Source organism: Narcine bancroftii, chromosome 5 (genome assembly GCF_036971445.1).
Source record: "Narcine bancroftii isolate sNarBan1 chromosome 5, sNarBan1.hap1, whole genome shotgun sequence".
NCBI classification, from domain to species: Eukaryota; Metazoa; Chordata; class Chondrichthyes; order Torpediniformes; family Narcinidae; genus Narcine; species Narcine bancroftii.
This window is the reverse complement of record NC_091473.1, coordinates 180,283,207-180,427,385: the sequence shown is the minus strand read 5'-3', so window position 1 is coordinate 180,427,385 and position 144,179 is coordinate 180,283,207. Positions and strand designations below refer to the sequence as shown.

At 50.6% G+C, this 144,179-nt stretch overlaps 1 protein-coding gene across 1 annotated transcript; it reads left to right on the top strand.

Annotated features, from left to right (window-relative positions):
* The first annotated feature begins 25,038 nt into the window (after positions 1-25,038).
* LOC138764259 (Friend leukemia integration 1 transcription factor-like) lies at positions 25,039-116,847 on the top strand. The gene is made up of 8 exons (XM_069939926.1): positions 25,039-25,217; positions 104,989-105,188; positions 105,886-106,040; positions 106,837-107,040; positions 107,579-107,644; positions 108,057-108,119; positions 109,337-109,396; positions 115,036-116,847. Exons 1-8 carry the CDS (start codon positions 25,200-25,202, stop codon positions 115,545-115,547), a joined length of 1,278 nt encoding a protein of 425 aa, XP_069796027.1. The 5' UTR covers positions 25,039-25,199; the 3' UTR covers positions 115,548-116,847.
* The last annotated feature ends 27,332 nt before the right edge of the window (positions 116,848-144,179 follow it).

Genomic DNA, 144,179 nt, shown 5'->3' with positions numbered 1-144,179 from the left:
AACAAGAAAACCAGAAGAGACAGAGGTAAAGGACACAGATCCTGGAGTGGACTCAGAAGAAGAGGAGGAAGAACACAGAGAAATGGAAGATGAAGGGAAGGGCAAGGTCATGGATATATTTTTTTAAAGAATATATGGAAACATTAAAAGAATGGCAGTCACAAGAATTCAGTGAAATAAAAATAAGAATAAAAAGTACAGAAGAAAAAGTGAATAGATTAGAGATGATCATGTCAGATATAGGAAAAAGAGTAGACAAGGTGGAAGAACGAGAAACAGCCATAGAAATGGAGGTAGATGACTTAAAAAAGAAATTAGAAGAATCTGATAAAAAAGTTAAAGAAACACAGGAGCTGTTAGCTCAGAAGATAGATATAATGGAAAATTATAATAGAAGAAACAATATAAAGATAGTGGGCCTTGAGGAAGATGAAGAAGGCAAAAATATGAAAGAATTTATAAAAGAATGGATCAGAATTTCAGGAAGAAATGGAAATAGAAAGGGCACACAGAACATTAGCCCCCAAACCACAACCACAACAAAAACCAAGATCCATTCTAGTAAAATTCCTAAGATATACAACAAGAGAAAATATATTGGAGAAGGCAATGAAGAAAATAAGAGAAGACAAAAAACCATTGGAATACAAGGGTCAAAAATTTTTTTTTCTATCCAGATATAAGTTTTGAACTCCTGAAGAAGAGGAAGGAGTTTAATGCAGCAAAAACGGCCCTATGGAAAAAAGGTTATAAATTTATGTTAAAATACCCAGCGGTACTTAAAATAGTTATCCCGGGGCAGCAAAGCAAACTATTCTCGGATCCGGAAGAAGCACAAATTTTTGCAGAACAACTGCAAAACAGACAGAGAGATGAAGAGATGTAACAAGAACAAAAATGACAACAAACTATATATATATATATATATATATATATATGTGTGTGTATATAAAAATAGAGTATAAGTAAGAACTAAGAAGGGAAAGAAAGGGAAGAAAGGAAGTAAGGAGGGAATTAAGAGAGTGACCTTTGTTATATATGAAGATTAAAATCTTTTCTGGGTGGGGGGCTGGCTGGGGAAGAATAACAGTCACTGTGAAATCAGTTGAAGCTTGCGAGCAGATTCGCAAATCCAAATGGAGAGGGGAGATGTGGTTGCCTGACAAGGGACAAAGGGCAACTCAGAAAGGGGAGGGACTATTGGGGTTAAAGGAATTTTAGATATGAGAATAGTGGAAATATTTTATGTTTTAGAAATGTTGTCTTATAATGTGTTCAAAAAAAGAAAGCAGAAATGGATAAGAAGGGAAGGTGGTGATGAGGAAACAGAAAGGAAAGATATACAAAGTATGAAATGACTATGTTGAACTATATGACTTTAAATATTAATGGAATACATAACCAAATCAAAAGGAAGAAACTGTTAAATTTACTGAAAAAAGAAAAAATCGATATAGCATTCGTACAAGAAACACATCTAACTAAAGTGGAACACAAGAAATTAAAGAGAGATTGGATAGGACATGTAACAGCAGCATGGTATACTTCAAAAGCTAGAGGAGTAGCTATATTAATCAACAAAAATGTACCAATTAAAATAGAAGAGGAAATAATAGATCCAGCAGGGAGATATCTAATGATAAAATATCAGATATATTCAGAATTTTGGAATTTACTCAATGTATACTCACCTAATGAAGAAGATCAAAAATTTATGCAAGATATCTTTTTGAAGATAGCAGATACGCAATGGAACATACTAATAGGAGGGGATTTTAATCTTAATTTGGACTCAAATATGGATAAAACTGGAAAAAAAACTAACTGAAAGAACAAAGTAACCAAATTTATAATTAAATCGATGCAAGAAATGCAACTTTTGGATATATGGAGGAAACAACACCCAAAGGAAAAGGAATACTCATATTATTCGGGAAGACACAAAACATACTCAAGGATAGACTTATTCCTGTTATCAGTCCATATTCAAGGGAGAGTTAGGAAAACGGAATATAAAGCTAGACTATTATCGGATCACTCACCCCTGTTATTGCCAATAGAGCTAGAGGACATCCCACCAAGAATGTATAGATGGAGATTAAACTCCATGCTACTTAAAAGACAGGATTTTAGAGAATTAATTGAACGACAAATTAAAATGTACCTTGAAATAAATACGGAATCAGTGACAGATAAGATAAGTTTATACTATGGGACGCAATGAAAGCGTTCATCAGAGGGCAAATAATAAGTTATGTAACTAAGATGAAGAAGGACTACAATTGGGAAACAGAGCAGTTGGAAAGAGAAATAACAAATACAGAAAAAGAATTAGCAATAAAGGAAGATACAACTAAAAGAAGAGAATTGGCAGATAAAAAAATAAAATATGAAACACTACAAACATATAAGGTGGAGAAGAAGATAATGAAGACAAAACAGAAATATTATGAGCTAGGTGAAAAAACACACAAAATCCTAGTGTGGCAGCTTAAGACAGAACAAACTAAAAGAATGGTATTGGCATTAAGGAAAAAGGACAAACAAATTACATATAATCCAATGGAGATCAAGGAAAACTTCAGGGAATTCTATGAATAACTATATCAAACTGAAAATGAAGGGAAAGAAGACAAAATAGATGAATTTCTAACTAAAATTGAACTACCGAAATTACAAACAGAGGAGCAAAATAAATTAATAAAACCATTTGAAATAGAAGAATTACAGGAGATATTAAAAAAAACTACCGAACAATAAAACACCAGGAGAGGATGGACTCCCAATAGAATTCTATTAAATATTTAAAGACTTATTAATTCCTCCCCTCCTGGAAGTAATCAACCAGAATGATAAAACACAAAACATACCAGATTCATGCAAAACAGCAATAATTACAGTAATACCAAAGACGAGGAAAGATCCACTAGCACCAGCATCATATAGACCAATATCTCTACTTAACACAGATTATAAGATAATAGCTAAACTATTAGCAAACAGATTAGCCGACTATGTACCAAAAATAGTAAATCTAGACCAAACTGTATTTTTTAAAAAAAGACGAACAATGGACAATATCTGTAAATTTATTAACTTAATTCATGCAGTAGAAGGAAATAAAACTCCAACAGTAGCAGTTGCTTTAGATGCAGAGAAGGCCTTTGACAGAGTAGAATGGAATTATTTATTCAAAGTACTACAAAAATTCAGCCTACCAGAGAAATATATTAATTGGATTAAAGCATTATATAAGGGGCCATTGGCGAAAGTGACAGTAAATGGATATATATCAAAACAATTTAACTTAAGCAGATCAACAAGGCAGGGATGTCCACTATCTCCCTCACTGTTCGCGTTAGCTATAGAACCACTAGCAGAACTGATAAGAACAGAAAATAAAATAAAAGGGATAAAAATAAAAGAGAAGGAATATAAAATCAGTCTATTTGCAGATGACGTTATAATATACTTAACAGAACCAGAAATATCAATAAAAGAATTACATAGGAAATTGAAGGAATATGGAGAAGTGTTGGGGTACAAGATCAACGCAAATAGAAGTGAAGCAATGCCAATGAATAATGCGGATTTCTCAAAGTTTAAGAAAGAATCATCATTTAGATGGCAAACGCAAGCAATGCGATACCTAGGTATACAACTAAATAAAAACCCCGTTCATCTATATAAACTCAATTACCATCCATTAATGAAAAAATTACAAGACGACTTAGAGCATTGGAAAGACTTACCACTAACACTGATAGGAAGGATAAACTGTATTAAAATGAACATTTTCCCAAGGATACAATACCTATTTCAGTCATTACCAATACGCTTAACAGAGAAATTCTTCAAGGAGTTAAAGAAAATAATAAGGAAATTTTTATGGAAAGGGGGGAAACCGAGGATAGCACTAGATAAATTAACACAATGGTACAAACAAGGAGGCTTACAACTACCAAACTTTAAAAATTATTATAGAGCCGCACAATTAAGATACCTATCAGATTTTTATCAAACAAGGGAAAAACCAGATTGGACCAGATTAGAACTAGATAAAATAGGGGAGAAGATATCTGAACATATACTATATAAATGGGATGAAAAATTGGTACAATGTAGGAATTCACTGGTATTGCATCATCTGCTCAACATTTGGAAGAAGATTCATGTAGAAAGGAATAAAACAAATTACCAACTACCAAAACTAATATTGATGCAAAATCAGCTAATCCCTTTTACAATAGATAACCTTTCCTTTAGAGAATGGGAGAGAAAAGGGATCAAAAGAATAGAAAATTGTTTTTCGGGAAATAAATTATTATCCTTTGAACAAATGAAGGATAAAAATAATATAACTCACGATACAATGTTTGCATACTACCAACTGAAAACCTACTTGAAGGACAAATTGGGAAACAGTCTGAGGTTACCAGAGAGAAGTAATTTTGAATATGTGATTACAGACACAATGATAATCAAAAAATTTGTAACAAACATGTACATCAAACTGCAAGAAAAGGACAATGAGGAAACAAATCGTAAACCTAAACAAAAATGGGAACAAGATCTAAACATAAAGATAAAGAATGAAACATGGGAGAAGCTATGCTCTGGAACTATGAGAAATACAATAAACACGAGGTTACGTATGGTATAATATAACTGGATACACAGGCTATACATCACACCTCAAAAGTTAAATAAATGGGACCCAACAGTATCAGACAGATGTTTTCGCTGTAAAAAAGAAACGGGAACAACAATTCATGCAATTTGGACATGTGAGAAAGTGAAAAAAATTTGGGAAGATCTAAACCAGATATTAAATAAAATCACAAAAAGCAATAGACCAAAAAACCCAGAGATCTTCCTCCTAAGTAATATAAGAAACAAAGAATTTGGATTCGATTTGGTTGGAGCTCAAAAATGATTTGTTATGATAGCCCTTGCAGTAGCAAAAAAATGTATTATGTCAACCTGGAAATTAGAAGATAACTTGAGAATACAACAATGGTACATAGAAATGAATAAATGTATTCCATTAGAAAAAATAACATATAATTTAAGAAATAACATTACAATATTCGAACAAATATGGGAGCCATACATGAAACACAATAGAGAAATCCTACCGTGGACTTCCGCCACCTAAAATGACAGAAGGAGAAGATAACGAAAAGAACTGACTCATTGGAATTTCTTGTTTATTTTTATTAAGTGACAACATTGTTTAATGGGTTTAATGTATCTTATAGATTGAACTTCAAATAAATGGGAAAGGGAGTGAGGGAGGGAGGGAAGGGAGGGGGGAAAAAGGGGGAGAAAACAACACTGTATATATTTAAGAAGAAAAATGTCTGTATGTATCTTGGTCAATATGGTTTATAGTGTGAAAAATAAAAAAATTAAAAAAAAATTCTTCAATGAACTTGTCAATGTATTAACCCCCCACCCCTTACTTTCTGCCATTCTTTCTTTCTTTCTTCTTCTTTGGCTTGGCTTCACGGACGAAGATTTATGGAGGGGTATGTCCATGTCTGCTGCAGGCTCGTTGGTGACTCTATGATGACTGCCGTCATTGCACATGAACTCCTCAGACTTGACATCGACATAGCCACTCTCAGTGAAGTCCGCCTTGCAGATGTAGGCAGCCTCCAAGAACGCGGCGCGGGCTACACACTCTACTGGTCTGGCAAGCCTATGGATGAATGATGCCTATCTGGTGTAGGCTTCATTGTCAAGAACTCCATTGCCTCCAAACTCGAAATCCTCCCGACAGGCCACTCGGACCGGATCATGTCCATCCGACTCCCCCTTCAAAACAAGTGTCGCATCACCCTCATCAGTGTCTATGCTCTAACCCTCCAGGCGGAACCAGCAGAAAAGGACAAGTTCTACACTGATCTGCGCAACCTCATTCAACGCACCCCGACAGCCGACAAGGTTGTCATCTTTGGCGACTTCAACGCTCGCGTCAGCAAAGACTCAGAAATCTGGCCAGGAATCCTGGGCAAGCATGGAGTCGGCAAGTGCCTCCTGTTGGAGCTCTGCGCAGAACAGCGGCTTGTCATTACAAACACCCTTTTTCAGCAGAGGGATAGCCTGAAGACTACCTGCATGCATCCCCGATCCAAACACTGGCACCTCTTGGACTACATCCTGGTGCGAGAAAGAGACAAACGAGATGTGCTCCACACCAGGGTCATGCCCAGCGCGGAATGCCACACTGACCACCGGGTTGTTCGCTGCAAGCTCAACCTTCACTTCAAGCCAAAGTCCAGGAACAGTAAAGCCCCCAGAAAGAGGTTCAATGTTGGAAACTTGCAGTCAGACTTCCAGGCAAACCTCAAAGCAAAGCTCGAGGATGCAATCCGCCTCACGGACTCATCCCCTGAAACCCTCTGGGATCAGCTGAAGACTGCCATACATACTGTTTGTGGGTGTATTGATTAGGGGTGAGTGTGTATTTGTGTGCACACGTGTGTATTGTTTGCTTGTGTGTGTAATGTGTAGGGGTGTGTGTTTTGTGTCTATGTATGAATGTGAGTGTGTACATGTGTGTAGTGTGTGTGTGTATTGTGCAGAGGTGTGTGCTTTGTATGTGTGTGTATTGTGCGTGCATACATGTGTGTGTTTGTGAAGGGAAGTGTTTTGTGTGTATACATGTGAGTGTATTGTGTAGGGGTGTGTGTATTGTATGTGTGTGTATTGTGCGTGCTTACATGTGTGTGTTTGTGTAGGGAAGTGTTTTGTGTGTGTACATGTGTTTATTGTGTTTGTGTGTGTATTGTGTAGGGGTGTGTGCGTATTGAGTAGTGGTGTGTGTATTGTGTGTGTGCGTGTACATGTGTGTATTGTGTTGGGGTGTGTGTTTTGTGTGTGTGTACATGTGTGGGTTGGTGCGAGAACACAGCCTTGCTTTACGCCATTGTTAATGGAGAAGGGTTCAGAGAGCTCATTGCTGTATCTGACCCAACCTTGTTGGTTTTCGTGCAGTTGGATAATCATGTTGAGGAACTTTGGGGGGCATCCGATGCGCTCTAGTATTTGCCAAAGCCCTTTCCTGCTCACGGTGTCAAAGGCTTTTGTGAGGTCAACAAAGGTGATGTAGAGTCCTTTGTTTTGTTCTCTGCACTTTTCTTGGAGCTGTCTGAGGGCAAAGACCATGTCAGTAGTTCCTCTGTTTGCATGAAAGCCGCACTGTGATTCTGGGAGAATATTCTCGGCGACACTAGGTATTATTCTATTTAGGAGAATCCTAGCGAAGATTTTGCCTGCAATGGAGAGCAGCGTGATTCCCCTGTAGTTTGAGCAGTCTGATTTCTCGCCTTTGTTTTTGTACAGGGTGATGATGGTGGCATCACGAAGGTCCTGAGGCAGTTTTCAATCTTCTTCAGCATGATGCTGAACCAAGCCATGAAAGACCTCAACAATGAAGACGCTATTTACATCCGGTACCGCACGGATGACAGTCTCTTCAATCTGAGGCGCCTGCAAGCTCACACCAAGACACAAGAGAAACTTGTCCGTGAACTACTCTTTGCAGACGATGCCGCTTCAGTTGCCCATTCAGAGCCAGCTCTTCAGCGCTTGACGTCCTGTTTTGCGGAAACTGCCAAAATGTTTGGCCTGGAAGTCAGCCTGAAGAAAACTGAGGTCCTCCATCAGCCAACTCCCCACCATGACTACCAGCCCCCCCACATCTCCATCGGGCACACAAAACTCAAAACGGTCAACCAGTTTACCTATCTCTGCTGCACCATTTCATCGGATGCAAGGATCGACAATGAGATAGACAACAGACTCGCCAAGGCAAATAGCACCTTTGGAAGACTACACAAAAGAGTCTGGAAAAACAACCAACTGAAAAACCTCACAAAGATAAGTTTATACAGAGCCGTTGTCATACCCACACTCCTGTTCGGCTCCGAATCATGGGTCCTCTACCGGCATCACCTACGGCTCCTAGTACGCTTCCACCAGCATTGTCTCTGCTCCATCCTCAACATTCATTGGAGCGACTTCAACCTTAACATCGAAGTACTCGAGATGGCAGAGGCCGACAGCATCAAATCCACGCTGTTGAAAATCCAACTGCGCTGGGTAGGTCACGTCTCCAGAATGGAGGACCATCGCCTTCCCAAGATCGTGTTATATGGCGAGCTCTCCACTGGCCACCGTGACAGAGGTGCACCAAAGAAAAGGTACAAGGATTGCCTAAAGAAATCTCTTGGTGCCTGCCACATTGACCACCGCCAGTGGGCTGATATCGCCTCAAACCGTAGTGAGGTGGGCTCTGCGGTCTTCTTCAAAGGAGGTTGCTGCCCACCAAACAGTGAGGCGCCAAGATGCACGGTTTGAGGAGCCGAAGAGGAGTGTGGGCAGCTGACGTGTTTGTGCGTGTATTGTACAGGGGTGCTTTGTGTGTGTGTACATGTGTGTTTTGTGTGTGTATTGTGTAGGGGGTGTGTGTATTGTTTAGGGGGTGTCTTTTGTGTAGGGGTGAGTATTGTGTAAGTGTGTGTGTTTTGTGAAGGGGGTATGTGTATTGTGTAGAGGGGTGTATTGTGTAGAGGGGTGGTGGGTGTAAGATATAGGGGTGTATTGTGTAGGCATGTGTGTAATGTGTAGGGTGGTGTGTATATTGGGTAGGGGGTGTATTGAGTATTGGGTATGGGGGTGTGTATTATGTAGTGGGATGTGTGCATTGTGTAGGGGGTGTATTGTGTAGGTGGGGATGTATTGTGTAGGTGGGGGTGTATTGTATAGGGGTGTGTGTGTATTGCGAGGTGTGGTGTGTGTATTGTGTATGGGGTTGTATTGTGTATGGGGTGTATTATGTATGGGGTGTATTGTGTAGGGTGTGTATTGTGTAGGGGTTGTGTATTCTGTAAGGTGTGCGTATTGTGTTGTGTGTGTATTGTGTTGAGGTGTGTGTATTGTGTAGAGGTGTGTGTATTGTGTAGGGAGGTGTGTGTATTGTGTAGGGTGGGGTGTATTGTGTAGTGTGGGCCGTATTGTGTAGTGGGTGTGCATTGTGTCGTGGGTGTGTGTATTGGGTAGGGGGTGTGTGTATTTTGTAGGGGGTGTGTATTGCATAGGGGGCATATATTGAATAGGGGGTTATTGTGTAGGTGGTGTGTGTATAGTGTAGGGGTGTGTTTTTTGTGCAGGTGTGTGTATTGTGTATGGGTGTGTGTATTGTGTAGGGGGTGTGTGTTGTGTAGGGGGTGTATTGTGTAGGGAGTGTAGTGTGTAGGAGGTGTATTGTGTAGGGGTGTGTGTATAGTGTAGGGGTGTGTTTTTTGTGCAGGTGTGTGTATTGTGTAGGGTGTGTGTGTATTGTGTAGGGTGTGTGTGTTGTGTAGGGTGTGTGTGTTGTGTAGGGTGGTGTATTGTGTAGGGGGATGTATTGTGTAGGGGATGTGTGTTGGGTAGGGGTGTGTGTATTGTGTAGGGGGTGTGTGCATTGTGATGGGAGTGTTTATTGTTCTGGGGGGTTGTATTGTGTAGGGGGTTTGTGTATTGTGTAGGGGTGTGTATTGTGTAGTGGGATGTGTGCATTGTGTAGGGGTGTGTATTGTGTAGGGGGTGTGTGTATCGTGTAGGGGGTGTGTGTATTGTTTAGGGGGTGTGTATTGTGTAGGGGTGTGTGTATTGTGTAGGGTGTCGGTGTATTGTGTCAGAGGTTTATTGTGTAGGGTGGTATGTGTATTGTGTAGGAGGTGTGTCTTGTGTAGGGGGTGTGTATTGTGTAGCGGGTGTATTGTGTAGGTGGGGATGTATTGTGTAGGTGGGTGTGTATTGTATAGGGGTGTGTGTGTATTGCGTGGTGTGGTGTGTGTATTGTGTATGGGGTTGTATTGTGTATGGGGTGGATTATGTATGGGGTGTATTGTGTAGGGTGTGTATTGTGTAGGGGGTGTGTATTCTGTAAGGTGTGCGTATTGTGTTGTGTGTGTATTGTGTTGAGGTGTGTGTATTGTGTTGAGGTGTGTGTATTGTGTAGAGGTGTGTGTATTGTGTAGGGAGGTGTGTGTATTGTGTAGTGTGGGCTGTATTGTGTAGCGGGTGTGCATTGTGTTGAGGGTGTGTGTATTGGGTAGGGGGTGTGTGTATTTTGTACTGGGTGTGTATTGCATAGGGGGAATATATTGAATAGGGGGTTATTGTGTAGGTGGTGTGTGTATTGTGTATGGCTGTGTGTATTGTGTAGCGGGTGTGAGTTGTGTAGGGGGTGTATTGTGTAGCGGGTGTGTGTTGTGTAGGGGGTGTATTGTGTAGGGGGTGTAGTGTGTAGGGGGTGTATTGTGTAGGGGTGTGTGTATAGTGTAGGGGTGTGTTTTTTGTGCAGGTGTGTGTATTGTGTAGGGTGTGTGTGTATTGTGTAGGGTGTGTGTGTATTGTGTAGGGTGTGTGTGTTATGTAGTGGGGTGTATTGTGTAGGGGGATGTATTGTGTATGGGGTGTATTGTGTAGGGGTTGTGTGTTGGGTAGGGGGGTGTATTGTGATGGGGGTGTTTATTGTTCTGGGGGGTTGTATTGTGTAGGGGGTTTGTGTATTGTGTAGGGATGTGTATTGTGAAGCGGTGTATAAGATGTAGGGGGTGTGTATTGTGTAGTGGGTGTATATTGTGTAGGGGGTGTATTGTGTAGGGTGGTTTATTGTGTAGGGTGTGCGTGTATTGTGTAGGGGTTGTGTTGTGTAGGGGGTTTGGGTATTGAGTAGAGGGGTGTATTTTGTAGGGGGGTTTTTGTATTGTGTAGGGGTGTGTGTATTGTGTAGGGAATGTGTGTATTATGTAGGGGGTGTATTGTGTTGGGGGTATGTATTGTGTTGAGGTGTGTGTGTATTTCTATGGGGGTTGTATTGTTTAGGGGTGTGTGTATTGTGCAGTACGGGTGTGTTTTTTTAGGGGTGTGTGTATTTTGTAGGTGTTTGTGTGTATTGTGTAGGGGTTTGTATTGTGTAGTGGGGTCTGTGTATTGAGTAGGGGGGTGTATTGTGTAGGGGGTGTATTGTGTCGGGGGTGTTTTGTGTAGGGGGGTTTGTGTATTGTGTAGGGGTTTGTGTATTGTGTAGTGGTGTGTGTATATTGTGTAGGGGATCTGTATTGTGTAGGGAGCTGTGTGTATTGTGTAGGGAGGTGTGTATTGTGTAGGGGCAGTGTATTGTGTTGAGCGGCGTGAATTGTGTAGAGGGGTGTTCATTGTGTATGGGGGTGTGTATTGTGTCAGGGGGATTTGTGTATTGTGTACAGGGGTGTGAATTGTGTCGGGGGGGATTTGTGTATTGTGTAGTAGTGGGTGTAATGTGTAGGGGGTGTATTGTGTAGGGGTGTGTGTATTGTGTAGGGAATGTGTGTATTATGTAGGGGGTGTATTGTGTTGGGGGTATGTATTGTGTTGAGGTGTGTGTATTTCTATGGGGGTTGTATTGTTTAGGGGTGTGTGTATTGTGCAGTACGGGTGTGTTTTTTTTAGGGGTGTGTGTATTTTGTAGGTGTTTGTGTGTATTGTGTAGGGGTTTGTATTGTGTAGTGGGGTCTGTGTATTGAGTAGGGGGGTGTATTGTGTAGGGGGTGTATTGTGTCGGGGGTGTTTTGTGTAGGGGGGTTTGTGTATTGTGTAGGGGTTTGTGTATTGTGTAGTAGTGTGTGTATATTGTGTAGGGGATCTGTATTGTGTAGGGAGCTGTGTGTATTGTGTAGGGAGGTGTGTATTGTGTAGGGGCAGTGTATTGTGTTGAGCGGCGTGAATTGTGTAGAGGGGTGTTCATTGTGTATGGGGGTGTGTATTGTGTCAGGGGGATTTGTGTATTGTGTACAGGGGTGTGAATTGTGTCGGGGGGGGATTTGTGTATTGTGTAGTAGTGGGTGTAATGTGTAGGGGGTGTATTGTGTAGGGGTGTGTGTATCGTGTAGGGGTGTGTGTATCATGTAGGGGGTTGTGTATTGTGTAGGGAGGTTTGTGTGTACACATGCACTGGTGCCATTGTCCAGATATGCGCTGCTTTGTCTGGTGAAAAATGCAGAACCAGATGATTATAGTGAAAACAGAAATGCAGGAGGAAGCCAGCGGGTCTCGGATTTAAAGCTGTCAAACTGTCTACTGGAGGTGGACGTGTGGACAAAGTGAAGGAAGGGAAGTTTAGGAGTGATGTCAGACATAAGTTTTTTACACAGAGAGTGGTGGGGCCAGGAATGCATTGCCGGGGGTGGTGGTGGAGGGTCTTGGGGAGACTCTTTAACAGGATAGAAGAAAAATAGAGGGTTTGGTATTTTTTTGGTAGGAATATACAGATCAACACAACATCAAGGGCTGAAGGGCCTGTTGTCTGCTGTTGTGTTTTATGTTCCTCCAGTTTGAGGGTGGTCTCAGTCTGGCATTAAATGAGGCAATGGAAGAACATGTCAGTGAGGGAATGGGATGCGGAATTGAAATAATCGGCCAATGGGAGATCCACGCTACTGTGATGGTCCTAGCTGAGGGCCTCAATGAAGCGACCTCCCAGAGTGCTTCCAGTCTCTCAGATGTAGAGGAGATCACAGCGGGAGCACTGGATTTTCGTGGTCAGATGCAATAAACTTGAACACAGAGCAAAACATAGCAGTGAAGGAAAAGGGTTGTTTCTGACCTGTGTGCAACTGAGATCGTTGTACATGGCAGGTCTGGTAGCAGCTCAGGAAGGGAGAAACCGGCCGAGACCTGGAGAGCAGAAATGGGGGTAGAGCCTCGGAATTTGGAAAAGGTAATCGAGAAGGTGTTAAATCGAACGTCGCTCAAAACCGGAGGCAGCGCTCAGGAAAGTTGCAGATCACTGTGGGGCACAAAGGTGATGAGGAATTTTGCAGGGCAGTTCCAAAGTTGACCAGGTTCAGCCCACCCTCTCTCTCTCTCCCCTTCTCCCTTGCCATTCTCTCCCTCACCCCTCTGTCACTTTCCCGCTCTCTATTCTTTATCTCTCTCCCTCTCTTCTCCCACCTCTCCCAAATCTATTTTCCCTCTCCCTCATTCTCTCTCTCCACCCTCTGTCCCCCTCTCTTCTTCAGCCATATTCTCTCAACTTCCTCCCCCTCTTTCTCATCCTACCACTTTCCCCATGACCCTCTTTCCCACTGTCTCCCCTATTCTCCTCTCCCCACTTACTCCACCTCTCTCTCCTCCCATCTCTCTCCCTCTCCCTCTCTGTCCCTCTCTCCACCTCCCCTCCTCCCCCTCCCCTCCTCTCCCTCTTCACCTCCCTTTCTCCACCTTCCCCTTCTCTCCACCCTCTCCCCCTCTCTCCACCTCCCTCCAGCCCAGAGAGAGGATCAGACCTGACGTTATCTCGACACAACAGCAGGAAATTCCTGATCCAGGGAGGATGTCCAGTAAATAAATCTGAATGCCAACAACGTGGAACGGAAACCCACAAAGGCCTGAAACAATGTGTGACCAACGGGGTAAGGGAAATCAAAGGAAAATGCAGCAGATGCTGCAAACATAAAGATTTTAAAACAAAACAGAAATCTCAGGCCAAATTTGTGAAGATATTTTTCTCCTTGCGGCATTTAACTGCAGTTTGTGTATCTGTTAAGTGTCTACACTTGTTGGAAATTTTCGAGTTTAGTGCAGACAAGTATGAGATGTTGCAGATTGGAAGGATAAACCAAGGCAGGATGGACATGGTAAACGGTCGGGCACTGAGGAGTGTGGGTGAAGAGAGGGATCTGGGAACACAAATAAAGAATTCCCTGAAAGTGGCGTCACAAGTGGACAGGGTTGTAAAGACAGCTTTTGGCACGTTGGCCTTCATAAATCAGAGTATTGAGTTCAGGAGTTGGGATGGTATGGTGATATTGTATAAGACATTGGTGAGGCCATATTTGGAGAATTGTGTGCAGTTTTGGTCACCGAACTACAGGAAAGATCTCAATAAGATAGAAAGAGGGCAAAGAAGATTTACTGGGATGTTGCCAAGACATCAGGAACTGAGTTATAGGGAAAGGTTAAACAGGTTTGGACTTTATTCTCTGTAGTGTAGAAGAATGAGGGGAGATTTGATATTTAAAATGATGAGGGGGAGAAACAGAGTAAATATAGATCGGCTTTTCCCACTGAGGGTGGGTGAAATACAAACCAGAGGTCGTGGGTTAAGGCTGAAAGGGGAAAAGTTTAGAGGGAACTTGAAGAGGAACTTCTTCACACACTCCCAGGGTCAGACACAGAGTGAAGCTCCCTCGGACCGTCCCATCACACACTCCCAGGGTCAGACCCAGAGTGAAGCTCCCTCCGCACCGTCCCATCACACACTCCCGGGGTCAGACACAGATTGAAGCTCCCTCCACACCATCCCATCACACACTCCCGGGGTCAGACACAGAGTGAAGCTCCCTCCGCACCGACCCATCACACACTCCTGGGGTCAGACACAGAGTGAAGCTCCCTCCACACTGTCCCGTCACACACTCCCAGGGTCAGACATTCAGCTCAGGACACTCTCATGCCTCTAGAACACTCTGTGTCCTCACCACCGGGTCAGTTATATTCAATTGCTTCTCCCTCCCTGATTTGTTACGCAGGAATCTTCTCTACAGTTTTCCTCTTAGATGCAATCAATCCGACACAAATATACTTATTGGGGAAATTGATCATGAACCATTGTTTTAACTCTCTCCCTCTTCCTGACGCGAGACTGAGAGTGAAGTAGTTGGACTGCCAAACCTAACGTAGAAAGTTACTTCCATCTCGTTCACGACCAGTTAAGGCCAGGCTTCATAGTGGAGTCCTTGATTGGGAAAAGTTGCCATATTGACCCTGCAGTTGAATTTTGGTGGTGTTAGATTTCAGATTTATTGTCAGAGAACATACCTGACATCACACACAACCCTGAGATTCTCTTTCCTGCTGACGCAACAGAATTACCACTTGTTGGTAGAGCAAGAAAAACTGTACACAGTGTAGGTGTAAACAGGTCAATAAATGTAAACAAACTGACTGTGCAATACAGAGAGAAATAAATCAAAAAAGTGCACGAGTCCATAAATGAGTCCCTGATTGAAGGTTCTGACGGTGGAGCAGGAGCAGCTTTTCCTGAACCTGGAGGTCCAAGTCTTGTGGCCACTATTCCTCTTTCCTGATTGCAGCAGAGTGTGCTGGGAGGTGTGGGTCCTTGAGGGTCGCTGCTGCTCTCTGACGGCAGCCTTCCCCGTAGATGGTGGGGAGGGTTTTGCCTGTGATGTCCTGGGCTGGGTCCACTACCTTTGGCAGGGGATTACTCTCAGGGGTATCTTGGTGCTGGTGAGGGTGTGTGATGGATGGTCATTGCAGCCACTGAATGAGAGGTGGTCAACGAACCTGCCATGATGTGACGGTGGCTTCAGTATGTGAAGAAATCTGCTGTGCCAACTCTAATTCACTCAGCAGCCCTCTGTTTGTTTGATTAGTGCGAACAAGGTCTAGCAATCATCTCCAACCCTTCCCAACAGGACCGAGGGAAACCGAGAGGATTGATGCTATCAGGGTGGAGAGGGTGCAGAGAAGATCGACGGGGATGTCCCCAGGACTTCATGGAGATGTCGGGCAGGTTTGTACTTTATCCCTTGGAGCGCAGGAGGGTGAGGGGTGACCTCGCAGAGGTGTCAAGACCAGGAGAGGAACAGATCAGGTGAACAAAGGGAGTGTTTTAGCCCAGAGTAGGGGAGTCTCGGTGCTAAACCACTCTGATGTCCCATGGACACAGACCACACTTTTACCCTGAAAACCTACTCTGAGAGGCATTGGGCCTGATGCAAATCAGAGCGAGTGGGCTGGTTACTGAGGTACTTGATCAAGAGGAATATTTAATACACATCAATTTGTGAATAAATAATCCTGAATATGGGGGTCTCACTAATATATCTACTGCATCAAAGTGTTCAATTTCTGAACAAATGCCTCAATATTTTGTGACATTCTGGGTAATTTAATTGGATAGATATTTACTGTAAAATGCAGCAATGTTTTAATAGCTACTTGATTGTGGGATCTAATACTTGATATATCCCACTTCTTTTGCTTGGCTTCGCGGACGAAGATTTATGGAGGGGGTAAAAAGTCCACGTCAGCTGCAGGCTCGTTTCTGGCTGACAAGTCCGATGCGGGACAGGCAGACACGATTGCAGTGGTTGCAGGGGAAAATTGGTGGGTTGGGGTTGGGTGTTGGGTTTTTCCTCCTTTGCCTTTTGTCAGTGAGGTAGGCTCTGCGGTCTTCTTCAAAGGAGGTTGCTGCCCGCCAAACTGTGAGGCGCCAAGATGCACGGTTTGAGGCGATATCAGCCCACTGGCGGTGGTCAATGTGGCAGGCACCAAGAGATTTCTTTAGGCAGTCCTTGTACCTTTTCTTTGGTGCACCTCTGTCACGGTGGCCAGTGGAGAGCTCGCCATATAACACGATCTTGGGAAGGCGATGGTCCTCCATTCTGGAGACGTGACCCATCCAGCGCAGCTGGATCTTCAGCAGCGTGGACTCGATGCTGTCGACCTCTGCCATCTCGAGTACTTCGACGTTAGGGATGTAAGCGCTCCAATGGATGTTGAGGATGGAGCGGAGACAACGCTGGTGGAAGCGTTCTAGGAGCCGTAGGTGGTGCCGGTAGAGGACCCATGATTCGGAGCCGAACAGGAGTGTGGGTATGACAACGGCTCTGTATACGCTTATCTTTGTGAGGTTTTTCAGTTGGTTGTTTTTCCAGACTCTTTTGTGTAGTCTTCCAAAGGCGCTATTTGCCTTGGCGAGTCTGTTGTCTATCTCATTGTCGATCCTTGCATCTGATGAAATGGTGCAGCTGAGATAGGTAAACTGGTTGACCGTTTTGAGTTTTGTGTGCTCGATGGAGATGTGGGGGGGCTGGTAATCATGGTGGGGAGCTGGCTGATGGAGGACCTCAGTTTTCTTCAAGCTGACTTCCAGGCCAAACATTTTGGCAGTTTCCGCAAAGCAGGACGTCAAGCGCTGAAGAGCTGGCTCTGAATGGGCAACTAAAGCGGCATCGTCTGCAAAGAGTAGTTCACGGACAAGTTTCTCTTGTGTCTTGGTGTGAGCTTGCAGGCGCCTCAGATTGAAGAGACTGCCATCCGTGCGGTACCGGATGTAAACAGCGTCTTCATTGTTGGGGTCTTTCATGCAGCCATCTTCAGCGCAAACTCCGGGAGATCCAAAATGAGTGGTGGACTAGCCTCGCCAAACGAACCCAGCTCAGCGCGGACATTGGCGACTTCAGGGGTTTCTACGAGGCTCTAAAGGCTGTGTACGGCCCCTCACCCCAAGTCCAAAGCCCGCTGCGCAGCTCAGACGGCAAAGTCCTCCTCAGCGACAAGATCTCCATCCTCAACCGATGGTCAGAACACTTCCAATCTCTTTTCAGTGCCAACCGCTCAGTCCAAGATTCCGCCCTGCTCCAGCTCCCTCAACAGCCCCTAAGGCTAGAGCTGGATGAGGTTCCCACCCTGGATGAGACATATAAGGCAATCGAACAACTGAAAAGTGGCAAAGCAGCAGGTATGGATGGAATCCCCCCAGAAGTCTGGAAGGCTGGCGGCAAAACTCTGCATGCCAAACTGCATGAGTTTTTCAAGCTTTGTTGGGACCAAGGTAAACTGCCTCAGGATCTTCGTGACGCCACCATCATCACCCTGTACAAAAACAAAGGTGAGAAATCAGACTGCTCAAACTACAGGGGAATCACGTTGCTCTCCATTGCAGGCAAAATCTTCGCTAGGATTCTACTAAATAGAATAATACCTAGTGTCGTCGAGAATATTCTCCCAGAATCACAGTGCGGCTTTCGTGCAAACAGAGGAACTACTGACATGGTCTTTGCCCTCAGACAGCTCCAAGAAAAATGCAGAGAACAAAACAAAGGACTCTACATCACCTTTGTTGACCTCACCAAAGCCTTCGACACCGTGAGCAGGAAAGGGCTTTGGCAAATACTAGAGCGCATCGGATGTCCCCCAAAGTTCCTCAACATGATTATCCAACTGCACGAAAACCAACAAGGTCGGGTCAGATACAGCAATGAGCTCTCTGAACCCTTCTCCATTAACAATGGCGTGAAGCAAGGCTGTGTTCTGGCACCAACCCTCTTTTCATTCTTCTTCAGCATGATGCTGAACCAAGCCATGAATATCCCACTTACTGTGGGGAGATCTCACGTGGAGAATCGTGAGCAGGTTTGGGCTCCTCGTTGAAGAAAGGACATGCTGACGTTGGAGATGGTTCAGAGGAGGTTCACTAGGTTGGTTCCGGGAATGAAAGGGTTATCATACGAGGAGTATTTGATGACTCTTGTCCTGAACTTGTTGGAGTTTAGGAGAATGAGGGGGGGATCTCATTGAAACATTTTGAATGTTGAATAGCGTGCACAGAGTCGATGTAGAAAGTTTATTCCCCATGGTGGGAGAGTCCAGGACAAGAGGGCACAACTTCAGGACTGAAGGGTGTCCGCTTAGAACAGAGACACGGAGGAATTTCTTCAACCAGAGGGCAGTGAATCTATGGAATTTGTTGCCACGGGGGGTTGTGAAGGCCGGGTCATTGGGTGTATTTAAGGTAGAGATTGACAGGTTCTTGATCAGCCAGGGCATCAAAGGTTATAGGGAGATGGCTGGGGAGTGGGCCTGAGTGAAGTGGATCAGCTCATGATTAAATAATGGGGCAGACGATAGGCTGAATGGCCTCTTTCTGCTCCTGTGTCTTTTTGTCTAAATATGTGAGAGGACAGACAGGAAAAAACAGAGCAAATACTTGAGGCCATCTATAATGGAAGGAAGGGGGGCGATTGTTGATTAGTTTACATGGGTCAACACAACATCATGGGCTGAAGGGCCTAGTCTGTGTCCAGATGTTCAATGAATAGATCAATTGAATTCAGATACCCTTTGGCCTGTAGTAGGGGACATTGTGTAAGGTGGGGTGGGAGGAGAATTTAACAGGGACCTGAGTGGTAACATTTTTAAACACAGAGGGTGGTGGGCATGTGGAACCAGCTGTCAGAGAAGTGGGTTGGGGCAGGTACTGTGGCATGATGGATCCTTGGATAGGACTGGTTTAGAGGGACCTGGGGCAGGTGGGACCATGGAGGGTGGGACATTTGGATGGATCCTTGGATTGGATGGGTTTAGAGGGACATGGGGCAGGTGGAACCAGGGTGGGTGGGGACATTTGGATGGATCCATGGATTGGAAGGGTTTAGAAGGTCATGGGGAAGGCAGGACCTTAGGTAGAGATGGTGTGGAGTTCAGGGAAGGGGGCACGAACAAGATCCTGTCCTAGTTAATCTCAGCATGATCCCCGTGTCCCTCGATCTCCCAGCATGTATCTCTCCTGCACATGAATTCTCTCTCTATCCCCTTCCTGTTTCTCTACTCCCTCTCAATCCTTCTCTCAGCCAAATGCACACTGAGCCATATACACAGTCATCCATATACATACACACACCCATACACACTCACACCCATCCACACACACACCCATATACATACTCACCCATCCACACTCACACCCATCCACACACACACCAATCAACACACACACCCATATACACACACCCACACACACACACACACACACACACATCCATATACACACTCACTCACACACACCCAAATACTCACACACATCCAAATACTCACACACATCCACACATATTCATTCACACACACTCCTATATACACACATTCATCTACACACAATCCCATATACCCATATGCACACACACACACACACACACACACACTCATATACATACACTCACTCACACATACACACACACCCACACACCCATATACACACAAACAATACACACAACTCCTGTACCCTCTTTCTCTCCCCTCCTGCTTTCTCCCACCTCTCTCCCCATCTCCCCTCTCTCCAATTTCTACCCCTTCTCCCCTTCTCTCCCCATCTACCCTCTGTCCCCATCTCCCCTCTCTCCCCCATCTCCCCTCTCCCCCATCTCCCCTCTCTCCCCATCTCCCCTCCCCATCTCCCCTCTCTCCCCATCTCCCCTCTCTCCCCATCTCCCCTCTCTCCCCATCTCCCCTCTCTCCCCATCTCCCCTATGTCCCCATCTCCACTCTCTCTCTCAACACCCATCTCTCCCCATCTCCCCCTCTCTCTCTCCCCATCACCCCTCTCTCCCCATCACACTCTCTCCACATCTCCCCTCTCTCCCCATCTACCCTCTCTCCCCATCTCCCCTGTCTCCCCATCTCCCCCACCCCTTTCTCCCACCTCTGCCCATCTCCTCTCTCTCCCCATCTCCTCTTTCTCCCCATCTCCTCTCTCTCCCCATCTCCTCTCTCTCCCCATCTCCCTTCTCTCCCCATCACACCTCTCCCCATCTCCCCTCTCTCTCCCCATCTCCCCCTCTCCCCATCATCCCTCTCTCCCCATCACACCTCTCTCCCCATCACACCTCTCTCCCCATCTCCCCTCTCTCCCAATCTCCCCACTCCACATATCCCCTCTCTCCCCATCACCCCTCTCTCCCCATCACCCATCTCTCCCGATCTCCCCTCTTTCCCCATCATCCCTCTCTCCCCATCACCCCTCTCTCCCCATCTCCCCTCACTCTCCCCATCTCCTCTCTCTCCCCATCTCCTCTTTCTCCCCATTTCCCTTCTCTCCCCATCTCCTCCCTCTCCCTATCTCTCCTCTCTCCCCCATCTCCCCTCTCTCCCCATCTCCACTTTCCCCATTTCCTCTCTCTTCCCATCTCCTCTCTCTCTCCCCATCTTCCCTCTCTCCCCATGTCCCCTCTCTCCCCCATCTCCCCTCTCTCCCAATCTCCCCCTCTTCCCCATCTCCCCTCTCTCCCCATGTCCCTTCTCTCCCCATGTCCCTTCTCTCCCCATGTCCCCTCTCTCCCCATGTCCCCTCTCTCCCCATGTCCCCTCTCTCCTCATCACCCCTCTCTCTCCCCATCACCCCGCTTAGAAATCTCATGCTTATTCAATGCCGGAGTTCGGATCCTGGGTCGTTTGAACAGTGAGGATGCCGCTGCGTTACTGAGCCGCCCAGTTCTTTCCATCGCTGGAAAGGTCGGTGTGGGGGGAAATGGAGTGACAGAAGGAGAAAGGGAGGGAGGGATGAAGGGAGAGCGGGGATAATTCAGGGCAGACAGACAGAGGGACCGTGCGCATGAACACGAAGCAAGCACACACCGTGTGAAGCTGGGCTGTGTCCGGACCAGCTCGGACTCTGACTAACGCTGTCCCGGAGGTTATAACCAGTCTCTCCCAACCCCCGAGCCTTGGGTCGTGACTGCATCTGCCAAAGTTTCCATGCTCCGCTCCCTCTGGAAAAATGTACACACAGTCGGAGCCAGAGGTCGACCATGGGGTCAAGTGGGTGTGAAATCTCTTCGCCACCAGATTATCGGTTGGATTCTAAATGCTTCATTCGCGGGATAGCTGGAGGGCAGGACCAGAGGCAGAATTCAGGGCAGTGAACTGGGTTGGGGAGGAAGTGTAGAGGAACAGAGAGATCTTGGCGTGCAGGTCCACAAACCCCTCAAGGTTGGCAGGGCGGCTAAGAAGGTGTGTGGTTTTCTGGGGTTTCAGTGGTAGGGGATTGAGGTCAGGCATAGAGAGGCCATGTTGCAGCTTGATCAAACTCTGGAGAGACCGCACTTGGACTCTTGTCTTCAGTTCTGGTCGTCTCATTACAAGAAGGGTGCGGAGAGGGGGCAGAGGAGATTCACCAGGGTATTGCCTGGATTGGGGAACGGGTCTCATGAGGCAAGGTTCGCAGAGCTGGGACTTTTCTCTCTGGAGCGAATAGATTTAATAGAGGCAAGGTGAGCGCAACGCGTAACAGCAGCTTCAAATCCCGCGCTGTCTGTGAGGAGTTTGAATGTCCTTCCTGTGTCTGCGTGGGTTTTCCTGGGGGCTCCGGTTTCCTCCTATCGTTCAGAACTCATTGGAGGTGTAATTGGGCGGTGGGGTGAAAGGGCCTGTTATCATGCTGTATGTTGACATTTAAATCTAAAATTTAAGATGAAGACAGGGTGGGTGTCCAGCGCCTGTTTCCCAGGGGGGAGTTACAAAAACCAGAGGACGTCTGTACAGGTGAGGGAGGGAAGTTTAGGGGAGACGTGTTTTTTACACAGAGTGGGGGGGGGGGGGGTCCTGGAGTGCATTCCCGGGTGTGGGGGTGGAGGCTGGAACATTAGGGGCATTTAAAAGACTCTGAGACAGGCACATGCATGGGCGTAATTAAATTAGAAAGGGGTAAAACCCGAAAGTCTGCAGAACCCCTGGTTGAAGTAAAAACTCACTGCTGGGGAAACTCAACAGGTCAAACAATGTCCTTTATGTAGCAAAGACGAAGATACAGAACCAATGTTTTGGGCCGGAAGCCCTCATCAAGGTGTGAGCCAAATGTAGGGGCATCCAAACAAAAGCAGTCTTTGGAGTGTTACAGATCAGAGGGATCTGGGGGAGTGTAGCGGGGTGGAGGGATCTGGGGGTGTGTTGTGGAGCAGAGGGATCCAGGGGAGTGTGGCGGGGTGGAGGGATCTGGGGGTGTGTTGTGGAGCAGAGGGATCCAGGGGAGTGTGGCGGGGTGGAGGGATCTGGGGGTGTTGTGGAGCGGAAGGATGTGGGAGTCCAGGTAAATTGTCCATTTAAAGTGGTGTCACCTGTTGACAGGGAGGTCAAAAAAGCTTTTGACGCAATGGCCACGTTGCAGTTGTAGAAGATGTTGGTGAGATGCTATTTTGAGCATCGTGTTCAGTTTTGGTCACCGCGCTGTGGGAAAGTCATCGAGATGGAGAGGGCGCAGAGAAGATCAGCGAGGATATGGCCGGGACTCGGGGGGCCTGAGCTCCAGGGAGAGCTGGAGCCACTTGGGGCTTTATTTATTGAGCGAGGAGGGTGAGGGGGATCCCACAGAGGCGTCCAAACCAGGAGAACAGATCGAGTAAATGCATGGAGTGTGTTCTAGCCCAGAGAAGGGGAATTGATGACTGGTTTAAGGTTAAGGTGATGGGGGGGGGGGGGGTGGGGGGAGACATTTAGCAGGAACCTGAGGGGGAACAGAGGGCGTGGGTGTGTGGATCAGGCTGCTAGAGGAGGGGGTTGAGGCACTGACTGTTGCAACATTTAAGAATAAAATGGGTCGGATCTGTGGATAGAATGGCTTTAGAGGGACGTGGGGCAGGTGAGTGACATTTTGGTTGGCGTGGCTGAGTTCGACTGAAGAGCCTGTTCCCATAGTTTGACTCTATTTCACTGAGACCCCAGTATCTGCGGATCATCCTGTTTCAGGTTCACCGGGTTGAATGCAGAAAGGAATGGGTCCTATCCCCTCCCTCTTTCCTCCTCCCCCTCCCCTTTCACCCTCCCTCCCCACTTCTCCTCCTCTCCCTCCTTCCTCCTCTCCCCTTTCCCCCTCCCTCCTCTCCCCATTTCTCCCCCTCCCTCCTCTCCCCCTCTTCTCCTCCTCTCCCCTCCATCCTCTCTCCCCTCCATCCTCTCTCCTCTCCCCGTTCCTCTCCTCTCTCTCCCCCTTCCTTTCTCCTCTCTCCCACTTCTCCCTCTCATCCCTCCACCTCCCCTTCTTTCTCTGTTCTTCCCCTCTCCCCGTTTCCCACTTCTCCTCACCCTCGTTTCCCAGTCACCCCGTCCCTCCCTCCATCCCTCCGCGTTCCCTCGCTGGCTCCCACTGACCCTCCTGTCTCGGGCCACACTCGAATTTCCTCCGCCTCGTCCTGGCTCCAGGGGAGAGGGGCCCTGGCTCCTCTCGCTTCTCCGCGGGACCTTCATCCCCTGGAAGATTCCCATGGAAATCTTCCCAGAGACCTGAGATCTTCGCTGGCTTTTGACCCAACGTGTCAGACACCCGCTGCGCAGGGATCAACACCTCTCGTTAACAGGTTAGATCAGCGCCCCCCTCCCCATTCTCTCGCTGTCGCTCTCCCCACCCACCCTCGCTCTCACTCTCTCTCACCCTTACACACATCTCAATTCTCCCTCTCCAGTTACGTTCTATAAAACTATTTGTCTCTCTCGTTCTCTCCCCTCCCACTCTCTTCATTCCCCCTCTCTCCCCTCTATCGACTGTCCCGGGGATTGCTCGCTCTCCCGCAGATCGGCGGTGCATCTGAGCCCCGGCCGATTCTCGGCGTCCCTCCTGTCTGTCGGGGAGAAATCTGGCGCAATCCCGCCCTCCAAACCACACATTTCCAATCTCGCCCTCCCCTCCCTTCCCCTCTCCAGGGCGTGACTGTTGTCAGCCTGAAGCCTTGCTTTTCATCCCCTTATATACCTGCTGGACAAAATTCCTCTCTGGCACCTTCTCAACACAGGACGCCTTCCCCCACTCTTTTCCCCTCCTCTCTCTCGCGCCCTTTCCCCTGTCTCTCCTCCTCACTCCTCCCCGCTCAATCCTCTCCCCTCTTTCTCCCCACAACTCCAACACTCTTCCATTCTCCCCCTCACCCTCTCTCTGGCCTCAACCCACTCCCCTCACCCCTCAACCTTCTCCCCTTCACCTCACTCCCCGCTCCTCTCTCCCCTCTCCTTTCACTCCCGTCTTAAACACTCTCTCCCCCACACACTCTCTCCCACACATTCTGTCTCCCACACACTCTCCCACTCTCTCTTTCACACTCACACATACACACTCTCTCACCCTCACACACACACTTTCTCAGACACTCTCACACATCCTCTCTCACATACACACTCTCACACACTCTCTCACATACACACTCTCGCACACACACTCTCTCTCACCCTCTCTCTCTCTTGCCCTCTCTCTCACACACATACACTGTCTCTCACACAGCTCTCTCTCTCTCTCTCTCTCACACACACACACACACACACACACACACACAATTTTACACACACCTCTCTCCTTTCCACAGAGTTGACAACCACACGCACACAAAACCCTCACCTCCTCCAAGGGGACTCCGCCAACCTCCGCATCCACCAATAGCAAACCAGCGCACATCCGACTCTGACTTCACTTCCCAAATTCAGAAAAAAAAACTTTTCTTTTTGTTTCTCTTATTCATCCGGGCGTGCCGAAGGAGTTCAACACAGCAATGCTCTCGACTCTGGCCGAAGAGAAGCGTAGGTCCAGAGATTAATATTTTGTCTGGTTGCTTTCGTAAAGGAGACTGTGGTCCTCCCGGGCAACCTCCGGAGCCTCCAGGATGGACTGTACGATCAAGGTAAACTGGTCGGAGCGCTGGTCGGAGCCGAGCGCCGCCGGCAAACGCCCACAACTCTCCACAAGGCTTGGATGAACATTCACAATCCGCGCTCTCTCTTTCGAGTCTTGTTCCTTCCTTCCCGTTAGCGGTTGTCAGCCTGCGCTCTCATAACCGCTGACAGAGAGAGAGAGAGAGAGCGCGTTAAACCCAGTGTCCGGTTAACGCAATCCAAATAGCGCTTTGCACTAGTTGGAAGGCAAGGGAACTACTGGAAAAAAAAACACTTTCCAGAAAAATAACTCAGTTAGAATTGAAATGGAAGTGGCCACAGAACAGAATAGAAACCTGTTGCTTACCCCCACCCCGTCCCCAGTAGGATCTGTCCACAGTGCATCCTTGAAAAATGATGTCCCAAGCGCAAACTCTCCGAGAATTGGGTCCAGCCATTAATTATGTTTATTTTTAAAATTGTGTATTATCCTGCAAACCTTTTCATGATTTTCCAGCGAAAATTCAAGAGCAAATTGGAATTTACCACCTTGCGCAGTGGGATATGAGGGGTTCCTCGAAGAAGGACCCCCCCACGCCCGCCACCACCACCCACCCCCGATCCACCTCTCTGAGCTGCCGGTTATTTAAAGCACGATTTACATTAGCGATGGAGGCTTTGTCAGGTGCCTTATCTATTTCAGCAGGAGGCTTCCGGCCGCAATAATCCGGTTTCCTGCACTAATTTCCTGCCTTCGCGTCACAGCGCAAAGATAGAGAACGAGCTTTTGCAGCAAACTTTGGGAAGAGTTGGCCAGGGTCAAGTCCGAATTGGGGTCTACTGTGGATATGCTGTCACCCCGATGTCCCCCTTCAATCAGGCGGAGCTGTGCCGGGCCGGAGGCAGACTGCTGCCAACTCCAAGCTCCTGTGTCAAGTGTTGCTCGAAACGGGTAACCATCTCCAAATCAAACCGCAAGAAATACTGCAGTCCTTGCAGGAGCGCGGGTGTCTGCACCCAGTGCAGCGAGCTGCGCGCCTCCGACTTCTGCTTTCTGTGGGCGCAGCTGTCAGAGGAGCGTTAGAAACTCACTCTCACACACACTCACACAGAGACATGAACATACATTTAGATACCAACACTCTCTCACACAGAAACACATACAAACACATCAACTCACACCCATCTACTCACACCCACCCACCCATCTACTCAAACCCACACACACATCAACTCACACCCACCCACCCATCTACTCAAACCCACACACACATCAACTCACACCCACCCACCCATCTACTCAAACCCACACACACATCAACTCACACCCACCCACCCATCTACTCAAACCCACACACACATCAACTCAAACCCACACACACATCAACTCACACCCACCCACCCATCTACTCAAACCCACACACACATCAACTCACACCCACCCACCCATCTACTCAAACCCACACACACATCAACTCAAACCCACACACACATCAACTCACACCCACCCACCCATCTACTCAAACCCACACACACATCAACTCACACCCACCCACACATCTACTCAAACCCACACACACATCAACTCACACCCACCCACCCATCTACTCAAACCCACACACACATCAACTCACACCCACCCACCCATCTACTCACACCCACCCACACATCAACTCACACCCACCCACCCATCTACTCAAACCCACACACACATCAACTCACACCCACCCACCCATCTACTCACACCCACCCACACATCAACTCACACCCACCCACCCATCTACTCAAACCCACACACACATCAACTCACACACACACATCAACTCACACACACATCTACTCACACCCACCCACACATCAACTCACACCCACCCACCCATCTACACACACACACACACACACACACACACACACACACACACACACACACACACACACACACACGCACACCAGATACAACAGTGAGACATGGTACAGCAGTCTCCGAGTCTCAATGTGAGGACCCGGTCAACACCAAAGGTGGAATCATCCCTCCCGAGGGAGGAGGCGGCAGCTTCATTGAGATGAAGGGTCAGTTCAACCGGGTGCAGAGAGGAAAGGAAACTTGTCAACAATATGTATCCCTAATGCAGAGAAACAAGGAAGCAAACTTTCCAATCCCATCTTTGCCAGGTTGTGGAAACTTGCCAGCGATCCCCCAGGGATGTGTCTGGTGTGATAAATGGAGGTGTGGTGCTCTGAAGGCGATTTCATTTTATTCTTTCGTAGAGATAAAGGATCTGAGATGTGATGTGTGGACATTTTCACTGCAATGTTGTAGTTTTGCTATGTTCACTCAGTGAGTTGTACCAGCAGGAGAACCAATGTTCTGTCTTAGATACAGTACAACATACACACTTCCAAGGTCAGACACCGAGAGAAGTTCCTTCCGCACCATCCACTCCCGGGATCAGGTACAGAGTGAATCACCCTCTGCACTGTCCACTCCCGGGGTCAGCTACAGAGTGAATCTCCCTCTGCACCGTCCACTCCCGGGGTCAGCTACAGAGTGAATCTCCCTCCACACCATCCACTCCTGGGGTCAGCTACAGAGTGAATCTCCCTCTGCACTGTCCACTCCCGGGGTCAGCTACAGAGTGAATCTCCCTCTGCACCGTCCACTCCCGGGGTCAGCTACAGAGTGAATCTCCCTCTGCACCGTCCACTCCAGGGGTCAGCTACAGAGTGAATCTCCCTCCACATCGTCCACTCCTGGGGTCAGCTACAGAGTGAATCTCCCTCTGCACCGTCCACTCCTGGGGTCAGCTACAGAGTGAATCTCCCTCTGCACCATCCACTCCCGGGGTCAACTACAGAGTGAATCACCCTCCGCACCATCCCATCACCCACTCCCAGGGTCAGACCCAGAGTGAAGCTCCCTCCACACCATCCCATCACACACTCCCGGCGTTAGACACAAAATGAAGCTCCCTCCGCACTATCCCATCACACACTCCTTGCGTTAGACACATAGTGAAGCTCCCTCCGCATCGTCCCATCACACACTCCCAAGGTCAGACACAGAGTGAACTCCCTCTGCACCATCCCATCACACACTCCTGGGATTAGACACAGAGTGAAGTTCCCTCCTCTCTGCGAACCTTGCTCATGAGACACATTCCCCAATCCAGGAAACATCTCAGTGAATCTATTCTGCCCCCTTTCCACAGCTCCCACATCTTCCCTGTAATGAGGGGACCAGAACTGAACATGTGTGGTCTCCCCAGAGATTTGTTGAGCTGCAACATGACCTCTTGACTCCTAAACTCAACCCCTAACTAATGAAGCCCGTCGCACCATATACATTATTAACTTCCCCGCAGGGATTATTGGAGGATGAATCTCACCGAAGTAACCAAGGCATTTCATGGTGGTGTAATGGGGGAACAGAATGTGAAGCTCCTGACAGACAGTTCCAGATTCGACCCCCATCTCTTTCCCTACCCCTTACTCCACCCCCTCCTCCCCTCAAACAAGGAAAGCTAAGCCTTCTTCCATCTCTCCTCGCGACTGAGCTCTCCATCCCACATAACACCTGGACGAATCGCCTCTGGGCCTCGCCTGCCCTTCTCCCAAATGCAGTATCACCCTTCCTATCAGATGGCGAGTAGGACTGCACTCAATCTTCCAGCAGAGGTCAAACCAATGGGTTGTACCAGTTTGTCCCAACTCTTGTTATTGATTGCTCTGCCTGTGACCCAGTCAGTGTAGGACCAGTTCGTTGCCTCTCTGCCCATTTTCCTGTCTATCTATCATTTATTTTTCTGTCTCATTTCCTCTCTCCTCTCCCACTCTACTATCTCTCCAACATTCTATCCTTCTGTTTGTCTATATATCCATCTCTCTATCTTTCTCTTCCCCTCTACCTCTCCCCCTCTCTCCAGCATTCTCTCTCTTTGTCCATGTTTCTAGGAATCCCCCTTGATCCCTCTATCTCCTCTATCTATTATCCATTTATCTCTCCATTTCCCAGCCCCCACCCCCACCCCCCTCTCTCTGTGCAGTCTTGGGCTTCTTATTTGAGCAAAGAAGTGCTGGAGTTGGGGAGGGTTCAGCTTGAAAGATACCAGGAATTAAAGGGTTAGTCTGAGGACCGATTATCGACCTTTGGACTGTGTGGATCTATGAACGATGAAGCCCTATCTCTCTTTCCACCCCCCCCCCCCAAGATTCTTCCATTCTCTCCTTCACACACCAGGGTCATAGATCTATATGGCGCAGGCACAGGCCCTTCACCCCATCTACTCCATACTGGCTCAGCTATCTGCTTGAGCTCGTGTATCACCCTGTGGAATTGGTGGTTCTCAACCTTTTTCCTTCCACTCTCATCCCATTTTAAGTGATCCCTAGGCAATTGGTGCTCTGTGATTAGTGAGGGATTGCTGAAGGTTGGATGTGAGTGGGAAGGGAAGGTTGAGAATCACTGCTCTAGACCCAATTGTAACTGAAATATTTTGCTGGAGAAAAATTGTCGTTGGCACATTTCGTTTGGAGTTCTGAAACCCTGCACAGAACAAGTCAATGAGGGATAATTAAAACAGGGATTTCAAATGTTTTCTTTTCACCCACATCCCACCCTAAGCAATCCTTTACTAATCACAGAGCACTGATTGGATCAGTGGTGTGTGAGTGGAATGAAAAAGGTTGAGAACCACTGAGTTCGACCTTCCCTACCCATGGACCCCTACCAATGTGTTTTAAATGTTGCAACTGATCAAGAGACCAAGAGTAGTTGGTGACTTTTTAACCTGTTGGTGGTGGAACAGATGGGTGGGACATGAGGAATATCTATAGGGCAGAGCCATGTGGGGGTAAGATATTGGTGGTGATACAGGTGGACAGGTTAGTGAGGGCAGCCAGAGAGGGGGGAGAGAAGGAGGGGGGAAGCAAGAGGTAGGGAGAAGGATGAGGAGGGAGAAGGGGAGAGAAAGAGAGAGGGAAGGAGATAGATAGTGAGGGAGGGTGGGAGAAATAGAGAGAATAAGGAGAGGGGACAGAGAAGGGCAGTAAAGGAGAGAGGGAGGGGACAGAGAGGGAGGGAGTGAGAGGCAAAGAGAGAGAGAAAGGAGGGAGAGAAGAAAAAAGGGAGAGGGAGTGAGAGAAATAAAAAGAAAGGGAGGGATGGGAAGGGAAAGAGAGAGCAAATGAGGGGGAAGGAGGGGAGAGAAGCAGAGATCAGCTTAGATGGTGTTGTGGACCAGAGGGACTGTGACAGGTGAACACCAACCGGGCCTTTTTGACTCCAAAGAACTAGATGTTGTTATATCACCAATGACCCAAGTTTGAGTCTTGGAAGGAGTTTGTATGTTCTCCCCGTGTCTACGAGTGGTTTTCCTGGTGTGGGGGGGGAGGCTCTGGTTTCCTTGCACCCTTCAGTAGCGTACAGGTTATTTGGGGTATTTGGATGACATGGGCTCATGGGCCGGAAGGGCCTGTTACCCTGCTATGTCTCTGAATTAGATAAAATGAAAAGAGAGTTTAAGTTGTGGAGAGAAGGAAGATTGGAGAAAGGATAAAGGATATGTTATCGGCAAGGTGAAGGAAGGTGGTTGGGAGGATACAATTTACATGTAAAGGGAAATGAGAGGGTGAGAAAAGTTGGATCAGTTCAGGGGGTATGTGGACAGGTTTGTTGGTAGAAGGGGCAAACATAGAGAAACTGGACTGTCTTCTGTGGGAAACTTAGCACTGAGGAGTTGGGCTGAAGGGCCTTCTCCAAACTGATGTGGCTCTTTGAGTGGACAGTTTGTGACGTGAGAGCAGTTAGAAAAGCAAAATCACAGATGTCAAGGCTGAGATGTAGAGTTGGGGGGGTGATGGGACAAAGGAAATATCTTTGATTGGATGAGGTCAGGGTTGTCACAAGGATAAGATGTTGATGAACTGTCTAGTTGATAGATGAATGGAGGCTGGTGGTTGGAGAGAGAGGATGTAATAGCTGTGAAATGAAGGGCTGTAAAGAGAGGGGAAGAGATTGATAGGGCAAAGAAAGGATTTTTGGGTGAGGTGGGAGTGGTCACGATCATAAGATGTTGAGGAAATCATCTGGTTGATAATGCTGTAGGGTACAGGTAGACAGAGAAAATGCAGGAAAAGAAATATAATCGCTGTGAGATGGAGGGCCATAAAGGGGGTATGGGTACAACATGGAACACTACAGCACAGTACAGGCCCTTCAGCATGTTGTACTGACCCATATATTCCTACCAAAAAAAATGTGAAACCCTCCCTTCCCCATAACCCTCTATTTTCCTTGTACCCATGTTCCTGTCTAAGAGTCTCTTAAATTCCCCTATTGTTCCTGCTTCCACCACCACCCATGGCGAGGCATTCCAGGCCCCAACAACTCTCTGTGTAAAAATCTTACCCCTGATGTCTCCCCTAAACTTCACTTTGTACACACATCTTCTGGTGTTTGCTGATCCCGCCCTTGGAAATAGGCACTGGCTGTCCACCTTGTCTATGCCCCTCATCAACTTGTCGACCTCTATCAAGCCTCCTCTCATCCTTCTTCGCTCCAAAGAGAAAAGTCCCAGCTCTGCGAACCTTACCTCATGAGACCCGTTCTCCAATCCAGGCAACACCCTGGTGAATCTCCTCTGCCCCCTTTCCACAGTTCCCACATCCTTCCTGTATTGAGGTGACCAGAAATGAATACAATATTCCATGTGTGGTCTCACCAGAGATTTGTGGAGTTGTAACATGACCTCTCCTGAACTCAATCCCTCTATTAATGAAGCCCAGTGTCCCATAGGGCTCATTAACTCTCCCATTAACCTGCGTGGTGACCTTGAGGGGTGCATGGATTTGGACCCCACGGTCTGTCTGTTCCTCCACACTTTACATATCCGACCATTAACCCTGTCCTCAGCCGTCAGGTTCGATCTACCAAAATGCATCACCTCACACTGATCCAGATTGAACTCCATCTGCCACTTTTCTGCCCAACACTGCATCCTGTCTCGATCCTGTGGTAGCCTCTGACAAACACAGCACCTCCAACATTTGTGTCATCTGCAGAGGGTGAGGCCCAGGGTTGCTGAAATGGATAAGTTGGCTGATAGATTAATGAGAGAGGCTGGAGAAATTGAGCATAAACAAAGGTCCTCAGGAGTTGGTTGAACGAGGAAGGTGGGACAGTGGAGGGAAGAGAGAGAGAAACTGTGAACAACGGAACTGAGGCCAAAATTGGGAACTTTGGATCTGCTCAGAAGGGAAGGGGGTTGGGGAAAGTCATTGTTAACTCTTTCTTGGCTGGGGCGGCAGCAGAAAATCTACAAGATTAGGAGGGGCTTAGATAGGATGGATATCCACCATCCCTTTCCCCAGGGAACATTTTTTTAATGTACAGCATGGTAACAGGCCCTTCTAGCCTAGGAGCTTTGAGCTGTCCAATACATCCAATTGGCCAACAAACCCCAGGATGCTTTTGGAGGGTGGGAGAAAACTTGATCCCCCAGAGGAAACCCACGCAGGCACGGGGAGTACGTGCAAACTCCTTCAAGACAGCATGGGGTTGGAACCCAGGCTACTGCCGTTGTAACTGCACTACATTAACCGTGCCTCACTGTTCAAGGCGAGGGGAGCAAAGTTTTGAGGAGATGAGTTATTTTTTACACAGAGAGTGGTGGAGGCCTGGAATGTGTGGCTGGGGTGGGGTTGGAGGCTGGGACAATAGGGACGTTTAAAAGACTCTCAGACAGGAAGAGAAATGGAGGGTTGTGGGTGTGAGGGGGGAAGGGGAGATTATTGAGTAGGTTCACATGGGTCGGCACAACATTGTGGACTGAAGGGCCTGCCCTGTGCTGGAATATCCTATGTTCTCCAGCCCCTAGATCCCCTTCAGTCTCGACAACGTCCTGGTGAAGGTTGTTGTTTAAACTCTCTCCACCCTCAGGACATTAGAGTTTGCAAACTGTAGCCACGAAAATGGGTCACATGCACAACTCGAACCACTGTTTAAACAAAATCTTCAGCAAGTGACTAGAACCTTGTTAAATCAACAGGGATTGTGGTTGGTTGGTGGTTTTTTTGTAGATCAACAGTAGTTCTGATGCCCCACCCATCTTAACATGAACGTTTCAGAAAGAATTGTTGAGATTAGTGCAGTTTCGGATGGTCTGTTTTTGGAGAACATCTACCAGGCAGAGAAACAGAGAGAAAACATAGGTCACCTGGGTCTTGGTAAGGCATTCCCTCCTGCCCCACTGGAGGCCACAGTACACTTAATTCTTCACACTTCAAGTAACATAAATATGCTCTATGCTTTTTTTATGTAGACGGTAGGAGAGAAGTATGGAAGAAGGGGGACCATAACCTTTCAGTTGAGTCCTAAGGGAGACATAGCTGGAAAAAAAGTCGGATCTGTCCAACTCTCCCACCTTCACTAGTCCCATCTGCCCCATGTCCCTCTCAACCTGTCTGATCCACGGATCCATCAAACTCTCCCACCCACACTGGTCTCACCTGCTGCATGTCCCTCTCAACCTGTTCAATTCACGGATCCATCCAACTCTCCCACCCACACTGGTCCCACCTGCCCCATGTCCCTCTCAACCTGTCCTATCCACCAATCCATCCAACTGTCCCTCTAATCCCACCCTATCCATGAATCTGTCCAGTTTTTTTCTTAAATGTTGCAATAGCACCTGCCTCCATCATCTCCTCCTGCAGCCCGTTCCATACACCCACTGCCCTCTATATAATCAATTTTGTAATATGTTTTTGATGAATATGGTGGGAGAGATATATGGAAGAAACCAACTAAACTTGATTGCTTCATGGGCGCCATAAACTTTGAACAGGGTCCTAAGGTTGAGAATGGCTGGATAGACAGGGCATGTTCAAATTTCAGATTTTTTACATGACATTGTATACAACCCTGAGATTCTTTTTCCTGCGGGCCAGGTAGAATGACTACTTATTGGTAGCGCAAAAAACTGTACACGAAAAAAAAAAGAACTGTAAACAACCAGACTGGGCAACTGTATGTGGGCTAAGGACTGGCAGATGGAGTTTAACTCAGGTCACAGACCAAGGTAGGTAAATGATATTGGAGGCATTGTGGACAGTGAAGAAGGTTTTTTTTTAACTTTATTTATTCATTCAAAAAACAAATAGTATATGACATATACAAAAATTAACCATAAGCATGAATGTTATTTTTTATATATAGAAAAAAGGAAAAGAAAAGAACCCCCCCTCCCCCTTCAGCCAACTCTCCTAAGGAGAGCCATAAAGAAAGAAAAAAGAAAAAATATTAAAGAAAAATTAAGTATACATATTAAGATCTAATCAATGTCAATTTAAATGTAAATATTCTGAATATAACAACCACTTATTAATAAAAAAATTATAATTATCACGCGAAACATGTAATTTTTCCAATTATTAAACAATATTTCATCTCATTATGCCATCTATTAATATCAATCATATTTGTATCTTTCCACATCCCAGCAAAACATTTTTTCGCTACAGATAAAGCTAAATATGCAAAAGCAAGCTGAAACTTATCTAATCCCAAACCTTTCAGAGGTTGCAAACTACCCAATAAAAATACTGTTGGATCTAAAACTATTTTAATTTTATACAGGTATTCTAAAAACAATTTAATTTTCTTCCAAAAAGATTGTATATGTATACATGACCAAACAGCATGAAAAAAAGTTCCAACTGTATTACCACATCTAAAATACAAATCTGATTAATGAAAACCATACTTTTTTAATTTTTCAGGTGTTAAGTATAATTGATGTAAAAAATTATAGTTAATCATTGCATGACATGCATTTATCAATCTAGTTACACTATCATAACAAATATCTAACCAATCATCCTCGGAAAAAATAAAACCAATATCCGCTTGTATTAGATCTATCCCAACCCTTTTTATACATAACATCCTGTAATATTTGATACATAGATGAAATATAACCATGAAGAAGGTTTTCAAAGCTTGCAGAGGGGTCTGGACCTGCTTGAAAAATGGCAGATGGAATTTAATGCAGACAAGTGTGAGGTATTGCATGTTGGAAGGACAAACCAAGGCAGGATGTACGTGGTGAATGGTCAGGCACTGAGGAGTGTGGTAGAACAGAGGGACCTAGGAACACAGATACAGAATTCCCTGAAAGTGGTGTCACAGGTGGACAGGGTCATAAAGAGAGCTTTTGGCATATTGGCCTTCGTAAATCAAGGTACTGGGATGTTCTGGTAAAGTTAGATAAGACATTGGTGAAAATGTTTTTATTGACAACAGCTTTCTATCATTCAAACAACTCTCTGAAAAGTTTAACTTATCTAATACTCATTTATTTAGATATGAGGCATTTTCTTCTGATTTATCTGGAGCTCCTAATGTGAACTTTGTGGATGAGTTTTTTGGTTTGCTGCCTTCTCGTAGAGGTTTAATATCTATTATTTATGAAACGTTACCATGTTTAAGCTAGGCCCTGTTATTTAAAATTAAAAATGCCTGGGAATAGGATTTAAACCTTTTAATATAAGATGAAGTTTGGGATTTAATTTTTGTCAATAAGTCATTGTTTTGTGCTCGTCATTGCTTACTACAATTTCAAGTTGTATAATGGGCGTACATGTTCGAAGGTAAATTATCTTGTATTTATCCAGTATGAATTCTTGATGTGATGGATGTAAGAGAGGAGATGCTTCTCTAAGTCATAAGTTCTGGACTTGCCCTAGTCTGGAAAAATACCGGAGAGATGTCTTCCATACTTCATTAATTCCTAAAATAAATTGAGAGCCAAATCCTTTAGTTGCTCTTTTGGGAACAAATGGAAAGGATGATGTTCTTTTGACTTCAATTAAACGTCGAACTCTATCCTCATCTTCCCTTTTGGCTGGGCGAGTGATATTACTTGGATGGGAGAAGCTGCCCCACCCACTCCTGCTTAGTGTCTGAGAGACATTGTGTCCTGTTTGAACATTATTCAATTGATATTTCGATGTATAAGATTCCAAGAGCCGAGGGGGCCATTTATGAGTCATTTTCTTAGTCTTCAATATAATATTTGACCTTTGTTTTTTTTCTCTTTTTTTATTATTAAATGTGCTTATTGCCATACATCGTGGATAAAGTAGGGATGGGGGTTTGGATTTCTCTCTAATTGGGAAAAAATTATTCACATGGTTATCAATTGTGGACGTGTCTTTTGATTTCTGTTACCCCTTTTTTATTGATTTGATCTGTTAATTTACACTTAACACTCCACAAATGCTATTTGTATGTGTACAAATTTAAATGTTAAATTTAGACTCACATCAAGGTAACAGGCCATTCTGGCCCATGAGCCTACGCTGCCCAGTTACACCCCATTAACCTATATCTCCCACCCCATTACGTTTCAAAGGGTGGGAGGAAACTAGAGTCCCCGGGGAAAATCCACGTAGACACGGAGAGAACGTGCAGACTCCTTACAGACAGCATGGGATTCAAACCCTGGTCCCGATCCCGACCACTGGCTTTGTAAAGCCCAGTGTGACCGCTGTAACCATAAGCCCAACCTGCCTCCCAAAATTATGTTTTTTTTGTTTTAAGATCAAAATAATAAAAATATTTTAATAAGAAAAGACATTGGTGAGGCCAAATTTGGAGAATTGTGTGCAGTTTTGGTCGCCGAACTACAGGAAAGATCTCAATAAGATAGAAAGAGTACAGATAAGATTTACTGGGATGTTGCCCGGACTTCAGGAACTGAGTTACAGAGAAAGGTTAAACAGGTTAGGGCTTTATTCCCTGGGATATAGAACAACGAAGGGAGATTTAATTGAGGTATATAAAATGTTGAGGAAGATAGACACCCTCTGGGAAAAGCAGTTCCTCCTCATCTCCATCCTAAATCTACCACCCCAGATATTGAGGCAACGTCCTGTAGTTCTGGTCTCTCCCACCCATGGGAACAACTTACCAACCTCCATCTTTTCTCTGCCTTTCATAATTTTATACATTTCTATCAGATCCCCTCTCATTCTTCTAAATCCCAGTGAGTCCAGTCCCTGATGGCTCAATCTCTCCTCATTGGCCAACCCCCTCATCCCTGGAATCGACCTGGTGAACCCCCTCTGAATCATCTCCAAAACCAGTCCACCCTTCCTCCAATGAGGAGACCAGACTGCTTGCAGTTCTCCAGATGTGGCTTCATCAGGTCCTCGTCCAGTTGCAGCAGAACCTCACTGCTCCTCAACTCAATCCATCTAGCATTGAAGGCCGACGTTCCATTTGACAGCATGGTTGGCATGGCAGTTAGCACAACGCTGTTACAGTGCCAGCGATTGGGACCGGGGTTCGACTCCCACACTGTCTGTAAGGAGTTTGTACATCCTCCCCGTCTCTGCGTTCCCTGGGTCTCTGGTTTCCTTCCACTGTTCGAAACATACTGGGAGTGTAGGTTAATTGGATGGCAGGGGCTCGTGGGCTGGAATGGCCTGTTACTGCACTACATGTCTAAATTATAAAAATTTGAAATTTAAAATTAATAAGAAATTAAAATATTTAATAGCACCATGTTCGTGGGACAACAGGCAGACAGGAGGAGTGCGGGGACTTTTCTCCAAGGTTTCTCAAACCAAGAGGGGTGTGGATGAGGTGACTTCCCCCTCCCCCAGGGTCGGGGAGACGGGGGTTTAAGGGGAGAGATTTAAAAGGGGAAACTTCTTGGAGCGAGGAGGGGATACAGTGAAGCGGGGGGGATGGTTCCGTTACATGTTTGGATGGTCCATGGTCAGGGTAGATTCAAAGGAAGATAGGATAAATGCTGAAAAATGTGATGAGCTCATGCAAACAACTGGGACAGGATGGAGGATTTGGGACCAAATCCAGGGTTAATGGTCAGATACATAACAGTGTGGAGGAACAGAGGGACGTTGGGGTCCAAACCTCTCAAGGTCACCACACAGGTTGACAGGGGGGTTCAGAAGGTCGATGAGACGTTGGGCTTCATTAATCGGAGGGTTGAGTTCGAGAGGTCATGTTGCAGTTCCATAAATATCTGGTGAGACCACAACTGGAATATTGTCCACGGCTGGAATATTGTGATCGGTTCTGGTCACCTCATTGCAGGGAGGATCTGAAAGCTATGGAGAGGGGGCAGAGGAGATTCACCAGGGTGTTGCCTGGATTGGGGAACGAGTCTCATGAGGCAAGGTTCACAAAGCTGCGACTTTCTTGAACAAAGAAGGATGAGAGGAGACTTGTTGGAGGTCGACAAGATTCTGAGGGGCATAGATAGGGTGGACGGCCAGTGCCTGTTTCCCAGGGTGACAGTAGCAAACACCAGAGGACATGGGTACAAGGTGAGGGGAGGGAAGTTTAGGGGAGACACAGAGCAGTAGGGCCTTGCTGGGGATGGTGGTGGAGGCTGGAATGTTAGGGGCATTTAAAAGACTCTTAGACAGCACATGGATGGAAGGAAAATGGAGGGTTATGGGGTAGGGAGGGTTACAGTTTTTTTTGGTAGGAATATAGAAGTTGGTACAACATCGAGGGCTGGAGGGCCTGAACTGTGCTGGAATGTTCTATGTTCTGAACGAGGAAGTGAATAGTTACTTGGATGAAAGGGCTCATTTAAAATTCACATTCCACGTAACGAGTCCAGCGTTGATGTCCCAACGAGGGACCGGGGGGATATTCAGCGGCATTGCAAGTACCAATGACAGGAGGGCCATTTGGCCCATCATATCCATTGCTATCCCAGCAAAACCCTTTCCTTACTGAATCTCCTGAGGTCTACTTTACTAAGTGACAACCATTCCCCAATATTCTACCCCTCACCGCCATACACTAACCCTCACTGGGGGATTGGTCCCCACACACACACTGTCCCTCACTGGGGACGGGACCCATACACACTGTCCCTCCCTGGGGCCGGGCCCCACACACACTGACCCTCCCTGGGGACAGGCCCCACACACACTGACCCTCCCTGGGGACGGGCCCCACACACACTGACCCTCCCTGGGGATGGGCCCCACACACACTGACCCTCCCTGGGGATGGGCCCCCCACACACTGACCCTCCCTGGGGACGTGACCCCCACACACTGACCCTCCTTGGGGACGTTCCCCCCACACACTGACCCTCCCTGGGGACGGGTCCCCCACACACTGACCCTCCCTGGGGATGGGTCCCACACACACTGACCCTCCCTGGGGACGGGCCCCACACTCACTGACCCTCCCTGGGGACGGGCCCCACACACACTGACCCTCCCTGGGGACGGGCCCCACACACACTGACCCTCCCTGGGGACAGGCCCCACACACACTGACCCTCCCTGGGGACGGGCCCCACACTCACTGACCCTCCCTGGGGACGGGCCCCACACACACTGACCCTCCCTGGGGATGGGCCCCATTCACACAGCAACTGAAGTGGGTAATGAGCCCAGAATGAATCTTCTGATGATACCAGACAATGTCTCTAACCTCTCCACCCCCATGACACTCTTATCAGATTCACTTCCTGTGTCCCTGTGAGTCACAGTCAATTGCGGTGAGTTGCAAAGCTAAATACTGAAAAGCAACTGAAAAAGTGACAAATTTGGCAATAAGATGAATTGTTTTTGTCAAAAATAAACATTATTCACAATAAATAATCTACAGTAAAAACCGTTCCAAGTCCTGAGACCTAAGAAATAGGAACAGGAATAGGGTCATCGAGTCTGACCACCCTTCAGTCATGAACTGAACTGAATCATTCCCCCAATCATGAACTGAACTGAACCATTCCCCCACTCCACCCCACTGCCCCGGCTGTCTCCCTATAACCTTTGATGCCCCGGCTAATCAAGAACCTGTCAATCTCAGCGTTAAATACACCCAATAACCCATGGCAGCAAATTTCACAGATTCACCGCCCTCCAGCTGAAGAAATTCCTCCACGTCTCAGTTCTAAGCGGACGCCCTTCAATCCTGAAGTTGTGCCCTCTTGTCCTGGACACTCCCACCGTGGAAAACAACCTTTCTACATCTACTCTGTCCACGCCTTTCAGCATTCAAAGTGTTTCAATGAGAACCCCCCTCCCCCCCAAAACAGGCCAAGAGACGTCAAATGCTTCAATGGGGAGCCCCAGGGCCTCAATGTCACATCTCCACACTCTCTCTCCCTCTCTCCTTGGCTCATTCCTTTGCTCCCTACCTGTTGGACGTCCTTCTCCCATAAACTTTCACCTCCAAAAGCCTTCTGCGATGCTGGAAATATAATGAGAGGAGACTTAATGGTCTTTAGATCACGAGAAGCTTCAACAGGGTGGACACTCAGCGCCTGTTTCCCACGGTGACTATAGCAAACACCATAGGGTGTCCGTACGAGGTGAGGGGAGAGTAGTTGAGGGGAGACATGTTTTTACACAGAGAGTGGTGGGAGCCTGGAATGTTTTGCCAGGGGTGGTGGTGGAAGCTGGTGTTCTAGGAGATCGGATATACAATTATTTGGATAGCCAGAAACTGATTAGGGAGAGTGAATATGGCTTTGTGCAAGGTAGGTCACGTTTAACCAATCTTATAGAGTTTATCGAGGAGGTTACCAGGAACGTTGACTTAGGAAAGGCTGTGGATGTTGTCTACATGGACTTTAGTGAGGCCTTTGACAAGGTCCCACATTGGATATTATTTAGGAAGGTTCAGATGATTGGTGTTCATGAAGTAGTGAACTGGATTTGACAATGGCTGGACGGGAGAGGGCAGAGAGTAGTGGTGGACGATTGCTTCTCATTCTGGAGGCCTGTGACGAATGATGTGCCTCACGGATCGGTGCTGGGACCATTGTTGTTTGTCGTCTATATCAGTGATCTGGATGATAATGTGGGGAACTGGATCAGCAATTTTGCCAATGACACTAAGTTCAGAGACTTTGTGGACAGCGAAGAAGTCTTTGAAACTTGCACAGTGGTCTGGACCAGCTGGAAAAATGGGACGCAAATTGGCAAATGGAATTTAATGTAGACAAGTGTGAGGGGCTGCATTTTGGACAAACCAAGACAGGTTGTACATGGTAAATGGTCGGGCACTGAGAAGTGCGGTAGAACAGAGGGATCTGGGAACATAGGTAAATAATTCCCTGAAAGTGGCGTCGGCACAGGTGGACAGGGTGGTGCATTGGCCTTCATAAATCAAAGTATTGAGTACAGGAGTTAGGATGTAATGGAAAAGTTGTACAATAATTTGGAGAGGCCAAATTTGGAGAATTGTGTGCAGTTTTGGTCACCAAACTACAGGAAAAATAACAATAAGATAGAAAGAGGGCAGAGAAGATTCACTAGGATGTTGCCTGGACTTCAGGAACCGAGTTACAGGGAAAGGTTAAACAGATTCAGACTTTATTCCCTGGAGCGGAGAAGAATGAGGGGAGATTTGATATTTAAAATGATGAGGGGGAGAGAGAGAGTAAATGTAGGTTGGCTTTTCCCACTGAGGGTGGGTGAGATACAAACCAGAGGACATGGGTTAAGGGTGAAAGGGGAAAAGTTTAGGGGGAACCTGAGTGGGATCTTCTTCACACAGAGAGGGGTGGGGGTGTGAAAAGATCTGAAGTGGTGAATGTGGGCTCGTTTTTGACATTTAAGAAAAATTCGGGCCATTTCTCTTAATTATTTTTTCCAATGGTGTATAATTGATTGAGCCTTCTCTGTTTGGAAAGTTAAAGGAATTGTTTCTTTTTCAGATTTGTTTATAGATGGTGTTTAATGTCTTTTGAACAATTATCCATTAAATCTAATAGACTCAAGTCACATTTTGTAGATACTTCCAAATTAGACATTTTCTGAATACTTTACTGTCCAACTTTCCAACATTGTACCAACCTGATTCAGTTGATACTTTTTTTCAATTGAACCCTTCTCCTAAGTGCGTTGTGGCTCACCTACGCGCAGTTCGAACCGGCTCAGAAAGCAGCAGGCAAACCGCTGATGTCAGAAACCAGCAGGGGCTCTGCCCACGGGGTGAACCGCGGGTGGGAAGGTGACATCATTTCTGCCCCATGGCGCACGGGTGTTCCTGGGAGGAATATTTAAAGTGCGTGCATGTGTAAACAAGCAACTGGATGCCACTTGAGTCAGACTCCATCTTTATTTCCCTCTGTGACACAGCGCGGCTACAAGGATTTTAATAGGTAACATTTATAATAAGTTACTAAGATTGGAATCAAATTCTAATGACAACGTTAAAAGGGCCCTGGGAAGAGGAACATCAGTTCCATCTTCCAGGGGAATCATGGAAGAAGATTTTGGGATTGGTTCACACTTAGTCATTAGGTACTCATCATTACCTCCAGTGGACACTACAAGACCGGCTGAGTTCCTCCAGCATCTCTGTGCGCTTCCCCTGTTCACAGCGCCAGCGCTCCCAGTGAGAGCCCACGGTTGGAAATTTGTCCTTTTTCCCTCCCTGTGACCTGTGTGGGATTCCCCCCACCACCCCCCACCCCCCCCCCACCCCCCCCCCACCCCCCCCCACCCCCAGGTCTGGTTTTCTCCCATCCTCCAGAAATGGTGTGAGGGGGTGGGTTGGGAGATAAATTGGTTGGGACGTGTTTCAAGGGTAATACAGCGCCAGTGACCAAGTTCGAATTGCGCGCTGTCTGTGAGGAGTTTGCACATTCTCTCCATATCTGTGTGGGTTTTCCCCGGGGGCTCTGTGGATGAATGTTAATGGGGTGTAATCATTCAACCATCAAACACTACAGCACAGAAAGAGGCCTTTCAGCCCACGTGCCAAACTATTTTTTGCCTGGTCCCACTGACCTGCACCCAGTCCACATCCCTCCAAACCCCTCCCACCATATCCCTCCAAACCACTTCCATCCATAGACCTGTCCAAATTCATCTCAAATGTTAACATTGAGCCCACATTCACCACTTCAGCTAATTCCACACCCCCACCACTCTCTGTGGGAAGAAGTCCCCTCTCATGTTCCTCCATATACTTTTCCCCTTTCACCTTTAACCCTTGTCCTCTGGTCTGTATCTTTCCCACCCACAGTGGGAAACTCTGTCTCTCCCCCTCATCATTTTAAATATCAAATATCAAAGCCCTTCATTCTTCTACCCTCCAGGGAATAAAGTCCAAACCTGTTTAACCTTTCCCTGTAACTCGGTTCCTGAAGTCCGGGCAACATCCTAGTAAATCCTCTCTGCACACTTTCTATCTTATTGAGATTTTTCCTGTAGTTTGATGACCAAAACTGCCAGTGGGCTGGAATCAGCTTCTATCATGCTGCATTGACTGTTCTGCATTGTTAACATTTAGAAGGGATATCAGGCAGCCTCCTGTAGTCTCTCGGAACTTTTTTCTCAACCTGCTGTGTAAGCCATTTCGAATTTGCCTTCTGAAGAGGTTGCAGAAAAAGATGACCAGAGGTCTTGAAAGAGGAAATAGTTTACATTTTAGAAAAATTGAGGAACTGGCACACAGAGGGAACACAGAACCACAGAACATGACAGCACAGAAACAGGCCCTTTGGCCCATCGGGTCTGCCCGACCCCCCTGACCATATCCCTCCACACCCATCTCAGCTATGCACCTGTCCAAATTTTAATTAAATGTCAAAATTGTCTGCTTTCACCAGTGGTGGTGGGGGGGGGGGGGGTGGTCTACCAGAGGCTGCAGAGGGACATTGTTGGGAGACAGAACTGAAGAACGTTACTGCACAGAAACTGCCCCCTTCAGCCCTTCTAGTCCGCACCGAGCCATTTGTTTTGTACAGTCCCACTGACCTGCTCCCAGCCCTATCCCTCCCATCCATGCACCTGTCCAGATTCTTCTTAAATGTTAAAATCAAGCCCACATTCACCACCTCAGCTCATTCCACACCCCCACCCCACTCTGCTTGAAGAAGTTCCCCCTAAACCTTTCCCTTTGACCCTGAACCCACGTCCTCTGGTTTGTATCTCACTGACCCTCAGTGGGAAAAGCTGACCAACATTTACTCTGTCTATCCCTCTACTCCTCCCCCTTTTACCCCACAACCCCCTACACCCCCCCCCATCCCGTTCTATTGTGTTTAAAGCAATGGAAGCCCAGAACATTGAGCTGCCAGTCCTGCCCCTCCTGCAATAAGATTTCACTAATGGCCACAGTATCATAATCCCACATGCCAATCCACGCTCTAAGCTCACCTGCCTTTCCTTCAATACTCCTTACATTGAAATAGATGCACCTGAGAATATTTCCACCATGTTCAACCCATTGACTGTAACGGTGCATGTAATTTTCACATCATCTTTTCCCTCCTCCACTCCTCCTCCACTCTGGTTCCCACCCCGTGTAAATCCAGTTTAAACCCACTGGAGCAGCAACTATCAAACCTTTCTGCAAGGATATTAGTTCCCCATCCAGTTCTAATGCAAACCGTCCCGTTGGAACAGGTCCCACTGTCCCTGGGAGAAAGCCCAATGAACCTGAAGCCCTCCCTTCTCCACCGTCTTCAGCCATGTGTTAAGCTGCATCACCCTCCTATTTCTAACCTCACCAGCATGTCGTGTGGGCAGCAATCCTGAGATCAACCACCCTGGACGTCCTGTCCTTCATTCTAGTGCCCAGCACCCTTGCAGGTCCTCCTGACCTTTCCTACCCACGTCATTGGCCCCGACATGGACCACGCCACCTGTCTGCTTACCCTCCCTCCTGAGAATGCCGTGATATCTCAGACCCTGGCACCAGGGAGGCAACAGACCACCCGGGATACTCGATCTCTTCTACAGACCTCTTATCTGTTCCCCTAACTACTGAATCCCCATCACTGCAGCTCGTCTCTTCTCCTCTCTTCCCTTCTTAACCACAGGACCAGACTCTGTGCCAGAGACTTGATCTCTGTGGCTTGTATCTGGTAGGTCTTCACCCAACAGTGTCCAAAATAGTATGCTTATTATTGAGGGACACGGCCACAGGGGTGCCCTGCACTGCCTGCCTGTTCACTTTCCCTCTCTTGACTGTCACCAGTCTATCCTTCTCCTGTCTCTGAGGTGTGATCGTGTCCCTGTAACTCCTGTCTATCACCCCCTCTGGCTCCTGAATGATCCAGAGTTCATCAGTTCCAGTCCCTTATCTCGGTTGGTCAGGAGCTGTAGCTGGATATACCTCGCTGATGAAGTCGTCAGGGATACTGCTGGCTTTCCTGGCGACCAACGTTCCGGAAGAGGAGGTCCCCCTGCCTTGGCTGCCATTCTCACTGTCTATGACTAAATGAACAAAATATATGACATCTAAAACCTGCCTTTACCTGTTCCAACCTTCTAAATCCATTTTCTTCCTCAGATAGAGTGGCCCTTTCTCACTTCAACTCCAACTATCCCATGCCTCACTGTGGGCCAAGAGGCTTTCACTGTGTTGGAAATTTCTACATCTATATTTCTTCACTGGCAGCTTGTTCCACACCCCCATCCCTCTCTGTGTGAAGATGATCCCCCTGAAATTTTCCCCTTTCACCCTTAACCCATGTCCTCTGGTTTGTATCTCACCCACCCTCAGTGGGAAAAGCCGACCAACATTTACTCTGTCTATCCCTCTACTCCTCCCCCTTTTACCCCACAACCCCCTACACCCCCCCATCCCATTCTATTGTGTCTCTCCCCTCATTATTTTAAAAATCAAATCTCCCCTCGTTCTTCTATGCTCCAGGGAATAAAGTCTGAACCTGTTTAACCTTCCCTTGTAACTCAGTTCCTGGAGTCCATGTAACATCCCAGTAAATCTTCTCTGCCCTCTCTCTATCTTATTGAGATCTTTCCTGTAGTTCAGTGACCAAAACTGCACACGATTGAGGAATTGTGCCCTGGGGCAGATGGGAGATTTATGGAATTACTGAGCACGAGGACAGGCCATTCAGCCCATCTTCCCCATGCTGACACAGCTGCATACCTGACCCCATCCCATTTGGCCCATCTCCCTCCAGATCTTCCCTATCCATGGACCCAACCAAAGGTTGTAACCATCTCCTACATTCTTGCCACCATGTTGAAAATGTTGCTCCTTAACTCTACTCATTCCCTTCAAATTCAATTTAAGACCTTAAGACACAGCAGCAGAAATAGGCTATTCAGCCCATCAAGTCTGCCCAGGATGCAATCATAAGTTGATCCATCCTCCCGCTTTGCCCCACTGCCTGGCCGTCTCCCCATCACCTTTAATGCCCTGGCTCTTCAAGAACATCAATCTCTGCCTTAAATACACCCAATGACCCGGACTCCCGTGGCAACAAATCCCACAGATTCACCGGCCTCTGGCTGTAGAAATTCCTCCGTATCTCTGTTCTAAGCGGACGCCCTTCATTCCTGAAGTTGTCCCCTCTTGTCCTGGACTCTCCCATCTTGGGGAACAACCTTTCTATATCTACGCTGTCCACACCTTTCAACATTCAAAATGTTTCAATGAGATCCCCATTCTCCTAAATTCCAACAAGTCCAGGCCAAGAGATATCAAACGCTCCTCGTATGATAACCCTTTCATTCCCAGAATCGTCCTTGTGAACCTCCTTTGAACCCTCTCCAACGTCAGCACATCTTTCTTAAACAGGGAACTCAAAACTGCTCACAATTCCACGTGGGGTCTCCCCAGTGTCTTATAAAGCCTCAACATCACATTCCTGCTCTTCCATTCCTCGTGAAATCAATGCCGGCATGGCATTCACCTTCTTCACCACTGACTCAACTTGTAGGTTTTCCTTCAGGCTCCTGCTTGAGGACTCCCTTTGCACCTGGTAGAGTAAAACCCCTCTGTGCCTGGCACTTACAGGGGATTCATAGATGCCAGATAAGTATGATTTCCAGTTGGTTGAGACTTACTTTTATAATGCCTATCAAATACATCAGCAGACAAAATAAACAGCTTAAAAGACAGAAATACTATGCAGTTTACCCTGGATTATGAAACGACAATGTTCCTACAGAACCAGTGACCATTGACTGTCAATGGGTCCAATAAAACGCATCACACTTTCCATGTCGTAGGCCTTAATTTGCAGCCATTAGGCCTTGGTCATACGGTTGCAGCCTCTGGATTCACGTACAGATGCCCACATATTTTTGGTAAAAGCGAAAACCCTTTCATAAAGGCGAATTTGCAGAAAATGAGTATTCGTAACGCAATGGGGTGGGGGGGGGGGGGTGGTTACACTTTCGTGTTCCATGTTCCACTTACCCTGAACAAACTCCACCTGTGTGAATTTACAAACCTCCAAGCATTTTACTTTATTCACAGTCACATTCTGTGAAAACGTTTAACTGTCGCTGCATCTGCAGGTTCTCCCCCCACCCCACTCTGTGGAGTTGCCTGTAAGATGAACAATAACATGATAGATAATTAACCCCCCCCCACCCCCACAAGTTTACAGATGAAGCCTCTGACTGGGGTGGCAGGGATGAGGAAACCCTTTAAGAGAGTCGCCCCAACGGCAAGCGGCATCGACCAGCCCTTCATCCTGGGTGATGCTATCGCTGTTTCATGTAACTTGATTCCAACAGCTGCTGTGGACAAAGCCCGGCCAAGGCCCTCCCTCTGCTGGATGGATATTTGCTCCCATCTTCACCAAAGGATCACGTGTTTCTTTGGAGGACGTTAACATTTACAATTTTAAACTCTTGTATATTTTAATTTTTTTAATGTTATTCATCTACTCAATTTTTTGCTGCTTGCTTGAGGTATAAATGAGCCGGATGGATGGGTCAGTTATTTTGCAGAGAGCACGAAGGTTGGATGAGTTGTGGATGGAGCTGAGGGTTGTTGAAGGTTACAAGAGGATCTGGACAGGATGCAGAGTCACGTGGAGAAGTGGCAGATGGAGTTCAATCTGAATCAGGTCGAGGTGAAGCATTTTGGGAGGACAAACCAGATAGCTGAGCACAGGGCTAATGTTCGGTTACTTCAGGGTGTGGATGAACAGAGGGACCTTGGGGTCCAAATCCATACATCCTTCAAAGTCATTGCACAGGTTGATAAGAGAGGCAATGGGACATTGGGCTTCATGAGTTCAGGAGGTTATGTTGCAGCTCTACAATTCTCTCGTGAGACCACCATTGTGTTCCATTCTGGTCACCTGTTTACAAGAAGGAGCATGGGGTGCGATGTTACAGGTACAGAGTGCAGGGAGGGGTGTTACAGACAGAGTGCAGGGAGGGGTGTTACAGACAGAGTGCAGGGAGGGGTGTTACAGACACAGAGCGCAGGGAGGGATGTTACAGTCACAGAGCGCAGGGAGCGGAGTTACAGACATAGAGCGCAGGGAGCGGTGTTACAGTCAGAGTGCAGGGAGAGATGTTACAGACATAGAGCGCAAGGAGGGGTGTTACAGTCACAGAGTGCAGAGAGGGGTGTTACAGACATAGAGCGCAGGGAGGGGTGTTACAGTCACAGAGCGTAGGGAGCAGTGTTACAGACATAGAGTGCAGGGAGAGGTGTTACAGTCACAGAGTGCAGGGAGGGGTGTTACAGACATAGAGTGTAAGGAGCGGTGTTACAGTCACAGAGTGCAGAGAGCGGTGTTACAGGCACAGAGTGCAGGGAGGGGTGTTACAGACACAGAGCGCAGGGAGGGATCTTACAGACATAGAGCGCAGGGAGCGGTGTTACAGACATAGAGCGCAGGGAGCGGTGTTACAGTAACAGAGTGAAGGGAGCGGTGTTACAGACATAGAGCGCAGGGAGGGGTGTTACAGTCACAGAGTGCAGGGAGCGGTGTTACAGACATAGAGCGCAGGGAGCTTTGTTACAGACATAGAGCGCAGGGAGGGGTGTTCTAGTCACAGAGTGCAGGGAGCGGTGTTACAGACATAGAGCGCAGGGAGGGGTGTTATAGTCACAGAGCGCAGGGAGGGGTGTTACAGTCACAGAGCGCAGGGAGCGGTGTTACAGACATAGAGCGCAGGGAGCGGTGTTACAGACATAGAGCGCAGGGAGGGGTGTTATAGTCAAAGAGTGCAGGGAGCGGTGTTACAGACAGAGCACAGGGAGGGGTGTTACAGTAACAGAGCGCAGGGAGGGATGATACAGTCACAGAGTGCAGGGAGGGGTGTTACAGTAACAGAGCGCAGGGAGGGGTGTTACAGTCACAGAGCGCAGGGAGGGGTATTACAGACATAGAGCGCAGGAAGCGGGTTACAGTCACAGAGTGCAGGGAGGGGTGTTACAGTCACAGTGTGCAAGGAGGGGTGTTACAGACAAAGAGTGCAGGGAGGGGTGTTACAGTCACAGAGCGCAGGGAGGGGTGTTACACACATAGAGTGCAGGGAGGTGTGTTACAGTCACAGAGCGCAGGGAGGGGTGTTACAGTCACAGAGTGCAGGGAGGGGTGTTACAGACATAGAGTGCAGGGAGGGGTGTTACAGTCACAGAGTGCAGGGAGGGGTGTTACAGAAATAGAGCGCAGGGAGGGGTGTTACAGTTACAGAGTGCAGGGAGGGGTGTTACAGACATAGAGTGCAGGGAGGGGTGTTACAGTCACAGAGCGCAGGGAGGGGTGTTACAGACATAGAGTGCAGGGAGGGGTGTTACAGACATAGAGCGCAGGGAGGGGTGTTACAGTCACAGACTGCAGGGAGGGGTGTTACAGACATAGAGTGCATGGAGGGGTGTTACAGTCACGGAGCGCAGGGAGGGGAGTTACAGACATAGAGCGCAGGGAGCGGGGTTACAGACATAGAGTGCAGGGAGGGGTGTTACAGTCACAGAGTGCAGGGAGGGGTGTTACAGACATAGAGTGCAGGGAGGGGTGTTACAGGCACAGAGTGCAGGGAGGGGTGTTACAGACACAGAGCGCAGGGAGGGATGTTACAGACATAGAGTGCAGGGAGCGGTGTTACAGACATAGAGCGCAGGGAGCGGTGTTACAGTAACAGAGTGAAGGGAGCGGTGTTACAGATATAGAGCGCAGGGAGGGGTGTTACAGTCACAGAGTGCAGGGAGCGGTGTTACAGACATAGAGCGCAGGGAGCTTTGTTACAGACATAGAGCGCAGGGAGGGGTGTTCTAGTCACAGAGTGCAGGGAGCGGTGTTACAGACATAGAGCGCAGGAAGGCGTGTTATAGTCACAGAGTGCAGGGAGGGGTGTTACAGTCACAGTGTGCAGGGAGGGGTGTTACAGACATAGAGCGCAGGGAGGGGTGTTATAGTCACAGAGCGCAGGGAGGGGTGATACAGTAACAGAGCGCAGGGAGCGGTGTTACAGACATAGAGCGCAGGGAGCGGTGTTACAGACATAGAGCGCAGGGAGGGGTGTTATAGTCACAGAGTGCAGGGAGCGGTGTTACAGACAGAGCACAGGGAGGGGTGTTACAGTATCAGAGCGCAGGGAGGGATGTTACAGTCACAGAGTGCAGGGAGGGATGATACAGTAACAGAGCGCAGGGAGGGGTGTTACAGTCACAGAGCGCAGGGAGGGGTGTTACAGACAGAGAGCGCAGGGAGCGTGGTTACCGTCACAGAGTGCAGGGAGCGGTGTTACAGACAGAGCGCAGGGAGGGGTGTTACAGTCACAGAGTGCAGGGAGGGGTGTTACAGTAACAGAGTGCAGGGAGGGGTGTTACAGTCACAGAGTGCAGGGAGGGGTATTACAGACATAGAGCGCAGGAAGCGGGTTACAGTCACAGAGTGCAGGGAGGGGTGTTACAGTCACAGTGTGCAGGGAGGGGTGTTACAGACATAGAGTGCAGGGAGGGGTGTTACAGTCACAGAGCGGAGGGAGGGGTGTTACACACATTGAGTGCAGGGAGGGGTGTTACAGTCACAGAGCGCAGGGAGGGGTGTTACAGTCACAGAGTGCAGGGAGGGGTGTTACAGACATAGAGTGCAGGGAGGGGTGTTACAGTCACAGAGTGCAGGGAGGAGTGTTACAGACAGAGCGCAGGGAGCGGTGATACAGTCACAGAGTGCAGGGAGGGGTGTTACAGAAATAGAGCGCAGGGAGGGGTGTTACAGTCACAGAGGGGTGTTAGAGACATAGAGTGAAGGGAGGGGTGTTACAGTCACAGAGCGCTGGGAGGGGTGTTACAGACATAGAGTGCAGGGAGGGGTGTTACAGACATAGAGCGCAGAGAGGGGTGTTACAGTCACAGAGTGCAGGGAGGGGTGTTACAGACATAGAGTGCAGGGAGGGGTGTTACAGTCACAGAGTGCAGGGAGGGGTGTTACAGAAATAGAGCGCAGGGAGGGGTGTTACAGTCACAGAGTGCAGGGAGGGGTGTTACAGACATAGAGTGCAGGGAGTGGTGTTACAGTCACAGAGCGCAGGGAGGGGTGTTACAGACATAGAGTGCAGGGAGGGGTGTTACAGACATAGAGCGCATGGAGGGGTGTTACAGTCACAGACTTCAGGGAGGGGTGTTACAGACATAGAGTGCATGGAGGGGTGTTACAGTCACGGAGCGCAGGGAGGGGTGTTACAGACATAGAGCGCAGGGAGCGGGGTTACAGACATAGAGTGCAGGGAAGGGTGTTACAGTCACAGAGTGCAGGGAGGGGTGTTACAGACATAGAGTGCAGGGAGGGGTGTTACAGGCACAGAGTGCAGGGAGGGGTATTACAGACACAGAGCTCAGGGAGGGATGTTACAGACATAGAGTGCAGGGAGCGGTGTTACAGACATAGAGCGCAGGGAGCGGTGTTACAGTAACAGAGTGAAGGGAGCGGTGTTACAGATATAGAGCGTAGGGAGGGGAGTTACAGTCACAGAGTGCAGGGAGCGGTGTTACAGACATAGAGCGCAGGGAGCTTTGTTACAGACATAGAGCGCAGGGAGGGGTGTTCTAGTCACAGAGTGCAGGGAGTGGTGTTACAGACATAGAGCGCAGGGAGGCGTGTTATAGTCACAGAGCGCAGGGAGGGGTGTTACAGTCACAGAGCGCAGGGAGCTGTGTTACAGACATAGAGCGCAGGGAGCGGTGTTACAGACATAGAGCGCAGGGAGGGGTGTTATAGTCACAGAGTGCAGGGAGCGGTGTTACAAACAGAACACAGGGAGGGGTGTTACAGTAACAGAGCGCAGGGAGGGATGTTACAGTCACAGAGTGCAGGGAGGGGTGTTACAGTAACAGAGCGCAGGGAGGGGTGTTACAGTCACAGAGCGCAGGGAGGGGTGGTACAGACATAGAGCGCAGGGAGCGGTGTTACAGACATAGAGCGCAGGGAGGGGTGTTATAGTCACAGAGTGCAGGGAGCGGTGTTACAGACAGAGCACAGGGAGGGGTGTTACAGTAACAGAGTGCAGGGAGGGATGTTACAGTCACAGAGTGCAGGGAGGGGTGTTACAGTAACAGAGCGCAGGGAGGGGTGTTACAGACATAGAGCGCAGGGAGCATGGTTACCGTCACAGAGTGCAGGGTGCGGTGTTACAGACAGAGCGCAGGGAGGGGTGTTACAGTCACAGTGTGCAGGGAGGGGTGTTACAGTAACAGAGTGCAGGGAGGGGTGTTACAGTCACAGTGCGCAGGGAGGGGTATTACAGACATAGAGCGCAGGGAGAGGGTTACAGTCACAGAGTGCAGGGAGGGGTGTTACAGTCACAGTGTGCAGGGAGGGGTGTTACAGACATAGAGTGCAGGGAGGGGTGTTACATTCACAGAGCGCAGGGAGGGGTGTTACACACATAGAGTGCAGGGAGGGGCGTTACAGACATAGAGCGCAGGGAGGGGTGTTACAGTCACAGAGGGGTGTTACAGAAATAGAGCGCAGGGAGGGGTGTTACAGTCACAGAGGGGTGTTACAGACATAGTGTGCAGGGAGGGGTGTTATAGTCACAGAGTGCAGGGAGCGGTGTTACAAACAGAACACAGGGAGGGGTGTTACAGTAACAGAGCGCAGGGAGGGATGTTACAGTCACAGAGTGCAGGGAGGGGTGTTACAGTAACAGAGCGCAGGGAGGGGTGTTACAGTCACAGAGCGCAGGGAGGGGTGTTACAGACATAGAGCGCAGGGAGCGGTGTTACAGACATAGAGCGCAGGGAGCGGTGTTACAGTAACAGAGTGAAGGGAGCGGTGTTACAGATATAGAGCGCAGGGAGGGGTGTTACAGTGACAGAGTGCAGGGAGCGGTGTTACAGACATAGAGCGCAGGGAGCTTTGTTACAGACATAGAGCGCAGGGAGGGGTGTTCTAGTCACAGAGTGCAGGGAGCGGTATTACAGATATAGAGCGCAGGGAGGGGTGTTATAGTCACAGAGCGCAGGGAGGGGTGTTACAGTCACAGAGCGCAGGGTGCGGTGTTACAGACATAGAGCGCAGGGAGCGGTGTTACAGACATAGAGCGCAGGGAGGGGTGTTATAGTCACAGAGTGCAGGGAGCGGTGTTACAGACAGAGCACAGGGAGGGGTGTTACAGTAACAGAGTGCAGGGAGGGATGTTACAGTCACAGAGTGCAGGGAGGGGTGTTACAGTCACAGAGCGCAGGGAGGGGTGTTACAGACATAGAGCGCAGGGAGCATGGTTACCGTCACAGAGTGCAGGGAGCGGTGTTACAGACAGAGCGCAGGGAGGGGTGTTACAGTCACAGAGTGCAGGGAGGGGTGTTACAGTAACAGAGTGCAGGGAGGGGTGTTACATTCACAGAGCGCAGGGAGGGGTGTTACACACATAGAGTGCAGGGAGGGGTGTTACAGTCACAGAGCGCAGGGAGGGGTGTTACAGTCACAGAGTGCAGGGAGGGGTGTTACAGACATAGAGTGCAGGGAGGGGTGTTACAGAAATAGAGCGCAGGGAGGGGTGTTACAGTCACAGAGGGGTGTTACAGACATAGAGTGCAGGGAGGGGTGTTACAGTCACAGAGCGCAGGGAGGGGTGTTACAGACATAGAGTGCAGGGAGGGGTGTTACAGGCATAGAGCGCAGGGAGGGGTGTTACAGTAACAGAGCGCAGGGAGGGGTGTTACAGTCACAGAGCGCAGGGAGGGGTGGTACAGACATAGAGCGCAGGGAGCGGTGTTACAGACATAGAGCGCAGGGAGGGGTGTTATAGTCACAGAGTGCAGGGAGCGGTGTTACAGACAGAGCACAGGGAGGGGTGTTACAGTAACAGAGTGCAGGGAGGGATGTTACAGTCACAGAGTGCAGGGAGGGGTGTTACAGTAACAGAGCGCAGGGAGGGGTGTTACAGACATAGAGCGCAGGGAGCATGGTTACCGTCACAGAGTGCAGGGAGCGGTGTTACAGACAGAGCGCAGGGAGGGGTGTTACAGTCACAGTGTGCAGGGAGGGGTGTTACAGTAACAGAGTGCAGGGAGGGGTGTTACAGTCACAGTGCGCAGGGAGGGGTATTACAGACATAGAGCGCAGGGAGAGGGTTACAGTCACAGAGTGCAGGGAGGGGTGTTACAGTCACAGTGTGCAGGGAGGGGTGTTACAGACATAGAGTGCTGGGAGGGGTGTTACATTCACAGAGCGCAGGGAGGGGTGTTACACACATAGAGTGCAGGGAGGGGCGTTACAGACATAGAGCGCAGGGAGGGGTGTTACAGTCACAGAGGGGTGTTACAGAAATAGAGCGCAGGGAGGGGTGTTACAGTCACAGAGGGGTGTTACAGACATAGTGTGCAGGGAGGGGTGTTATAGTCACAGAGTGCAGGGAGCGGTGTTACAAACAGAACACAGGGAGGGGTGTTACAGTAACAGAGCGCAGGGAGGGATGTTACAGTCACAGAGTGCAGGGAGGGGTGTTACAGTAACAGAGCGCAGGGAGGGGTGTTACAGTCACAGAGCGCAGGGAGGGGTGTTACAGACATAGAGCGCAGGGAGCGGTGTTACAGACATAGAGCGCAGGGAGTGGTGTTACAGTAACAGAGTGAAGGGAGCGGTGTTACAGATATAGAGCGCAGGGAGGGGTGTTACAGTGACAGAGTGCAGGGAGCGGTGTTACAGACATAGAGCGCAGGGAGCTTTGTTACAGACATAGAGCGCAGGGAGGGGTGTTCTAGTCACAGAGTGCAGGGAGCGGTATTACAGATATAGAGCGCAGGGAGGGGTGTTATAGTCACAGAGCGCAGGGAGGGGTGTTACAGTCACAGAGCGCAGGGTGCGGTGTTACAGACATAGAGCGCAGGGAGCGGTGTTACAGACATAGAGCGCAGGGAGGGGTGTTATAGTCACAGAGTGCAGGGAGCGGTGTTACAGACAGAGCACAGGGAGGGGTGTTACAGTAACAGAGTGCAGGGAGGGATGTTACAGTCACAGAGTGCAGGGAGGGGTGTTACAGTCACAGAGCGCAGGGAGGGGTGTTACAGACATAGAGCGCAGGGAGCATGGTTACCGTCACAGAGTGCAGGGAGCGGTGTTACAGACAGAGCGCAGGGAGGGGTGTTACAGTCACAGAGTGCAGGGAGGGGTGTTACAGTAACAGAGTGCAGGGAGGGGTGTTACATTCACAGAGCGCAGGGAGGGGTGTTACACACATAGAGTGCAGGGAGGGGTGTTACAGTCACAGAGCGCAGGGAGGGGTGTTACAGTCACAGAGTGCAGGGAGGGGTGTTACAGACATAGAGTGCAGGGAGGGGTGTTACAGAAATAGAGCGCAGGGAGGGGTGTTACAGTCACAGAGGGGTGTTACAGACATAGAGTGCAGGGAGGGGTGTTACAGTCACAGAGCGCAGGGAGGGGTGTTACAGACATAGAGTGCAGGGAGGGGTGTTACAGACATAGAGCGCAGGGAGGGGTGTTACAGTCACAGAGTGCAGGGAGGCGTGTTACAGACATAGAGTGCAGGGAGGGGTGTTACAGTCACAGAGTGCAGGGAGGGGTGTTACAGAAATAGAGCGCAGGGAGGGGTGTTACAGTCACAGAGTGCAGGGAGGGGTGTTACAGACATAGAGTGCAGGGAGGGGTGTTACAGTCACAGAGCGCAGGGAGGGGTGTTACAGACATAGAGTGCAGGGAGGGGTGTTACAGACATAGAGCACAGGGAGGTGTGTTACAATCACAGAGTGCAGGGAGGGGTGTTACAGTAACAGAACGCAGGGAGGGGTGTTACAGTCACAGAGCGCAGGGAGGGGTGTTACAGACATAGATCGCATGGAGCGGGGTTACAGTCACAGAATGCAGGGAGGGGTGTTACAGACATAGAGTGCTGGGAGCAGGGTTACAGACATAGAGCGCAGGGAGGGGTGTTACAGACATAGAGCGCAGGGAGCGGGGTTACAGTCACAGAGTGCAGGGAGGGGTGTTACAGACATAGAGTGCAGGGAGGGGTGTTACAGTCACAGAGTGCAGGGAGGGGTGTTACAGACATAGAGTGCAGGGAGGGGTGTTACAGTCACAGAGTGCAGGGAGGGGTGTTACAGTCACAAAGTGCAGTGGGGGGTGTTACAGACATAGAGTGCAGGGAGGGGTGTTACAGTCACAGAGTGCAGGGAGGGGTGTTACAGTCACAGTGTGCAGTGAGGGGTGTTACAGACATAGAGTGCAGGGAGGGGTGTTACAGTCACAGAGTGCAGGGAGGGGTGTTACAGACATAGAGTGCAGGGATGGGTGTTACAGTCACAGAGCACAGGGAGGAGTGTTACAGACATAGAGTGCAGGGAGGGGTGTTACAGACATAGAGCGCAGGGAGGGGTGTTACAATGACAGAGTGCAGGGAGGGGTGTTACAGACATAGAGTGCATTGAGGGGTGTTACAGTCACGGAGCGCAGGGAGGGATGTTACAGACATAGAGCGCAGGGAGCGGGGTTACAGACATAGAGTGCAGGGAGGGGTGTTACAGTCACAGAGTGCAGGGAGGGGTGTTACAGACATAGAGTGCAGGGAGGGGTGTTACAGTCACTGAGCGCAGGAGGGGGTGTTACAGACATAGAGCGCAGGGAGCGGGGTTACAGACATAGAGCGTAGGGAGGGGTGTTACAGTCACAGAGTGCAGGGAGCGGTGTTACAGTCATAGAGCGCAGGGAGGGGTGTTACAGTCACAGAGTGCAGGGAGGGGTGTTACAGTCACAGAGTGCAGGGAGGGGTGTTACAGTAACAGAACGCAGGGAGGGGTGTACAGTCATAGAGCGCAGGGAGGGGTGTTACAGACATAGAGCGCATGGAGCGGGTTTACAGTCACAGAATGCAGGGAGGGGTGTTACAGACATAGAGCGCTGGGAGCAGGGTTACAGACATAGAGCGCAGGGAGGGGTGTTACAGAGATAGAGCGCAGGGAGCGGGGTTACAGTCACAGAGTGCAGGGAGGGGTGTTACAGACATAGAGTGCAGGGAGGGGTGTTACAGTCACAGAGTGCAGGGAGGGGTGTTACAGACATAGAGAGCAGGGAGGGGTGTTACAGTTGAGGAGTGCAGGGAGGGGTGTTAAAGTCACAAAGCGCAGTGAGGGGTGTTACAGACATAGAGTGCAGGGAGGGGTGTTACAGTCACAGAGTGCAGGGAGGGGTGTTACAGTCACAGTGTGCAGGGAGGGGTGTTACAGACATAGAGTGCAGGGAGGGGTGTTACAGTCACAGAGCGCAGGGAGGGGTGTTACACACATAGAGAGCAGGGAGGGGTGTTACAGTCACAGAGCGCAGGGAGGGGTGTTACAGTCACAGAGTGCAGGGAGGGGTGTTACAGACATAGAGTGCAGGGAGGGGTGTAACAGTCACAGAGTGCAGGGAGTGGTGTTACAGACATAGAGTGCAGGGAGGGGTGTTACAGACATAGAGCGCAGGGATGGGTGTTACAGTCACAGAGTGCAGGGAGGGGTGTTACAGTCACAGAGTGCAGGGAGGGGTGTTACAGAAATAGAGCGCAGGGAGGGGTGTTAGAGTCACAGAGTGCAGGGAGGGGTGTTACAGACATAGAGTGCAGGGAGGGGTGTTACAGTCACAGAGCGCAGTGTGGGGTGTTACAGACATAGAGTGCAGGGAGGGGTGTTACAGACATAGAGCGCAGGGAGGGGTGTAACAGTCACAGAGTGCAGGCAGCGATGTTACAGACAGAGCGCAGCGAGCAGTGTTACAGTCACAGAGTGCAGGGTGGGGTGTTACAGAAATAGAGCGCAGGGAGGGGTGTTACAGTAACAGCGCAGGGAGGGATGTTACAGTCACGGAATGCAGGGAGGGGTGTTACAGACATAGAGCGCAGGGAGCGTGGTTACCGTCACAGAGTGCAGGGAGCGGTGTTATAGACAGAGCGCAGGGAGGGGTGTTACAGTCATAGAGTGCAGGGAGGGGTGTTACAGTCACAGAGCGCAGGGACGGTTGTTACAGTCACAGAGCGCAGGGAGGGGTATTGCAGACATAGAGCGCAGGGAGCGGGTTACAGTCACAGAGTGCAGGGAGGGGTGTTACAGTCACAGTGTGCAGGGAGGGGTGTTACAGACATAGAGTGCAGCGAGGGGTGTTACAGTCACAGAGCGCAGGGAGGGGTGTTACACACATAGAGTGCAGGGAGGGGTGTTACAGTCATAGAGTGCAGGGAGGGGTGTTACAGTCACAGAGTGCAGGGAGGGGTGTTACAGACATAGAGCGCAGGGAGCGGGGTTACAGACATAGAGCGCGGGGAGGGGTGTTACAGTCACAGAGTGCAGGGAGCGGTGTTACAGACAGAGCGTAGGGAGCGGTGTTACAGTTATAGAGTGCAGGGAGGGGTGTTACAGAAATAGAGCGCAGGGAGGGGTGTTACAGTCACAGAGGGGTGTTACAGACATAGAGTGCAGGGAGGGGTGTTACAGTCACAGAGCGCAGGGAGGGGTGTTACAGACATAGAGTGCAGGTAGGGGTGTTACAGACATAGAGCGCAGGGAGGGGTGTTACAGTCACAGAGTGCAGGGAGGGGTGTTACAGTCAAAGTGTGCAGGGAGGGGTGTTACAGACATAGAGAGCAGGGAGGGGTGTTACAGACATAGAGTGCAGGGAGGGGTGTTACAGTCACAGAGCGCAGGGAGGGGTGTTACACACATAGAGTGCAGGGAGGTGTGTTACAGTCACAGAGCGCAGGGAGGGGTGTTACAGTCACAGAGTGCAGGGAGGGGTGTTACAGACATAGAGTGCAGGGAGGGGTGTTACAGTCACAGAGTGCAGGGAGGGGTGTTATAGACATAGAGCGCAGGGAGCGGGGTTACAGACTTAGAGCGCAGGGAGGGGTATTACAGTCACAGAGTGCAGGGAGGGGTGTTACAGACATAGAGTGCAGGAAGGGGTGTTACAGTCACAGAGTGCAGTGAGGGGTGTTACAGAAATAGAGCGCAGGGAGGGGTGTTACAGTCACAGAGTGCAGGGAGGGGTGTTATAGACATAGAATGCAGGGAGGGGTGTTACAGTCACAGAGCGCAGAGAGGGGTGTTACAGACATAAACTGCAGGGAGGGGTGTTACAGTCACAGAGTGCAGGGAGCGGTGTTACAGACAGAGCGCAGGGAGCGGTGTTACAGTCACAGAGTGCAGGGAGGGGTGTTACAGAAATAGAGCGCAGGGAGGGGTGTTACAGTCACAGAGGTGTGTTACAGACATAGAGTGCAGGGAGTGGTGTTACAGTCACAGAGCGCAGGGAGGAGTGTTACAGACATAGAGTGCAGGGAGGGGTGTTACAGACATAGAGCGCAGGGAGGGGTATTACAGTCACAGAGTGCAGGGAGGGGTGTTACAGACATAGAGAGCAGGAAGGGGTGTTACAGTCACAGAGTGCAGTGAGGGGTGTTACAGAAATAGAGCGCAGGGAGGAGTGTTACAGTCACAGAGTGCAGGGAGTGGTGTTACAGACATAGAATGCAGGGAGGGGTGTTACAGTCACAGAGCGCAGGGAGGGGTGTTACAGACATAGAGTGCAGGGAGGGGTGTTACAGTCACAGAGTGCAGGGAGGGGTGTTACAGACATAGAGTGCAGGGAGGGGTGTTACAGTCACGGAGCGCAGGGAGGGGTGTTACAGTCACGGAGCGCAGTGAGGGGTGTTACAGACATAGAGCACAGGGAGCGGGGTTACAGACATAGAGTGCAGGGAGGGGTGTTACAGTCACAGAGTGCAGGGAGTGGTGTTACAGACATAGAGTGCAGGGAGGGGTGTTACAGTCACTGAGCGCAGGGAGGGGTGTTACAGACATAGAGCACAGGGAGCGGGGTTACAGACATAGAGCGCAGGGAGGGGTGTTACAGTCACAGAGTGCAGGGAGCCGTGTTACAGACAGAGCGCAGGGAGCGGTGTTACAGTCACAGAGTGCAGGGAGGGGTGTTATAGAAATAGAGCGCAGGGAGGGGTGTTACAGGCACAGAGGGGTGTTACAGACATAGAGTGCAGGGAGGGGTGTTTCAGTCACAGAGCGCAGGGAGGGGTGTTACAGACATAGAGTGCAGGGAGGGGTGTTACAGACATAGAGCGCAGGGAGGGATGTTACAGTCACAGAGTGCAGGGAGGGGTGTTAAAGACATAGAGTCCAGGGAGGGGTGTTACAGTCACAGAGTGCAGGGAGGGGTGTTACAGAAATAGTGCGCTGGGAGGGGTGTTAAAGTCACAGAGTGCAGGGAGGGGTGTTACAGACATAGAGTGCAGGGAGGGCTGTTACAATCACAGAGTGCAGGGAGGGGTGTTACAGTCACTGATTGCAGGGAGGGGTGTTACAGACATAGAGTGCAGGGAGGGGTGTTACAGTCACGGAGCGCAGGGAGGGGTGTTACAGAAATAGAGCGCAAGGAGCGGGGTTACAGACATAGAGTGCAGGGAGGGGTGTTACAGTCACAGAGTGCAGGGAGGGGTGTTACAGACATAGAGTGCAGGGAGGGGTGTTACAGTCACTGAGCGCAGGGAGGGGTGTTACAGACATAGAGCGCAGGGAGTGGGGTTACAGACATAGAGCGCAGGGAGGGGTGTTACAGACATAGAGTGCAGGGAGGGGTGTTACAGTCACAGTGTGCAGGGAGGGGTGTTACAGACATAGAGTGCAGGGAGGGGTGTTACAGTCACTGAGCGCAGGAAGGGGTGTTACAGACATAGAGCGCAGGGAGCGGGGTTACAGACATATAGCGCAGGGAGGGGTGTTACAGTCACAGAGTGCAGGGAGTGGTGTTACAGTCATAGAGTGCAGGGAGGGGTGTTACAGTCACAGAGCGCAGGGAGGGGTGTTACAGTCACAGAGTGCAGGGAGGGGTTTTACAGTAACAAAACGCAGGGAGGGGTGTTACAGTCACAGAGCGCAGGGAGGGGTGTTACAGACATAGAGCGCATGGAGCGGGGTTACAGTCACAGAATGCAGGGAGGGGTGTTACAGACATAGCGTGCTGGGAGCAGGGTTACAGACATAGAGAGCAGGGAGGGGTGTTACAGACATAGAGCGCAGGGAGCGGGGTTACAGTCACAGAGTGCAGGGAGGGGTGTTACAGACATAGAGTGCAGGGAGGGGTGTTACAGAAATAGAGCACAGAGAGGGGTGTTACAGTCACAGAGGGGTGTTACAGACATAGAGTGCAGGGAGGGGTGTTACAGTCACAGAGCGCAGGGTGGGGTGTTACAGACATAGAGTGCAGGTAGGGGTGTTACAGACATAGAGCGCAGGGAGGGGTGTTACAGTCACAGAGTGCAGGGAGGGGTGTTACAGTCAAAGTGTGCAGGGAGGGGTGTTACAGACATAGAGAGCAGGGAGGGGTGTTACAGACATAGAGTGCAGGGAGGGGTGTTACAGTCACAGAGCGCAGGGAGGGGTGTTACACACATAGAGTGCAGGGACGGGTGTTACAGTCACAGAGTGCAGGGAGGGGTGTTACAGTCACAGAGTGCAGGGAGGGGTGTTACAGACATAGAGTGCAGGGAGGGGGGTTACAGTCACAGAGTGCAGGGAGGGGTGTTATAGACATAGAGCGCAGGGAGCGGGGTTACAGACATAGAGCGCAGGGAGGGGTATTACAGTCACAGAGTGCAGGGAGGGGTGTTACAGACATAGAGTGCAGGAAGGGGTGTTACAGTCACAGAGTGCAGTGAGGGGTGTTACAGAAATAGAGCGCAAGGAGGGGTGTTACAGTCACAGAGTGCAGGGAGGGGTGTTACAGACATAGAATGCAGGGAGGGGTGTTACAGTCACAGAGCGCAGGGAGGGGTGTTACAGACATAGACTGCAGGGAGGGGTGTTACAGTCACAGAGTGCAGGGAGCGGTGTTACAGACAGAGCGCAGGGAGCGGTGTTACAGTCACAGAGTGCAGGGAGGGGTGTTACAGAAATAGAGCGCAGGGAGGGGTGTTACAGTCACAGAGGTGTGTTACAGACATAGAGTGCAGGGAGGGGTGTTACAGTCACAGAGCGCAGGGAGGAGTGTTACAGACATAGAGTGCAGGGAGGGGTGTTACAGACATAGAGCGCAGGGAGGGGTATTACAGTCACAGAGTGCAGGGAGGGATTTTACAGACATAGAGAGCAGGAAGGGGTGTTACAGTCACAGAGTGCAGTGAGGGGTGTTACAGAAATAGAGCGCAGGGAGGAGTGTTTCAGTCACAGAGTGCAGGGAGGGGTGTTACAGACATAGAATGCAGGGAGGGGTGTTACAGTCACAGAGCGCAGGGAGGGGTGTTACAGACATAGAGTGCAGGGAGGGGTGTTACAGTCACAGAGTGCAGGGAGGGGTGTTACAGACATAGAGTGCAGGGAGGGGTGTTACAGTCACGGAGCGCAGGGAGAGGTGTTACAGTCACGGAGCGCAGTGAGGGGTGTTACAGACATAGAGCACAGGGAGCGGGGTTACAGACATAGAGTGCAGGGAGGGGTGTTACAGTCACAGAGTGCAAGGAGTGGTGTTACAGACATAGAGTGCAGGGAGGGGTGTTACAGTCACTGAGCGCAGGGAGGGGTGTTACAGACATAGAGCACAGGGAGCGGGGTTACAGACATAGAGCGCAGGGAGGGGTGTTACAGTCACAGAGTGCAGGGAGCCGTGTTACAGACAGAGCGCAGGGAGCGGTGTTACAGTCACAGAGTGCAGGGAGGGGTGTTACAGAAATAGAGCGCAGTGAGGGGTGTTACAGGCACAGAGCGCAGGGAGGGGTGTTACAGACATAGAGTGCAGGGAGGGGTGTTACAGACATAGAGCGCAGGGAGGGATGTTACAGTCACAGAGTGCAGGGAGGGGTGTTAAAGACATAGAGTCCAGGGAGGGGTGTTACAGTCACAGAGTGCAGGGAGGGGTGTTACAGAAATAGTGCGCAGGGAGGGGTGTTACAGTCACAGAGTGCAGGGAGGGGCGTTACAGACATAGAGTGCAGGGAGGGCTGTTACAATCACAGAGTGCAGGGAGGGGTGTTACAGTCACTGATTGCAGGGAGGGGTGTGACAGACATAGAGTGCAGGGAGGGGTGTTACAGTCACGGAGCGCAGGGAGGGGTGTTACAGAAATAGAGCGCAAGGAGCGGGGTTACAGACATAGAGTGCAGGGAGGGGTGTTACAGTCACAGAGTGCAGGGAGGGGTGTTACAGACATAGAGTGCAGGGAGGGGTGTTACAGTCACTGAGCGCAGGGAGGGGTGTTACAGACATAGAGCGCAGGGAGTGGGGTTACAGACATAGAGCGCAGGGAGGGGTGTTACAGTTACAGAGTGCAGGGAGCGGTGTTACAGACATTGAGTGCAGGGAGGGGTGTTACAGACATAGAGCGCAGGGAGGGGTGTTACAGTCACAGAGTGCAGGGAGGGGTGTTACAGACATGGAGTGCAGGGAGGGGTGTTACAGTCACAGAGTGCAGGGAGGGGTGTTACGGAAATAGAGCGCACGGAGGGGTGTTACAGTCACAGAGTGCAGGGAGGGGTGTTACAGACATAGAGTGCAGGGAGGGGTGTTACAGTCACAGAGTGCAGGGAGGGGTGTTACAGACATAGAGCGCATGGAGGGGTGTTACAGTCAAAGAGTGCAGGGAGTGCTGTTACAGACAGAGCGCAGGGAGCGGTGTTACAGTCACAGATTGCAGGGAGGGGTGTTTCAGAAATAGAGCGCAGGGAGGGGTGTTACAGTAACAGCGCAGGGAGGGATGTTACAGTTACAGAATGCAGGGAGGTGTGTTACAGTAACAGAGCGCAGGGAGGGGTGTTACAGTCACAGAGCGCAGGGAGGGGTGTTACACACATAGAGTGCAGGGAGCGTGGTTACAGTCACAGAGTGCAGGGAGGGGTGTTACATTCACAGTGTGCAGGGAGGGGTGTTACAGACATAGAATGCAGGGAGTGGTGTTACAGTCACAGAGCGCAGGGTGGGGTGTTACACACATAGAGTGCAGGGAGGGTTGTTACAGTCACAGAGCGCAGGGAGGGGTGTTACATTCACAGAGTTCTGGGAGGGGTGTTACAGACATAGAGTGCAGGGAGGGGTGTTACAGTCACAGAGTGCAGGGAGGGGTGTTACAGACATAGAGCGCAGGGAGCGGGGTTACGGAAATAGAGCGCAGGGAGGGGTGTTACAGTCAAAGAGTGCAGGGAGCGGTGTTACAGACAGAGCGCAGGGAGCGGTGTTACAGTCACAGAGTGCAGGGAGGGGTGTTACAGAAATAGAGTGCAGGGAGGGGTGTTACAGTCACAGAGGGGTTTTACAGACATAGAGTGCAGGGAGGGGTGTTACAGTCACAGAGCGCAGGGAGGGGTTTTACAGACATAGAGTGCAGGGAGGGGTGTTACAGACATAGAGCGCAGGGAGGGATGTTACAGTTACAGAGTGTAGGGAGGTGTGTTACAGACATAGAGTGCAGGGAGGGGTGTTACAGTCACAGAGTGCAGGGAGGGGTGTTACAGAAATAGAGCGCAGGGAGGGGTGTTACACTCACAGAGTGCAGGGAGGGGTGTTACAGACATAGAGTGCAGGGCGGGGTGTTACAGTCACAGAGCGCAGGGAGGGGTGTTACAGACATAGAGTGCAGGGAGGGGTGTTACAGACATAGAGCGCAGGGAGGGGTGTTACAGTCACAGAGTGCCAGGAGGGGTGTTACAGACATAGAGTGCAGGGAGGGGTGTTACAGTCACGGAGCGCAGGGAGGGGTGTTACAGACATAGAGCACAGGGAGCGGGGTTACAGACATAGAGTGCAGGGAGGGGTGTTACAGTCACAGAGTGCAGGGAGGGGTGTTACAGACATAGAGTGCAGGGAGGGGTGTTACAGTCACTGAGCGCAGGGAGGGTTGTTACACACATAGAGCGCAGGGAGCGGGGTTACAGACATAGAGCGCAGGGAGGGGTGTTACAGTCACAGAGTGCAGGGAGCCGTGTTACAGACATAGAGCGCAGGGAGGGGTGTTACAGTCACAGAGCGCAAGGAGGGGTGTAACAGTCACAGAGTGCAGGGAGGGGTGTTACAGTAACAGAACGGTGGGAGGGGTGTTACAGTCACAGAGCGCAGGGATGGGTGTTACAGACATAGAGCGCAGGGAGCGGGGTTACAGTCACAGAATGCACGGAGGGGTTTTACAGACATAGAGCGCAGGGAGCAGAGTTACAGACATAGAGCGCAGGCAGGGATGTTACAGACATAGAGCGCAGGGAGCGGGGTTACAGTCACAGAGTGCAGGGAGGGGTGTTACATTCACAGTGTGCAAGGAGGGGTGTTACAGACATAGAGTGCAGGGAGGGGTGTTACAGTCACAGAGCGCAGGGTGGGGTGATACACACATAGAGTGCAGGGAGGGGTGTTACAGTCACAGAGCGCAGGGAGGGGTGTTACAGTCACAGAGTGCAGGGAGGGGTGTTACAGACATAGAGTGCAGGGAGGGGTGTTACAGTCATAGAGTGCAGGGAGGGGTGTTACAGACATAGAGCTCAGGGATCGGGGTTACAGACATAGAGCGCAGGGAGGGGTGTTACAGTCACAGAGTGCAGGGAGCGGTGTTACAGACAGAGCGCAGGGAGCGGTGTTACAGTCACAGAGTGCAGGGAGGGGTGTTACAGACATAGAGTGCAGGGAGGGGTGTTACAGTCACGGAGCGCATGGAGTGGTGTTACAGACATAGAGCACAGGGAGCGGGGTTACAGACATAGATTGCAGGGAGGGGTGTTACAGTCACAGAGTGCAGGGAGGGGTGTTACAGACATAGAGTGCAGGGAGGGGTGTTACAGTCACTGAGCGCAGGGAGTGTTGTTACACACATAGAGCGCAGGGAGCGGGGTTACAGACATAGAGCTCAGGGAGGGGTGTTACAGTCACAGAGTGCAGGGAGGGGTGTTACACACATAGAGTGCAGGGAGGTGTGTTGCAGAAATAGAGCGCAGGGAGGGGTGTTACAGTCACAGAGTGCAGGGAGGGGTGTTACAGACATAGAGTGCAGGGAGGGGTGTTACAGTCACAGAGCACAGGGAGGGGTGTTACAGACATAGAGTGCAGGGAGGGGTGTTACAGACATAGAGCGCAGGGAGGGGTGTTACAATAACAGAGTGCAGGGAGGGGTGTTACAGACATAGAGTGCATGGAGGGGTGTTACAGTCACGGAGCGCAGGGAGGGATGTTACAGACATAGAGCGCAGGGAGCGGGGTTACAGACATAGAGTGCAGGGAGGGGTGTTACAGTCACAGAGTGCAGGGAGGGGTGTTACAGACATAGAGTGCAGGGAGGGGTGTTACAGTCACTGAGCGCAGGAAGGGGTGTTACAGACATAGAGCGCAGGGAGCGGGGTTACAGACATAGAGCGTAGGGAGGGGTGTTACAGTCACAGAGTGCAGGGAGCGGTGTTACAGTCATAGAGCGCAGGGAGGGGTGTTACAGTCACAGAGTGCAGGGAGGGGTGTAACAGTCACAGAGTGCAGGGAGGGGTGTTACAGTAACAGAACGCAGGGAGGGGTGTACAGTCATAGAGCGCAGGGAGGGGTGTTACAGACATAGAGTGCATGGAGCGGGGTTACAGTCACAGAATGCAGGGAGGGGTGTTACAGACATAGAGCGCTGGGAGCAGGGTTACACACATAGAGCGCAGGGAGGGGTGTTACAGAGATAGAGCGCAGGGAGCGGGGTTACAGGCACAGAGTGCAGGGAGGGGTGTTACAGACATAGAGTGCAGGGAGGGGTGTTACAGTCACAGAGTGCAGGGAGGGGTGTTACAGACATAGAGAGCAGGGAGGGGTGTTACAGTTGAGGAGTGCAGGGAGGGGTGTTACAGTCACAAAGCGCAGTGAGGGGTGTTACAGACATAGAGTGCAGGGAGGGGTGTTACAGTCACAGAGTGCAGGGAGGGGTGTTACAGTCACAGTGCGCAGGGAGGGGTGTTACAGACATAGAGTGCAGGGTGGGGTGTTACAGTCACAGAGCGCAGGGAGGGGTGTTACACACATAGAGAGCAGGGAGAGGTGTTACAGTCACAGAGCGCAGGGAGGGGTGTTACAGTCACAGAGTGCAGGGAGGGGTGTTACAGACATAGAGTGCAGGGAGGGGTGTAACAGTCACAGAGCGCAGGGATGGGTGTTACAGTCACAGAGTGCAGGGAGGGGTGTTACAGTCACAGAGTGCAGGGAGGGGTGTTACAGAAATAGAGCGCAGGGAGGGGTGTTACAGACATAGAGTGCAGGGAGGGGTGTTACAGTCACAGAGCGCAGTGAGGGGCGTTACAGACATAGAGTGCAGGGAGGTGTGTTACAGACATAGAGCGCAGGGAGGGGTGTTACAGTCACAGAGTGCAGGCAGCGGTGTTACAGACAGAGCGCAGCGAGCGGTGTTACAGTCACAGAGTGCAGGGTGGGGTGTTACAGAAATAGAGCGCAGGGAGGGGTGTTACAGTAACAGCGCAGGGAGGGATGTTACAGTCACGGAATGCAGGGAGGGGTGTTACAGTAACAGAGCGCAGGGAGGGGTGTTACAGTCACAGAGCGCAGGGAGGGGTGTTACAGACATAGAGCGCAGGGAGCGTGGTTACCGTCACAGAGTGCAGGGAGCGGTGTTATTGACAGAGCGCAGGGAGGGGTGTTACAGTCATAGAGTGCAGGGAGGGGTGTTACAGTCACAGAGCGCAGGGAGGGTTGTTACAGTCACAGAGCGCAGGGAGGGGTATTGCAGACATAGAGCGCAGGGAGCAGGTTACAGTCACAGAGTGCAGGGAGGGGTGTTACAGTCACAGAGCGCAGGGAGGGGTGTTACACACATAGAGAGCAGGGAGGGGTGTTACAGTCACAGAGCGCAGGGAGGGGTGTTACAGTCACAGAGTGCAGGGAGGGGTGTTACAGAAATAGAGCGCAGGGAGGGGTGTTACAGTCACAGAGTGCAGGGAGGGGTGTTACAGACATAGAGTGCAGGGAGGGGTGTTACAGTCATAGAGTGCAGGGAGGGGTGTTACAGACATAGAGCGCAGGGATGGGTGTTACAGTCACAGAGTGCAGGGAGGGGTGTTACAGTCACAGAGTGCAGGGAGGGGTGTTACAGAAATAGAGCGCAGGGAGGGGTGTTAGAGTCACAGAGTGCAGGGAGGGGTGTTACAGACATAGAGTGCAGGGAGGGGTGTTACAGTCACAGAGCGCAGTGAGGGCTGTTACAGACATAGAGTGCAGGGAGGTGTGTTACAGACATAGAGCGAAGGGAGGGGTGTTACAGTCACAGAGTGCAGGCAGCGGTGTTACAGACAGAGCGCAGCGAGCGGTGTTACAGTCACAGAGTGCAGGGTGGGGTGTTACAGAAATAGAGCGCAGGGAGGGGTGTTACAGTAACAGCGCAGGGAGGGATGTTACAGTCACGGAATGCAGGGAGGGGTGTTACAATAACAGAGCGCAGGGAGGGGTGTTACAGTCACAGAGCGCAGGGAGGGGTGTTACAGACATAGAGCGCAGGGAGCGTGGTTACCGTCACAGAGTGCAGGGAGCGGTGTTATAGACAGAGCGCAGGGAGGGGTGTTACAGTCATAGAGTGCAGGGAGGGCTGTTACAGTCACAGAGCGCAGGGAGGGTTGTTACAGTCACAGAGCGCAGGGAGGGGTATTGCAGACATAGAGCGCAGGGAGTGTGTTACAGTCACAGAGTGCAGGGAGGGGTGTTACAGTCACAGTGTGCAGGGAGGGGTGTTACAGACATAGAGTGCAGCGAGGGGTGTTACAGTCACAGAGCGCAGGGAGGGGTGTTACACACATAGAGTGCAGGGAGGGGTGTTACAGTCATAGAGTGCAGGGAGGGGTGTTACAGTCACAGTGCAGGGAGGGGTGTTACAGACATAGAGCGCAGGGATCGGGGTTACAGACATAGAGCGCAGGGAGGGGTGTTACAGTCACAGAGTGCAGGGAGCGGTGTTACAGACAGAGCGTAGGGAGCGGTGTTACAGTTACAGAGTGCAGGGAGGGGTGTTACAGAAATAGAGCACAGAGAGGGGTGTTACAGTCACAGAGGGGTGTTACAGACATAGAGTGCAGGGAGGGGTGTTACAGTCACAGAGCGCAGGGTGGGGTGTTACAGACATAGAGTGCAGGTAGGGGTGTTACAGACATAGAGCGCAGGGAGGGGTGTCACAGTCACAGAGTGCAGGGAGGGGTGTTACAGTCAAAGTGTGCAGGGAGGGGTGTTACAGACATAGAGAGCAGGGAGGGGTGTTACAGACATAGAGTGCAGGGAGGGGTGTTACAGTCACAGAGCGCAGGGAGGGGTGTTACACACATAGAGTGCAGGGAGGGGTGTTACAGTCACAGAGCGCAGGGAGGGGTGTTACAGTCACAGAGTGCAGGGAGGGGTGTTACAGACATAGAGTGCAGGGAGGGGTGTTACAGTCACAGAGTGCAGGGAGGGGTGTTATAGACATAGAGCGCAGGGAGCGGGGTTACAGACATAGAGCGCAGGGAGGGGTATTACAGTCACAGAGTGCAGGGAGGGGTGTTACAGACATAGAGTGCAGGAAGGGGTGTTACAGTCACAGAGTGCAGTGAGGGGTGTTACAGAAATAGAGCGCAGGGAGGGGTGTTACAGTCACAGAGTGCAGGGAGGGGTGTTACAGACATAGAATGCAGGGAGGGGTGTTACAGTCACAGAGCGCAGGGAGGGGTGTTACAGACATAGACTGCAGGGAGGGGTGTTACAGTCACAGAGTGCAGGGAGCGGTGTTACAGACAGAGCGCAGGGAGCGGTGTTACAGTTACAGAGTGCAGGGAGGGGTGTTACAGAAATAGAGCGCAGGGAGGGGTGTTACAGTCACAGAGGTGTGTTACAGACATAGAGTGCAGGGAGGGGTGATACAGTCACAGAGCGCAGGGAGGAGTGTTACAGACATAGAGTGCAGGGAGGGGTGTTACAGACATAGAGCGCAGGGAGGGGTATTACAGTCACAGAGTGCAGGGAGGGGTGTTACAGACATAGAGAGCAGGAAGGGGTGTTACAGTCACAGAGTGCAGTGAGGGGTGTTACAGAAATAGAGCGCAGGGAGTAGTGTTACAGTCACAGAGTGCAGGGAGGGGTGTTACAGACATAGAATGCAGGGAGGGGTGTTACAGTCACAGAGCGCAGGGAGGGGTGTTACAGACATAGAGTGCAGGGAGGGGTGTTACAGTCACAGAGTGCAGGGAGGGGTGTTACAGACATAGAGTGCAGGGAGGGGTGTTACAGTCACGGAGCGCAGGGAGGGGTGTTACAGTCACGGAGCGCAGTGAGGGGTGTTACAGACATAGAGCACAGGGAGCGGGGTTACAGACATAGAGTGCAGGGAGGGGTGTTACAGTCACAGAGTGCAGGGAGTGGTGTTACAGACATAGAGTGCAGGGAGGGGTGTTACAGTCACTGAGCGCAGGGAGGGGTGTTACAGACATAGAGCACAGGGAGCGGGGTTACAGACATAGAGCGCAGGGAGGGGTGTTACAGTCACAGAGTGCAGGGAGCCGTGTTACAGACAGAGCGCAGGGAGCGGTGTTACAGTCACAGAGTGCAGGGAGGGGTGTTACAGAAATAGAGCGCAGGGAGGGGTGTTACAGGCACAGAGCGCAGGGAGGGGTGTTACAGACATAGAGTGCAGGGAGGGGTGTTACAGACATAGAGCGCAGGGAGGGATGTTACAGTCACAGAGTGCAGGGAGGGGTGTTAAAGACATAGAGTCCAGGGAGGGGTGTTACAGTCACAGAGTGCAGGCAGGGGTGTTACAGAAATAGTGCGCAGGGAGGGGTGTTACAGTCACAGAGTGCAGGGAGGGGCGTTACAGACATAGAGTGCAGGGAGGGCTGTTACAATCACAGAGTGCAGGGAGGGGTGTTACAGTCACTGATTGCAGGGAGGGGTGTGACAGACATAGAGTGCAGGGAGGGGTGTTACAGTCACGGAGCGCAGGGAGGGGTGTTACAGAAATAGAGCGCAAGGAGTGGGGTTACAGACATAGAGTGCAGGGAGGGGTGTTACAGTCACAGAGTGCAGGGAGGGGTGTTACAGACATAGAGTGCAGGGAGGGGTGTTACAGTCACTGAGCGCAGGGAGGGGTGTTACAGACATAGAGCGCAGGGAGTGGGGTTACAGACATAGAGCGCAGGGAGGGGTGTTACAGTTACAGAGTTCAGGGAGCGGTGTTACAGACATTGAGTGCAGGGAGGGGTGTTACAGACATAGAGCGCAGGGAGGGGTGTTACAGTCACAGAGTGCAGGGAGGGGTGTTACAAACATAGAGTGCAGGGAGGGGTGTTACAGTCACAGAGTGCAGGGAGGGGTGTTACGGAAATAGAGCGCAGGGAGGGGTGTTACAGTCACAGAGTGCAGGGAGGGGTGTTACAGACATAGAGTGCAGGGAGGGGTGTTACAGTCACAGAGTGCAGGGAGGGGTGTTACAGACATAGAGCGCATGGAGGGGTGTTACAGTCAAAGAGTGCAGGGAGCGGTGTTACAGACAGAGCGCAGGGAGCGGTGTTACAGTCACAGATTGCAGGGAGGGGTGTTTCAGAAATAGAGCGCAGGGAGGGGTGTTACAGTAACAGCGCAGGGAGGGATGTTACAGTCACAGAATGCAGGGAGGTGTGTTACAGTAACAGAGCGCAGGGAGGGGTGTTACAGTCACAGAGCGCAGGGAGGGGTGTTACACACATAGAGAGCAGGGAGCGTGGTTACTGTCACAGAGTGCAGGGAGGGGTGTTACATTCACAGTGTGCAGGGTGGGGTGTTACAGACATAGAGTGCAGGGAGTGGTGTTACAGTCACAGAGCGCAGGGTGGGGTGTTACACACATAGAGTGCAGGGAGGGGTGTTACAGTCACAGAGCGCAGGGAGGGGTGTTACATTCACAGAGTGCAGGGAGGGGTGTTACAGACATAGAGTGCAGGGAGGGGTGTTACAGTCACAGAGTGCAGGGAGGGGTGTTACAGACATAGAGCGCAGGGAGCGGGGTTACGGAAATAGAGCGCAGGGAGGGGTGTTACAGTCAAAGAGTGCAGGGAGCGGTGTTACAGACAGAGCGCAGGGAGCGGTGTTACAGTCACAGAGTGCAGGGAGGGGTGTTACAGAAATAGAGTGCAGGGAGGGGTGTACAGTCACAGAGGTGTTTTACAGACATAGAGTGCAGGGAGGGGTGTTACAGTCACAGAGCGCAGGGAGGGGTTTTACAGACATAGAGTGCAGGGAGGGGTGTTACAGACATAGAGCGCAGGGAGGGATGTTACAGTCACAGAGTGTAGGGAGGTGTGTTACAGACATAGAGTGCAGGGAGGGGTGTTACAGTCACAGAGTGCAGGGAGGGGTGTTACAGAAATAGAGCGCAGGGAGGGGTGTTACACTCACAGAGTGCAGGGAGGGGTGTTACAGACATAGAGTGCAGGGAGGGGTGTTACAGTCACAGAGCGCAGGGAGGGGTGTTACAGACATAGAGTGCAGGGAGGGGTGTTACAGACATAGAGCGCAGGGAGGGGTGTTACAGTCACAGAGTGCCAGGAGGGGTGTTACAGACATAGAGTGCAGGGAGGGGTGTTACAGACATAGAGCACAGGGAGCGGGGTTACAGACATAGAGTGCAGGGAGGGGTGTTACAGTCACAGAGTGCAGGGAGGGGTGTTACAGACATAGAGTGCAGGGAGGGGTGTTACAGTCACTGAGCGCAGGGAGGGTTGTTACACACATAGAGCGCAGGGAGCGGGGTTACAGACATAGAGCGCAGGGAGGGGTGTTACAGTCACAGAGTGCAGGGAGCCGTGTTACAGACATAGAACGCAGGGAGGGGTGTTACAGTCACAGAGCGCAAGGAGGGGTGTAACAGTCACAGAGTGCAGGGAGGGGTGTTACAGTAACAGAACGGTGGGAGGGGTGTTACAGTCACAGAGCGCAGGGATGGGTGTTACAGACATAGAGCGCAGGGAGCGGGGTTACAGTCACAGAATGCACGGAGGGGTTTTACAGACATAGAGCGCAGGGAGCAGGGTTACAGACATAGAGCGCAGGCAGGGATGTTACAGACATAGAGCGCAGGGAGCGGGGATACAGTCACAGAGTGCAGGGAGGGGTGTTACATTCACAGTGTGCAGGGAGGGGTGTTACAGACATAGAGTGCAGGGAGGGGTGTTACAGTCACAGAGCGCAGGGTGGGGTGATACACACATAGAGTGCAGGGAGGGGTGTTACAGTCACCGAGCGCAGGGAGGGGTGTTACAGTCACAGAGTGCAGGGAGGGATGTTACAGACATAGAGTGCAGGGAGGGGTGTTACAGTCACAGAGTGCAGGGAGGGGTGTTACAGACATAGAGCTCAGGGATCGGGGTTACAGACATAGAGCACAGGGAGGGGTGTTACAGTCACAGAGTGCAGGGAGCGGTGTTACAGACAGAGCGCAGGGAGCGGTGTTACAGTCACAGAGTGCAGGGAGGGGTGTTACTGAAATAGAGCGCAGGGAGGGGTGTTACAGACATAGAGTGCAGGGAGGGGTGTTACAGACATAGAGCGCAGGGAGGGGTGTTACAGTCACAGAGTGCAGGGAGGGGTGTTACAGACATAGAGTGCAGGGAGGGGTGTTACAGTCATGGAGCGCATGGAGGGGTGTTACAGACATAGAGCACAGTGAGCGGGGTTACAGACATAGATTGCAGGGAGGGGTGTTACAGTGACAGAGTGCAGGGAGGGGTGTTACAGACATAGAGTGCTGGGAGGGGTGTTACAGTCACTGAGCGCAGGGAGTGTTGTTACACACATAGAGCGCAGGGAGCGGGGTTACAGACATAGAGCGCAGGGAGGGGTGTTACAGTCACAGAGTGCAGGGAGCCGTGTTACAGACATAGAGGGCAGGGAGGGGTGTTACAGTCACAGAGCGCAGGGAGGGGTGTTACAGTAACAGAGCGCAGGGAGGGGTGTTACAGTCACAGAGCGCAGGGAGGGGTGTTACACTCATAGAGCGCAGGGAGCGTGGTTACCGTCACAGAGTACAGGGAGCGGTGTTATAGACAGAGCGCAGGGAGGGGTGTTACAGTCACAGAGTGCAGGGAGGGGTGTTACAGTAACAGAGCGCAGGGAGGGTTGTTACAGTCACAGAGCGCAGGGAGGGGTATTGCAGACATAGAGCGCAGGGAGTGGGTTACTGTCACAGAGTGCAGGGAGGGGTGTTACATTCACAGTGTGCAGGGAGGGGTGTTACAGACATAGAGTGCAGTGAGTGGTGTTACAGTCACAGAGCGCAGGGTGGGGTGTTACACACATAGAGTGCAGGGAGGGGTGTTAAGTCACAGAGCGCAGGGAGGGGTGTTACATTGACAGAGTGCAGGGAGGGGTGTTACAGTCACAGAGTGCAGGGAGGGCTGTTACAGACATAGAGCGCAGGGAGCGGGGTTACAGACATAGAGCGCAGGGAGGGGTGTTACAGTCACAGAGTGCAGGGAGCGGTGTTACAGACAGAGCGCAGGGAGCGGTGTTACAGTCACAGAGTGCAGGGAGGGGTGTTACAGAAATAGAGCGCAGGGAGGGGTGTTACAGTCACAGAGGGGTGTTACAGACATAGAGTGCAGGGAGGGGTGTTACAGTCACAGAGCGCAGGGAGGGGTTTTACAGACATAGAGTGCAGGGAGGGGTGTTACAGTCACAGAGTGCAGGGAGGGGTGTTACAGAAATAGAGCGCAGGGAGGGGTGTTACAGTCACAGAGTGCAGGGAGGTGTGTTACAGTCACAGAGCGCAGGGAGGGGTGTTACAGACATAGAGTGCAGGGAGGGGTGTTACAGACAGAGAGCGCAGGGAGGGGTGTTACAGTCACAGAGTGCAGGGAGGGTTGTTACAGACATAGAGTGCAGGGAGGGGTGTTACAGTCACGGAGCGCAGGGAGGGGTGTTACAGACATAGAGCACAGGGAGCGGGGTTACAGACATAGAGTGCAGGGAGGGGTGTTACAGTCACAGAGTGCAGGGAGGGGTGTTACAGACATAGAGTGCAGGGAGGGGTGTTACAGTCACTGAGCGCAGGGAGGGTTGTTACACACATAGAGCGCAGGGAGCGGGTTTACAGACATAGAGCGCAGGGAGGGGTGTTACAGTCACAGAGTGCAGGGAGCCCTGTTACAGACATAGAGCGCAGGGAGGGGTGTTACAGTCACAGAGCGCAGGGAGGGGTGTAACAGTCACAGAGTGCAGGGAGGGGTGATACAGTAACAGAACGGAGGGAGGGGTGTTACAGTCACAGAGCGCAGGGATGGGTGTTACAGACATAGAGCGCAGGGAGCGGGGTTACAGTCACAGAATGCAGGGAGGGGTGTTACAGACATAGAGCGCAGGGAGCAGGGTTACAGACATAGAGCGCAGGCAGGGATGTTACAGACATAGAGCGCAGGGAGCGGGGTTACAGTCACAGAGTGCAGGGAGGGGTGTTACATTCACAGTGTGCAGGGAGGGGTGTTAGAGACATAGAGTGCAGGGAGGGGTGTTACAGTCACAGAGCGCAGGGTGGGGAGTTACACACATAGAGTGCAGGGAGGGGTGTTACAGTCACAGAGCGCAGGGAGGGGTGTTACAGTCACAGAGTGCAGGGAGGGGTGTTACAGACATGGAGTGCAGGGAGCGGTGTTACAGTCACAGAGTGCAGGGAGGGGTGTTACTGAAATAGAGCGCAGGGAGGGGTGTTACAGACATAGAGTGCAGGGAGGGGTGTTACAGACATAGAGCGCAGGGAGTGGTGTTACAGTCACAGAGTGCAGGGAGGGGTGTTGGAGACATAGAGTGCAGGGAGCGGGGTTACAGACATAGAGTGCAGGGAGGGGTGTTACAGTCACTGAGCGCAGGGAGTGTTGTTACACACATAGAGCGCAGGGAGCGGGGTTACAGACATAGAGCGCAGGGAGGGGTGTTACAGTCACAGAGTGCAGGGAGCCGTGTTACAGACATAGAGCGCAGGGAGGGGTGTTACAGTCACAGAGCGCAGGGAGGGGTGTTACAGTCACAGAGTGCAGGGAGGGGTGTTACAGTAACAGAACGCAGGGAGCGGGGTTACAGTCACAGAATGCAGGGAGGGGTGTTACAGACATAGAGAGCAGGGAGCAGGGTTACAGACATAGAGCGCAGGCAGGGATGTTACTGACATAGAGCGCAGGGAGCGGGGTTACAGTCACAGAGTGCAGGGAGGGGTGTTACAGACATAGAGTGCAGGGCGGGGTGTTACAGTCACAGAGAGCAGGAAGGGGTGTTACAGACATAGAGTGCAGCGAGGGGTGTTACAGTTAAAGTGCAGGGAGGGGTGTTACAGTCACAGAGCGCAGTGAGGGGTGTTACAAACATAGAGTGCAGGGAGGGATGTTACAGTCACAGAGTGCAGGGAGGGGTGTTACAGTCACAGTGTGCAGGTTGGGGTGTTACAGACATAGAGTGCAGGGAGGGGTGTTACAGTCACAGAGCGCAGGGAGGGGTGTTACACGCATAGAGTGCAGGGAAGGGTGTTACAGTCACAGAGCGCAGGGAGGGGTGTTACAGTCACAGAGTGCAGGGAAGGGTGTTACAGTCACAGAGTGCAGGGAGGGGTGTTACAGACATAGAGTTCAGGGAGGGGTGTTACAGACATAGAGCGCAGGGAGGGGTGTTACAGTCACAGAGTGCAGGGAGGGGTGTTACAGACATAGAGTGCAGGGAGGGGTGTTACAGTCACAGAGTGTAGGGAGGGGTGTTACAGAAATAGAGCGCAGGGAGGGGTGTTACAGTCACAGAGTGCAGGGAGGTGTGTTACAGTAACAGAACGCAGGGAGCGGGGTTACAGTCACAGAATGCAGGGAGGGGTGTTACAGACATAGAGAGCAGGGAGCAGGGTTACAGACATAGAGCGCAGGCAGGGATGTTACAGACATAGAGCGCAGGGAGCGGGGTTACAGTCACAGAGTGCAGGGAGGGGTGTTACAGACATAGAGTGCAGGGCGGGGTGTTACAGTCACAGAGAGCAGGAAGGGGTGTTACAGACATAGAGTGCAGGGAGGGGTGTTACAGTTAAAGTGCAGGGAGGGGTGTTACAGTCACAGAGCGCAGTGAGGGGTGTTACAAACATAGAGTGCAGGGAGGGATGTTACAGTCACAGAGTGCAGGGATGGGTGTTACAGTCACAGTGTGCAGGTTGGGGTGTTACAGACATAGAGTGCATGGAGGGGTGTTACAGTCACAGAGCGCAGGGAGGGGTGTTACACGCATAGAGTGCAGGGAAGGGTGTTACAGTCACAGAGCGCAGGGAGGGGTGTTACAGTCACAGAGTGCAGGGAAGGGTGTTACAGTCACAGAGTGCAGGGAGGGGTGTTACAGACATAGAGTTCAGGGAGGGGTGTTACAGACATAGAGCGCAGGGAGGGGTGTTACAGTCACAGAGTGCAGGGAGGGGTGTTACAGACATAGAGTGCAGGGAGGGGTGTTACAGTCACAGAGTGTAGGGAGGGGTGTTACAGAAATAGAGCGCAGGGAGGGGTGTTACAGTCACAGAGTGCAGGGAGGGGTGTTACAGACATAGAGTGCAGGGAGGGGTGTGACAGTCACAGAGCGCAGGGAGGGGTGTTACAGACAGAGAGCAGGGAACGGTGTTACAGTCACAGAGTGCAGGGAGGGGTGTTACAAAAATAGAGCGCAGGGAGGGGTGTTACAGTCACAGAGTGCAGGGACGGGTGTTACAAAAATAGAGCGCAGGGAGGGGTGTTACAGTCACAGAGTGCAGGGACGGGTGTTACAGGAATAGAGCACAGGGAGCGGGGTTACAGACATAGAGCGCAGGGAGTGGTGTTACAGTCACAGAGTGCAGGGAGGGTTGTTGGAGACATAGAGTGCAGGGAGCGGGGTTACAGACATAGAGTGCAGGGAGGGGTGTTACAGTCACTGAGCGCAGGGAGTGTTGTTACACACATAGAGCGCAGAGAGCGGGGTTACAGACATAGAGCGCAGGGAGGGGTGTTACAGTCACAGAGTGCAGGGAGCCGTGTTACAGACATAGAGCGCAGGGAGGGGTGTTACAGTCACAGAGCGCAGGGAGGGGTGTTACAGTCACAGAGTGCAGGGAGGGGTGTTACAGTAACAGAACGCAGGGAGCGGGGTTACAGTCACAGAATGCAGGGAGGGGTGTTACAGGCATAGAGAGCAGGGAGCAGGGTTACAGCCATAGAGCGCAGGCAGGGATGTTACAGACATAGAGCACAGGGAGCGGGGTTACAGTCACAGAGTGCAGGGAGGGGTGTTACAGACATAGAGTGCAGAGCGGGGTGTTACAGTCACAGAGAGCAGGAAGGGGTGTTACAGACATAGAGTGCAGGGAGGGGTGTTACAGTTAAAGTGCAGGGAGGGGTGTTACAGTCACAGAGCGCAGTGAGGGGTGTTACAAACATAGAGTGCAGGGAGGGATGTTACAGTCACAGAGTGCAGGGAGGGGTGTTACAGTCACAGTGTGCAGGTTGGGGTGTTACAGACATAGAGTGCAGGGAGGGGTGTTACAGTCACAGAGCGCAGGGAGGGGTGTTACACGCATAGAGTGCAGGGAAGGGTGTTACAGTCACAGAGCGCAGGGAGGGGTGTTACAGTCACAGAGTGCAGGGAAGGATGTTACAGTCACAGAGTGCAGGGAGGGGTGTTACAGACATAGAGTTCAGGGAGAGGTGTTACAGACATAGAGCGCAGGGAGGGGTGTTACAGTCACAGAGTGCAGGGAGGGGTGTTACAGACATAGAGTGCAGGGAGGGGTGTTACAGTCACAGAGTGTAGGGAGGGGTGTTACAGAAATAGAGCGCAGGGAGGGGTGTTACAGTCACAGAGTGCAGGGAGGTGTGTTACAGTAACAGAACGCAGGGAGCGGGGTTACAGTCACAGAATGCAGGGAGGGGTGTTACAGACATAGAGAGCAGGGAGCAGGGTTACAGACATAGAGCGCAGGCAGGGATGTTACAGACATAGAGCGCAGGGAGCGGGGTTACAGTCACAGAGTGCAGGGAGGGGTGTTACAGACATAGAGTGCAGGGCGGGGTGTTACAGTCACAGAGAGCAGGAAGGGGTGTTACAGACATAGAGTGCAGGGAGGGGTGTTACAGTTAAAGTGCAGGGAGGGGTGTTACAGTCACAGAGCGCAGTGAGGGGTGTTACAAACTTAGAGTGCAGGGAGGGATGTTACAGTCACAGAGTGCAGGGAGGGGTGTTACAGTCACAGTGTGCAGGTTGGGGTGTTACAGACATAGAGTGCATGGAGGGGTGTTACAGTCACAGAGCGCAGGGAGGGGTGTTACACGCATAGAGTGCAGGGAAGGGTGTTACAGTCACAGAGCGCAGTGAGGGGTGTTACAGTCACAGAGTGCAGGGAAGGGTGTTACAGTCACAGAGTGCAGGGAGGGGTGTTACAGACATAGAGTTCAGGGAGGGGTGTTACAGACATAGAGCGCAGGGAGGGGTGTTACAGTCACAGAGTGCAGGGAGGGGTGTTACAGACATAGAGTGCAGGGAGGGGTGTTACAGTCACAGAGTGTAGGGAGGGGTGTTACAGAAATAGAGCGCAGGGAGGGGTGTTACAGTCACAGAGTGCAGGGAGGGGTGTTACAGACATAGAGTGCACGGAGGGGTGTGACAGTCACAGAGCGCAGGGAGGGGTGTTACAGACAGAGAGCAGGGAACGGTGTTACAGTCACAGAGTGCAGGGAGGGGTGTTACAAAAATAGAGCGCAGGGAGGGGTCTTACAGTCACAGAGTGCAGGGACGGGTGTTACAAAAATAGAGCGCAGGGAGGGGTGTTACAGTCACAGAGTGCAGGGACGGGTGTTACAGGAATAGAGCACAGGGAGCGGGGTTACAGACATAGAGTGCAGGGAGGGGTGTTACAGTCACAGAGTGCAGGGAGGGGTGTTACAGACATAGAGTGCAGGGAGGGGTGTTACAGTCACTGAGCGCAGGGAGTGTTGTTACACACATAGAGCGCAGAGAGCGGGGTTACAGACATAGAGCGCAGGGAGGGGTGTTACAGTCACAGAGTGCAGGGAGCCGTGTTACAGACATAGAGCACAGGGAGGGGTGTTACAGTCACAGAGCGCAGGGAGGGGTGTTACAGTCACAGAGTGCAGGGAGGGGTGTTACAGGAACAGAACGCAGGGAGCGGGGTTACAGTCACAGAATGCAGGGAGGGGTGTTACAGACATAGAGCGCAGGGAGCAGGGTTACAGACATAGAGCGCAGGCAGGGATGTTACAGACATAGAGCGCAGGGACCGGTGTTACAGTCACAGAGTGCAGGGAGGGGTGTTACAGACATAGAGTGCAGGGCGGGGTGTTACAGTCACAGAGTGCAGGAAGGGGTGTTACAGACATAGAGTGCAGGGAGGGGTGTTACAGTTACAGAGTGCAGGGTGGGGTGTTACAGTCACAGAGCGCAGTGAGGGGTGTTACAAACATAGAGTGCAGGGAGGGGTGTTACAGTCACAGAGTGCAGGGAGGGGTGTTACAGTCATACTGTGCAGGTTGGGGTGTTACAGACATAGAGTGCAGGGAGGGGTGTTACAGTCACAGAGCGCAGGGAGGGGTGTTACACGCATAGAGTGCAGGGAAGGGTGTTACAGTCACTGAGCGCAGGGAGGGGTGTTACAGTCACAGAGTGCAGGGAGGGGTATTACAGACATAGAGTGCAGGGAGGGGTGTTACAGTCACAGAGTGCAGGGATGGGTGTTACAGACATAGAGTTCAGGGAGGGGTGTTACAGACATAGAGCGCAGGGAGGGGTGTTACAGTCACAGAGTGCAGGGAGGGGTGTTACAGACATAGAGTGCAGGGAGGGGTGTTACAGTCACAGAGTGTAGGAAGGGGTGTTACAGAAATAGAGCGCAGGGAGTGGTGTTACAGTCACAGAGTGCAGGGAGGGGTGTTACAGTCACAGAGCGAAGGGAGGGGTGTTACAGACAGAGCGCAGGGAACGGTGTTACAGTCACAGAGTGCAGGGAGGGGTGTTACTAACTTAGAGCGCAGGGAGGGGTGTTACAGTCACAGAGCGCAGGGAGGGGTGTTACATTCACAGTGTGCAGGGAGGGGTGTTACAGACATAGAGTGCAGGGAGTGGTGTTACAGTCACAGAGTGCAGGGAGGGGTGTTACAGACATAGAGTGCAGGGAGCGGGGTTACAGACATAGAGCGCAGGGAGGGGTGTTACAGTCACAGAGTGCAGGGAGCGGTGTTACAGACAGAGCGCAGGGAGCGGTGTTACAGTCACAGAGTGCAGGCGGGGGTGTTACAGAAATAGAGCGCAGGGAGGGGTGTTACAATCACAAAGGGGTGTTACAGACATAGAGTGCAGGGAGGGGTGTTACAGTCACAGAGTGCAGGGAGGGGTGTTACAGACATAGAGTGCAGGGAGGGGTGTTACAGACATAGAGCGCAGGGAGGGATGTTACAGTCACAGAGTGCAGGGAGGTGTGTTACAGACATAGAGTGCAGGGAGGGGTGTTACAGTCACAGAGTGCAGGGAGGGATGTTACAGAAATAGAGCGCAGGGAGGGTTGTTACAGTCACAGAGTGCAGGGACGGGTGTTACAGACATAGAGTGCAGGGAGGGGTGTTACAGTCACAGAGCGCAGGGAGGGGTGTTACAGACATAGAGTGCAGGGAGGGGTGTTACAGACATAGAGCGCAGGGAGGGGTGTTACAGTCACAGAGTGCAGGGAGGGGTGTTACAGACATAGAATGCAGGGAGGGGTGTTCCAGTCACGGAGCGCATGGAGGGGTGTTACAGACATAGAGCACAGGGAGCGGGGTTACAGACATAGAGTGCAGGGAGGGGTGTTACAGTCATAGAGTGCAGGGAGCGGTGTTACAGACAGAGCGCAGGGAGCGGTGTTACAGTCACAGAGTGCAGGGAGGGGTGTTTCAGAAATAGAGCGCAGGGAGGGGTGTTACAGTCACAGAATGCAGGGAGGGGTGTTACAGTAACAGAGCGCAGGGAGGGGTGTTACAGTCACAGAGCGCAGGGAGGGGTGTTACACACATAGAGCGCAGGGAGCGTGGTTACCGTCACAGAGTGCAAGGAGCGGTGTTACAGTCACAGAGCGCAGGCAGGGGTGTTACAGTCACAGAGTGCAGGGAGGTGTGTTTTAGACATAGAGTGCAGGGAGGGGTGTTACAGACATAGAGCGCAGGGAGGGGTGTTACAGTCACAGAGTGCAGGGAGGCGTGTTACAGACATAGAGTGCAGGGAGGGGTGTTACAGTCACAGAGTGCAGGGAGGGGTGTTACAGTAACAGAGCGCAGGGAGGGTTGTTACAGTCACAGAGAGCAGGGAGGGGTATTGCAGACATAGAGCGCAGGGAGCGGGTTACAGTCACAGAGTGCAGGGAGGCGTGTTCCATTCACAGTGTGCAGGGAGGGGTGTTACAGACATAGAGTGCAGGGAGGGGTGTTACAGTCACAGAGCGCAGGGTGGGGTGTTACACACATAGAGTGCAGGGAGGGGTGTTACAGTCACAGAGCGCAGGCAGGGGTGTTACAGTCACAGAGTGCAGGGAGGTGTGTTATAGACATAGAGTGCAGGGAGGGGTGTTACAGTCACAGAGTGCAGGGACGGGACATAGAGCGCAGGGATCGGGGTTACAGACATAGAGCGCAGGGAGTGGTGTTACAGTCACAGAGTGCAGGGAGCGGTGTTACAGACAGAGCGCAGGGAGCGGTGTTACAGTCACAGAGTGCAGGGAGGGGTGTTACAGAAATAGAGCGCAGGGAGGGGTGTTACGGACATAGAGTGCAGGGAGGGGTGTTACAGACAGAGAGCGCAGGGAGCGGTGTTACAGTCACAGAGTGCAGGGAGGGGTGTTACAGACATAGAGTGCAGGGAGGGGTGTTACAGTCACGGAGCGCAGGGAGGGGTGTTACAGACATAGAGCACAGGGAGCGGGGTTACAGACATAGAGTTCAGGGAGGGGTGTTACAGTCACAGAGTACAGGGAGGGGTGTTACAGACATAGAGTGCAGGGAGGGGTGTTACTGTCACTGAGCGCAGGGAGGGTTGTTACACACATAGAGCGCAGGGAGCGGGGTTACAGACATAGAGCGCAGGGAGGGGTGTTACAGTCACAGAGTGCAGGGAGCCGTGTTACAGACATAGAGCGCAGGGAGGGGTGTTACAGTCACAGAGCGCAGGGAGGGGTGTTACAGTCACAGAGTGCAGGGAGGGGTGTTACAGTAACAGAACGCAGGGAGCGGGGTTACAGTCACAGAGTGCAGGGAGGGGTGTTACAGACATAGAGTGCAGGGCGGGGTGTTACAGTCACAGAGTGCAGGGAGAGGTGTTACAGACATAGAGTGCTGGGAGGGGTGTTACAGTTACAGAGTGCAGGGAGGGGTGTTACAGTCACAGAGCACAGTGAGGGGTGTTACAGACATAGAATGCAGGGAGGGGTGTTACAGTCACAGTGTGCAGGTTGGGGTGTTGCAGACATAGACTGCAGGGAGGTGTGTTACAGTCACAGAGCGCAGGGAGGGGTGTTACACGCATAGAGTGCAGGGAGGGGTGTTACAGTCACAGAGCGCAGGGAGGGGTGTTACAGTCACAGAGTGCAGGGAGGGGTGTTACAGACATAGAGTTCAGGGAGGGGTGTTACAGACATAGAGTGCAGGGAGGGGTGTTACAGTCACAGAGTGTAGGGAGGCGTGTTACAAACATAGAGTGCAGGGAGGGGTGTTACAGTCACAGAGTGCAGGGAGGGGTGTTACAGTCATACTGTGCAGGTTGGGGTGTTACAGACATAGAGTGCAGGGAGGGGTGTTACAGTCACAGAGCGCAGGGAGGGGTGTTACACGCATAGAGTGCAGGGAAGGGTGTTACAGTCACTGAGCGCAGGGAGGGGTGTTACAGTCACAGAGTGCAGGGAGGGGTATTACAGACATAGAGTGCAGGGAGGGGTGTTACAGTCACAGAGTGCAGGGATGGGTGTTACAGACATAGAGTTCAGGGAGGGGTGTTACAGACATAGAGCGCAGGGAGGGGTGTTACAGTCACAGAGTGCAGGGAGGGGTGTTACAGACATAGAGTGCAGGGAGGGGTGTTACAGTCACAGAGTGTAGGAAGGGGTGTTACAGAAATAGAGCGCAGGGAGTGGTGTTACAGTCACAGAGTGCAGGGAGGGGTGTTACAGACATAGAGTGCAGGGAGGGGTGTTACAGTCACAGAGCGAAGGGAGGGGTGTTACAGACAGAGCGCAGGGAACGGTGTTACAGTCACAGAGTGCAGGGAGGGGTGTTACTAAATTAGAGCGCAGGGAGGGGTGTTACAGTCACAGAGCGCAGGGAGGGGTGTTACATTCACAGTGTGCAGGGAGGGGTGTTACAGACATAGAGTGCAGGGAGTGGTGTTACAGTCACAGAGTGCAGGGAGGGGTGTTACAGACATAGAGTGCAGGGAGCGGGGTTACAGACATAGAGCGCAGGGAGGGGTGTTACAGTCACAGAGTGCAGGGAGCGGTGTTACAGACAGAGCGCAGGGAGCGGTGTTACAGTCACAGAGTGCAGGCGGGGGTGTTACAGAAATAGAGCGCAGGGAGGGGTGTTACAATCACAAAGGGGTGTTACAGACATAGAGTGCAGGGAGGGGTGTTACAGTCACAGAGTGCAGGGAGGGGTGTTACAGACATAGAGTGCAGGGAGGGGTGTTACAGACATAGAGCGCAGGGAGGGATGTTACAGTCACAGAGTGCAGGGAGGTGTGTTACAGACATAGAGTGCAGGGAGGGGTGTTACAGTCACAGAGTGCAGGGAGGGATGTTACAGAAATAGAGCGCAGGGAGGGTTGTTACAGTCACAGAGTGCAGGGACGGGTGTTACAGACATAGAGTGCAGGGAGGGGTGTTACAGTCACAGAGCGCAGGGAGGGGTGTTACAGACATAGAGTGCAGGGAGGGGTGTTACAGACATAGAGCGCAGGGAGGGGTGTTACAGTCACAGAGTGCAGGGAGGGGTGTTACAGACATAGAATGCAGGGAGGGGTGTTCCAGTCACGGAGCGCATGGAGGGGTGTTACAGACATAGAGCACAGGGAGCGGGGTTACAGACATAGAGTGCAGGGAGGGGTGTTACAGTCATAGAGTGCAGGGAGCGGTGTTACAGACAGAGCGCAGGGAGCGGTGTTACAGTCACAGAGTGCAGGGAGGGGTGTTTCAGAAATAGAGCGCAGGGAGGGGTGTTACAGTAACAGCGCAGGGAGGGATGTTACAGTCACAGAATGCAGGGAGGGGTGTTACAGTAACAGAGCGCAGGGAGGGGTGTTTCAGTCACAGAGCGCAGGGAGGGGTGTTACACACATAGAGCGCAGGGAGCGTGGTTACCGTCACAGAGTGCAAGGAGCGGTGTTACAGTCACAGAGCGCAGGCAAGGGTGTTACAGTCACAGAGTGCAGGGAGGTGTGTTTTAGACATAGAGTGCAGGGAGGGGTGTTACAGACATAGAGCGCAGGGAGGGGTGTTACAGTCACAGAGTGCAGGGAGGCGTGTTACAGACATAGAGTGCAGGGAGGGGTGTTACAGTCACAGAGTGCAGGGAGGGGTGTTACAGTAACAGAGCGCAGGGAGGGTTGTTACAGTCACAGAGCGCAGGGAGGGGTATTGCAGACATAGAGCGCAGGGAGCGGGTTACAGTCACAGAGTGCAGGGAGGCGTGTTCCATTCACAGTGTGCTGGGAGGGGTGTTACAGACATAGAGTGCAGGGAGGGGTGTTACAGTCACAGAGCGCAGGGTGGGGTGTTACACACATAGAGTGCAGGGAGGGGTGTTACAGTCACAGAGCGCAGGCAGGGGTGTTACAGTCACAGAGTGCAGGGAGGTGTGTTATAGACATAGAGTGCAGGGAGGGGTGTTACAGTCACAGAGTGCAGGGACGGGACATAGAGCGCAGGGATCGGGGTTACAGACATAGAGCGCAGGGAGTGGTGTTACAGTCACAGAGTGCAGGGAACGGTGTTACAGACAGAGCGCAGGGAGCGGTGTTACAGTCACAGAGTGCAGGGAGGGGTGTTACAGAAATAGAGCGCAGGGAGGGGTGTTACGGACATAGAGTGCAGGGAGGGGTGTTACAGACAGAGAGCGCAGGGAGGGGTGTTACAGTCACAGAGTGCAGGGAGGGGTGTTACAGACATAGAGTGCAGGGAGGGGTGTTACAGTCACGGAGCGCAGGGAGGGGTGTTACAGACATAGAGCACAGGGAGCGGGGTTACAGACATAGAGTTCAGGGAGGGGTGTTACAGTCACAGAGTACAGGGAGGGGTGTTACAGACATAGAGTGCAGGGAGGGGTGTTACTGTCACTGAGCGCAGGGAGGGTTGTTACACACATAGAGCGCAGGGAGCGGGGTTACAGACATAGAGCGCAGGGAGGGGTGTTACAGTCACAGAGTGCAGGGAGCCGTGTTACAGACATAGAGCGCAGGGAGGGGTGTTACAGTCACAGAGCGCAGGGAGGGGTGTTACAGTCACAGAGTGCAGGGAGGGGTGTTACAGTAACAGAACGCAGGGAGCGGGGTTACAGTCACAGAGTGCAGGGAGGGGTGTTACAGACATAGAGTGCAGGGCGGGGTGTTACAGTCACAGAGTGCAGGGAGAGGTGTTACAGACATAGAGTGCAGGGAGGGGTGTTACAGTTACAGAGTGCAGGGAGGGGTGTTACAGTCACAGAGCACAGTGAGGGGTGTTACAGACATAGAATGCAGGGAGGGGTGTTACAGTCACAGTGTGCAGGTTGGGGTGTTACAGACATAGACTGCAGGGAGGTGTGTTACAGTCACAGAGCGCAGGGAGGGGTGTTACACGCATAGAGTGCAGGGAGGGGTGTTACAGTCACAGAGCGCAGGGAGGGGTGTTACAGTCACAGAGTGCAGGGAGGGGTGTTACAGACATAGAGTTCAGGGAGGGGTGTTACAGACATAGGGTGCAGGGAGAGGTGTTACAGTCACAGAGTGTAGGGAGGCGTGTTACAGAAATAGAGCGCAGGGAGGGGTGTTACAGTCACAGAGTGCAGGGAGGGGTGTTACAGACATAGAGTGCAGGGAGGGGTGTTACAGTCACAGAGCACAGGGAGGGGTGTTACAGACAGAGTGCAGGGAACGGTGTTACAGTCACAGAGTGCAGTGAGGGGTGTTACAAAAATAGAGCGCAGGGAGGGGTGTTACAGTCACAGAGTGCAGGGACGGGTGTTACAGAAATAGAGCGCAGGGAGGGGTGTTACAGTCACAGAGGGGTGTTACAGACATCGAGTGCAGGGAGGGGTGGTTCAGTCATAGAGCGCAGGGAGGGATGTTACAGACATAGAGTGCAGGGAGGGGTGTTACAGACATAGAGTGCAGGGAGGGGTTTTACAGGCACAGAGTGCAGGGAGGGGTGTTAAAGACATAGTGTGCAGGGAGGGGTGTTACAGTCACAGAGTGTAGGGAGGGGTGTTACAGAAATAGAGCGCATGGAGGGGTGTTACAGTCACAGAGTACAGGGAGGGGTGTTGCAGACATAGAGTGCAGGGAGGGGTGTTACAGTCACTGAGCGCAGGGAGGGGTGTTACAGACATAGAGTGCAGGGAGGGATGTTACAGACATAAAGCGCAGGGAGGGGTGTTACAGTCACAGAGTGCAGGGAGGGGTGTTACAGACATAGAGTGCAGGGAGGGGTGTTACTGTCACGGAGCGCAGGGAGGGGTGATACAGACCTAGAGCGCAGGGAGCGGGGTTACAGACATGGAGTGCAGGGAGGGGTGTTACAGTCACAGAGTGCAGGGAGGGGTGTTACAGACATAGAGTGCAGGGAGGGGTGTTACAGTCACTGAGCGCAGGGAGGGGTGTTACAGACATAGAGCGCAGGGAGCGGGGTTACAGACATAGAGCGCAGGGAGGGGTGTTACAGTTACAGAGTGCAGGGAGCGGTGTTACAGACATAGAGCGCAGGGAGGGGTGTTACAGACACAGAGTGCAGGGAGGGGTGTAACAGTCACAGAATGCAGGGAGGGGTGTTACAGTAACAGAACGCAGGGAGGGGTGTTACAGTCACAGTGCGCAGGGAGGGGTGTTACAGACATAGAGCGCAGGGAGCAGGGTTACAGACATAGATCGCAGGGAGGAGTGTTACAGTAACAGAGCACAGGGAGGGGTGTTACAGTCACAGAGTGCAGGGAGGGGTGTTACAGACATAGAGTGCAGGGAGGGGCGTTACAGTCACAGAGTGCAGGGAGGGGTGTTACAGACATAGAGTGCCGGGAGGGGTGTTACAGTGACAGACTGCAGGGAGGGGTGTTACAGTCACTGAGCGCAGTGAGGGGTGTTACAGACATAGAGTGCAGGGAGGGGTGTTACAGTCACAGAGTGCAGGGAGGGGTGTTACAGACATAGAGTGCAGGGAGGGGTGTTACAGTCACAGAGTGCAGGGAGGGTTGTTACAGACATAGAGTGCAGGGAGGGGTGTTACAGACATAGAGCGCAGGGAGCAGGGTTACAGTCACAGAGCGCAGGGAGGGGTGTTACATTCATAGAGCGCAGGGAGCGGGGTTACAGACATAGAGCGCAGGGAGGGGTGTTACAGTTACAGAGTGCAGGGAGCGGTGTTACAGACATAGAGCGCAGGGAGGGGTGTTACAGTCACAGAGCGCAGGGAGGGGTGTTACAGTCACAGAGTGCAGGGAGGGGTGTTACAGTAACAGAACGCAGGGAGGGGTGTTACAGTCACAGAGCGCAGGGAGGGGTGTTACATATATAGAGCGCAGGGAGCGGGGTTACAGTCACAGAATGCAGGGAGGGGTGTTACAGACATAGAGCGCAGGGAGCAGGGTTATAGACATAGAGCGCAGGGAGGGGTGTTACAGTAACAGGCAACAGGGAGGGGTGTTACAGTCACAGAGTGCAGGGAGGGGTGTTACAGACATAGAGTGCAGGGAGGGGTGTTACAGTCACAGAGTGCAGGGAGGGGTGTTACAGACATAGAGTGCAGGGAGGGGTGTTACAGTGACAGAGTGCAGGGAGGGGTGTTACAGTCACAGAGCGCAGTGAGGGGTGTTACAGACATAGAGTGCAGGGAGGGGTGTTACAGTCACAGAGTGCAGGGAGGGGTGTTACAGACATAGAGTGCAGGGAGGGGTGTTACAGTCACAGAGTGCAGGGAGGGGTGTTACAGTCACAGAGTGCAGGGAGGGTTGTTACAGACATAGAGTGCAGGGAGGGGTGTTACAGACATAGAGCGCAGGGAGCAGGGTTACAGTCACAGAGTGCAGGGAGGGGTGTTACAGACATAGAGCGCAGGGAGCGGGGTTACAGTCACAGAGCGCAGGGAGGGGTGTTACAGAGATAGAGCGCAGGGAGCGGGGTTACAGTCACAGAGTGCAGGGAGGGGTGTTACAGACATGGAGTGCAGGGAGGGGTGTTACAGTGACAGAGTGCAGGGAGGGGTGTTACAGTCACAGAGCGCAGTGAGGGGTGTTGCAGACATAGAGTGCAGGGAGGGGTGTTACAATCACAGAGTGCAGGGAGGGGTGTTACAGACATAGAGTGCAGGGAGGGGTGTTACAGTCACAGAGTGCAGGGAGGGGTGTTACAGTCACAGAGTGCAGGTAGGGTTGTTACAGACGTAGAGTGCAGGGAGGGGTGTTACAGACATAGAGCGCAGGGAGGGGTGTTACAGTCACTGAGCGCAGGGAGGGGTGTTACAGACATAGAGTGCAGGGAGGGGTGTTACAATCACAGAGCGCAGGGAGCGGGGTTACAGTCACAGAATGCAGGGAGGGGTGTTACAGACATAGAGCGCAGGGAGCAGGGTTATAGACATAGAGCGCAGGGAGGGGTGTTACAGTAACAGAGCACAGGGAGGCGTGTTACAGTCACAGAGTGCAGGGAGGGGTTTTACAGACATAGAGTGCAGGGAGGGGTGTTACAGTCACAGAGTGCAGGGAGGGGTGTTACAGACATAGAGTGCAGGGAGGGGTGTTACAGTGACAGAGTGCAGGGAGGGGTGTTACAGTCACAGAGCGCAGTGAGGGGTGTTACAGACATAGAGTGCAGGGAGGGGTGTTACAGTCACAGAGTGCAGGGAGGGGTGTTACAGACATAGAGTGCAGGGAGGGGTGTTACAGTCACAGAGTGCAGGCAGGGGTGTTACAGTCACAGAGTGCAGGGAGGGTTGTTACAGACATAGAGTGCAGGGAGGGGTGTTACAGACATAGAGCGCAGGGAGCAGGGTTACAGTCACAGAGTGCAGGGAGGGGTGTTACAGACATAGAGCGCAGGGAGCGGGGTTACAGTCACAGAGCGCAGGGAGGGGTGTTACAGAGATAGAGCGCAGGGAGCGGGGTTACAGTCACAGAGTGCAGGGAGGGGTGTTACAGACATAGAGCACAGGGAGCGGGTTTACAGTGACAGAGTGCAGGGAGGGGTGTTACAGTCACAGAGTGCAGGGAGGGGTGTTACGGACATAGAGTGCAGAGAGCGGTGTTACAGACATAGAGCGCAGGGAGCGGTGTTACAAACACACAGCACAGTGAGCAGTGTTACAGTCACAGTGCACAAGGAGCGGTGTTACAGACATAGAGCGCAAGGAGCAGTGTTACAGTCACAGAGTCCAGGGAGGGGTGTTACAGTCACAGGGCCCACCAAGCGGTGTTACAGTGTAGAGTTTTAATTTGACGTGTAACAATGTGTAATAGAGATTTGGTTTTAAACTCTGCCTCTCACGGTTTTGTTGCCTCGTGTTATGGTGTTTATCAGTTTTAGTTGTAATTATGTGTTGATAATGTTATAGTTGAATAAAGTTTGTATGTATATTAAAATGAAAGGAGCTTCACTCTGTGACCACAGGAGTGTGTGATGGGACGGTGCAGAGGGAGCTTCACTCTGTTTCTCTCTGTTCAATGGATATCTGTGATGTGACACTGACGACTGATGTCAAATTTGTGTGTCGTTCTGCTCAGGAAGTTTTGCAACACCACAGGAAACATTGTGACATGATCTGTATTTAGTAAACACTTCACTAGAATTTGCATTGCACTTTTAAGTCATCAAAGTTCCCCGTGGAAACCCTTGTGCTGGTGATCCACATCTTCGCTGCAGATATTGGAACAATTGCTTTCAAACAATAGTGAGCTCGGAAGGAGAGAGGAACTCCCTCTTCCTGTACCTTCCTGGTGGATGGGAAACAGTCCATTGGCCTGATGGAGAGAGAGAGAAACAGGGAGAGAGAGAGAGTGTGTCAAAAGAGAGTGAGAGAAAAACAGACAGACAGAGACAGCAGGAAAGGGAGACAGCGTTTGAGAGAAAGGGTAATAAAGAGCGAGAAAGGGAAAAGAGAGAGTGGAGGGAGATGGAATGAGAGAGTGAGAGAGATCTTTCACATTTTACTGAAGTTTGTTAGAACTGATTCTCAAGTGAAGGTTTCCTGAGAAAGACGGATATTTTGTGCAACTGCTGGAGAAACTCACCAGGCCACTCGGCATCCGCCAGGGGTGAAACAACAGCTATTTCCGGCCATTCATGGCCCAGGCCCATGACATTGGTTACCCTTGACTTCCTGTGATCTGCTAAGTTTCTCCAGCACGTTTATGTGTTGTGATGTTTCAGATTGATGCTTGTGTATGTTGATGCACGATTCCAGCAACCTTAAATACTCTGTGCAGAGATCACACCAACCCAGTCCAGGCCTTTCGGCCCACAGTGCTGTGCCATTCCAATAACCTACTCTAACATCTATTTACAATTTCTTTACTGCATACCGCTCCATTTTCACAGCTTCATGTACCTGTCTATTGGTCTCTGAAAGACCCTTTTGCCCCTCCCTCCACCACCGTTACCAGCAGCTCGCCCCCTCTCTCTCTGAAGAACATCCCCCTGTACTTTAATACTATTGCCCCCTCATGTCAGTTATTTCAGCCCTGGGGGAAAAGCCTCTGGCCGTCCACACGATCAACACCTCTCGTCGACTTGTCCACCTCTATCAGGTCACGCCTCATCCTCTGTCACCACAAGGAGAAAAGACCATGTTCACTCAACCTCTCCTCATGAGGCGCACCCTCCAATCCAAGCAGTGTCCTTGTGAATCTCCTCTGCCCCCTCTCCATAGCATCCACATCCTTCCCCGTGGTGAGGTGTTCAGAACTGACCACAATACTCCAAGTGCGGCCTCACCAGAGTTTTGTAGAGCTGCAGCATGACCTCATGTGTCCTGAACTCAATCCCCCAGATGAATGAAGCCCAGAATCCCATCGGCCTTCTTAACTATCCTACCAACCTGCGCATCGACCTTGAGGGATGCATGCATTTGGTCCCCAAGGTCCTGCTGTTCACTCTTAAGTAACCATCCAGTAACCCTCTCCTCAGCCATCTGGTTTGTTCTTCCAAAATACATCACCTCACACTGATCCAGTTTGAACTCCATCTGCCAGGTCACCACCCAACTCTGCATCCTGTCCAGATCCTCTTGTAACCTTTGACGACCTTCATTTTACCCACATTTCCTCCAACTTTCATGTCATCCGCAAACTTAATGACCCATCTAGCAAGTTTGTACAAATTGATTTCCTTAAAAACCCTCAATCGTCTGGAATCATGTGTTTGGTGTCTGTTAAGAGGCAATAACATGATAAATGAACTTGGTTTGACATAAAACGCACATGTCCTCGTGGTTTTTATAAAATCCTCCTTAAATATCTCTGTCAGCCTCATATACACCCCAGGGAGAATCGTCCCAGCCTGCCCCCAAGAATTACCCCCCCTCTACACCAGTCATAAGGTTCACAAGGACGGTTCCGGGAATGAAAGGGTGATCATATGAGGAGCATTTGTTGGAATTTGGCCTGGACACGGTGGAAATTAGGACAATGGTGGGGGGGGGGGGGCGGATCTCAATTGAAACATTTTGAATGTTGAAAGGCGTGGACAGAGTAGGTGTGGAAAGGTTGTTCCCCATAGTGGGAGGATCCAGGACAAGAGGGGACAACTTCAGGAATGAGGGGCATCCACTTAGAACACAGACGTAGAGGTATTTCTTCAGCCAGAGGGTGTGAATCTCTGACTGAATGAGGCCAGTTCATTGGGTGTATTCAAGGCAGAAATTGACAGCTTCTAGATTAGCCAGGGCATCAAGGGCTATGGGAGACAGTTGGGCAGTGGGGCTGAGTGGGGAAATGGATAATCTCATGATTGAATGGCAAGGCTGACTTGATGGGCTGAATGGCCTATTTATACTCCTATGTCTTAAGGAATTTTGTTCTCTCCTTAGAGCCTGAGACCACTTCAGTAAGAGTCAGTGTGTGGGACCCGTCCCCCCAGTGAGGGTCAGTGGGATGCGTCCCCCCAGTGAGGGTCAATATGTGTGGGACCCGTCCCCCCAGTCAGTGTCTGTGTGTGTGGGAACCATCCCCAGTGAGGGTCATTGTGTGTAGGACCTGTCCCTCCAATGAGGGTCAGTGTGTGTGGGACCTGTCCCCCAGTGAGGGTCAGTGTGTGGGACCTGTGCCCCAGTGAGGGTCTATGTATGTGGGACCCATCCCCCACTCAGGGTCTGTGTGTGTTGGACCCGTCCCCCAGTGAGGTTCAGTGTGTGTGCGACCAAATCCCCTGTGAGGGTCTGTGTGGGACCCGTCCCCCAGTGAGGTTCAGTGTGGGGGATCCGTCTCCCCAGTGAGGGTCAGTGTGTGGGACCTGTGCCCCAGTGAGGGTCTATGTATGTGGGACCCATCCCCCACTCAGGGTCTGTGTGTGTTGGACCCGTCCCCCAGTGAGGTTCAGTGTGTGTGCGAACAAATCCCCTGTGAGGGTCTGTGTGGGACCCGTCCCCCAGTGAGGTTCAGTGTGGGGGATCCGTCTCCCCAGTGAGGGTCAGTGTGTGGGACCTGTGCCCCAGTGAGGGTCTATGTATGTGGGACCCATCCCCCACTCAGGGTCTGTGTGTGTTGGACCCGTCCCCCAGTGAGGTTCAGTGTGTGTGCGACCAAATCCCCTGTGAGGGTCTGTGTGGGACCCGTCCCCCAGTGAGGTTCAGTGTGGGGGATCCGTCCCCCCAGTGAGGGTCAGTGTGTGTGGAACCTACCCCCCCAGTGTGGTTCAGTGTGTGTGGTACCTGTCTCCCCCATGAGGGTCTGTGTGTATGGGACCCATCCCCCAATGTGGGTCAGTGAGTGTGGCATCTGTTGCTCCAGTGAGGTTCAGTGTGTGTGGGACCTGTCACCATCCATCCCCCAGTGAGGGTCAATGTGTGTGGGACCTGTCCCTCCAGTGAGGGTCTGTGGGATGCGTCCCCCAGTGAGGGTCAATGTGTGTGGGACCTGTCCCCCCAGTGAGGGTCAGTATGTGTGGGACCTGTTGCCCAGTGAGGTTCAGTGTATGTGGGACCTGTCACCATCCATCCCCCAGTGAGGGTCAATATGTGTGGGACCTGTCCCTCCAGTGAGGGTCTGTGGGATGCGTCCCCCATTGAGGGTCAATGTGTGTGGGACCTGTCCCTCCAGTGAGGGTCTGTGGGATGCGTCCCCCAGTGAGGGTCAGTGTGTGTGGGACCTGTCCCACTAGTGAGGTTCAGTGTGTGTGGGAAACATCCCCCAGTCAGTGTCTGTGTGTGTGGGAACCATCCCCAGTGAGGTTCAGTGTGTGTAGGACCTGTTCCCCTGTGAGGGTCCGATTGTGTGGGACCCTTCCCCCAGTGAGGGTCATTGTGGGTGGGACCTGTCCCCCAATGAGGTTCAGTGTGTGTGGGACTTGTCCCTCCAATGAGGGTCAGTGTGTGTGGGACCCATTCGCCCAGAGAGGATCAGTGTGGTACCCATCTCCACAATGAGGGTCTGAGTGTGTGGGATCCATCCCCAATTGAGGGTCAGTGTGTGTGGGACCTGTCCCCCAGTGAGGGTCAGTGTGTGGGACCTGTGCCCCAGTGAGGGTCTATGTATGTGGGACCCATCCCCCACTCAGGGTCTGTGTGTGTTGGACCCGTCCCCCAGTGAGGTTCAGTGTGTGTGCGACCAAATCCCCTGTGAGGGTCTGTGTGGGACCCGTCCCCCAGTGAGGTTCAGTGTGGGGGATCCGTCCCCCCAGTGAGGGTCAGTGTGTGGGACCTGTGCCCCAGTGAGGGTCTATGTATGTGGGACCCATCCCCCACTCAGGGTCTGTGTGTGTTGGACCCGTCCCCCAGTGAGGTTCAGTGTGTGTGCGACCAAATCCCCTGTGAGGGTCTGTGTGGGACCCGTCCCACAGTGAGGTTCAGTGTGGGGGATCCGTCCCCCCAGTGAGGGTCAGTGTGTGTGGAACCCACCCCCCCAGTGTGGTTCAGTGTGTGTGGTACCTGTCTCCCCCATGAGGGTCTGTGTGTGTGGGACCCATCCCCCAATGTGGGTCAGTGAGTGTGGCATCTGTTGCTCCAGTGAGGTTCAGTGTGTGTGGGACACGCTCCACAGTGAGGGTCTGTGTCTGTGGGACCCATCTACCAAGTGAGGGTCAGTGTGTGTGGGACCTGTCCCCCCAGTGAGGGTCTGTGTGTGTGTGTGACCCGTCCCCCCAGTGAGTGTCAGTGTGGGGCCCTTCCCCCAGTGAGGTTCAGTGTGTGGGATTCATCCCTCCAGTGAGTTTCAGTGTGTGTGGGAACCGACACCCAGTGCGAGTCAGTGTGTGTGTGACCTGTCCCCCAGTGTGGGTCAGAATGTGCGAGACCCTTTCCCTCCAGTGAGGGTCTGAGCGTATGGGACCCGTCCCCCAGTGATGGTCAGTGTCTGTGGAAATTGTCCCCCCAGTGAGGTTCAGTGTGTGTGGGACCAGTCCCCCGTGAGGTTCAGTGTGTGTGGGACTCGTCCTCCCATTGAGTGTCAGTGTGGGACCCATCAACCCAATGAGGGTCTGTGTGTGTGGGACCCATCCCCCAATGAGGGTCAATATATGTGGGACCTGTCCCCTGTTGAGGGTCAGTGTGGAAACCGTCCCCCAGTGAGGGTCAGTGTGTGTGGGTCAGTGTGTGTGGGTCCTGTCGACCAGTGAGGGTCAGTGTGTGTGGGATCTGTCCCCCGTGAGGGTCAGTATGTGTGGAACCCACACCCCAGTGAGGTTCAGTGTATGTGGAACACGTTCCCCCAACGAGGGTCAGTGTGTGTGGGACCTATCCCGCAGTGAGGGTCATTGTGTGTGGGACCCTTCCCGCCAGTGAGGGTCAATATGTGTGGGACTCGTCCCCACAGTGAGGGTCTGTGTGTGTGTGACCCATTTCCCAGTGAGTGTCATTATATGCGAGACCTGTCCCTCCAGTGTGGTTCAGTGTATGTGGGATCCATCCCCCAATGGGGACAGTGTGGGACACATCCCCCATTGAGGTTCAATGTGTGGGAACCAACCCTCCAGTTAGGGTCGGTGTGCGTGGGACCCTTCACCCAGTGAGGGTCAGTGTCTGTGGAACCTGTTCTCCCCAGTGAGGTTCTGTGTGTGTGGGAACCATCCCACAATGAGGGTCACTGTGTATGGGACCTATCCCCTAATTGAGGGTCAGTGTGTGTGAAACCCGTCTCCCCAGGGAGGGTTAGTGTGGTACCCGTCTCCCCCATGAGGATCTGTGTGTGTGGGACCCATCCCCCAATGAGGGTCAGTGTGTGTAGGACCTGTTCCCCAGTGAGGGTCTGTCCATGTGGGCACTGTCCCCCCAGTGAGGTTCAGTGTGTGTGGGAACCGATACCCAGTGTGGGTCAGTGTGTGTGTGACCTGTCCCCCAGTGTGGGTCAGAATGTGTGAGACCCGTCCCCCAGTGAGGGTCTGTGTGTGTGGGACACTTCCACCCAGTGAGGATCTGTGTGTGGGACCCATCCCCCAGTGAGTGTCAGTGTGTGTGGAACCCGACCCCCAGTGAGGTTCAGTGTATGTGGGACACGTTCCCCCAACGAGGGTCAGTGTGTGTGGGGCCTGTCCCCCCCAGTGAGTCTCATTATGTGCGAGACCTGTCCCTCCAGTGAGGTTCAGTGTGTGTGGGACCCATCTCCCAGTGAGTGTCAATATGTGTGGGGCACATCCCCCATTGAGGTTCAGTGTGTGGGAACCATCCCTCCAGTTAGGGTCGGTGTGCGTGGGACACTTCACCCAGTGAGGGTCAGTGACTGTGGAACCTGTCCCCCTAGTGAGGTTCTGTGTGTGTGGGAACCATCCTACAGTGAGGGTCACTGTGTATGGGACCTATCCCCTAATTGAGGGTCAGTGTGTGTGAAACCCGTCTCCCCAGGGAGGGTTAGTGTGGTACCCGTCTCCCCCATGAGGATCTGTGTGTGTGGGACCCATCCCCCAATGAGGGTCAGTGTGTGTAGTACCTGTCCCCCCAGTGAGGGTCTGTCCGTGTGGGTACTGTCCCGCCAGTGAGGTTCAGTGTGTGTGGGAACCAACACCCAGTACGGGCCAGTGTGCGTGTGACCTGTCCCCCAGTGTGGGTCAGAATGTGTGAGACCCGTCCCGCCAGTGAGGGTCTGTGTGTGTGGGACACTTCCACCCAGTAAGGATCTGTGTGTGGGACCCATCCCCCAGTGAGCGTCAGTGTGTGTGGAACTCGACCCCCAGTGAGGTTCAGTGTATGTGGGACACGTTCCCCCAACGAGGGTCAGTGTGTGTGGGACTCGTCCCCCAGGTTAAGGTCAGTGTGTGTGGGTCCTGTAGCCCAGTGAGGCTCAATGTGTGTGGGACCCGTCACCACCCGTCCACCATTGAGGGTCTGTATGTGTGGAACCTATCCCCCAGTGACTGTCAGCATGTGTGGGACCCGTCCCTCAGTGAGATTCAGTGTGTGTGCGACTCGTACACCCAGTGAGTGTCAGTGTGGGACCCATCCACCCAGTGAGGGTCTGTGTGTATGGGAAAGGTCCCTCAGCGAGGGTCATGGTGTGTGGGACCTGTCACCCAGTGAGTATCAGTGTATGTGGAACCCGTCCCCCCAGTGAATGTCCCTCTATTTGGAACCCATCCCTCTAGTGAGAATCTGTGTGTGTGGAACCTGTCCCCACAGTGAGGGTCACTGTTGTACCCGTCTCCGCAATGAGGGTCAGTGTGTGTGGGACCCATCACCCAGTGAATTCAGTGTGTGACCCATCCAACCAGTGTTTGTCTATATATATGGGACACGTACCCCATTGAGGTTCAGTTTGTGGGACCCTTTCCCTCCATTGAGGGTCTGTGTGTTTGTGACCCGTCCCCCCAGTGATGGTCAGTGTCTGTGGAACTTGTCCCCCCAGTGAGCGTCACTGTGTGTGGGACCCATCTCCCCAGTTAGGGTCAGTGTGTGCAGAACACGTCTAGCCAATGAGGGTTAGTGTGGTACCCGTTTCCCCCATAATGATCTGTGTCTGTGGGACCCATACCCCCAGTGAGGGTCAGAGTGTGTGGTACCTGTCCCCCAGTGAGTGTCAGTATGTGTGGGACCCGACCTCCAATGAGGGTCTGTGTGTGTGGGACCCGTCCCTCAGTGAGATTCAATGTGTGTGCGATTCGTCCCCCCAGTGAGTGTCAGGGTCAGCCCCATACACCCAGTGAGGGTCTGTGTGTGTGAGAACAGTCACTCAGTGAGGGTCGTGATGTGTGGGACCCATCCCCCCCCCCATTGAGCGTGTGTGTGTGTGTGTGTGTGTGTGTGTGTGTGTGTGTGTGTGTGTGTTTGTGAGTGACCCGTCCCCCCAGTTAGGGTCAGTGTGTGTGGGACTCGACCCCCAGGTTAAGGTCAGTGTGTGTGTGGGACCTGTAACCCAGTGAGGCTCAATGTGTGTGGGACCCATCACCACCCGTCCACCATTGAGGGTCAGTATGTGTTGAACCTATCCCCCAGTGACTGTTAGCATGTGTGGGACCCGTCCCTCAGTGAGATTCAGTGTGTGTGCAACTCATCCCCCCAGTGAGTGTCAGTGTGGGACCCATCCACCCAGTGAGGGTCATGGTGTGTGGGACCTGTCACCCAGTGATGTTCAGTGTGCGTGGGACACATCCCTCAGTGAGGGTCAGTGTGTGTGGGACATGTCCCCCAGTGAGCATCAGTGTGTGCGGAACCCATCCCCCCAGTGAGTGTCCCTCTATTTGGGACCCATCCCTCTTGTGAGAATCTGTGTGTGTGGAACCTGTCCCCGCAGTGAGGGTCACTGTTGTACCCGTCTCCGCAATGAGGGTCTGTGTGTGTGGGACCCGTCCCCCAGTGAGGGTCAGTGTGTGTGGGACCCATCACCCAGTGAATTCAGTGTGTGACCCATCTAACCAGTGTTTGTCTATATATATGGGACACGTACCCCATTGAGGTTCAGTTTGTGGGACCCATCCCCCCAGTGAGGGTCTGTGTGTGTGGGACCCGTCCCCAAGTGATGGTCAGTGTCTGTGAAACTTGTGCCCCCAGTGAGGTTCAGTGTGTGATGGACCTATCCCATAGTGAGGGTCACTGTGTGTGGGACCCATCCCCCCAGTGAGGGTCAGTGTGTGTGGAACCCGTTTCCCCAGTGAGGCTCAGTGTTGTACCCATCTCCCCATAATGATTTGTGTCTGTGGGACCCATACCTCCAGTGAGGGTCAGTGTGTGTGGGACCCATCACCCATGAATTCAGTGTGTGACCCATCCAACCAGTGTTTGTCTATATATATGGGACACGTACCCCATTGAGGTTCAGTTTGTGGGACCCTTTCCCTCCATTGAGGCTCAATGTGTGTGGGACCCGTCACCACCCATCCACCATTGAGGGTCAGTATGTGTGGAACCTATTCCCCAGTGAGTTTCAGCATGTGTGGGACCCCTCCCTCAGTGAGATTCAGTGTGTGTGCGACTCGTCCCCCAATGAGTGTCAGTGTGGGACCCATCCACCCAGTGAGGGTCTGAGTGTGTGGGAACAGTCCCTCAGCGAGGGTCATGGTGTGTGGAACCTGTCACCCAGTGATGTTCAGTGTGCGTGGGACACGTCCCTCAGTGAGGGTCAGTGTGTGTGGGACATGTCCCCCAGTGAGTATCAGTGTGTGTGGAACCCGTCCCCCCAGTGAGGGTCACTGTTGTACCCGTCTCTGCAATGAGGGTCTCTGTGAGTGGGACCCGTCCCCCATGAGGGTCAGTGTGTGTGGGACCCATCACCCTGTGGGGTCAGTGTGGGACCCATCCCCCCCACTGAGATTCTCTATGTGTTGGACATGTCCCCCATTGTGGTTCAGTGTGTGGGACCTTCCCTCCAGTGATGGTCAGCGTGTGTGGGACCCTTCACTCAGTGAGCATCAGGGTCTGTGGAACCTGTCCCCCCAGTGAGGTTCTGTTTATGTGGGAACCATCCCCCAGTAATGGTCACCCTGTGTGGGACCCATCGCCTCAATGAGGGTCAGTGTGTTTGGAACCCATCTCCCCAGTGAGGGTCAGTGTGGTACCTATCTCCCCCATGAAGATCTGTGTGTGTGCGACCTGTACCCCCAGTGAGTGTCTGTCTGTGTGTGTACTGTACCCCCAGTGAGGTTCAGTGTATGTGGGAACCATCACCCAGTGCGGGTCAGTGTGTGTGGGAACCGTCACCCAGTGTGGGTCAGTGTGTGTGGGACCTGTTCCCCAGTGTGGGTCAGAATGTGTGAGACCCGTCCCCCCAGTGAGGGTCTGTGTGTGTGGGACACGTCCACGTTGTGAGGGACTTTGTGTGGGACCCCTCCCCCAGAGAGGGTCACTGTGTGTGGAAGCCGCACTCCGGTGAGTGTCAGTATGTGTTGAACCCATCCTCCCAGTGAGGGTCTCTCTGTGTGGGTCCTGTCCCCCCAATGAGGGACAGTGTGTGTGGGACCTGTCCCCCAGTGAGGGTCAATTTGTGTGGGACCTGTCCACCCAGTGAATGTCTGTGTGTGGGACCCATCCACGAGTGAGCGTCAGTGTGTGTGCATCCCGCCCCCTACTGAGGTTCAGTGTATGTGGGACACGTTCCCCCAACGATGGTCAGTGTGTGTGGGGCCTGTCGCCCCAGTGAATGTCATTATGTACGAGACATGTCCCTCCAGTGAGGTTCAGTGTGTGTGAGACCCATCCAACCAGTGTTTGTCTATATATATATAGGACACGTACCCCATTGAGGTTCAGTTTGTGGGACCCTTTCCCTCCATTGAGGGTCTGTGTGTGTGGGACCCGTCCCCCAGTGATGGTCAGTGTCTGTGGAACCTGTACCCCAGTGAGGGTCAGTGTGTGTGGAACACATCTCCCCAGTGAGGGTCAGTGTTGTATCCGTCTCCCCAATGAGGGTCAGTGTGTGTGGGACCCATCCCCCAGTGAGGGTCAGTGTTTGTGGAACCCGCACCTCAGTGAGGGTCCATGTGTGTGGAACCCGATCCCCAGAGTGGTTCAGTGTATGTGGGACACGTCCCCCCAGTGAGAGTCAATATGTGTGGGAACCGTCCCCCCAGTGAGGGTCAATGTTGTATCCGTCTCCCCAATGAGGGTCAGTGTGTGTGGGATCCATCCAACCAGTGAGGGTCAGTGTGTATGAACCCGTCCACCAGTGAGGTTTAGTGTGTGGGGAACCCATCCCCCAGTGAGGTCAGTGTGGGGCCCATCCCCCCAGTGAGGGTCTATACGTGTGGGAAAAGTCCCCCATTGAGGTTCAGTATGTGGGACCTTTCCCTCCAGTGAGGGTATGTGTGTGTGGGACTCGTCTCCCAGTGAGGGTCAGTGTCTATGGAACCTGTCCCACAGAGAGGGTCTGTGTGTGTGTGTGACCCGTTCCCCAGTGAGTGTCATTATGTGCGAGACCTGTCTCTCCAGTGAGGATCAGTGTGTGTATGACCCATCCATCAGTGAGGTCAGTGTGGGACCCATCCCCCCCAGTAAGGGTCAGTATGCGTGGGACCTGTCCCCCCATTAGGGGTCTGTGCGTGTGGGTCCTTGCCCCCGAATGAGGTTCAGTGTGTGTGTGGGAACCGTCCCCCAATGCGGGTCAGTGTGTGTGGGACCTGTCCCCCAATGAGGGTTAGAATGTGTGAAACACGTCCCCCCAGTGAGGTTCTGTGTGTGTGGAACCCGTCCCCCCAGTGAGGGTCTCTCTGTGTGGGTCCTGTACCCCCAGTGAGGTTCAGTGTATCTAGGACACGTTCCCCCAACAAGGGTCAGAATGTGTGAAACTCGTCCTCCCAGTGAGGGTCTGTATGTGTGGGACCAATCTCACAATGAGCGTCAGTGTGTGTAGAACCCGCTCCCCAGTAAGGTTCAGTGTATGTGGGACACGTTCCCCCAAAGAGGGTCAGTGTGTGTGGTACCTGTCCCCCAGTGAGTGTCAGTATGTCTGGGACCCGTCCCCCCAGTAAGGGTCTGTTTGTGTGGGACCCGTCCCTCAGTGTGTGTGGGACTTGCCCCCCAGTGGGTGTCAGTATAGGACCCATCCATCCAGTGAGGGTCAGTGTGTGTGGGACCTGTCCCCCAGTGAGGGTCAGAATGTGTGAGACCCGTCCCCACAGTGAGGGTCTTTGTGTGTGGGAGACACGTCCCCCAGTGAGATTCATAGTATGTGGGACCCGTCCAACCAATGAGGGTCCATGTGTGTGGGACCCATCCCCCAGAGAGGCTCGGTGTGTGTGGAACCCTCACCCCTGTGAGGGTCAGTGTGTGTGGATCCCGTCCTCACAGTGAGGGTCTTTCTGTGTGGGTCCGGTCCCCCCAGTGAGGTTCAGTGTGTGTGGGAACCGTCCCCCAGTGAGGGTCAGAATGTGTAGGACCCGTCCCCCCAGAGTGTGTGCAATATCCCCCCAGTGAGGATCTCTCTGTGTGGGTCCTGTCCCCCCCAGTGAGATTCAGTGTGTGTGGGATCCGTCCCCCAGCGAGGTTCAGTGTGTGTGTGACCTGTCCCCCCATTGAGGGTCAGAATGTGTGGGACCCGTCCCCCAATGAGTTTCATTATGTGCGAGACCTGTCCCTCCAGTATGGTTCAGTGTGTGAGTGGGACACGTCCCCCAGTGAGGGTCAGTTTGTGTGGGACCCGTCCACCCAGTGAGGGTCTGTGCGTGTGTGACCCGTCTCCCCAGTGTGGGTCAGTGTCTGTGGAACATATCTCCTCAGTGAAGTTCAGTTGGTGTGGAACCCATATCCCCAGTGTGGGTCAGTGTGGTGCCCGTCTCCCTCATGAGAATCTGTGTCTGTGGGACCCATCCCCTCCAGTGAGGGTCAGTGTGTGTGGTACCTGTCCCCTGTGAGTGTCAGTATGTGTGGGACCCGTCCCTCCCAGGGAGGCTCTGTGTGTGTGGGACCCGTTCCTCAGTGAGATTCAGTGTGTGTGGGACTCGTCCACCCAGTGAGTGTCATTGTTGGACCCATCCACCCAGTGAGGGTTTGTGTGTGTGGGAACAGTCCCTCAGTGAGAGTCAATGTGTGTGCGACCCATCCCCCCAGTGAGCGTCTGTGTGTGTGTGACCCGTTCCCCCCAGTGAAGGTCAGTGTGGGACCCGTCCCCCAGGTGAGGGTTAGTGTATGTGGAACCTGAAGCCCAGTGAGGTTCAGTGTGTGTAGGACCCGTCCCCCCAGTGAGTGTCAGTGTGTGTGGAACATGTCCCCCAGTGAGGTTCAGTCTGTGTGGGATCCGTCCCCCCAGTGAGGGTCAGTGTGTGTGATACGGTCCCCCAGTGAGGGTAAGTATGTATGGGACCTTTCCCCCCAGTGAGGGTCCGTGAGTGTGGGACCCGTCCCCCAGTGAGGGTCAGTGTGTGTGGGACACGTCCCCCAGAGAGGGTCAGTGTGTGTGGGACCCGTTCCCCAGTTAGATTCAGTGTGTGTGGGACCCGTCCCCCCCAATGAGGATCAGTGTATGTGTGGGACCCGTCCCCCCATTGCGTGTCAGTGTTGTACCCGTCTCCGCAATGAGGGTCTGTGTGAGTAGGTCCCGTCCCCCAGTGAGGGTCTGTGTGTGTGGGACTGGTTCCCCAATGAGTGTCTGGTGTGTGGGACCCATCCCCAATGAGTCAGTGTGTGTGGGACCTGCCTCGCCAGTGAGGTTCAGTGTGGTCTGGACCCGTTTCCCAGTGAGGGTCTGTGTATGTGGGACCCGTCCCCCAATGAGGGTCAGTATGTGTGGGACCTGTCCCCCCCCCAGTGATGTTCAGTATGTGTGGGACCCGTCCCGCAGTGAATGTCAGGGTGTGTCGGACCTGTCCCCCAGTGAGGGTCAGTATGTGTGGGTCCCATCCCCCGAATGAGGGTCTGTATGTCCGGGTCCCGTCTTCCCAATGAGGGTCAGTGTGTGGGTGCGACCCGTCCCCTCAGTGAGTGTCAGTGTGGGACCCATCCCCCCATTGTGTGTGGGTCCTGACCCCAGTGAAGGTCTGTGTGTGTGTGACCCGTCCCCCAATGGGGGTCAGTGTGTGTGTGTGTGTGTGTGTGTGTGTGAGACCCGTCCCCCAATGGGGGTCAGTGTGTGTGTGTGTCCTGTGCCCCCAGTGAGGTTCAGTGTGTGTGGGACCCGTCCCCCAGTGAGGGTCAGTATGGGACCCGTCCCCCCCACCAGTGGCTGTCAGTGTGGGGCCCGTCCCCCAGTGAGGATCTGTTTGGGACCCGTACGCCCATTGAGGGTCAATGTGTGTGGGACCCATCCCCCTGGTGAGGGTCTGTGATTAATCCCCCCCCCCCCTTTCCTATTGCCTTCCAGGAAGCTCTGAACGCTGTCACGGAGAACCAGGGTCTCTATGATTCCTCCTACTCTTCTTCCCATCTTATTAAAGCGGAGATTCCATCTGGGATTTACACTCAGACAAACAAGGGGAGCACGGATGTCGGAGATTCCGACTGGATCAACCAGACCTCCCGCATCAATGTGAAGCGTGAGACAGGCCGTGTCAATGGTGCCAGGTACCATTCATCGGGGGCCGGGAGGGTGGTCGACAAGTCTGGAGAGCATTCTTTTCCAAAAGATTTTCCTGCTTTCCGTCTTAGTGGAAGGAACAGGCCATCGGCCCAACTCCCCCATGCTGACCTAAGCAGTCTTCCTCTGTGCCTCTGGACGACACATCTACTCTCCAAACTTTCCCCCTCCATTCAAACCTTCCCCCTCCCTTCAGAACCCCTCCCTCTAAACTCCCCCCCCCTCCACAGATCTGTCCATACGGGGTATCTGCTTTCCGACCCATCCCCTACTCTGTAGAGAATTTTCCCCCTTTAAACCTCCCTCTCTCCCCTTAAACCCTCCAGTTTCAAGCTCCCCGACCCCGGTGGGGGGGGGGGGGGGGCGAAGGAGATTGTGACCGTTCACTTTATCCCCCCCACTCGTGGTTTTATGAACCTCTATTAGGTACTAATCTCAACCTCCCACACTCCAGGGAGGCAAGTCCCAGCCTCTCCTGATAACTTGAGCCCCCCCACCCCCTTCCAGTCCTGTGAAAGACCCAATGAATCATTTCTGCCCCCCTTCCCAGCCCGGTGATAACCTTCCCACAGCCGGGTGTCCGAATCTCCCCGCGGTGCCCCGTGCACTCTCCCCTGCGCCTTGTGAGTGGCCCATGGGTGTGCGAGTGGGCAATGCTGAGTGTTCCTCCTGTCGTTCCCGCAGTGAGAGCCCGGTCGACTGTAGCGTGGTGAGGAGGAACAAGGTGGTGAGTGGCTCGGACAATGGTCCAGGCCCCTACAACGTGAGCTATGGTGCCGAACCGCGGGAGAACTCGCCCACTAGCAGTCAGAACGAGAAGAGAGTCATTGTCCCAGCAGGTATTGAGGCCCGTGCACACTCACTGACCCGCACACACTAAATTGCACACTCACTGATGCACTAATTGACACATTCACTGACCCATGCCCACAAACCAACATACATTTTTCTCTCACACACATTCACACACACACACACACACACACACACACACACACACACTAGGACGTACTGACGGTGGAGCGCCATCGCCCTCTGGTGGTGAGTGTGGCTGTGATCCGCCCTCCTCTGCCCGGACAACACACGGGGTTCGCTGCTCTCCCAGCGGCCGCATGCGTTGGAGTTTCAACTCTGTTGGGGCTCGTTGTCTGGTCAGCGGGGAACGCGGCGAAGTGCACTCACTCACACTCTCGCTAACACATTCTCTTACACACTCACTCACGCTCTCACTAACACATTCTCTTGCACACTCACTCACTCACTCTCACTCACCAACCATTACTAACAGATTCACTAACATATTAACACACTCACTCACTCACACTCTCACTCATTTATACACACACATTCACACACACTAAGACATACACACTCACTGGCTAACATTCTCTTACACTCACTAACACACTCACTAACATTCACTTACACACTCACATTCTCACTCACTAATACACTCACTAACACATTCACACACCACACATACAGACACATACACACACATACTCACATGCACACACAGATACACACTCACATATACCCACACACACACATACTCACACACACACACACACACACACACACACACTCCCTGCTGACAGTGTCAGGGGAACTGAGCTGTGTGTCTCTCTGCTCCAGACCCAGGGGTTTGGACTCAGGACCACGTGTGCCAGTGGCTGGACTGGGCAGTGAAAGAGTACAGTCTGTCTGACGTGGACTGCAGCATCTTCCAGAATATCGATGGCCGGGAGCTGTGCAAGATGACCAAGGATGACATGATGCGGCTCACATCGGAGTACAATGCCGACATCCTGCTATCCCACCTCAGCTACCTCCGTGAAAGTGAGTGCATGCACTACAGGAGTTGTGCAGGGGAATTGGGTCCAGGCAATCCACACTCCAGGGTTCGGGTAGGGGAATCCGGTCCAAGGAATCCATGCCCTGGGCATTAGGAAGGGGATCTGGTCCAGGGAATCTGGGCTTCAGGTTCAGAGGAGGTCCAGTCCAGGGATTCCAGGCTCCAGCAAGGGGCTCTGGTCAAGGGAATTCATGCTCCAGCCTCCAGGTGGGGGGTCTGGTCCAGTCAATCTACAATCCAGGTGTTGGATGGGGTCTCTGGTCCAAGGAATTTGCGCTCCAGGGGGGAGCCGGTCCAGGGAATCCTCACTCCAGGTGGGGATCTGGTCCAGGGAATCCGCACTCTGCCCTCCAGGTGGGGATCTGTTCCAGGGAATCCACACTCCGCCCTCCAGGTGGGGATGTGGTCCCAGAGTTGGTGTTTTGGGTTCAGGGAGAGGAATCTGTTGCAGGGAATCTGAACGCTGGGCTCTGGGATTTGTGTGTTCAACTCACTGACCCTCTTTTCCCCTTTGGTTCACAGACAGCCCCACCTTCACCTACCCCAGTTCACACCCACCCCAACACAACCGGCCATCCATCAAAACAGGTGGGTGCTGGACAAGAGGGGGGAAGGGGGAAGGGGAGAGAGAGGGGGGAAGGGGAGAGAGAAGGGGGAACGGGAGAGAGAGGGGGAAGGGGAGAGGAGGGAGTGAAAGTGGGGAGAGAAAGGGGAAGGGGGAGGGAAAGGGGAGAGAGGGGGAAAGGGGAGAGAGGAGGAAAGAGGGAGGGGGATGGGGAGAGGGATAGAGGGAGGGGAGGGAGGGAGAGAGGATGAAAGAAAGGGTGAGAGAGGGAGGGGAGAGAGGGGAGAGAGAGGGGTAGAGGGAGGGGGGAGAGAGAGGGAAGAGGGGAGAAAGGGTCAACCTCTCTCTCTCCCTCCCCATCCCACCTCCGCTCCTCCAGCACCCTTCCTCCTCAATGACCTATATGACCTATGACCTCTACCCCGATAACTACAGAAGCTGTGTATGAAGACGCTCGGAGAACAAGCTGGTCTGGTTGTACCAACTCCGTGACAAAAGGTGGGTCGGGTCATGGGAGAAGAAGGAGAGGGTGGGGCAGAAAGGGGGGACAGAGCTGGAGAGAGAGGAAATGGAGGGGGAGATAGGGAGAGGAGGAAGAGAGGTGGGAGGAGAGAGAGAGAAGGAAGAGGGGAGGGAGAAAGAGGGGGAATGAGAGAGGGAGGGAGGGAAGAGAGGGGGGAAGGGGAGAGAGAGGTGGGAGGGGGAGAGAGAGAAGAGAGAAGGGGAGGGGGAATAAGGAGAGAGGGGGTTGAGAGAAGGGGGAATGAGGGGGGAAGAGAAAGGGGGAGAGAGAGGGGAAGGGGGAGAGGCAGAGAGAGGGAAGGAGAGAGGGGAAAGAGGGGAGGGAAAGAGGGGAGGGGTGAGGAGATGGTGAGAGAGAAAGAGGGGATATGGTAGAGGAAGAGGGGTCAGTAAAGGGTGAGTGAAGAAGAGCAGAGAAAAAAGGATAGAGGGTGAGGCATGGTATGGGAGAAAGGAAAAGGATGAGAGGAAGGAGAGAGAAGAGAGGGAGGGAGTGGGAGAGGGGAGGGTGGAAGCAGAGAGGGGAGGGAAAGATAACTTGAAGGTGGGATACAATTTCTTTTGCATCACAGCAATTCTTTGTCTCAGAAATTCTCAATTTATTTCCATCAGCTCCGCTCAGATTACCCCCCAATTCCCCCCCCAGATTCCCACTCCCTCTCCTCACATCCCCTCAAATTCTCCCCCACACCCGATTACCCCCTGAACACCATCCAGATTCTTCCCTCAACTATCCCCGGAATGGCCCTTCCCCCAGACTCGATGTTCACTTCACAGAGGAAGATTAATCAACTCAACCCCACCCAACCTCCGGTCCCCTACACTCCTCCCCATCTCTGTAACCCATTCCAGACCCCAACAACCCTCCCCATCTCTGTAACCCCCTCCTGACCCCGACACCCCTCCCTGTCTTTGTAACTGCCTCTGGACCCCGACACCCCTCCCCGTCTCTGTAACCCCCTCCAGACCCTGACACCCTCCCCATCTCTGTAACCCCTTCCTGACCCCGACACCCCTCCCTGTCTTTGTAACTGCCTCTGGACCCCGACACCCCTCCCGGTCTCTGTAATCCCCTCCAGTTCCCTACACTTCTCCCGGTATCAGTAATTCCCTCTGGACCTCTGGACCCCTCCCTGTCTTGTAACCCCCGAGGCTGTGATGGAATCGGTGACCCTCTGTGTTCTGTGTTGCAGGTTCACCCGTAGATACCACCCCTCCAGGCAGACCTTGTGAACAACCTCGACTTCACGCAGGTATGTGCCCCCCCAATCCCCCCTCCCTACACTGCCCAATGCCCCCCTCCCATGGCTGCCAGATGGCTCCTCCTACCACTGCCCAATGCCCTCCACCTCTTCCAAAGCCCCCCTTCCACTGCTGTCCTGGATGGCACAACCTTACTTCCACCATCGAACACAACAGCCTTTTGGCCCTTCTAGTCTGTGCCGAGCCACTTTTCTGCCGAGTCCCACTGACCTGCACCCAGTCCATATCCCTCCATCTATCTCCCATCCATGGACCTGTCCAAATTCTTCTTAAATATTAAAATCAAGCCTGCATTCACATTTCAGGTCATTCCACATCCCCACCCCTTTCTGTGGGAAGAGGTTCCCCCTAATCTTCTCCTCTCATCTTTAACCCATGTTCTCTGGTTTGTATCTCACTCACCTTCAGTGGGAAAAGCTGACCTACATTTACTCTGTCCCTCATCATTTTAAATATCAAATCTCCCCTCATTCTTCTACGCTCCATGGAATAAATTCCAAACCTGTTTAACCTTTCCTTGTAACTCAGTTCCTGAAGCCAAGGCAACATCCTAGTAAATCTTCTCTACCCTCTTTCTATCTTATTAATATCTTTCCTGTAGTTCGGTGACCAAAACTGCACACGATTCTCCAAATTTGGCCTCACCAATGTCTGACACAACTTTACCATAACATCCCAACTCCTGGACTCAATACTCTGATTTATGAAGGCCATTGTGCCAAAAGCTCTTTTTACAACCCTGTCCTCCTGTGACGCCACTTTCAGGGAATTCTGTATCTGTGTTACCAGATCCCTCTATTTTACTGCACTCCTCAGTGCCCAACCATTTACCGTGTACGTCCTTTCTTGGTTTGTCCAAAATGCAACACCTCACACTTGTCTGTATTAAATTCCATCGGCCATTTTCCAGCCCATTTTTGCAGCTGGTCCAAACCCCTCTGCAAACTTTGAAAACCTTCCTCGCTGTTCATGTCACCCTGAATGTCTCACTGACCGATCCTCATAAGGTCCTGGCCTGAGCTGCTGGTGAGCTGGTGACTGGAGAAAAGGGGAGACGCTGCGCTCAGGTTGATCGGCACCCCGCGGAGGGGGGAGGGTGAAGGAATTGTCGTCAAGGCTGGTTCACCGGGAACAGCAGACACTGGAGCAGGGAGGGAGAGGGTGGGGACCACGTCTGGCAATGTGGGACTAACCAACCATGCAGAGGTGATGTGTTCAGCAGGGCACTACAACTTGAATCCCTCACCACGCTGACATGTTTGTCCAGAAGCCTTGTTTATGTGTTTGGAGCCTAATTTACACAATATTCCAAATTTGGCCTCACAAATGCCTTGAATAGTCTCAACATCACCTCCCAGCTCCTATATTCTATGCTTTGATTTATAAAGGCCAGCATACCCAAATCCTTGTTCACCACCGTATCTACATGAGAATCCACTTTCAAAGAACGATGAACCATTATTCCAAGATCTCTCTGTTCCTCTGCATTCCTCAATGCCCTCCCCTTCACTGCACATTTCCTGTTTCGATTATTCTTCCCAAATAATGAATCACCTCACACTTATCAATATTAAACTCCATCTGCCACCTTTCAGTCCACTCTTCGAAGCAAGTCCAAATCCTTCTGCAGTCCCTGAAAACCATAACTATCTACAACTCCCCCTATTTTTGTATCGTCTGCATATTTACTAACCCAATTTACCACTCCATCATCCAAATCATTAATGTAAATGACAAACAACAAGGGAACCAACACCAGTCCCTGAGGCTCACCACTCGTCACTACCCTGACAGACAGTTATCCACCATGACTCTCTGGCATCTACCTTCTAGCCACCATTGAACCCATCTGACTATCTCAGCATTAATACCTAGCACCTGAACCTTTGTTACCAATCTTCCATGTGGAACCTTATCAAAGGCCTTACTGAAATTCATATAGAAAACATCTACTGCTCTACCCTCATCAACCTTCCTAGTCACCTCCTCAAAAAATTCAGCAAGATTTGTAAAACATGACCTTCCCTGTACAAACCCATGTTGGGTGTCCATGATCAGTCCTTGCCTCTCTAGATACTTATACATATTATCTCTAAGAATACTTTCCATTCGTTTACTGGCCTATAATTTCTGGGCCTACTCCCGGAGCCCTTTTTAAACAGAGGAACCATGTTTGCGACATGACAATCCCGCGGCACCACGCCTTCCTCGAGTGACTGTTGAAAAATCACTTGTCAGAGCCTCTGCTATTTCCTCCTTGACTTTCCTCAAGGACCAGGAAAATCCCATCAGGACCCAGAGACGTATCTACCTTTATGTACCTCAGAGGTTTCAATACCCACTCTTCCCTAATCCCTAAATTTTCCATAATCATCCTTTTTTCTTCTCTTATCTTATACGATTTCATATCCTTTTCCCTAGTGAATACCGAAGAGAAGAACTCACTAATCTCCCCCATCTCATTTGGCTCCGCACACATTTCTCCGCTCTGATTCTCTAAGGAACCAATTTTATCCTTCACCCTCCTTTTGCTATTCACATATTCATAAAAACCCTTCGGATTTACTTTCACCCTGTTCACTATAGCCACCTCGTACCTTCTTTTCGCTTTTCTAATTTCTTTCTGAAGATTCTTTCTACAATCCATGTATTTTCCAAGCATCTTGTTTATACCGTTTCTTATATTTAATGTAGGCCTCCCTTTTATCTCGAATCAAATTTCTAATCTCCCTTTGAAACCACGGCTTTCTTGAACTTTTGGCCCTAGCTTTTATCCTAACAGGAACATAAAGATTCCGCACCCTCAAAATCTCACCTTTAAATGCCCTCCAATTCTCCTCCACCCCTTCCCATAAAACAAATCAGCCCAAACCACTCCCTGCAAATCCCTTCTCATTTCATTAAATCTGGCTTTCCCCCACTCAAACACCTTCATCGTCAGACCAGACCTATCCCTTTCCATAATTATGTTGAAACTAATGGATCCATGATCACTGGATCTGAAGTGCTCCCCAACACACATCTCAGTCACCTGCCCTATTCCATTCCCCAACAGTAGATCCAACACTTCCCCTTCTTTATTGCTGCCATAAAATATCCTGCACACATTTTACAAACTCCAAACCATCCAGCCCTTAATAGAATGTGTTTCCCAATCTATATTAGGAAAATTAAAATTCCCCACTAACACAACCCTGCGCTTATTACAAATCTCAGTTATTTCCTTACACATTTTCTCCTCTTTCTCGCTCCCCACTAGGTGGTCTATAATACACCCCTATAATTGTAATTTCTCCTTTTCCATTTTTTAATTCATCCCACACCGCCTCCCTTGATGATCCCTCCAATCTATCTCGCATCAGCACCGCTGTAATATTTTACCTGACAAGCAATGCTGCCCACCCCCTCTTACCTCTCCAATTCTATCACACCTAAGGCAGTGAAATCCCAGAATATTTAGCTGCCAGTCATATCCCTCCTGCAACCACGACTCACTAATCGCCACCAAGTCATATTGCCAAGTGTCTAATCACACCTTCATCTTGTCCACCTTTCTTTCAATACTCCTAACATTAAAGTAAATGCATTTCAGAGATTTCCCACATCTTACCTTCTGCTTGTCCCCATCTTTATGGATAATTATTATTTATTACCATCATAGCTCTGATCCTTTTCCTTCTCATTCACCTGCCTTTCCACTGCCAAACTTTGTCTACAAGCCTTCTCTATTTGCAGACAAACCTTCTCTTTGCTGATCTCCTTTATATGGACCCTTCCCCCAACCATTCTAGTTTAAAGCCCCCTTAGTAGCCCTAGCAAATGCCCCCGCCAGGATCCTGGGGTTCAGATGCAACCTGTCCATTCAGTACAGGTACCACCTTCCCCCCAAAAAGGTCCCAGTGATCCAAGAACTCGAATCCCTGCCCCTTACTCTACCCCTTTAGCCAAGCAGTCATCTTCCACCTGAAACTATTCTTGCCCTCACTGTCACATGGCACAGGAAGTAATCCAGAGATCACCCCCTTTGCGGTCCTTCTTCTCAGCTCCCTATATTCAATTTGTAGGACCACTTCCTCCTTCCTCTCCATGTTGTTGGTACCAACATGAACCATGACCTAAGGCTCATTACCCTCCCCCCTTAGGATGTCATGGACATGAGAAGCTACAGCCCAGACCCTGGCACCAGGGAGGCAAACCACCATCCGGTTTCCTTTACCATATCCACAGAATCCCCGATCAGTATTCCTGACCATTGAATCCCCTATAACTATTGCCCTCCTCTTCCCTTCCCTACCCATCTGGATATAAAAATAATATATGCCAAAGTTCTGAAATCTCTCAAGTGGCACAGGCCCCCTTATCCACCAGACCCTTCCCCCAACTCAGTCTAATTGTTAATCTGCCACTGACTGAAGGGCGTCCGCTCAGAACAAAGACTGGAGGAATTTCTTCAGCCAGAGGGTGGTGAATTTGTGCGAGTTGTTGCCACGGGTGGTTGTGGAGGCCAGGTCATCGGGTGTATTTATGGCAGAGATTGACAAGTTCTTGATCAGCCAGGGCATCAAAGGTGATGGGAAGATGGCCAGGCAGTGGGGAAATGGATCAGCTCATGATTGAAGGGTGGGACAGACTCAATGGGCTGAATGGCCTATTTCTGCTCCAACGTTGTATGGTAATATGGAACAGAGAACACTACAGCACAGTTCAGGCATTTCGGCCCTCAATGTTGTGCAGACCCATATATTCTGACCAAAAAACTACTAAACCCTCCCTATCCCATAACCCTCTGTTTTTCTTCCATCCGTCTGCCTGTCTAAGGGTCTCTTAAATGCTCCCGATATTCCAGTCTCCACCACCACCCACGGCAACGCATTCCAGGCCCCCACAACTTACCCCTGATGTCTCCCCTAAACTTTCCTCCCTTCATTTTGTACATACATCCTCTGGTGTTTGCTGATCCCGCCCTGGGTAACAGGTTTTGGACATCCACCCAATCTATGCCTCTCAGAATCTTCTTTGTTCCAGAGAGAAAAGTTCCAGCTCTGCGAATCTTGCCCCATGAGACACATTCTCCAATCCAGGAGACAGCCTGGTGAATCTCCTCTGCCCCCTCTCCAGAGCCTCCACAACCTTCCTGTAGTGAGGTGACCAGAACTGAACATAATATTTTCCATGTGGTTTCACATCTCAGCAATTCTCCAATCCCACACAGTTCAAAGTTATTATATCTGACTGAACATCTACAACCAGATGAAACAATGGTTGCGCGCGCGCGCGCGCACACACACACGCACACGCACGCACACACACACGCACGCACACACACACGCACACACACACGCACACACACACACGCACACACACACGCACACATGCACACACACACACACACACACACACACACACACACACACACACACACAGACATATACACAGACACATACACACAGATACACACTGACACATAGACACACACATACGGTGAGAGTGTCCTCACCTCACCTCTACCAGGCCCATTGACCGACCAGACAGAGTGAATAGGGCGGGAGCTGGAGAGATGCTGCAACCCCCCCCACCCAGCTCTGACCTCTGCTGGCTCCTCACCCCCCTCTCTTCCCCCTCCCCACAGGCAGTGGCCAAATCCAGCTGTGGCAGTTCCTGCTGGAGCTCCTGTCGGACGGGAATAACACATCCTGCATCACCTGGGAGGGGGCAAACGGCGAGTTCAAGATGACAGACCCGGACGAGGTGGCTCGCCGCTGGGGCGAACGCAAAAGCAAACCCAATATGAACTATGACAAGCTGAGCCGGGCGCTGCGATATTACTACGACAAAAACATCATGACCAAAGTCCACGGCAAGCGATATGCCTACAAGTTCGACTTCCAAGGCATTGCTCTCACCCACCAGAGCCACGCGCCCGACTCCCCCGCCTACAAGTACCCCGCAGACCTCCCGTACCCGGTGGGCTACCACCCCCACCAGCAGAAGCTCAACTTTGTCACCCCTCAGCCTCCCCCCATGTCTGTCTCCTTCACCCCCACCAACTCTTACTGGAGCTCGGCGTCAACCACGGTGTACCCCGGCGTGTCTCGTCATCCTGGGCCGCACCTGCCATCTCACCTGGGCCCCTTCTACTAACCGAGAGAACAGGGTGTGGAGGGAAGGGGAGAGAGGGGAGGAAGGAGATATGGGAGGGAGAGAGGGGAGGAGAGATGGGAAGAAGGGAGAGAGGGGAGGAGGGAGAGAGGGAAGGAGAGATGGGAGAGAAGGAGGGAGGGAGAGAGGGAAGGAAGGAGGGGAGAGATGGGAGGGAAGGAAGGAGGGAGCGAGGAAAGGAAAGGGGAGGGAGGGAGAAAGGGAAGGAAGGAGGGAAGGTAGAAGAGAGGGGAGGAGGGAAGGAGAGAGCAGAGGGAAGGAATGAGGGAGTAGAAAGCAGGAAAGAGGGTGAGCGGGAAGGAGAATAGAAGGAGGGAGAGAGAAAAGGAAGGAGAGAGGGAGGGAGAGAAGAAGGAGAGAAGAGTGGAGGAAAGGAGGGAGAGAGGGAAGGAAGTAGTGAAGAGAGAGGGAAGGAAACACCTCTGCTTCCCTTCCCTCCAAACCCCCCTTGCTTGGTGCCATGTCGGATGTGACTCTCTGGCAGACTCTGGTGAGGGTCAGGAAGGAAATGGTGGGATGCTCCGGCCACTGGACCCCTCCCACCTGTGGCCACTGGCAATGTCGAACCAATGACAGTGGCAACTCCAAGGAGCAATGGTTCCAGCACCAGACAGCGATGGCATCTGCAATATTCGTTCACCACCCCCATCTTCCCTCCTCCCCTTCCTCCTGCCTCCTCCCTCCTTTCTCCCTTCTCTCCACACCCCTTCCTCTATCCTCCCCTTTTTCCTCCTCCCCTTCTGCCCTCCTCCCTCCTCCCCTTCCTCCTCTCCCCTGCCCTTCCTCCCTCCTCTCCAATTCCCCTTCCTGCCTCCTCTTGTCTCCCCTCCCCTCCCCTTCCCACCACCTTCCCTGTTTCTCCTGATTCCAGACAAAGGTCCCAGCCTGAAACGTTGATGACCCTTTTCTTTCCCCACGGACGCTGTGTGACCTGTTGAGTTTCTCCAGCGCGTTTGTACACTGCCCTCGACCCCAGTGTCTGCCGACTGCCTTGTTGGACAACGTTGATGACCACGCTTCCACGTGTGTGGGAATGTAACAGAGGACAATTTGACATTCTAATTTCTTCTTGCTTTGAATGACATTTTACAGCTAAAGCCACACATATTCCAAACAATTCTGCCTGCCCCCCCAACGTTCTCCTTGAGAACTTCTTCTTTGGACCATTTTTATTGTTGAATATTGAGGAATTCGCACGCAATTTGAGATTTTATATATATGTATGTATGTATATTGTGAGTGAATGGCAATTTGCTCGATGAAACTTCGAATGGAAGTCAAATGTTTGCATTGTCCCATTTCCAAATCAAGTATTGCTCGGTTACGTGACACGCAATGACTGATGGCTTCTGAAGGTATGGGTCTCCACCCTTCCCCAACTCCCACACACAGTCAGGGGAGAGGGGCTGATAGGGATCCACTCAGATCGAAACAGAGGAATATATTGTGTCCAGTTCTGGGTGCCTTATTACAGGAGGGATGTGGAAGTTGTGAAGAGGGGGAAGAGGAGATTTACCAGGATGTCGCCTGAATTGGGGAAGGTGTCACATGAAGCAAGGTTCACAGAGTTTTCTCTTTGGAGCAAAGAAGGATGAGAGGAGACTTAATGGAGGTCGACATGATTCTGAGAGGCATAGACATAGTGGGCAACTTTTTCCCAGGGCAGGATTAGCAAACACCAGAGGACATGTGTACAAGGTGAGGGGAGGGAGTTTAGAGGAGACACAGAGAGTGGTGGGGGCCAGGAATGTGTTACTGGGGGTGGGGGTGGAGGCTGGAACATTGGGGGCATTTAAAAAGACTCTTAGACAGGAACACGGATGGAAGGGAAATGGAAGGTTAATAGGGAGGAACGGTTTAGTATTTTTAGGAGGAATATATGGGCCAACACAACATTGTGGGCTGAAGGGCCTGTACTGTTCTGTAATGTTCCATGAGTACTCAATGAAATCATGAGAGTTTATTGGTCAAGACAGAATGAGGGAGAAGACCCACTGGTTGTGGGCACTGACATCATGATCAGGAAGAGAGTCCATTGGTTGTGGACTCAATTACATCATGATAAGGGAGAAAGTCTGTTGGTTGTGGATTCAATGACATAATTAATTGATAACGGAACAAAATAGGAGAGCCTATTGGCTGTGCATTGTGGAAGGGGAGAGAATTAGTTGGTCATGGACTCAATGACATTATCATAGGAAAGTATATCCATACAACTATAGAACCACAGAAACAGTCCCTTCGGCCCTTCCAGTCTGTGCCAAACTATTATTCTGCCTAATTCCACTGACCTGCTCCCAGTCCAAAGCCCTCCATATCTTTCCCATCCATTTACCCATCCAAATTCTTCACAAATATTAAAATGAGCCCACATTCACCACCTCAGCTTGTTCCACCCTCCCATCCCTCTCTGAGTGAAGTTGTTCCCCCTAAACTTCTCCCCTTTCACCCTTAACCAATGTCCTCTGGTTTGTATCTCACCCACCCTCAGTGGGAAAAGCAAACCTACATTTACTCTGTCCCTCCCCCTCATCATTTTAAATATCAAATCTCCCCTCATTCTTCTCCGCTCCAGGGAATAAAGTCCGAACCTGTTGAACCTTTCCCTATAACTCGGTTCCTGAAGTCCAGGCAACATCCTAGTAAATCTTCTCTCCCTCTTTCTATCTTATTGAGATCTTTCCTGTAGTTTGGTGACCAAAACTGCACACATTTCTCCATATTTGGCCTCACCAATGTCTTATACAACTTTACCATAACATCTGGGCTCAATACTCTGATTTATGGAGGCTAATGTGCCAAAAGCTCTCATTACAACCCTGTCCACCTGTGACACCACTTTCAGGGAATTCTGTATCTGTGTTCCCAGATCCCTCTGTTTTCCCGCACTCCTCAGGGCCCGACTGTTTACCTTGTATTGGTTGTGGATTTGATGACATCATCATTGGTTGAGGACTTTGGGAATGTGAGTACCCAATTACATCATGATAGAGGAGAGAGTCTATTGGTTGTGGACTCAGCATTATAACAGGGCTGTGTCCATTCATTGGTTGTGGACTTGACTTGAGGATTGGTGGAGGACTGAATCACATGATGGGGAGAGCGTCTATTGGTCATGGACTTGATTACATCATGGTAGAGGAGAGAGTCTATTGGTTATGAAAACAATAGTAAAACAGGTGAATGTGTCTATGATGCCAATGACATCATTGGTGAGCAACAGGGGAAGAGAGCCCATTGGTTGTGGCCAGTGACATCATGATAGAGGAGAGAATCTATTGGCCATGGCCTCAGTGACATCCTAGCAAGAGGGCTTGTCCATTGGTTCAGGGCAGCAGTGAGAGGGGAGGAAGTCATTAGGCTGTGGATTCAACGTGCACCTCGCTGAGAGTAACAGTGAGCCGGCCCACTGGCAAGAACCGTTGTCTCCGGAGTGCGGTTTTGTCCCCGGCCGCTGCTGCTGGGTGGGGTTGCGCCGTTTGTACACGGGCTCCTCCTCTCCACTCTCTCGGCTACCCTGTCCCAAAGGCATGCGGGTGACATAACACCGTTACAGTGCCAGCGACCGGGGTCCGAATCCTGCGCTGTCCGAAAGGTGTTCTGTGTCTACGTGGATTTCTTCTGTGTGCTCCAATTTCCTTTCTCCCTCCAACAACGTATCGGGGGTCGTGGATATCATTGAGCTGTGCTGTGTGGCTAAATGTACCTACCATCCAGGAGTGTGGGTGGGTGAGGGGTAACAGCAAATGCAGTGGGTCGAAGGGCCCGTCTCCCCCAGTGACTAGGGGTCATCCCGACATCGCCGATCTCCACTGCCTGCAGTGCTGTGGTGCCCCGAATCCCGAGGGGAAACCCCTCTATTCCCAGACTGTCCCAGTCTCCCTCAGGAGAGGCAGGCTCAGTAGTACTCCAGTGGTATTGAGAAGGGAGGGGAGGTGGCCTGATAGCCGATAGCAGGACATCCTCACCGGTACAAGGCGTGGGGAAAGCCCACGTGAAGCATCAAGTGCAGTTCTGATTGCCTGGCTGGGAAAGGGTGGGGGAAAGATTCACTGGGGTGTTCCCAGAACTGGAGGGGGCTCAAGTTACAAGCTGAGTTCATAAGACTGTAAGACATAGGAGCAGAAATAGGCCATTCAGCCCATCAAATCTGCCCCTCCATTTAATCATGAACTGATCCATTCTCCCACTCAGTCCCACTGCCCGGCCATCTCCCCATAACCTTTGATGCCCTGGCTGATCAATAACCTGTCAATTTCTTCCTTAAATACACCTAATGATCCGGCCTTCACAACTGCCCGTGGCAGCAAATTCCACAGATTCACTGCCCTCTGGTTGAAGAAATTCCTCTGCGTCTCTGTTCTAAGCAGATGCCCTTCAATCCTGAAGTTGTCGCCTCTTGTCCTGGACCCTCCCTCCATGGGGAACAACCTTTCTATATCTACTCTGTCCGCGCCTTTCAACATTCAAAATGTTTCAATGAGACCCCCCCACCCCATTCTCCTAAATTCCAATGAGTTCAGGCCAAGATCCAACAAACGCTCCTCGTGTGATAACCCTTTCATTCCTGGAACTGTCCTCGTGAACCTTCTCTGAATCCTCTTCTGGGACTTTTCTCCCTGGAGCATTGGAGGCTGGGCTTGGGGTGAGGGTGGGGGTGGGGGAACACCTTTTCAGGATCACATCGGAGGAGTGCCCTCAAAGGATGTGGATAAGATAGGCAGAGTCTTTTCCTCCCACGGTTGGGGAGTCTAAATCTGGAGAGAGATTTAAAGGAGGTAGCTTCTCCACACAGAAGGGGTGGGTCTGTGGGACAAAGAGGTAGGGGCATTTACACCATTTGGACAGGCCCATGGAGAGTGAAGGTAGAGAGGGAGATCCGAACGCAGGCCTCTGGGACTAGTTCAGGTAGGCAGCTTGGGTGCAAATGGTGGAGATGGGCCAAAGGGCATGTATCGCTCTGGATGCCTCTGTCCAACCCACTCTCCTACTTCCATGGAGGAGAGGGACTCTCTGTGGAATCGAACACTGGAGAACACAGAACATTCCTGCCCTGTCCAGGCCCTTCAGCCCATGATGCTGTGCCAACCCATGTAAACCTACTCTACACCCCCACACCCACAATCCTCTATTTTCCTTCCATCCGTGTTCCTGTCTAAATCCCCCTATTGTACCAGCCTCCACCCCCACCCCCAGCAATGTATTCCAGGCCCCCACCACTCTCTGTGTCTCCCCTAAACTTCCCTCCCCTTACCTTGTACACACATCCCCTGGTGTTCACTACTGTCGCCCTGGGAAACAGGCGCAGACCGTCCACCCAATCTATGCCTCTCAGAATCTTGTCGACCTCTATTAAATCTCTTCTCGTCTGTTTTCGCTCCAAAGATAAAATCCCAATTCTGTCAAGAAGTAAAACACAAAAGTCTGCAGACCCCTGGTTGAAGTAAAAACTCTATGTTGGCTAAAATCAGCGGATCAAGCAATGTCCTTTATGTAGCAAAGATAAAAATGCAGAACCGACATTTTGGGCTTGAGGCCCTCATCACGGTGTGAGCAAAACATCGCCAGGCACCTTACCTCATGAGACAAGTTCCCCAAACCAGGCAATACCCTGGTGAATCTCCTCTGCCCCCTCTCCACATCCTTCTTGTAATGAGGCGACCAGAACTGAAGACAAGAGTCCAAGTGCGGTCTCTCCAGAGTTTGATCGAGCTGCAACACGGCTTCTCTATGCCTGACCTCAATCCCCTACCATTGAACCCCAGAAAACTACACACCTTCTTAACCGCCCTGCCAACCTTGAGGGGTTTGTGGACCTGCACGCCAAGATCTCCCTGTTCCTCTACACTTCCTCCCCAACCCAATTCACTGCTCTGAATTCTGCCTCTGGTCCTGCCCTCCAGCTATCCCGCGAATGAAGCATTTAGAATCCAACCGATAATCTGGTGGCAAAGAGATTTCACACCGACTTGACTCCAGGGTTGACCTTCAGCTCCGACTGTGTGTACATTTTCCCAGCGGGAGCGGAGCATGGAAACTTTGGCAGATACAAGGCTTTTTCAGGTGGATTCTCCACGAAGAATGTGCCTGAAGAGGCAGAAACGGCCCTTTAAATTGCCGTTCAGGTGGCAGCGTTTAAAATGCAACGCTGGCCACCTGAAGGACACAGCTGCATAGTGTTAGGTCTGCTTTGTTCATGAATGAGTGAGACAAACACCAGACTGAGTCGAAATCAGGGTTCTTTGTTCTTTATTACCGGATTGTAACACTTGCGACTAACAATGTTAGTCGGAGAATGCATTCTGCCGTTATCAGCAAAATGGTGATTTTTTATACCCTTGGATACATGCTTAGAACATCATCATATCATTACTTGTCCAATGACTAAAACTGTTGCTATCCTTTCCCTGCTAGCTTCCTGCCTCTCAATCCATCAATGTCTCTCTTATCTTGTAAGTACAAGGATGCATTCACATCTTGTTACAGCCCTGTACAGGGTAACTCCTTACACATTCCCATCTCATGATGTTTTACCTTACAATAGGATGCAGCTCTGAGCCCACTTCGGCTCCTGCCCAGTGTCAGCTGTGATCAGCAGTCTGACCCTTTAACATCTGCTCTCAGCCAGCTGCATTCAGGTGGTTGGGGGAGCCACTGAGCTGATTATCCTTCTCGGAGGAATGTGCACTTCCTGCACATTCAGGTGTCCTCAAAACAGCTGCATATTGCCTAAACATGTGGCTTTACATGCGGGGCAATTGGCCACCTGAAAGTGCCTACAGTCACGACCCAAGGCTCTGGGGGTTGGGAGAGACTGGTTATAACCTCCAGGGCAGCGTTAGTCAGAGTCCGAGCTGGTCCAGACACAGCCCAGCTTCACACGGTGCGTCCTTGCTTCGAGTTAATGCGCCTGATCTCTCTGTCTGTCTGCCCTGAATTATACCCTCTCTCCCTCCCTTTCTCCCCTCTCCCTTTCTCCTGCCTCATGCTGCCCTTTCTCTCCCCATCTCCCCCTCCCTCTCCCCACTCCTCCTCTTTCCTTCCCTCTCTTCCCCACTCCCCTTCTTACCCACTCTCTCTCCCTTTTCCCATTCCCCCCCACTACCCCTCCCCTCTCTCTCCCTCTCCCCTCTCCCACTACCCCTCTCCCCTCTTCCCCTCCCTCTCCCCCTCCCAATTTCCCCCTACCTCTCCTCTCCCACTGCCCCTCTCCCACTGCCCCTCTCTCCTCTCCACTACCCCTTCCTTTCTATCCTACACCCCCTCTCCCACACCCTCCCTCCCTCTCCCACCTCCCTCTCCTACCCCTTTAACCCCTCCCTCCTCCTCTCCCCCCACACACCCTCTCTTCTCCCCTCCCTCTCCCCCTCCTACCCCTCTCCCAAACCCCCCTTCCACTCTCCCATTCCCCCTCCCTCTCCCCCTCTCCCACCACCTCTCCCCTCTCCTATTCCCCCACTCCCCCTCTCCCACATCCCTCCCCCTCTCCCACTCCCCCAGTCCCCCTTTCCCCCCAATCCCCCTCTCCCCCCCAATCCCTCTTCACTCTGCCTGCAGTTTTGCCTACCTGAGACCCAATTGCTTCATATTTGTGTGGCTTTCTCCATGACAACCAGTCAGTCTCTGTGGCAGCCCTCTGATTCCCCACACAGTCCACCCTCCTCACCGTATAGGAGTTCCCAAAGTGCCGGCGGACATCCAGCCTGCAGCCTTGTTCTCTCTCCTGGAGAGCTCCCCCCACCTGCTGGCAGAGCAGATGCTCCCACGTCTGTGAATCGTGGAATTCCAGGGAACATCAACATGTTCAGATGTATCCAGGGCTGGGAGCAGGACGGGCACAATCGGCCCATTGAGCCTTCTCCCCCATTCAATGAGATCCTGGCTAATCTCAGTCCATAGGACACAATAGCAGAAATAGGCCTTTCAGCCCATCGAGTCTGTCCCACCACTCAATCACAAGCTGATCCGTTCTCCCATTTCCCGGCCTTTTCCCCAAAGCGTTTCATGCCCCCTCTCAATCACATTCTAATCTCCCCAGGAGTGGGTCACGAGCTGGGATCTAATCCAGGGATTTGGGGGGGTTTATATACAGAATAACAGAACCCTGGGAGTGGGTCACAGGCTGGTGTCTAATCCAGGGGTTCGGGGGAGGGGGGTTTATATATAGAACAACAGATTCCCGGGAGTGGGTCACAGGCTGGGGTCTGATCCAGGGGTTTGGAGGGGTTTATATATAGAATAACAGATCCTCGGGAATGGGTTACAGGCTGTTATCTAATGTAGGCATACGGGCTTTCACTCCTTGTAATGGTACCTCATCAGGGACTTGTGCAACATGTCCCAGCCTGAAAATGAGTCAGTGTGACTGGAGAGAGTTTCAGGTGTGTCGAATTGCTCAGGGAACATTGATTACATTGCTTGGACATGTTGGTGCTGCGTGAAAGTGAAATGAAGGAAACACAGTGGAAAATTAAAGCCCTCCTGATGCTTCAGATTTCCAAAGAAAGCCTTTCTATTACTGAACAGTGATAATTCTGTTCACAGCTGTCCCTTAAATAATGCAAATTTAGTTGATCACACAAAACACAGAATCTCCGAAAACACTTTGGCTAATTTCAACTAGTTAGAATGCTGATTTCAAAGTCTGAACTGGCTTTGGTCTTTGGGAAGAGATTCTCTAAATGTTGGGGAGATATTCTCTGTTCTCAATTATGCTTACAGAGTTTTACAAACAGAAACAGGCCCTTCAGCCGATCTAGACTATAATTCAGCTTTGGCCCAGTGACATGCACCCATAGAACCACAAAACATTACACCACAAAACAGGCCCTTTGGCCCTTCTCATCTGTGCCAAAACCTGGAATGCAGCCCCCCATACCCCTCCCATCCATGGACCTGTCCAAATTCTTCTTAAATGTTAAAATTTAGCCCACATTCACCACTTCAGTTTGTTCCACACTCCCACTGCTCTCTGTGTGAAGAAGTTCCCCCTAAACTTTTCCCTGTTCACCCGTAACCCATGTCCTCTGGTTTGTATCTCGCCCACACTCAGTGGAAAAAGCCGACCTACATTTACTCTGTCTGACCCCCCTCATCATTTTAAATATTAAATCTCCCCTCGTTCTTCTACGCTCCAGGGAATAAAGTCCGAACCTGTTTAACCTTTCCCTGTAACTCAGTTGCTGGAGTCCAGGCAACATCCTAGTGAATCTTCTCTGCACTCTTTCTACCTTATTGAGATCTTTCCTGTAGTTCGGTGACCAAAACTGCACACAATTCTCCAAATTTTGTCTCACCAATGTCTTAAACAACTTTACCATAACATCTCAACTCCTGGACTTAGAACATAGAAGATGACAGCACAGTACAGGCCCTTTGGCCCTCGATGTTATGCTGAGACATATATTTCTTTAAAATAAGTACTAAACCCTCCCTGTCCCGTAACCCTTCATGTGCCGTCCAAGAGTCTGTTAAATGCCCCTAACGTTCAATCAGTGCAGAGAGTCGTCAAAACAGCAGAGGAGACCACTGGGGCCTCCCCTTTCCTCATTCTTACATTCACTGGGAGCGTTGCTAAAATTGGTCTCAGAGAGTGATCAAGGACCCTTTCCTTCCAGCACACAGGATCTTCACAAGTAAGCCAACTGGCCCATCATGTCTGATCCACCCTCCCACTCAGCCCTACTCCCTGGCCTTCTCCCCATAACTCTTGATGTCCTGACTGACCAAATAACTGTCCATCTCTGCCTTAAATACACCCATTGACCCCGCTTCCCCGGCCGCCTGTGGCGACAGGTTCCACAGACTCGCGACCCCCTGGCTGAAGGAATTTTTCCGCGTCTTTGTTTTAAATGGACATCCTTTTACCCTGAAGTTGTGCCCTCTTGTCCCAGACTCCCCGACCATGGGGAATCTCCTTGCCACATCGAAATCCCTCATCCTTCTGTCCTCCAACGAGTTCAGTCCAAATGCTGACACAATGTTACTCATGAACTAAACCCTTTCATTCTAGTAAATCTTCTCTGAACCCTCTCCAATGTCAGCTCAACTTTTCTCAAATCAGGTTTCCAAAACTGTACCCTGTACAGGTGTACCCTGCTTTACAAAACTTAAATGTTCCTATGAAACCTTTCATATGCTGAATTGGTGTAAAGCAAAGACCCATCCATTATATTGGAGGCTATTTTCGTAAAAGCAAAACCCCATTCAAATTTCTTTTGGACCGAATTTGCGTAAAGTGGGGTACTTAGAAAGCTGTTTATCCCTGTACCCTAAATGAGGTCTTACTAGTGCTTTGTAGAATCTCTTACAGGATCTTTGACCCACTACCATCAGGAAGGAGGTACAGGAGCATCAACATCAGGACTGCCAGGCTGGGGAATGGCTTCTTCCCACAGGCTCTGAGATAGATGAACCTGCAAATGAGTAAATCATCCCAAAATATTTATATAAATTTAATAGGTTGGCGCAGTCTAGATGGACCAAAGGGCCTGTTTCTCTGCTGTTGTGTCCTAGAAGTTCTGTGGCTCTGTCTCACAGTGGACATGACAAGGGAGATGATTGTGGAGTTCAGGAGGATGAAGGTCGACCCCTCTCCACCGCACATCAAGTTCCTTGGATGACCTATCCTGGACCCACAACACCTCCTCATTAGTCAGGAAGGCGCAACAGGAGGTTGAGGAGGGAAAGACTACCGGCCTTCAACTTGAGAGCCAGGATAGACTGGGACATATCTCCTTGGAGCGTTAGAGGCTGAGGGGGAAGCTAAAAGAGTTAATAAAAGCCACTCTGGAGGTAGTGAACTGGATTTGATAATGGCTGGATGGGAGAAGCCAGAGAGTGGTGGTGGACGATTGCTTTTCAGACTAGTGGTGTGCCTCAGGGAGTGGTGCTGGGAGGATGGCTGTTGTCAACGATCTGGATGATCATGTAGTAAATTGGATCACCAAGTTTTCAGATGACACTAAGATTGGAGGGGTTGTGGACAGTGAAGAAGGTTTTCAAAGCTTGCAGAGGGGTCTATACCAGCTGGAAAAATGGGCTGAAAAAATGCAGACAAGTGTGAGGGGTAGCATTTTGAACAAACCAAGAAAGGACAGACACGGTAAACAGTCAGGCACTGAGGAGTGTGGGTGAAGAGAGGGATTGGGAAACACAGACACAGAATTCCCTGAAAGTGGTGTCACAGGTGGACAAGGTTGTAACGAGAGCTTTTGCCATATTGACCTTCATAAATCAGAGAATTGAGTCCAGGAGCTGGGATGTTGTGGTAAAGTTGTACAAGACATTGGTGAGGCCAAATTTGGAGAATTGTGTGCAGTTTTGGTCATCGAACGACAGGAAAGATCTCAATAAGATAGAGAGAGAGAGAGAGCAGAGAAGATTTACTAGGATGTCGCCTGGACTTCAGGAACCGAGTTAACAGGGAAAGGATAAACAGGTTTGGACTTTATTCACTGGAGCATAGAAGAACAAGGGGAGATTTGATATTTAAAATGATGAGGGGGAGAGACAGAGTAAATATAGGTTGGCTTTTTCCACTGAGGGTAGGTGAGGGGTTAAGGGTGATAGGGGGAACTTCTTCACACAAAGAGTGGTTGGATTGTGGAACGTGCTGTCAGCTGAAATAGTGACTGCAGGCACAATTTTAACATTAAAGAAGAATTTGGATGGGAACATGGATGGGAGAAGGATGGAGGGATATGGACTGGGTGCAGGTCAGTGGGACTGGAAAAAAAAATCCTGTTTTCTAAGCTATAATGTTGTTATCTATTGGCTGCTGACGATGGAGAGGGAGAGAAGGAATTCCTAGAGGAGAGGTCTCCTGCACTGAATTTCAATGAGTACCTGAAATAGGGACAAGGGAGGTGATGGATGAGCTGAGCTGAGCTGAGCTGAGCGTTGGCGGGAGCTTCATTTGAAGTCCTGTACAGGAGCCTCTGCAGATAGGGAAGTTTGGAGTGGTCTTAGCTTGCTGGCCTGTGAAACTACCTGCAGTGCGGGGGCCGTGAAACTGGGAAATCAATAGAAGAGTCTTTAAAATGTTGGTTTGCAGGAGTTGGGAGAGGCAGCAAGCTACTTGGTGGCAGTGTGAGGTCTGCCAGCTGAAATGGAGAAGCAAGAAGGAGAAAGAGAGGATTCCCCACGGGAGCATGGGTCCAGAGAATGGGACGATGTGGGTGAGTTGTCTGGAAGGGTGAGAGTGGTGTAGTGTTGGGTGGTGGAGGGGGGTGGGGGGTGGGGGAAGAGAAAGCTTCACGGATTGGAAGGGGAGAACGCAGAGATTGAGCCTCATTGGGGAACGTGACCCACACACACACTGATCCTCAATCGGGGGAAAAACAGGTCCCACACACACGGTCCCTCTCTGGGGGAACGGGTCCCACATACACAGATCCTCAATGGGGGAGGAGAAACAGGTCCCACACACACGGTCCCTCACTGGGGGAACGAGTCCCACATACACAGACCCTCAATGGGGGAGGAGAAACAGGTCCCACACACACGGTCCCTCACTGGGGAGACGGGTCCCACACACACACCCTCACTGGGGGGCGGGGGAAGAAACAGGTCCCACACACATGGTCCCTCACTGGGGAGACGGGTCCCACACACACACCCTCACTGGGGGGTGGGGGAGAAAAAGGACCCAGACACATGGTCCCTCACTGGGGAAAATGGGTCCCACACACACAAACCCTCTCTGGTGGGACAGGTCCCACACACAGAGACCCTAACTGGGGGCGAGAAACAGGTTCCACACACACAGTCCCTCTCTGGGGAAATGGGTCCCACCCACAGGGACCCTCACTGGGGGAAATGGGACCCACACACAAAGACCCTCATTGGGTGGGGGGGAGAAACAAGTTCCACACACATGGTCACTCACTGGGGGAATGGGTCCCACACACACAGACCCTCACAGGGTGGTGGGAGAAAAAGGTCCCAGACACACGGTCCCTCACTGGGGGAAATGGGTCCCACACACAAAGACCCTCATGGGTGGGGGGGAGAAACAGGTTCCACACACATGGTCACTCACTGGGGGAAACGCATCCCACACACACGAACACTCACTGAGGGGACAGGTCCCACACACACAGACTCTCACTGGGGGAAGGGGGGGAAGAAACAGGTCCCACACACACAGACCCTCACTGGGGGGATGGGACCCACACACACACTGACCCTCACTGAGGGGGGGAGAAATAGGTCCCACGCACACAGTCCCTCACTGGGGGAAATGGGTCCCACACACACGGACACTCATTGAGGGGACAGGTCCCACACACACCGTCCCTCACTAGGGGAAACGAGTCCCACACACACGGACCCTCACGGAGGGGGGGGAGGGGGAGAAACAGGTCCCACACACACACTGACCTTCACTGGGGGATGGATCCCACACACTAACTCTCACTGGGGGATGGGTCCCACACACACAGACCCTCTCTGGGGTAACGGGTCCCACACACACGGTCCCTCACTGGGGGGATGGGTCCCACACATACAGACCCTCTCTGGGGAAACAGGTCCCACACACATAGACCCTCACTGGGGAGGGGGGGAGAAATGGGTCCCTCACTGGGGGTAATGAGTCCCACACACACTGACCCTCACTGGGGAATGGATCCCACACACAGACCCTTTCTGGGTGATGGGTCCCACACACAGACCCTCTCTGGGGGATGGGTCCCACACACACAGATCCTCCCTGGGGATTGAATCTGAACAGTACCGAACAACTTGTACAGTGATCTGAATGGCCATTTCTCTCTCTGACAATAACAAACTGGTTTTAATCACCTGTTTGCTCTCTTTTTTTCTGATTTTCAGGTTGTTCACTGGATTTGTGCACAGATCATTCCCCCTCCCTTCTCGTGGCTCCCAACATTCCCAGAAAGAAGAAGAAAACCCACAAGGTTGAGGCCACAAATGGTGAAGGAGCTCCTGGGGTCTTTGCGGGACAGAGAGGACGTTGTTCAAGTGAGTTTGGCCATCCTCTTTGCACTGATCTATGTCTCACAGACTCCACCCAGAGGCAGCACAAGAACAGGCCCTTCGGCCTGACCACCCCGTACTGGTCCCCTTGGCCTGTGCCCTACTGAACCATCCCTATCTCTGGTCCTGACCAGATGGTCAAGTCAAGTTTATTGTAATCTGATTGTACAAGTACAACCTGATGAATCAGCGTTCTCCTGTTCTTGGGGCAAACATACCCCAGACATAGCGCACATACAGACTAATAGGACAAGTATTCATATATATAGAAAAGTAAATAAATATTGATCTGTGAATATGAGGGTCTTGGAGGGTCAGAGAGAGCCATTCCTTTGGCCGTTCAGCGTTCTCATTGCCCGTTCTTCAGCCTGGTGGTGCTGGCTCTGATCCTCCTGGAACTCTTCCCCAATGGGAGCAACTGAAAGATGCCATGTATCGGGGTGGAAGGGGTCCTCAATGATTTAGCGCTCTCTCTCCAGACAACGATCCCAGTAGATCACGTCGATAGGGGGGGAGGGACACCCCAGTGATCCTCTCTGCCACACTTATGGTCCTGTGGATTGACCTCCGATCCATTTCTCTGCAGTGACCATACCTCACAGTGATGCAGCTGGCCAGGACGCTCTCGACAGAACACCTGTAGAACGTTGACATGACGGGGGCCAGTGGCCTCGTCCTCAAGTCTTCTCAGGAAGTGCAGTGGCTGTTGCACCGTCCTGACAAGTGAGGAGATGTTGAGCGTCCACGATAGATCACTGGTGAAGTGAACTCCAAGGAACTTGGTGTCTCCACTCTCTCCACTACAGATTTGTTGATGTGTAGTGGAGGGCAGTCGTTCCTGGTCCTCCTGACGTCCACGATCATCTCCTTCATCTTGTCCATGTTGAGACTCAGGTTTTAATCTCGCACAATTTCATGAGGGCTACTTGTGCAATCAGCTGACAATATTCAAGGTAAACAAGATTCTGAGAGGCTTAGACAGGGTGGGCGGCTAGCGCCTGTTTTGCAGGGCGGGATCAGCAAACACCAAAGGATGTGTGTACAAGGTGAGGGGAGGGAAGTTTAGGGGAGATATCAAGGGTAAGTTTTTTTACACAGAAATTGTGGGGGGCTGGAATACATTGCCAGGGGATGGTGGTGGAGGCTGGAACATTGGGAGCATTTAAGAGACCCTTAGACAGGCTCATGGATGGAAGAAAATAGAGGGTTACTGGGTAGGGAGGGTTCAGTATGTTTCTTAAGGAAAATATGGGTCGGCACAACATCAAGGGCTGAAGGGCCTATAGTGTGCTGTAATGTTCTAAGTTTCCAAACTTGACTTGGTATTGGTCACACATGGAGCAGTTTTGGGCTCCTTATCCAAGGATGGATGTGTAGACTTTGGAGAGGGTTCACAAGAATCATTCCCAGGATGAAAGAGTTATTGTGTGAGGAGTTTTCATGACTCTAGGACTATACTCACTGGAGTTTGGAAGAATTGGGGTTGATCTCATTTATGCTTATCATATAAATAAAGTCCGAGATGGAGTGAACATGGAAAGAACCTTCTCTGTGGTTGGGAAGTCCACGACAAGAGGTGACAGACTAAAAAGCCAAATTATATCAGACCCCGAGAATCTGTGATGGGATGGTGTGGAGGGAGCTTCACTCTGTGTCTGACCCCGGGAGTGTGTGATGGGACAGTGCTGAGGGAGCTTCAATCTGAGTCTGACTGGAGGAGTCATGTGATGGAGTAGTGGCCGGTCAGGGAATTCCAGCCCTCTCCAGAAAAGTTAAAAAAAAAACACACAAAACACAAGGTACAAGAGTAAAAATTAAAACAAAGTAAAAATAAAGGTGAGAAGAAAATGGCAGCGAAGAGAGAAAAATCGAAAACAACGGGAAGAAGAGAAGAAGAAAGAACGTCGGAAGAAGAAGGTGAAGGCCTTACCTGTCCGAGGAGGCCCGCTGCGGAGAGAGAAGCCCGCTCCCTCAGGTCAGTGGAAGTCCTGGGCTTGGGACTACAAAAATGGCTCGCAGAGCCGATAAAAGTGCGCAACCGCGCATGCGCGAGGAGTCACGCATGCGTGATGTGCATGAAAAAAAACACACTGACGGGAGGGGGGAGCCGATCTCCACAGCTGAAAGAGACACCTGCAACACAGCAGCATGTGCAGAACATGGAAAATAATGACAACAAGAAAGAAGAGGGTAAAAAGAAAACAAGGAAACAACAGATGGAAGAAGAAGAAGAAGAACAGAAAGAAATGGAAGAAGAAGAGAAAGGCAAGACAATGGATATATCTTTTTTTAAAGAATATATGGAATCAGTGAAAGAATGGCAATTACAAGAATTTAATGAGATAAAAAGATGAAGAATGCGGAAGAAAAAATGAATAAAATAGAAATGGTCATATCAGAGATAGGAAAAAGAGTGGATAATGTGGAAAAACGAGAAATAATCGTAGAAATGGAAGTAGAGGACTTAAAAGAGAAATTAGAAGAATCTAATAAAAAAGTTAAAGAGACACAAGAGCTGTTAGCTCAGAAGATAGATATAATGGAAAACTATAATAGAAGAAAAAATATAAAGATAGTGGGCCTTAAGGAAGATGAAGAAGGCAAGAATATGAGAGAATTTATAAAAGATTGGATCCCCACGGTCCTAGGAAGACCAGAATTACAGGAAGAAATGGAAATAGAGAGGGCACATAGAACATTAGCCCCGAAACCACAACCGCAGCAAAAACCAAGATCCATTTTAGTAAAATTTTTAAGATATACAACAAGAGAAAATATATTGGAGAAAGCAATGAAGAAAATAAGAGAAGACAAAAAGCCACTGGAATACAAAGGTCAAAAAATTTTTTTCTATCCAGACATAAGTTTTGAACTCCTGAAGAAGAGGAAGGAGTTCAATACAGCAAAAACGATCTTATGGAAAAAAGGAAATAAATTTATGTTAAAGTACCCAGCGGTACTTAAAATAGTTATTCCAGGGCAACAAAACAGACTATTCTCGGATCCAGAGGAAGCACGAAAATTTGCAGAACAACTACAAAACAAGCAGAGAGATGGACATGTAATGAGAGTAAAAATGACCACGAACTATATGTATGTGTGTATATGGGTATATATATATATATATATATGGCTGTGTATGTATGTATGTGTATACATGAGTGCATCCGTATTTAGAGGAAAATATATAGAGTATAGATAAGAATTAATAAGGGAATGAAAGGGAATAGAGGGAATAAGGAGGGAATTAAAAGAGTGACCACGAGGGTGTGTGATGTAACGGTGCACAGGTGTTTCCCTCTGTGTCTGACCCAGGAGTATGTAATAGAACCGTATGAAGGGAGTTTCACACTGCGTCTGACCCCACAAGTGTGTGACACGATGATGCGGAGGGAGCTACCATTTGTGTCTGACCCCGAAGGGTTTGTGATGTAACGGTGCGGAGGGAGTTTCCCTATGTGCCTGATCCCGGGGTTGTGTGATAGGTCATTGCGGAGGGAGTTTCCCTCTGTGTCTGACCACAGGGGTGTTTGATGGGAGGTGGTGAGGTAGATTCACTCTGTATCTAACCCTGGGAGTGAGTGATGGACCACTGCAGGGAGAGCTTCCATCTGAGCCTGACCATGGAGATGTGTGATGGTTCGATGCAGTGGGAGCTTCCCTCTGTGTCTGATCCTGGGAGTGTGTGATGGGATGGTGTGGAGGGACCTTCACTCTGGGTCTGACCCTAGGATTGTGTAATGGAACAGTGAGGAGAGAGCTTCACTCTGTGTCGGTCCTCAGGAGTGTGTGATGGGATGATACAGAGGGAGCTTCACTCTATGTCTGAGCCCGGGAATGTGTGATGGGACGTTGTCAAGGAAACTTCACTCTGTGTCTGACCCTGGGTGTGTATGACACGGCGATGCGGAGGGAACTACCATTTGTGTCTGACCACGTGGGTGTGTGATGGAGTGGTGCACAGGGTGTTTCCCTCTGTGTCTGACCCAGGAGTATGTAATAGAACCGTGTGAAGGGAGTTTCACACTGTGTCTGACCCCACAAGTGTGTGACACGATGATGCGGAGGGAGCTACCATTTGTGTCTGACCCCGAAGGGTTTGTTATGTAACGGTGCGGAGGGAGTTTCCCTATGTGCCTGATCCCAGGGATGTGTGATGGGTCATTGCGGAGGCAGCTTCCCTCTGTGTCTGACCACAGATGTGTGTGATGGGAGGTGGTGAGGTAGATTCACTCTGTCTCTAACCCTGGGATTGAATGATGGACCAGTGCAGTGATAGCTTCCATCTGTGCCTGACCCCGGAGATGTGTGATGGGACAGTGTGGAAGGAGCTTCCCTCTGTTTCTCATCCTGGGAGTGTGTGATGGGATGGTGTGGAGGGACCTTCACTCTGGGTCTGACCCCAGGAGTGTGTAATGGAACAGTGAGGAGGGAGTTTCACTCTGTGTCTGACCCCGGGTTTGTGTGATACGGCGATGCGGAGGGAGCTACCATTTGTGTCTGACCCCGGGGCTGTTTGGTGGAATGGTGCAGAGGTAACGTCCCCCTGTATCAGACGCCGGGAGTGTGTGATTGGACAGTGCGGAGGGAGTTTCAATCTGTCTCCGAACCCGTAAGTGTGTGACGGGACGGTGTTGAGGGAGCTTCACACTGTGTCTGATCCAGGGAGTGTGGGAAGGGACGGTGCGGAGGAGGCTTCACTCTGGGTCTCACCCCGGCGGTGTGTGATGGGACATGTGGAGGGAGATTACTCTGTGTCTGACCCCAGGGGCGTGTCTTGGGGGGAGCGGAGGAGGCTTCACACTGTGCCTGACCCCAGGAGTGTGTGATGGGACAGTGTGGAGGGAGCTTCCCTCTGTGTCTGATCCTGGGAGTGTGTGATGTCACGTTGCGGAGGGTACTTCTCTCTGTGTCTTGCCCTGGGAGTGTGTGAAGGGACTGTGCAGAGGGAGCTTCACTCTGTGTCCGACCCCTGGAATGTGTAATAGAACAGTGTGGAGGGAGTTTAACACTGTGTCTGACCCCAGGAGAGTGTGACACGACGATGTGGAGGTAGCTATCATTTGTGTCTGACCACGGGGGTGTGTGATGGAACGGTGCGCAGGGAGTTTCCCTCTGTGTCTGATCCTGGGAGTGTGTGATGGGACGGTGTGGAGGGACCTTCACTCTGGGTCTGACCCTAGGATGGTGTAATGGAACAGTGAGGAGAGAGCTTCAATCTGTGTCAGTCCTCGGGAGTGTGTGATGGGACGATACGGAGGGAGCTTCACTCTGTGTCTGAGCCCGGGAATGTGTGATGGGACGTTGTCAAGGAAACTTCACTCTGTGTCTGACCCCGGGTGTGTGTGACACGGCGATGCAGAGGGAGCTACCATTTGTGTCTGACCCCGGGGCTGTTTGGTGGAATGTTGCAGAGGTACTGTCCCCGTGTTGCAGACGCCGGGAGTGTGTGATTGGACGGTGCAGAGGGAGGTTCACTCTGTCTCCGAACCCGTAAGTGTGTGACGGGACGGTGTTGAGGGAGCTTCACTCTGTGTCTGACCCCGGTGGTGTGTGATGGGTCATGCGGAGGGAGATTACTCTGTGTCTGACCCCAGGGGTGTGTCATGGGGGGTGCGGAGGAGGCTTCACTCTGTGCCTGACCCCAGGAGTGTGTGATGTAACAGTGTGGAGGGAGCTTCCCTCTGTGTCTGATCCCAGGAGTGTGTGATGGCGTGGTGCAGAGGGAGCTTCACTCTGTGTCTGAACCAGTAATTGTGTGATGGCATGGTGCAGAGGGATCTTCTCTCTATGTCTGACCCCGGGAGTGTGTGAAGGGACAGTGTGGAGGGAGCTTCACTCTGCATCCGACCCCAGGAATGTGTAATAGAATAGTGTGGATGGAGTTTCACACTGTGTCTGACCCCAGGAGAGTGTGACACGATGATGTGGAGGTAGCTACCATTTGTGTCTGACCATGGGAGTGTGTGATGGAACGGTGCGCAGGGTGTTTCCCTCTGTGTTTGACCCAGGAGTATGTAATAGAACCGTGTGAAGGGAGTTTCACACTTTGTCTGACCCTACAAGTGTGTGACACAATGATGCGGAGGGAGCTACCATTTGTGTCTGACCCCGAAGGGTTTGTTATGTAATGGTGCGGAGGGAGTTTCCCTATGTGCCTGATCGCGGGGTTGTGTGATTGGGCATTGCGGAGGGAGCTTACCTCTGTGTCTGACCACAGGGATGTTTGATGGGAGGTGGTGAGGTAGATTTACTCTGTGTCTAACCCTGGGAGTGAGTGATGGACTGCAGGGAGAGCTTCCATCTGTGCTTGACCATGGAGATGTGTGATTGGTCGATGCGGAGGGAGCTTCCCTCTGTGTCTGATCCTGGGAGTGTGTGATGGGACGGTGTGGAGGGCCCTTCACTCTGTGTCTGTCCTTGGGAGTGTGTGATGTGACGATACGGAGGGAGCTTCACTCTGTGTCTGAGCCCGGGAATGTGTGATGGGACATTGTCAAGGTAACTTCACTCTGTGTCTGACCCCGGGTTTGTGTGATACGGCGATGCGGAGGGAGCTACCATTTGTGTCTGACCCCGGGGCTGTTTGGTGGAATGGTGCAGAGGTAACGTCCCCCTGTTGCATACGCCGGGAGTGTGTATACGCTTATCTTTGTGAGGTTTTTCAGTTGGTTGTTTTTCCAGACTCTTTTGTGTAGTCTTCCAAAGGCGCTATTTGCCTTAGCGAGTCTGTTGTCTATCTCGTTGTCGATCCTTGCATCTGATGAAATGGTGCTGCCGAGATAGGTAAACTGGTTGACCGTTTTGAGTTTTGTGTGCCCGATGGAGATGTGGGGGGGCTGGTATCTATCTTCTGAGCTAACAGCTCATGTGCCTCTTTAACTTTTTTATTAGATTCTTCTAATTTCTCTTTTAAGTCCTCTACTTCCATATCTACGATTATTTCTCGTTCTTCCACATTATCCACTCTTTTTCCTATCTCTGATATGACCATTTCTATTTTATTCATTTTTTCTTCTGCACTCTTAATTCTTCTTTTTATCTCATTAAATTCTTGTAATTGCCATTTTTTCACTGATCCATATATTCTTTAAAAAAAGATATATCCATTGTCCTGCCTTTCCCTTCTTCTTCCATTTCTCTATGTTCTTCTTCTTCTTCTTCCTCTGGGTTGGCCATCTGTTGTTTCCTTGTTTTCTTTTTGCTCTCTTCTTTCTTGTTCTCGTTGTTTTCTATGTTTTCCTCCTGTTGCTGTGTTGTAGCTGCCACTCTCGACTCCGCAGCTGTTCTCCCCTCCCATCAGTGTGTTGCGCACTTTTACTCGGCTCCGCGAGCCATTTTTGTAGTCCCGAGCTCAGGACTTCCACTGACCTTAGGGAGCGGGCTTCTCTCTCCGCGGCGGGCCTCCTCGGACAGGTAAGGCCTTCACCTTCTTCTTCCGACGTTCTTTCATCTTCTCTTCTTCGCGTTGCTTTCGACTTTTCTCTCTTCGCTGCCATTTTCTTCTCACCTTTACTTTTACTTTCTTTTAATTTTTATTCTTGTACCTTTGTGTTTTGTGCATTTTTTTTCAACTTTTCCGGAGAGGGCTGGAATTCCCTGACCGGCCACTACTCCATCACGTGACTCCTCCCCTGACGGGACGGTGCGGAGGGAGCTTCACTCTGTCCCCGAACCCGTAAGTGTGTGACGGGACTGTGTTTTTTTTTAAATTTTTTAAAATTTTTTTTTATTTTTCACACCATAAACCGTATTGACCAAGATACATACATTTTCCTTTTCAAATATATACAGTGTCATTTTCTCCCCCCCCCCCTCCCATCCTACCCTCCCTACCTCTCCCCCCATTCATTTCAAGTACAAAATCTAAGATACATTAAACCAGTCAAACAATGTTGTCATTCAATAAAAATAAACAAGAAATTCCACTGAGTCAATTCTTTTCATTTCTTTCTCCTTTCGTTATTTTAGGTGGTAAATGTCCCCGGTAGGTTTTCTCTAATGTGTTTCATGTATGGCTTTCATATTTGTTCAAATATTTCAATATTATTTCTTAAATTATATGTTATTTTTTATTATTCATTTCTATATATCATTGTTGTATTCTCAAATTATCTTCTAATTTCCAGGTTGACATAATACATTTTTTTGCTACGGCTAGAGCTATCTTAACAAATCTTTTTTGTGCTCCATCCAAATCAATTCCAAATTCTTTGTTTTTTATGTTACTTCGGAGGAAATCTCTGGGTTTTTTGGTATATTGTTTTCTGTAATTTTATTTAATATCTGGTTTAGATCTTCCCAAAATTTTTCTACTTTCTCACATGTCCAGATTGCATGAATTGTTTGTTGTTCCCATTTCTTTTTTACAACGAAAACATCTGTCAGATACTGTTGGGTCCCATTTATTTAACTTTTGAGGTGTAATGTATAGCCTGTGTATCCAGTTATATTGTATCATACATAACCTCGTGTTTATTGTATTTCTCATCGTTCCAGAGCATAACTTCTCCCATGTTTCCTTTTTTATCTTTGTATTTAAATCTTGTTCCCATTTTTGTTTAGTTTTACAATTTGTTTCCTCATTCTCCTTTTCTTGCAGTTTAATATACATATTTGTTATAAATTTTTTGATTATCATTGTATCTGTAATCACATATTCAAAGTTACTTCCCTGGTAACCTCAGACTGCTTCCCAATTTGTCCTTCAAGTAGGATCTCAATTGGTAATATGCCAGCACTATATCTTGAGTTATATTATATTTATCTTTCATTTGTTCAAAGGATAATAATCTATTTCCTGAAAAACAATTTTCTATTCTTTTGATCCCTTTTTTTCTCTCATTCTCTAAAGGATAGGTTATCTATTGTAAAAGGGAGTAACTGATTTTGCGTCATTATTAATTTTGGTAATTGGTAATTTGTTTTATTCCTTTCTACATGAATCTTCTTCCAAATATTGAGCAGATGATGTAATACTGGAGAACTCCTCCGTTGTACCAATTTTTCATCCCATTTATATAATATGTGTTCAGGTATCTTTTCCACTATTTTATCTAGTTCTAATCTAGTCCAATCTGGCTTTTCCCTTGTTTGGTAAAAATCTGATAGGTATCTTAATTTTGCGGCTCTATAATAATTTTTAAAGTTTGGCAGTTGTAAGCCTCCTTGTTTATACCATTCTGTTAATTTATCTAATGCTATCCTCGGTTTCCCCCCTTTCCATGAAAATTTCCTTATTATTTTCTTTAACTCCTTGAAGAATTTCTCTCTCAAGTGTATTGGCAAACCTGAAATAGGTATAGTATCCTTGGGAAAATGTTCATTTTAATACAGTTTATCCTTCCTATTAGTGTTAGTGGTAAGTCTTTCAAATGCTCTAAATCGTCTTGTAATTTTTTCATTAGTGGATAATAATTGAGTTTATATAGATGGCCGAGATTTTTATTTATTTGTATACCTAGGTATCTTATTGCTTGCATTTGCCATCTGAATGGTGATTCCTTCTTAAATTCTGAGAAATCCGCATTATTCATTGGCATTGCTTCACTTTTATTTACGTTAATCTTGTAACCCGACACTTCTCCATATTCCTTCAATTTCTTATATAATTCTTTTACTGATAGTTCTGGTTCTGTTAAGTATACTATAACATCATCTGCAAATAAACTGATTTTATATTCCTTGTCTTTTATTTTTATCCCTTTTATTTTATTTTCTGTTCTTATCAATTCTGCTAGTGGTTCTATAGCTAACGCAAACAATAAGGGTGATAGTGGGCATCCCTGCCTTGTTGATCTGCTTAAATTAAATTGCTTTGATATATATCCATTTACTGTCACTTTCGCCAATGGCCCCTTATATAATGCTTTAATCCAATTAATATACTTCTCTGGTAAACTGAATTTTTACAATACTTTGAATAAATAATTCCATTCTACTCTGTCAAAGGTCTTCTCTTCGTCTAAAGCAACTGCTACCGTTGGCGCTTTACTCCCTTCTACTGCATGAATTAAGTTAATAAATTTACAAATATTGTCTGTTGTCCGTCTTTTTTTAATAAATCCAGTTTGGTCTAGATTTACCATTTTAGGTACATAATCTGCTAATCTGTTTGCTAATAGTTTAGCTATTATCTTATAATCTGTGTTAAGTAATGATATTGGTCTATATGACGCTGGTGCGAGTGGATCTTTCCCTTGCTTTAGTATTACTGTAATTATTGCTGTTATACATGAATCTGGTAAGCTTTGTGTTTTATCAATCTGGTTGATTACTTCCAGGAGGGGAGGAATTAATAAATCTTTAAATGTTTTATAGAATTCTATTGGGAATCCAATAGTGTTTTATTATTTGGTAGTTTTTTTATTATCTCTTGTATTTCTACTATTTCAAATGTTTCTGTTAATTTATTTTGTTCCTCTATTTGTAATTTTGGTAGTTCAATTTTAGTTAAAAATTCATCTATTTTGCCTTCTTTCCCTTCGTTTTCAGTTTGGTATAATTGTTCATAGAATTCTCTAAAGTTTTCATTAATCTCCGTTGGATTATATGTGATTTATTTGTCTTTTTTCCTTGATGCCAATACCATTTTCTTCGTTTGTTCTGTCTTAAGCTGCCATGCTAGAATTTTGTGCGTTTTTTCACCTAGTTCATAATATTTCTGTTTTGTCTTCATTATGTTCCTCTCCACCTTATATGTTTGTAGTGTTTCATATTTTATTTTTTTTATCTGCCAATTCTCTTCTTTTAGTTGTGTCTTCCTTCATTGCTAATTCTCACCTCACTGACAAAAGGCAAAGGAGGAAAAACCCAACACCTAACCCCAACCAACCAATTTTCCCCTGCAGCCGCTGCAACTGTGTCTGCCTGTCCCGCTTCGGACTTGTCAGCCACAAACGAGCCTGCAGCTGACGTGGACTTTTACCCCCTCCATAAATCTTCGTCCGCGAAGCCAAGCCAAAGAAAAAAAATTCTTTTTCTATATTTACTATTTCCCTTTCCAACTGCTCTGTTTCCTGATTGTAGTCCTTCTTCATCTTGGTTACATAACTTATTATTTGCCCTCTGATGAACGCTTTCATTGCATCCCATAGTATAAACTTATCTTTCACTGATTCCGTATTTATTTCAAAGTACATTTTAATTTGTCTTTCAATTAATTCTCTAAAATCCTGCCTTTTAAGTAGCATGGAGTTTAATCTCCATCTATACATTCTTGGAGGGATGTCCTCTAACTCTATTGTCAATATCAAGGGTGAATGGTCCGATTATATTCTAGCTTTATTTTCTGTTTTTCTTACTCTATCTTGCATACGAGCTGATAACAAAAATAGGTCTATTCTTGAGTATGTTTTATGTCTAGCTGAGTAATATGAATTTTCCTTTTCCTTTGGGTGTTGTTTCCTCCATATATCCAAAAGTTGCATTTCTTGCATCGATTTAATTATAAATTTGGTTACTTTGTTCTTTCGGTTAATTTTTTTCCCAGTTTTATCCATATTTGAATCCAAATTAAGGTTGAAATCCCCTCCTATTAATATGTTCCCTTGCGTGTCTGATATCTTCAAAAAAATATCTTGCATAAACTTTTGATCTTCTTCATTAGGTGAATATACATTGAGTAAATTCCAAAACTCCAAATATATCTGACATTTTATCATTACATATCTCCCTGCTGGATCTATTATTTCCTCTTCTATTTTGATTGGTACATTTTTACTGTTTAATATAGCTACTCCTCTTGTTTTTGAATTATACGACGCTGCTGTTACATGTCCTACCCAATTTCTCTTTAATTTCTTATGCTCCACTTCAGTTAAATGTGGTTCTTGCACAAATGCTATATCAATTTTTTCTTTTTTCAGTAAATTTAGCAGTTTCTTCCTTTTGATTTGGTTATGTATTCCGTTAATATTTAAAGTCATATAGTTCAACGTAGCCATTTCATACTTTGTTTATCTTCCCTTTCCGTTTCCTCATCATCACCTTTCCTTCTTATCCATTTCTGCTTTCTTGTTTTGAACACTTTATAAGACAACATTTCTAAAACATCAAACATTTTCCTTATTCTCCTATTTAAAACTTCTTTAACCCCATTCTCCCATCCCCCTCCTGAGTTGCCTTTTATCCCTTGTCGGGCAACCACATCTCCCCTCTCCATTTGGATTTGCGAATTCACTCGCAAGCGTCAACTGATTTTGCAGTGACCGTAACTCCTCTCCACCCAGCCCCTCCCGGAAAAGATTTCAATTTTCATATATAACAAAGGTCACTCTTTTAATTCCCTCCTTATTTCCTCTATTCCCTTTCATTCCCTTATTAATTCTTATCTATACTCTATATATTTTCCTCTAAATACGGATGCACTCAATTATACACATACATAGCCATATATATACCCATATCCACACATATATATAGTTCATGGTCATTTTTACTCTCATTACATGTCTTCATCTCTCTGCTTGTTTTGTAGTTGTTCTGCAAATTTTCGTGCTTCCTGTGGATCCGAGAATATTCTGTTTTGTTGCGCTGGAATAACTATTTTAAGTACCGCTGGGTACTTTAACATAAATTTATATCCTTTTTTCCATAGGATCATTTTTGCTGTATTGAACTCCTTCCTCTTCTTCAGGAGTTCAAAACTTATGTCTGGATAGAAAAAAATTTTTTGACCTTTGTATTCCAGTGACTTTTTGTCTTCTCTTATTTTCTTCATTGCTTTCTCCAATATATTTTCTCTTGTTGTATATCTTAAGAATTTTACTAAAATGGATCTTGGTTTTTGCTGCGGTTGTGGTTTCGGGGCTAGTGTTCTATGTGCCCTCTCTATTTCCATTTCTTCCTGTAATTCTGGTCTTCCTAGGACCGTGGGGATCCAATCTTTTATAAATTCTCTCATATTCTTGCCTTCTTCATCTTCCTTAAGGCCCACTATCTTTATATTATTTCTTCTATTATCTTCTTCTTCTTTGGCTTGGCTTCGTGGACGATGATTTATGGAGGGGGTAAATGTCCACGTCAGCTGCAGGCTCGTTTGTGGCTGACAACTCCGATGCGGGACAGGCAGACACGGTTGCAGGGGAAAATTGGTTGGTTGGGGTTGGGTTTTGGGTTTTTCCTCCTTTGTCTTTTGTCAGTGAGGTGGGCTCTGCGGTCTTCTTCAAAGGAGGTTGCTGCCCGCCGAACTGTGAGGGGCCAAGATGCACGGTTTGAGGCGATATCAGCCCACTGGCGGTGGTCAATGTGGCAGGCACCAAGAGATTTCTTTAGGCAGTCCTTGTACCTCTTCTTTGGTGCACCTCTGTCATGGTGGCCAATGGAGAGCTCGCCATATAACACGATCTTGGGAAGGCGATGGTCCTCCATTCTGGAGACGTGACCTACCCAGCGTAGTTGGATCTTCAGCAGCGTGGATTCGATGCTGTCGGCCTTTGCCATCTCGAGTACTTCGATGTTAGGGATGAAGTTGCTCCAATGAATGTTGAGGATGGAGCGGAGACAACGCTGGTGGAAGCGTTCTAGGTGATGCCGGTAGGGGACCCATGATTCGGAGCCGAACAGGAGTGTGGGTATGACAACGGCTCTGTATACGCTTATCTTTGTGAGGTTTTTCAGTTGGTTGTTTTTCCAGACTCTTTTGTGTAGTCTTCCAAAGGCGCTATTTGCCTTAGCGAGTCTGTTGTCTATCTCGTTGTCGATCCTTGCATCTGATGAAATGGTGCTGCCGAGATAGGTAAACTGGTTGACCGTTTTGAGTTTTGTGTGCCCGATGGAGATGTGGGGGGGCTGGTATCTATCTTCTGAGCTAACAGCTCATGTGCCTCTTTAACTTTTTTATTAGATTCTTCTAATTTCTCTTTTAAGTCCTCTACTTCCATATCTACGATTATTTCTCGTTCTTCCACATTATCCACTCTTTTTCCTATCTCTGATATGACCATTTCTATTTTATTCATTTTTTCTTCTGCACTCTTAATTCTTCTTTTTATCTCATTAAATTCTTGTAATTGCCATTTTTTCACTGATCCATATATTCTTTAAAAAAAGATATATCCATTGTCCTGCCTTTCCCTTCTTCTTCCATTTCTCTATGTTCTTCTTCTTCTTCTTCCTCTGGGTTGGCCATCTGTTGTTTCCTTGTTTTCTTTTTGCTCTCTTCTTTCTTGTTCTCGTTGTTTTCTATGTTTTCCTCCTGTTGCTGTGTTGCAGCTGCCACTCTCGACTCCGCAGCTGTTCTCCCCTCCCATCAGTGTGTTGCGCACTTTTACTCGGCTCCGCGAGCCATTTTTGTAGTCCCGAGCTCAGGACTTCCACTGACCTTAGGGAGCGGGCTTCTCTCTCCGCGGCGGGCCTCCTCGGACAGGTAAGGCCTTCACCTTCTTCTTCCGACGTTCTTTCATCTTCTCTTCTTCGCGTTGCTTTCGACTTTTCTCTCTTCGCTGCCATTTTCTTCTCACCTTTACTTTTACTTTCTTTTAATTTTTATTCTTGTACCTTTGTGTTTTGTGCATTTTTTTTCAACTTTTCCGGAGAGGGCTGGAATTCCCTGACCGGCCACTACTCCATCACGTGACTCCTCCCCTGACGGGACGGTGCGGAGGGAGCTTC

Bases quoted from the DNA above. Each gene is read 5' to 3' on its own strand.
- LOC138764259 (XM_069939926.1), top strand. The intron at 106,041-106,836 runs GTATTGAGGCCC...TCTCTGCTCCAG, and splicing joins GAGAGTCATTGTCCCAGCAG to ACCCAGGGGTTTGGACTCAG. The intron at 107,645-108,056 runs GTGGGTGCTGGA...CGATAACTACAG, and splicing joins CCGGCCATCCATCAAAACAG to AAGCTGTGTATGAAGACGCT.